Source organism: Dipodomys spectabilis, unplaced genomic scaffold (assembly GCF_019054845.1).
Source record: "Dipodomys spectabilis isolate Male_0828 unplaced genomic scaffold, ASM1905484v1 ptg000019l, whole genome shotgun sequence".
Classification (NCBI taxonomy): domain Eukaryota; kingdom Metazoa; phylum Chordata; class Mammalia; order Rodentia; family Heteromyidae; genus Dipodomys; species Dipodomys spectabilis.
Window position 1 is genome coordinate 19,630,857 of NW_024870696.1, and position 142,657 is coordinate 19,773,513.

The 142,657-nt window shown below is 38.8% G+C and overlaps 1 pseudogene; it reads right to left on the bottom strand.

The window, feature by feature from the left end:
- Positions 1 to 46,757: 46,757 nt before the first annotated feature.
- On the bottom strand, positions 46,758 to 118,346 carry LOC122103699 (annotated as a pseudogene).
- Positions 118,347 to 142,657: the final 24,311 nt, after the last annotated feature.

Genomic DNA, 142,657 nt, shown 5'->3' on the forward strand with positions numbered 1-142,657 from the left:
CCTTGTGGAATCAGAGTAAAATGTAATATATTGTGGGTAGGACTTGCCTGTGACTGCTTTGAACGAATGAGACTCATGATCACAAAGAAGGACCATGGCGTAGTGGTTGAAATGGAGAGAGGCTCCCTCTGGGTTCAGATCTTACAGTTAGCTATTATTTTGACAATATACCTATGGGGCCTGCATTTTACTTTCATGTTCTGCTTGAAAATGGAAGTAAAATGACTACTTCTCTCCCCCAGTGTTCTTAGGAAGATACTCCCCCTAAAACACTTGTGGAGTTTTTAGTAAGTAGAGAGGTTGAAGTTGTCACTGCTGTCCAACCTGCTCTGCGAAGTCTGTTTGTTATGTTAGAAACCATCCTAGCCACCCAGTCCGGTGCCAACTGTAAGGAATTATGGGCACAGCATTTCCAGTACTAAACAAGGAGAGTCTTGAAAGAGCAAGCTCATGACTTACAATTGGCCCCTCTTGGAATGGGGTCAAGGAGAAAGGGGTAGATGAATGAAGAGAAGAGGAGGAGAATGAAGTCAAAATTCAATGTTTATGCTACAATATTAAGAAGATTGAGAGGAGAGGTGGGGAGGGATGGGTAAGAATATTGAAAGGAGTGACATCAACCAAGATGCATTGTATTCATAAACTGTTTTGTTAAATGGCAGCTCCTTTGTACGTAAGATAATTAAAAAAATTGAAGTGAAATTATAAAAAAAAAGAATTGGTCATCCTAATCCAGTTCTGATTAAAGTATTATTATTCTATTATTTGTATTGGAGATAGGAATGAATATAATTATTTTGATAGAAGGAGTGGTCTCAAGGTAAGCTACAACCTTTGTAACTATAGAATATCCTTTGTCAATAGAAGACTCCTGAAAAAAAAGACAGTAACTGGTATTATATCTATTCTTGTCAGATTTTATTTTATTTTTTACAATTGGCTTTTTGTTTTCTTGTTAATAGAATGGTTGCTAAGACACTCTGGATGGTTACAGAAACAGGATGCTGATGGGATTCTGAATTATTCTCTGTTACTTGGCCATCTTGCGAGGAAAACTAGTTTCTCATTATCTTTCTCCTCTGGGAGGTCATAGGATTAAAGGAAGACAAAAAGCTCTAGCTGCTATGGAGCAGAAGATGGGATCCAGAAGATGAAAGGTGGCAAAGACAAAGCAGAAACTCTTATCTAACATCCATCTCCTAGGGGAAGTAGGGGATGCCTAGTGTATTTTGTTTATTTTAGCTTTGTTTCATGTTGTTGTTGCTATTATTATTTGGTGCTGGTCGTAAGGCTTGAACTCAGGACCTGGGGGCTGTCCCTGAGTTTTGTGCTCAAGGCTAGCACTCTACTACTTAAGCCACAGCTCCACTTACGGTTTTTTGACAATTAATTGGAGGTAAGAGTCTCACAGATCTTCCTCTCAGCTGACTAATCCTCAGATCTGAGCCTCCTGAGTAGCTAGAATCACAGGTGTGAGCCACCTCACCTCTCATATTATTATATTTTATAAATTATTAAAGCATTTTATGTGTGTACAGGTCCTGGAACTAACTTGAACTCAGGGCCTGGGAACTTCCCCTGAGTTTTTTTTTCTTTTTTGTCGGTGGTGGGGCTTGAACTCTGGGCCTAGGTGCTGTCCCTCAGCTCTTCAGCTCAAGGCAAGTGCTCTACCACTGAGCCACAGCCCCACTTCTGGTTTTCTAGTGGTTTATTGGAAATACAAGTCTCCCGGACTTTTCTGCCCGGGCTGGCTTTGAACCATGATCCTCAGCTCTCCTGAGTAGCTAGGATTACAGGCAGGAGCCACTGATGCCTGGCATGTTTTGCTTTGCTTTGTTTTTCTTTCTTAAGTCTGATGCTCTACCATTTGAATCACAGTTCCACTTCTGGCTTTTGGTGGCTTAATTGGATTTGAGAGTCTCATGGACTTTCATGCCCACAGTGGCTTCAAATTGCTAGCCTAAGATCTCAGCCTCCTCAGTAGCTAGGATTATAGGTGTGAGCCATCAGCGCTGAGCTTTCAAGAATTCTTAGAACTGTGGCATCCTCTGAAGGCTATTTTATGAAAAGATTTAGACTTATAATATAAAGCTTGAAAAACAAATTGTTTAAATAGGGATACAGGTGGACCCATTGCAACAATGAGATGTACACATCATTATGTTGAAAACGAACTTTACAAGTTTAGTGCGGGGCGGGGGGAGCGGGGGAGCGGGGAGGATTGGGTGGGGGGGCAGGGGGAGGATGGGAAGGGATGGGAAGAGGAAACAAAGGAGGAGGCTACAATGCTTGATAAGAAATGTACTCATTATCTTGCCCATGTAATTGTAACCCCTCTGTACAGTATTTTCACAAAAAAAGAACCATTGAAACAGATAATCATTAAATAAAGGTAGTTATGTCCCCCCCCAAAAAAAATAATATAAAGCTTGTTCATTTCTGTGTTCATCAGAGAAAGATCCTTCCTGTTTTCTGTCTCTCTGCAGCCACAAGCAGCTGGAAAGCTGGAAAGGGCTCTGAATTCCTCCACATTCACCCTTGCAAATACCTAAGGTACAAGCCACAAAAGCTATCTCTTATAGACATATGAGCAAAATTCAAAAAAAACTGGAAAGAGACTGGAAAGAATACAGATGGCCAAATGCCAGTTTGCAAACTCAACTTGACTTTGCATACAATGTGTTGAAATTGAAAACAACTCTACAGAGTTATCTTCCCTGATGGGTTTATAAATTTTTCATTTTCAAAATATTTATCAAGTAATAAAGGAATATTACAATTAGATACTGATTATATAGCAGACGTTGTACATATATATGATATATATGTAATGATGTATATATATCAGTATATATGATATATATTTGTGTATATGATATATATATATATATATATATATATATATATTGCTCACAATGGTGCAGAAGTTATAAGCTCTTCCAGTCAGACAAGGAACCTCGAGCTCATAAAGTAATTTCCCAGGCTTTACTGGTAAAAGTTAGAAGAATCTAGCTTTGAATTCAAATTTGTATCTAATGTCCACAATCTTCCTATTTGTTACATATTCTTGAGACTTAAAAACATATGTTCAAGATACAATAAGATATACAGTATGCATAAGACAGTGACCTCTATAAGGTTAAAATATCCTCTTCATGGGGCTGGGAAGGTGGCTCAGTGGTAGAGCACTTGCCTTGCATGCCTGAGGCCCTGGGTTCGATTCCTCAGCACCATATAAGCAAAAAGAAAAAAGCCAGAAGTGGCGCTGTGGCTCAAGTGGTAGAGCGCTAGCCTTGAGCTGAAGGGCTGAGGGACAGCGCCCAGGCCCAGAGTTCAGGCCCCACGACCGGACCCCCCCCCAAAAAAAAAAAATATCCTCTTCACCTATAGGAAAAGGCCTTGGCATAAAGAACCCAGAGTGAAGCCTAAGTAAACAAACTGCCTTCTCCCTTCAATCTTTCTCTTTGTTCTGCCTGAGTCCATCCACCTTCTACTCTCTTCTCTCTCTTCTTTTTCTTTTCTTTCTCTTTTCTTGTCTTCTTTTCATATCCCCTCCAATTCCTCTCCTCCTCCTCCCCTCCCTTTTCTCTTATTTTCCCTCCTTCCCCATCCTTCCTCTCCCCTTTCTCTTCCCCTCTCCTCCTTTCTCCTTTACCTCCCCTCCTGGCCCCTCCCCTTCCCTCCTTCCCCTCCCCTCCCCTTCTTTACCTCTCCTCTCCTCTCCTCTCCTCTGCTCTCCTTTCCTTCCTTTCCCTCTTTCTTCTTTTCTTACAGTCTCCCTTAGTGGTCCACCAGAAAGGCCTTGGTAACTTCTTTATCCTGTGCTCAAGTTGAGACTGTAAGAAACATGATCTCCCTATCCTAACATCTTCCCATGCCTTTCAAACACTTTCCTTTGAATCCATCTCACCCCATGAATTCAAAAGTTATAGATCAAATTTCACATGTCTGAAAATTTCCTATTTATCAAAGTGGAAAAAATGCTTCCTCCGCTGTAATCTCGTGGGTGTTTTTATTTGTACAGTGTCATCACTGCACTTGAATTGTTTGCCAGTGTCCATTCTTCAGGGGAAGCGGGAGCTAACAGGCCAGCTGAAGAAAAGCCAGGGCTTCATCCTTTACTGCTACTTCCTTGTTTCTTTCAGAGAAAGAGCCGAAATGTTAGCAATAGAAGTAAATATGACGAATCAAAAATGTTGGCTATGTTTCTTGAGAGCATACAAATAGTACTATGAGCATAAATAGGTAAGTAAGTTATGATGTATTCAATCTATGAAATGTTACACTAACATGTATTAGAAAAGGATATATAAAGCTGGGCGTCAGTAACTCATGCCTATAATCCTAGCAATGTAAGAAGCCATGATCTGAGGATTGCAGTTCAAAGCTAACCTGGGCAGGAAACTTTGTGAGACTCTCATCTCCAATTAACCACACACAAGAAAAACCCAGAATTGAAGCTGCAGCTCAAGTGGAGAGTACGATCCTTGAGCACCAAAGCTCAGGGATACTCCTAGGCCCTGAGTTCAAGTACTAGGACTGGCACCAAAACAAAAAGAAAAGAAAAAGCATGTGTGTGTGTGTGTGTGTGAGAGAGAGAGAGAGAGAGAGAGAGAGAGACAGACAGAGAGAGAGACAGAGACAGAGACAGAGAGAAAGAGTATTAGTGAAGCTTGAACCAGGGTTATGTGTTCTTGTTTGGCTTTTTCATGCAAGGCTAGTACTCTACCACTTGAGCCCTCCACTTCTGGCTTTTTTTGCTGATTAATTAGAGATAAGAGGCTCTCTTGATTTATCTGTCTGGGTTGGTTTCAAACTATGATCCAGGGTAGATAGGATTACTAGAATGAGCCACTGGTGCCCAGCTTAAATTTTATAAAAATTTAAAAAAGAAATGTGTGTGTATGTGTGTGTGTGTGTATGTGTATATGTGTGTGTATAAGTTCACCAAAGAAAATGAGATGTTTAGGAAGAAATATAACAAAGTATTACTATGGATTATTTCTGGGAAGAGGGTAAAGGGATTAGGAGGGGTTCAGGGATAAATAAAATATCAATAATATTTTGGGCTTGCAGGTTGGTAGCAATATTTTTTAGAAGGTGTTTCCAAACTTAATATGTGCTTTTCCCAAGTTGTCCCAAAGATATTTTCATACATTCTTTTATGTCTGCACAGTAAATGCAAACAGATGGCATTAATTTTTCTTTTTATGTATGAAAGGACTGTGGAAATTAATTTAGCAAATTGCAATTCTACAAATCTAGTTTTCTTTATAGATGAATGAGTATGTGTGCCTCCTCAGAAACTCAACTTTGGAATTATGAATGTCAGAGCTGTAGCTATCCTGATCCCAACAATTTCATGTTCTCATCCATGTACTCAAACTTTTTCACCCCTAGCATATTTCACGCCTAAAGGTAAATAATGAATATAAGGTAATAATGAATATAACAGCACTGTTCTGTATAGACTAGGTTCTAGCAAAGCAAGCTAGAAGTAGTACGATTTTCATAGTAAATCCTATGGATTAAAAAGTACAGCGTAAAAGAGGAACCAAGAGTGATTATTTAAGATAGATTAGTAAAAAGAGACTTGTGTGTTATCTAGGCAGGCATGCAAGTGAATAATGGTGAGGAGGGAAGGCCGGCATGTGCCTAATATCATTTCAAACAGAAGAAATAGCAATAGAGGCCCCAGAACCACGACTGCGCTGATTACATTCAAGGGATTCCTCCTAGAAGTGTTGAGAGTCACGGGCAGGAGAGGACAACAGAAAGGGGCTGGCGTGCTCTCCTAAGCTGAAGTACCGTTGGAAGAGTCCACGTGAAGGGCAGGCTCACCAAGGCAGTGCACAAGGCTGTCTGCTGTTCTTCGGGCACACTCTTCAGGTAAAGCTCGCGAGCTTTTCCAAGTTACATCAGACGGGCATGAAGAAAAGATCGCTGGGGTTACATGCAGCACAAATGGAATCTGAAACTGGAAAAGAGTGAGGGATGGGAGGTGGAAGGCGCCGAGCATTTGTTAAGGTCAGGACAGTGCTCTGGTGGAGCCGAGGAAGCGTCGTATTTGTTGTTGTTTAGTGAATGTTTGTTATGGGAACACTGCAGGTAGTTATTGAACAGAACGCTTAAGATCCAATTGGAGAGCAAGTAATGCTATTTGTAATAATAGCTTCTAGAATACAATTTAGGAAGCCCTCGTGGTAGGGTTGGAGAATAAGAATCCTGGTATAGTCCACTTTAGCTATTATTACAAAATACTTTAAGCTGAGTAACTTTCAAACAACAGAGAGAATAAGAATCCTGTTATAGTCCACTTTAGCTATTATTACAAAATACTTTAAGCTGAGTAACTTTCAAACAACAGAATGATCTCTCAGAGCCTCCTGAGAAAGAGTCCTCCTCGGTGTCTTCTAATGGTGGAATGGCTTACATATCTCCCTGGGTCCTCTGTTATGAAGGTACTCATCTATCCATGAGAGCTGTTCTCAGGAGGGATGGTGGCCTAATCACCTCACAAAGATCCTAGTCCTAGTGGGTGGCTACATGGCCCCATTCCTTGACCACATCCTCACAGTCCCATGTAAGGATTTCTTTCTTTCCATTTCAAGCATCTCTGATTTCCCTAAGCTGTAACAGTAGACTTCCCAAATGCTCGGGAATATATCCTTAGTATATGCCATAGTCAGAAGGTTAGTGAGCCTCACACACACTAACCTGTGTGTGTGTGTGTGTGTGTGTGTGTGTGTGTGTGTGATAAATTAGGGTTAAGAGTCTTATGGATTTCATTGCTGGGGCTGGCTCTGAACTATAATTCTCAGATCTCAGCTTCCTGAGTAGCTAGGATTATAAGTTTGAGCCATCAGTGCCTGACTCCATACCATTCTTACTTTACTTTTACGGTAGTCAAAACAGGTAGAGAGCTGCCACTTTTCATGCTACAGATAGGGAAACTGAGGTTGTGAGGTTGTTTAATAATTTTCCCTGTTCATATAACTTTTCAGAACTAGAACTAGAACATGAAATTGGCCATGTTAGAGTCTAAAATCTGTTCTATACTTCTATTCTGTATGGCAAATGTCTTCACAAAATTCAAATTACATTAAAAATGTAAAGAACCATGAACTAATTTTGCTTTCTGGTCCTGGTGTTTGAACTCAGGGCCTGGATGTTGTCCCTGAGATTGTTTTTGCTCAAGGCTAAAGCTCTACCACTTGATCCATAGATCTACTTCCAGCTTTTTGGTGGCTAATTAGAGATAAGAGTCTCCTGGACTTTCCTGCCCCCGCTGTCTTCAAATAGAGATCCTCAGATCTCAGTCTCCTAAATTGCTAGAATCACAGGTGTAAGCCACCAGTACCAGGCTAAATTAAAAAAAAAATATATATATATATATTTACTAGGCAATGGTTTGCCTTTCCTCTTCTGCTTAATCAAGCCAAAGACAAGTAAATAAGATGCTTGTTAGGAATTTACCAGGCAAGATGGTTGATAATAATTCTCTGCCATCTTGTGCTTGATAGTCTATAAAAATGAAAACGAACATTCTAATAGATTATTTTAGGAGGTACTTTCACCTTGCAATATAGGCATTACTCTCATTTCTCCTTATGTATTGGGATCATGTACACCATCATCAACAGCCACACAGGATATATGGCAAAAAGATTTGGATGATTCATTAAATGCAAATCTCTGGCAGCACATATGGGGAAGTGTTTATAAAGCAGTTTGGGAAACAAGACTGCAACAAATTCAGGTTAATATTCTTCCCAGAACCCTCTGGTCCTCGTCCAGATAAGGTTATAGACAGATGCTGCATTTTGGAAATACAGAAAACACAGAGCTGTTATTCTTCATTGTGGAGTCAGAGACCCAATCCTTCCTTAAAGCAGTGAGGCTAATTCCTTTTCATCAAGTCCAAGTCTTTGGGTGGGTAATTCTAGAACATAGCACATTATCAACAAAGCAGTAATACATATTTTATTTTAAGCCTTGCAACCCACATTCTGAACTAGGAATAAATTGTACCCATACTCAAGCCATTAAGAAAACTTCCAGAACAGGGTTACTGACTGAGTGGAATTAGATGGAGTTGAAATTCTTGTTTTAATAAGGTGGGATCTGGAATCTTCCCTGGTTCTTAAGCCATAGCGTTTGCCAAAGAGCCCACTTTACTTCATGTTTTGCCTCCAAATTTCACCTTGTGTTGAATGGATCCTGGTTATTATTTAAGTTCTACAAGATCCCCTGGCTTTGTCAGGGTGTCTTTGTCGCCCTCTTTATAGACATACTAGTGGAATGATGGCCGGATTTTAAAGAGGGGGAAAAGGAGAAAAGTGATGTCTCTTCATGAAGAGGCGAAGAGAATTTGAGGACGCAGAGGAATAGCTAACTAGACCTAAAGTTAGCAGACACTTCTGTGCGGTTTGAATCTCATGAGTACCTCTCGGCTTTCCCTCTGCCCCCGACTGGCCTGAGTGAACTGGGCCAAAGTCTGAAGAATGTGAGATGCGGCCTCTGTCCTTCAGCACACAGCAGGGACGCTGCTGACCGGCCACATCAGCCTGCCTCACACGGTCAAGTGTCTGGTCACAAGTTCTTGGAAGGAAGAGGAGTTTCTTTTGTCTGCCCGGGGTGACTGCCAGGGAGAGGGAGAGAGGGCATTCCTGAGCAAACTGTTTGCTTCATTGTCCTTCCAGGATTGTAGGCTGCAGGGTGCAGGGGAGGGAGGGGGAGCAGTCTCAGAATTTTGGGAAGAAAGTATTACGGCTTTCAAGCAAGCTAGGTGTGTCTGGAGACCTACACATCTGCATTGATTACAAGATTGTGTGCTGTCAACTTCCTGCAAGGGAGTCTGCTCTGTGTCTACATGATCGTGAGCGATGATGAGAATGTATATTGGAAGGGGAAAGAGGCCCCCATCCTATGAACCCTGGGAAAGGGGACATGAACATCCCCTAGTTTTTGAGTTGTGAGCTCGGGCCAAGCTTTGTGCCAACTGCTTCGTATCAATTATTTAACTGGAGTCTCTTAATAACTCCAGGAGACAGGAATCACAAGCCTCATCTGACAGCTGCATCTGCCGTGTGTTGCAGTTAGCAAGCTTAAAAAACAACAACAAATAAACCAACACTACAGGCGGACTAAAATCTGGCAGATGAGACAGCTCCTCTGTTAACCCAAAGTCTATTCACTGGAGTCCCGAACAGACAACTCAGGATTTCCAGGAGCGCAATCTCTGTGGACAGCCAGCTGGCCCAGGCGGCAGCCAGCATTCTTTGGTCTGAACACCGTGATGAGAAGCTGGAGTCCAGCCCTCTGCACAGCTGGTTTATGAGCAAGCCTCTATTTTCTCCCTTCTGTCTACAGGTTTATGATACTCAGGGCTTTTTATTCAATCTGGCTGGACTGTAAATGAGAATAATCCTTAGCACTTCTACCAGGAAGTCTTAGGAAACATCTTGAATCTGAACTGCCTGTGTTTAGAATCTTGGCTTGATCCTGTGCCATTTTTATGTCTTAGGCAAGTTACGCAACCTTTCTTTGCCTCAGTTTCTCCATCCGTAAAATGGGAAGGCCACAAGAGGTTTGTGAGTGAGGCTTGATCGAGACAATGAATTGAACTTGGTTTTGACAGCGCCTGGCACACAGCAAGCTCAATATAAACACGGGCTCTCTTATTATAATAATGAATATCAGTGTCGTAAATCTTTAAATGCAGTAAGCCAAACTTCATTTTCTTTCCCATTGTACATGATTTCCCATATTATCCTACTAGTATAACATAATGAAGATCAATATCAAATCTATTAACGAAGTAAATCATACTTTATACTCTTTCCCATTCTACATGATTCCAAGAAAGCATTTTATAGTAGTCCTGGTTTATCCACAAGAGACACATTCCAAGACCTTGGTGCATATTTGCAACTACAAAGAGTGCAAAGCCTATATATCCACCATGCGTTTTCATATACATACATGCTTATGTTAATTTTTATATTAGGCACATTGTTTAACCATAATATAATAAAATAGGATAATTATAAAATATACTGTAATAAAGGTAATGTGAATATGGTCTCTTTCTGTCTCTCTCTCATTCTCCCTCTTTCTCTCATTCATACTTGATTGTGCCATACACCCTCCCCCCCCGCCCAGTATTTTCTTTCCTTATTAAGTCAAGAGCTTTTACTGTTCCTTTAAAGAAAACACTTTACTTCTTCTATTTGGCAAAGCCAAATGGCAGCATCACCACCCTTGCTTTCGGGGACCATTATTAGGTAAAAAGTAAGGGTCACTCAATGCAGGACAGGGAAGGCGTGGCAGTTGGCCCGAGAGCTGGGGCAGCTGCTGTGGTACTGTCTTGTGTTGCTATAACATCTGGTGCTGGATAATGTATAAAGAATAGAAGGTTTTTTGGCTCACAGTTTCAATGACTGAGTAATCCAAACAGCACATTATCAGCATCCAACCAGGTATCTCTGACTACATCACACTATGGCAGAGAGATGGAAGGGGATGGGAATGTTTGCAAAGACAACAAAGCCCCAATTCAACATTCTACTGCCATTGTATTGGATCCAGTCCTATGACATCCTACTGATTCTTTCAAGGTGGATGTTAATCCCTTCTGATGGAGGTAGTACAGTGATCCAAATGGCTCTCAAGAGCTCCAAACACCCACCTCAACACTTACTTTGGGGAGCAAAACTCAACATGGGTTTTCAGGGGCACACAGTTCAAACTACTGCAACTACTGAGTGATAATGGTCCGGTAGTACTCCGCATTGCTGTGCAGGAGAAGGCATGATTCACACTCTAAGTATGATGGAACCAGATGAAGCAAGCGTCCTCACACTACAGGAGACTGATGAAATGTACAACTCTGACTTGTTTACTCTGGAAACTTTTCATTTGCTATCTTCAGGTCTGAGTAATCGTAGGCAATAGAACTTCCAGAGAGTCAAAGTTCAGAACATGCATGTGGATGTTCTCGCTTCCAACTGAACTGGGGAGAAAACCACTCACTGCAGGGAAGAATTGTATACGTGGATATCACTGCTGTCAATGGTCTTCTCTGAAACAAGATGTGAATTTGCCTTCTGGGGAAAAATTGTGATTCACTATATTCCAGTGTTCAATTTACATGAATTTGCTAACCTTACTTTGACTGTGTGTCTTTCTTATCTGATGTCTCTCTCTTCTTAGCTTCCCACATCACTTTTTCAAGTATCATTCTCATTTTTCAAGTATCTATTTCATATGTTTTTCTGTTTGTTTTATACCCAATGTCCATGCTGCTCACCTTTGACTTTGCCTTTCTCGGGAATTATGCTATTTGATATCTTCCTTGACTCTACCGTATTTCCATTAATACATTTTTATATACTTGCATACTACCCAATATGTTTACTCGTACATTTATAAGCTAAATCTAGCTTCTACATAGAAGGGAAAACATGCATCCTTTGTCTTTCTGTTGTCTGACTTCTCACTTCCAGGTTTTTCCATTTCATTACAAATGTTATAATATCATTCTTTCTAATGGATGAGTAAAAGTTCATTGTGTAGATACACATTTTCTTCATCTATTCATCCATTGAGGGGCGCTGGTGAGTAGTGCTGCAATACACATGAGTGTATTGGTGGCTTTACCATATCCTGGTTCACAATCTTTTGGGGAAATGCCCAGGAGCGGAATTGCGGGGTCATAGGGTGGACACCAGGAAGTGGGGACTTGAAAAGGGCCAAGGGGACAGGAGTAGACAAATGAAGAGGAGAAGAGGGGGCCAATGCAGTCAAGAATCCAATGTATGTCCTACAAAATTAAGAAGAATGAGAAAAAGGGTGGCTAGGGGAAGGATGAGTGAGAATGTTGAAAGGAGTGACATTGATTGAGATATAGTGTATTCCTAAACTGCTTTGTTAAATGGAAACTCCTTTGTACAACTATTTAAAGGTAATAAAAATAATTTAAAGAACAACACCGCATTGGAAAAAAAAGGAACCACTACGGTCCATCCCAAGTTCCTAGTTGGATGTAAGAAGAAAGAAGCCATGTTGAAATGTGAACTCAGGAAACAATGTGTCTTCTGTGAATGGAACTTCTTGTGGCTGTGGATAGCCAAGACTTAGCCAACCTCCTATGCCCCAGTCAGTTCCTCAAGCTGTGCATGAAAGGACAAAGCCATTGTCTCTTGTCCTAGAAATGTAGCAGACTTATAGAAGAATTAGATTAAAATTAAATTAAACCAAGGAGGGCAGGAGAGAGCTCTAGGGGGAAGTATACAAATGGTTGGTTTTGATTTCAGTAATAACAACAACAAAACCCAAGTTTCATTTTCACAAAGCTCTCATCGTTGTGTATTCTCTCACTTCAACTTAGCTTCATATTTCAATCATCTTTCTCCTAATTCAACCTTTTTTTTTGTTGCTCATGGGGCTTGAACTCTGGGCCTGGGCGACATCCCTCAGTTCTTCAGTCAAGGCTAGCACTCTACCACTTGGGCCACAGCACCACTTCCAGCTTTTTCTGTTTATGTGGTGCTGAGGAATTGAACCCAGGGCCTCACGCGTGCAAGGCAAGCGCTCTACCACTGAGCCACCTTCTCAGCCCCTAATTCAAACTTCTATTTTCATATCTGGCCTAACAGCCCAACTACTTTTCTCTTCCATCCTTTATTTATTTGACTGCTTTCTGGAAGATTTGAGCCCTATTTTATTTTTCCATCAATAACTTTCCCCCCTAAAAACCTTAACATGAATCTCTAAAATTTAAGATCTACCAATGATCACTATATACATGCTTCTACCTCACCATTCTCTGAAAGAAAATGCTCTCACCTTCCCTTTTATTGGATATGTAACAGTTTGAAACTATATGAGAGGAAAATCAGTTTTTTAAGATAATTCAACCAATGGCATAGCTCCTCTACCATCCAAAATATAGCATCGAAAATACTCTGAGGCCAAATAAATCCCAATCTTTAATAAAGAGTTTCCTTATTCATTTCAAAGAGACAGAGAAGCACAGCAAATTCTCCAGAAAGAAATGTGACTGACAGAAACACAGTTCTCTGGAGGATGAATGCTCACCCAATGGCTTCCACATATTCCAGTCAACCCATGGAGTGTTTTTGGACAATTCCAGAGCCATCTGTGGGTCAGCACAGTTAGCAGAGCAGGCTGCCAGACGGCCAGATGTTACTGCTGGACATACATCAGCACAGCCTCATGCACACAGCCAGGGGTTACACAGGAGACACCAAAAGAGCAAATAAGCTTTGATTCTTTGGTTGTAGTCATTCAAATGACAATTGCTAGCAAACACTGTTTTATGAGGCATCGATTTTTCTCTTTGAAGGACCTGCATGAAGCAAGGGAGATTAGAAAGAAGCAGAGATGTCACATCATTGGTAAAACGAGGAGAGACCCGGGCAGGAAGACCGAGTTTCACCCTGCAAGGAACACGCTTTTTGTTCCTTCCTAGAATGAAACACATCCCATTCCTTGTTTGCGTGCAGCGACAGATGGAGCCAACACCACGTCCTTATCCATCGGGAGCACTTTCTTTGGCGTCAACCTGCACATTTTGGATTAAACACTGTTGTTTTTTTTTGTTTCCTAAATGGACAAAGAACTTAGGTCATTTTTGTAAGACCTCTGAAAATACCTTGGCAAGGAGTTAATTGCACTTTGAAAGCTCCCTTCCTTTGCCTGGGGAATCACCCAACAACGAATAAATACAACAGGAAGGAACACTGTAGTGTCAGATAAAGGTTTTCTTTACTCACGGTTAAGGTTTACGCCTTGGTTGAAGCCATACCAAATAGTATTTGAGAACATTTAGTGAAAAAAATGATGGTGTGTCTGACTCCAAACAGGAGGAGATTTAGCTCAAGTCCGGACAGTGCTGGGAGATGAGGTCCTGGGACAGGGCAAATAGCCCATAGGGTGACGGGAGCATCTCTGCCGCCTTCTAACTGCAAGCGCATAGATGCTCCTTTGTCATTAAGTGTCACTAAGATGGGACCTGCTTCTCGGTACCGTCCCAGACCCTCCATGGTGGCCATCAGTCACTTCCTGCAGTCCAGCACACTCCACAATTGCACCCAACTCCACCCCCCCGCTCACCACCACAAATCCCCACCCCCACAGCGACCTCACACCGTCACTGCAACCCACCTCAGCCTCAGCACCAAGCTCACCAGGCCGGCTGATCCCGCCCTCCACCCTCATCTCCACCCTCCCTTCCACACGCCTCCCCGCCTACCACCTGCACTGCCATCCCCCGTGCCCCCTCCCTGCCACTTTTATGCCTTCTGCCCTCTGTCGTCTTCATGGAGAGATAAGTCGAGCGATTCTAATGGCCAGGCCCATTGTCAAGTTTCAGAATCATCTCATCTCATCACAAGTCACTGTACCGACAAATGGGCTGCGCACACAAGCTCTTAGACGTGCAGTTCTCCTCACTTCCGTTTTCTTCCAGTCATCCCTTCCGAGACTCTAGCTCTTAGGAGACACTGCCGATGCACTGCAGGGAGGTGAGGGAGATTAAAAGAATAATGTAACACTATCCCATGGATCTTGTCCGTTCTTCCACCCCTTTTGGAATGCCTACAGCGAGTCAGATGATGAGCGTGTGAGCATTCATTGGGAGCGTCACTAGCAATACGGTGACTCAAATCCTAGGACATTAAGCCACCAAATCACCAAGACTTATGTGTATTTATTTAGATCTCGACTCCTTTAACTAAACTTTATGGATCTGTAGTAAAAAAAGTTAATGTTCTGGAAAATTCTATCCAGCCTCCAATAAACAATGAGAGTGGCATAAAAAGAGTCACACCAATGAATAACAAGGAATTCTTGGTCAGGCTTCATCCACGCGTGCAGCACAGACCTCTTCAGGGAGCCAAGCCGGATGAGCATGCAGTGTCTCACTGCATGTAGAGAGCACTAGCAATCTCTAGGACAAGTTAAGGGATTAATCAGGAAAGTTACAGCAGGATTTGTCCAGCTGCTCCCTGGGTTTACCAATGATCTCTCTGTCTATCTGTCTTATTCATTTTTATCAAACCTCTGCTCACAATTCCCTTGGAGAGGGAAACATGTGAGGCCCCGGGAGCCCGTGTTACTCTGTGAGGATTTTCTATCATTTGTGGACAGACCCTGCTTTTACAAATCCCCTGAAACATGAATCACGGCCCAGCCACAGCAAAGCGGCATTCCTGACAGTGCTGTGTCAGCCATGGCTCAAGGCTGACCTCGCAGCATCCGCAGAACCTGATGGGGTTCGAGGGGCAGGATGGAGGGAGCCTGTTGGGTCTCTCACTTGAGAATAGCAGCAGTGATTCTGAAGATGTCTGTCCAGTTGTAACAACTGTGATCAGAGAGGCTTACATTTTTATTGAAGCAGCACTGAATCGCTATGGAAAGCAGGAGCAGAAGGCAGAAGAGAAGGTTTATAGGCTGTAGCCCAAAGAGTTTAATCATGGAAGATGTATCACTTGATGGTCACTTGGCTTCAGGGATTAAGGAGGAGGTTATTTGTTCCAATTCCAACTCTTTTCCTAATATACTTCTCCAACTAGGGTTCACGTAGCTATCATCTACTCAAACTGTTGAGATTAATTTCTTAGCCTATGAGATCAAAAAAGAAGTCACACGATGTAATTCTTAGTGAATGGTGTGCCAGAAACATCAGGATCTAATGAATGGAGTGTGGAGCCTGATTTTTTGCCAAGCCCATTCCTGATTCAATCACAATGCTTGATTAAATGGGTTCAGCAGCGAGTCTCTGGGATGCACAAATAAGTAACTAAACTGCTCTGACCTAAAATGCTTTATCGCTACAAAGAAGAGTTGTCCTGTGTTGTTATGAAGGTATAATCTCTTGATAGAGCAGTCCTCCTTGGGAAAAAGGGAAGAAGTGTCTTGAGTTAGATCATTTTCTCCATGCCACAGTATGCAGAAGCTATGATCAGCCATTTGCTCTCACATACTTTGCACTATTCAACAAGTATTCGTTGAACTTCTACAAAGGACTTGGCACTGTGTTGATGAATGAGATACAATTGTGGTCAAATAGACCGTTAGGACCTTGTGCAACCTGTAATCTAATGTGGTGGCTACATGTTAATGAAGTAACCACTCAAATACATGCATAATTACACCTTTGATAAGTATAGGAAGAAGAAAAGCATGATGATGACTAGGATTTGTGTATACTGCCGCAATTTGCATATGTTCAAGGCCAGCGTGACATAGTAGAGCTGATTGAAATAGAAGAGATTTAGGCGGGAGAAAAGGAAGGAAATAAAAGTGATAGCTCATGATGGTACGGAGAGGGTTTGCGGTAGCTAATCCTCAGTGATGCTGTGCTTCCTTTGATGGCTATGCATCACAGGAAGCACTGAACCTGTTTCCATGTACAGTGACTTACGATATACAGTCTCGTCACACCTCTTAAAAGAGAGGCGGCCAATGGATCATCGGCCCCCCCACCATAAAGAAAAAATAACATTGCATAACTATGCAGCATTGTCCCTCTCACTCTGACTTCCTGCTAGGTGAGTCTAATGACTGGAGAATTTAGGATCAATGACACTCTAAGTGTTCAGACTCTTGCTTTCAATCTGTTCTGCTGTGTGTGTGTGTGTGTGTGTGTGTGTGTGTGTCTATGTGTGTGCAGTTGATTGGTGAGCATAACATAATAAAATAGTACTGCCTGCCCTAGAATCATCTTCATTCAAAACCTCTTCTCTGGGGGCTGGGAAGGTGGCTCAGTGGTAGAGCGCTTGTCTTGCATGCCTGAGGCCCTGGGTTCGATTCCTCAGCACCACATAAGAAAAAAGCCGGAAGTGGTGCTATGGCTCAAGTGGTAGAGCGCTAGCCTTGAGCTGAAGAGCTGAGGGACAGCGCCCAGGCCCAGAGTTCAGGCCCCACGACCGGACCAAAATAAAAGAAAACCTCTTCTCTGTCTGGCATTTTCGTATGGTTCCATACTCTGAACATGAATAAACAGATAACGGTGTACACAACTATGGTATGGAATCATGGAGCAGAAGCTGACATTCCAAGCCCACTAAACTACTAAAATGTTTTCCCCCCTGTCAGCTAGAGCAGGGAGACATCTGTGGGCACGGCCATTGATCACAGCTCGTGCATATCACCGAAGGCTGATTCTCCTCAGTTTTGTCTGGTTCATTAGCACACACGTGTTGTTTGTGTAGGCCACACACTTCTCTACTTTCTCCTCACATTTGTTCTCACCCCTGTGATTTGTCCATCAACACACACAGGGGAAAATACAAAAATGTAACACTAAATTCTTTTTCTGCCCTCACTTTCGAGCATCGGGGTAAGGTTGTATCAAGTACAAACTCTGTCTACTAGCTCAACACGCAAGCATTGCTTCTAACTCAGGTCTCCTTCATCTGTCTTCAGTTAGCATCTGATTCACCTTCTTTCAACTCCCAAGTCCATCAACTCATTCTGGAGTCTATTTTCTATTTCTAGCGGACACTGTTAAACCTTTTCCAAAGGCTCTCTCGGTACTATGTCTTATCTTCGCTATAGTCTTCTACCACCTTCCCATCCATTCCCGCATTCTTTCCCCAATGCCAGGACTCTCAATACAGAGCAATGCAACTTTCTGTGTACTTTACAGATGTTTTAAAAAAAAGTGTTTCTAGCTGGGTATTGGTGGCTCACGCATGTAATCCTAGCTACTCAAGAGGCTGAGATCTGAGGATGGCGGTTCAAAGTCAGCCCAGGCAGGAAAGTCTGTGAAACTCTTAGCTCCAATTAAACACCAAAAAAAGCCAGAAGTGGAGCAGTGGCACAAGTGGTAGGGTGTTAGCTTTGTACACAAAAGCTCAGCACCCAGGCTCTGAGTTCAAGCCCCAGGACTGGCACGCACACACACACACACACACACACACACACACACACACACACACACACACACACCCCAAGTGTTTCTATTCTCTCACCTTTCTGTCATTAAAACTTGCATTGCATATGGAAGAAAAATTATTAAAACCTTAAAATAATTGGTAAAAGTATAAAAATTACTCACATCATAATATGTAGGGACAAAAGATTAACATATTGATGAACATTCATTACATTTCCCTTTCTCTCTCTCTCTCTATGTGTATATATATACATATATCTATATCTTTCAATGATAACAATTCTTCTCATTGTGTAGAGCATACAGAGCATAATAGTTGGGAATTTATCTGCTTGACTGTCCATATGCCAACAAATCAAACTCTACAACTCTACAGTCACTTGATGAATTGAGGCATAGATTTCAATTCTGTGTGTGTGTAATTATCGAGGGACACTTTGGCTGTCTAGATACCTAGATGCACCTCTGTGGAATACTCGGGAGTGTGAATCACTTTGAGCTCCCTTTTCCTCAGTAACCCCTCAATATTCTACACCAGAACACTGGCAGACTAATGACCCCACAAATGGAACTTGGCAGCATTGAAATAAAGTGATAAATTTACATCATTTAAGCCATTAACTTCCATGCTATTTGTGAATTACAATATACACAGAAAATGAATATATAGCCTATCTCTGCCTTCCCACCAATACTCTATCATCTTCCTTTTTGAGGACTTTTTCCAAAAGAAAAAGTTTGATCATCAATCTCAACTTCTCCATCACAAATAATCTCTTAATATTCTTTTTTGGGGGAGAGGGGTCCGGTCATGGGGCCTGAACTCTGGACCTGGGTGCTGCCCCTCAGCTCTTCAGCTCAAGGCTAGCGCTCTACCACTTGAGCCACAGCGCCACTTCTGGCTTTTTTTGTTTGCTTATGTGGTGCTAAGGAATTGAACCCAGGGCCTCAGGCATGCAAGGCAAGCGCTCTACCACTTGAGCCACCTTCCCAGCCTCTCTTAACATTCTTTAAGTTATTAACATAAGAGTAGCCTTAGGGTTGAAGACCTGGCTCAGGTGGTAGAGCATCTGCCAATGAACAAATGCAGCAGATCAAGAGTTTGGATCCTGGTCTTGGGCCCAACACAAGGGTGGGGGGAGGTAGTCTTAACTCTGGGAACTATTCTGTCTTGGAGGTGAAGAAGAAAGCAAGGCTCACTTTCCTAGCCGTTGAAGTGAGCGGGTCAGCCCAGCATTCCACTCAGTTACAGTCACTTCAGTCTCAGGTGGACACTCATGGGTCTAAACTCTGATGGCAAGTGACATTAGAGTTCTCTTTGGGTAGAAATCAGAAACTTTTCTGTGCAGTAGTACATAGACACAGATACTACCTTTTAATGAGAGGGCAGACAAAGTCAGAGTCAAAGATGAAAACATTCTAAACAAGAAGAGAAATTACCAACACTGGGGACAGCCCTGACGAATACAAACAACAATTATTTGGCTCTATAGTCTCCTCCTCAATTTCAGAAGTAGAAGCAAAGCTGTCCCCCACCCTGTGACTGGCCAAGCCCTTCACAGATGAGGCCCACAATGAACCCTTGTATCACCAGAGCTCAGGGTTCTCTGATTGCAAACAACTGATACAGATGCTGGCTGACTTAAGAAAACAGAGCTCTTATCGCAAGTCCGTGAAGTAGTTTTTGAAATCCATAGGGACCTAAAGATGGAGGCTTGAAAATGTCAGCCCTCAGGGTGTCTCCGGGGATGTAAAGGGAAGGAGCAGACAGAATCATGATGGCAGTACAGGAGCGGCTAGAAGGTTTTAATCCTGGGGTCAGCTGGGTGAGCAGTTCTTAGACAACGGGATGGGGGGTTGATGGATAGTCCCCTAAGTGATTTTTCCAAAGCAGAGAAATGATTTAATACCCACAAAAGTAGCGCGTAGTTAGCTTGCATTCCACTGAGATCGTGTACCATGCTCTTAAGTATTTTACAGACACCGGTTCATTGAACGCTTATGATAGCTCTGTAAGGCTGATCCTGCCACCACCACCACCAACTTGTCCAGGAGATCCTGAAATAGCAAAACTTAGTACACCTCGACCAGGCATAGCAGTGGAGAGGGACATGACCAGGGTTACAGCGTAGGCAGCGTGGCTCCAGAGACTGATACTTCACCAGATATCATGAGGTCCTTCTGTGAGTTTACCAAGGGAAATCTGGGGCATCATCATCATCATCATCATCATCGTCGTTATCGTCATTATCATTGTCGTCATCTTCCTCCTCCTCTTCCTCATCTCTATTGTTATCATCGTGGACGTCATCATCATCATCATCATCATCATCATCATCATCACCACAGCAATATGATGGAAGAGCGATGGTATGAGGAGAAAGAGGAGTCAAGCTGCCGTTAGGATTGACTGGACATTAATCTACTCTTCCTTCTTAAGTAAGAATAACCTGGAAAGATACGATAACTGTAATACAAAGAAATCATAGTAAGTGAAGTAAGCCAGGCCCAAAGAAACATAGATCCCACGGTTTCCCTTATTTGCAATAACTAGTATATCTCTAGGACAAGCAGAAAAGGTCAAAAGCTATGTACATATGACCATATAAGATGATGCTAAGCAAAATGAACCTCAGGATAGGGACACACGAGGTTTTTATCTTTGTCACTGTTGTTTTTAATGTACTTATAATGCACTGTGTGATTTTTTTGTTTCTTTTGTATGTTCTTTCCCCATGGTACAACCCCTGTTTTCAATGTATTTGATTCCAGTGCCCTGCATCTTGTATATACATTTTTCTAATTTGGGAAAGGGAAATAACAAAATGCTGAAATAAGGATACAGGTTGACCATTGTAACAACGAGATGTACAAGACACTATGTTGAAAACAAACTTTACAGCTTGGCGGGGCGGGGGGGAGCTGGGAGGGAGAAGTTGGGGAGGTGGGGAGGGAAGGGATGGTGGGGGAAAAACAAAGGAGGGGGTAACAATGCTCGATAGGAAATGTTCTCATTGCCTTGCTCATGTAACTGTAACTCCTTTGTACAGTATCTTCACAATAAAAATATTAAAAAAGAAATATAATGAGAAATAAGCACAATAAAATCTATCTTAAAAAATCCAAAAGCTTGAGGAACTTAGTACCATATACCCTGACCATTCAGATCATGGTCTAAGGTTTGACACATGATAGCACATTGGTATTTGAGAAAGAAAGAGAGAAATTAACAGAGAAAGAAAGAAAGAAAGAAAGGAAGGAAGGGAGAAAGAGAAAGAGAGAGAAAGAAAGAGAAATAAATAAAGATAACAAATGGAAATAAAATACAAATAAAATTTAAATTACATTTAAGTGATTTAAAAAAATAGTTTCACATATAATACCCTAGAAATATCTGTGAGGGAGCTGCTCCTAACCCGTGTGTTAGGAGACAAGATAAATCACGGGAAGTTTCCCAGAATCGGAGGCACTAGCCTTAAGATTAATTTGTAATAGCTTCCAGTAGGCATCTGGTAGATAAAAAAATTACAGCAACTTTCAATTTTAATTTATTTGATTTAATTTTTATTTTTCTAGTAAAAGAGTTGTAATTAAAGACAATGTTTTAATAATCTTTCAAAGTGAGTTAGACTCGAGTTGAAAAGAAATGTGGGTGATGATGTTTGGCATAGGGTCATGGAGTTTAAAGCAAGCCCCTCATCTGAGAATCGTGATGGAGGAGAACGACGAGGAGAAGTAGGTATATTTTAAGATTTGAATTTTTTACTTCGGCAGTGAAATAGGTTAGGATAGAACTTTCTGACTTTTTACTGAGTTGAAAAATCTGTGCTCTACAAAAATTTCCCTTGTCCCTTTATTTTCACTTTGGGGGTACAGGGCTAATCTTTACGGAACATACATGTTAGAGACATCTAACATCTTAGGTCATCTTAAGGGAGGGGCACCCCTACATTATCAGATGTGAAATAGTTCCCGCAGGGAGGTTCTTGGTGGATGTTCAGACAGGAGGAGTTCAAGGGTGAGATCCTCATGGTGGGGCTTCCAGGGAAGATAATGACTGAAGGACAGGAAGTCAAGAGTTGAAATAAACCAATGCTTCCTGGAGAGGCCAGTGTCTTCAAAGCCAGGCACGAAAAACCCATTTCTGATGATTATTTTTATACACTATCCAATAGATCAGCCAATAGAGAAATTCTCCAGCACGATCTCTAAAATTGAGGATTCCATTTAAAGTTTGCATGTGATGCTGGCTAAACTAAAGAGCTAATATCCTAGATGGATATTTTTGGAAACCTTGTGAGACAAAAGTCAAGCAAAATATATTTTCTACCCATCATGATCCAAAGACCTGAAACCACTGTGGAATACTCCAAGAGCACGTGCTTCACATAGTGATTTACAAAATTATGCATATATTCAACATAATAAAAAGTTAGCAAGGCAAGGCAGCCATACTATAAAGACTGAAACATTCTGGAAAAATAAATCCAAGAAGGTAGAAGCAGAGAGAGAGAAAGAAAGAGAGAAAGAGAGACAGACAGACAGATAGACAGAAGACAGAGACCCAGAGAGAGAGACAGACAGACAGAGTATACAGATGATCAAAACCTAAATCATCACCTATGGAATTGATGAAAATGGGCTGTTTCCTACAAAATTTCTAAAGCAGGGAAGCATTTTTTTTACATGAGTGAGACAAATAAACTAATTTTTAGCAGTTTTTGTTTCCATAGTTTTAATGGGTATATGAAATTCTACTCAGAAGTCTTGAGGACAAGGACTAGCTTTACTCACTGCTATATTTTAATTTCCCACTCTGGGACCCAGAAATAACAGATGCTTCTTAGATGGACAGATAAATAAAATGAAGCAAAAACCTGAAGGTTTTGTTTTTTTAAATCATTTTGTGTTCAAAAATTCTTTCAAACAGACAGAGTAGGGAGAAGGAAGACAAGAGAGCAAGCAAGATTCAGAGAAATTTCTTAGATAAAATGGTAAGTCACTTAAAGATTGTAATAAAGAAAAATGCATTTGAAGCCAGCTTGGGCAGGAAAAGTCCATGAGATCTCATCTCTAATTAACCACTAAACCACCAGAAGTAGAGCTGTTCTCACATGGTAGAGCACTAACCTTGAGCAAAAAAGGTCAGGAACAGTACCCAGGCCCTAAATTTAAACCCTAAGACCAACACACACACACACACACACACACACACAATACAATATGATCTCCTTTCACTGTGACAGCTTCCTTCCACAAAAAATAAAGTCTACCTTCCATATCGCCAGTCTCTAACTTACTCTGTCTTCTAATTGCAAGATTATTGCTAATCAAGGTGATCCCACAGTTCATCCTTCCACTGTCCGTGGAGAGATACTAGACCCCCTGACACTTCCCTGCAGATTTTCCTACCATCTGGCCTAAGGTAGTTACTGTCCAATTCTCTCAAGAACAAGTGTGACAGCTCCATTTGCAATCAATCTCTCTATTGTCATAGCCCGAACGCGGCTATAGACAGGCTTGGCAATATTTGACCTGTGGGCACAGTGTGCCTAAGTAGTTAGGGAGTTTCAAAGAAAGCTGCACGGACAGGATCCATACACGGACTGGGGGCAGAATAAGAGTGAGCAAGGCCAAGGACCATAGAGTCTGGTCTCTGCATGGCAACAACACAGAACCATCCGGGAGAGGACACTGGGTGTGTCCCATACTGTGTGGCTGGAACATTGATTCCATATGGAGAGGAGCAACGGATGAGCAGGAAAGATCAGCTGTGGTCAGACAGGGAAGTCTCCCTGTCTAGCCCCACATGTCCGGCTCAGGGAGCGCCAGGTGGCCGAGACTCCAGCCAGGAAGGAACCCTGTCAAGTAGTAACCAATTTGTTATTTTACAATGAGGAGAGGAAACCTTGAGGACAACGAAAAGTGGATTAGTGGATATAAGTGATGGATTTCATGGGGGAACCCAGAGATCGCCACGAGGGAGATGCCACTGAATCCCTGGACACTGCCACTCACGTCCTGTGATCGTGGGTGATTTCTTTAACCTCTCAGGCTCTGTAAACCTCCACTGAAATGGTGGTGGCTGCCTCCTCGTTGTTGCCAGGATGGATTCAATACCAACTGGGTTTTGCAAACTGCCTGCCTGGTACGAGGCCTGGCACCACGGAGACACACTCAATAAACGACAGCGGTGATTGTGTGTCTGCCTTGCTGCTGAGTTGGGCGGCAGCGCAGCGTCCGATGCGCTATCAGTGTTGGCAGGGAAAGCTGCCACAGAGCGGTGGTGGACGCAGGGCGCTGATTCTGTTCTGCTTTCTGCCAGGATTGTTTGTTCAGTACTAACATCCACTGCAGATTCTCCTCAGGGAGCCTGAGAAACCACCAGCCGCATGGTAACCACAAGGCAGGCAGAAATCCGAGCAGGCAAGAGGGAGGCAGAGGCAGCCTCGCTGGAGAAAACCGTTTGTTCCCCTTAAAGAAGTAGGGTGTTTGAAAAGAAAACACACAACACTGGAGACACAGACTCCAACACATACATTTCAGCTACCACTCCCTCCAGATGGACTGAAGGATCAAGCCAACTACATGATCTAGTCCTTTGCCAGGAACAAAACTCATGACAGAGAAGGCTGTGTTCCTGCACAAAATAATTTTTGTGGTATATTAAAGTCGGTTTGTGTCCAATCGCCATTTTTCCAGAAAGCAAGCGACTTCATTCCTTTCGTTTGTGTTGTACTTAAAATGTATAATATCCATAATCAATTTTTGGTTCAAGGTATTGTTTACTATGTAGTAAAAAAACAGCAACTCTTGTCCTGCTGTTTTCCCCTAAACTTTAAAAAATGTTGAAGAAAATGAGTTAACTTAAATTGGTCTGAACTTGAATTGGGAATACTGTGTGAGCAAGGGAATTATCTACCCCTAAACTTCCGGGGGCCTGTAATAACAGGCTGGTGGAGGAGAACACAGCTGCCCATGAGGCCTTCTATGGCTTCCCAAACTCCTCTGTGAAGCAAGACGCAAGCCATTTGAAGGGTTCCGGTGACTCTTCAGCAGATGGCTGTCCTTTGCTTTTCTCTGTGACATTGGTGACATTTAGTCAAACTACACACCCTCCTATCTACATAATTCTTGATCTGAGGTTGGTTATAATGATCTTTGCTGCAAGAGTCAGAAGACTATACTAAGTAATTGCTTTATTTTTCTTAATTTACCTTTTCATAATTTTTTTTACTCTAACTTCCAAAGTAATTATTTTCCCTGGCACTATTAAACTATTAAGTAAAGTTTCTGTTAATATTTTTAAAGTTAGGGACCTAAGAATTTGGAAAATATTCCATACTGTTAAAATGAAAGTCCCCTCTCTCTCTCTCTCTCTCTCTCTCTCTCTCTCTCTCTCTCTCTCTCTCTCTCTCTTTCTCTCTCTCTCCTCTCTTATCTCCAGAGGTATTGTATATTTTTGTGTGTGCTGGTCCTAGGATTTGAACTCAGGGTCTAGGCACTGTGCCTGTGTGTTTTTGCTCAAGGTTAAGGCTCTTGAGTCGCAGTTTCACTTCTGGCTTTTTTGGTAGCTAATTGGAGCTAAGAATCTCATGGACTTGGGGCTGAGAAGGTGGCTCAGTGGTAGAGTGCTTGCCTCGCATGCATGAGGCCCTGGGTTCGATTCCTCTAGCACCACATAAGCAGAAAAGGCCAGAAGTGGTGCTATGGCTCAAGTGGTAGAGCGCTAGCCTTGAGCTGAAGAGCTGAGGGACATTGCCCAGGCCCAGAGTTCAAGCCCCACAACTGACCAAAAAAAAAAAAAAGGATCTCATGGACTTTTCTGGCCTGACTGGTTTTGAACTCTGATCCTCAGATCACAGCTTCCTAAGCATCTAGGATTATACTCCTAGACATGAAGCAGCAGTGCCTGGCTGAGATTATATTTTTACAGATGTCAGCATATACACCTTTTCCTTCATGCCTTCTTACACTCACATGCCATTAAGAGTTTTAAAGACCCTTAGTGCTTACGTTGTTCATATTCCTTTTCCTGAGCATTTCTTCTAACTCTGCTGTGGACAGTTACATCTAACCATACCTGAAAGAAATTCCACAACATTGAACACGAGTTCCCAATGCCGTGTTCTAGAATAAAGCAAAAACAGTATATATATATATGTATATATATATGTATATATACATATATAGTTATAATTATATGTAATAGTTATATATAACTATGCTAGGTAAAAATGGTTTGCTTATACTATATGTGAGTTAAATTTTCTTGGTAATAAGCTGGCTGCGTGCATGCCAGAACATCTGCTCGTGTTTCTTTCGGAGAATGGTTGTGTGTGGAGCATGAATGATTCTGGCTGGCTGGCTCCTCCACAACCGTCTACTTCTCTTTATGCATAATTCTCTTCCAGTTTGGCCTCATTGTGAAAGTGGCTCCCATCTGAGAGTCAATATAGCATAATGATTAAGCACACAGACCAAGTCTGGCCTGGATTCAAATTCCTGGTCTGCACCTCAGTTGCTTTGAGTCTCTGAGTGTCTTAGTGGATATTCTGTGGCCACAACACACTATATCACAGCCTGGGAAAGTTATAAACCATAGAAGTTGATTTGGCATGCAGTTACGGAGGCTGGAAGCTCAAGGACTTGTCCCTAGCAAAGTCATGCTTTCCTATGAGTTTGCGTATCCTGAGTTTGGGTATAGTATCAGAAGTTGATGTTCACTCACATGTGCAGGGGATTTTGAGGATGGAACACTACGTTCAGGTTTTTAGTATGAAATTCTAAAAAGTTCACAGAATGAGACTATCCCTTGACTAATTTCTGGCTCTATTTCTTTCTCAAGTAAGTATCTGTATGGTTGCTGGCTCCTGATGATTTCATTCCTGGTGAAAGTGGCATAAAAGGAATGACTCTGGTGTGTCTCTTTCCTGCTGTCATTCTGCAATACCCTGCTGCTTTCAGTGTCATCCATGTCCCCCCCCCCCCTCCCCCTACTGTTTTGTATCTGCCTCGCACTCCCTCTGGGAAGGTTTTGCTCACAGCTGGTGCCTTGAGCCATACTTCCAATCCATTTTTTTTTTCTGGTTAACTGGAAATGGAGTACCATAGGTTTTCTTCAAACAACAATCCTCCAGACCCCAGCCTCCTGGGTAGCTAGGATTATAGGCTCACTTCCCATTTTGAATGCCATCTTAGCCGTTTCTAGCTTTCTCTTTCTAAGCAACCATAGTATCAAGTCATTATTTTACACCAAGTTTTATATATGTTTAGGTCATATGTGTTCTTAAAGAATACTTTATGTGTTTAATTTCTTTACTTAAATTTAGCTTTAAAGACTGAAGCTTTAGTGTTTACTTTTAAGACATTAACACCATCTTCAATGCTCAAACTCAGTGATGACAATTGCCAAAGATATTTTACTATTCCTTGTTTCCTCCTTTAATTAGTAACGTAAAATAATATATTTCAGAAAGCTTTACCTTATATACTTAGTGATATTTTTATTCTTCCAGAGTATGGATAGATCATAATTTTTCTCAAAGGATCAACATTTCATTCTTTCCACTTTCTATTTTGTTAATAAGGCTTCAATAACCACCCTTATATAAATAATCATTTTATAAGTATGGGAGACTCATTATAAGACAGATCTAAGAACTAATGTTCTAAATCTAAACAGTATATAGATTTTCAAGATTGATGTGAGAAATAACCTTTCTAAGATAATCTTGCTTACATAAATATTGAATTATTCTAAATGGCAAAACACACACACACATATACAGTTGCACTCAACATATTTTGCACGGAACTTCAGTAATTTTCCTCAGTAAATATCTCATTTTTTTTTTTAGGAAGGTGGTTGTGGTAATATCAGATTCTTAGATTGCAAAGTTAATTTTCTAAGTCTTGATATTATTTTCAGTTCTTTCCCCAACTATCTTCTAATTTTATTTACACACTTTCTATTCTCCTCGACTAGATTCATTATTGTATAGCATTAATTTAAATTGCATTTCTACCATTTCTAGTTTTATGTATTCTATGTTCTTACAAACCTCAGGAGTTTAATGCTTCATCAATCTGATTGAAAATCTTTTCACCACTAATTTATTTAACTCTATAGCTATTCCCTTGAGTGCTATATCTTTGTTTGCTATTTGAAAAGATACTTTGAAATTTGCACTGATCTAGTGCAACTTAAATGCAGAATTTTACATAGAGTTTTTAGTAAAAAATGTTAAATACGTTAGTTTTGGTATTTCTGATTTTATTGCATTGAGGGAAGAGAATATATTAAAAGTATTCCAGGTAAGTTCTGCTATTTTACAATATTTAGTTGTCTTTGAAAGAGTAATGTATTGTAACATTTACACATATTTTATATTCAATGCCAAAGAATAGATACAAAGAAGTCCAGTATTTCATTTATTTAGTTCCTGGTTATTTAAGTCCTAAATAATTTTTGCCTTCCTCATTTTATATTAAAATCTACACTCCATCTGACAGTACTGTTGTGAATCTTAGCATTTACTTAGGGACTGTTAATAGGTTTTTTAATCTTTCTCTTTTGATAATTTAATGAACATTTATTTTCAAAAAATGATGATCTCTAGCAAAATATCTTACTCTTTCATTTTATGTGAACCACTGGGGCCATTTAAATAACTCTCTCTTAAGTAACTACTAAGGGCTTTGGAACTTGAATTGCCAAGAGGGTGGAAAGTAGACATCCACCACAATTACACGTGTCTATAGACCAGGAACGAACACCTTACCCCCACAAGGAAAAGGGGTCAAGTTTGTAAGCCAGGGAGGACCCAAGAAAAAGCCTACACAGTTAGTGATTATATCAAAGTTAAAAAGATATTGAACTCTATATCTATAAATGGAACAAAGAGAAAAGTCCTCAGGTGCAGCCCCATGGAAGTAGGAACTAATCCGCTCCATCTGTAGATTGTTCTATCCAAGTGTATTTGTGGGGAGCCCCACCTTGTATGTGCCACCCTGACAGTGAAACAATAACCCAGAGAGCTGAGTGAAAGCCAGCTAGCATCACCCCAGCCAAACCTGCAACTGTGTCCTGTGAGCTAGGCAAAAAGGCTGTGCAAGCCAGCAAAGTCCACCCCACTAAACAGCCATGTCCCTACGTCTATTTCTCAGCAGATATATGTGTTCATACAACTAACTGTCTGTGAGTCCCTCAATCAGATAGGCTGATCAGATGCTAATCTTGTTTTGGTGGTGTGCAAGTCAGCAGGTAAGGATGGGCTTGAAAACCAGCTCGCCATCTAACTAGGACTCTTAACTCACTGTCCAGGCCAGTGTACACACAAGTGACAGAAGCCTTCCGAAGCCTTCCATCCACCATTGCAAAGGAGCCTAACTCAGCCTAAAGGAGTAGGCAGAAAAGGGTAAGGCTCACTGTGGACAAGCTACCTGTACAGGACAAGGCATCAGGTTGCAAGAGTGGACACACTTGGCAAAGGGCTCCCTGACCTGCTAGCTGTGCCCAATGAGCCCACCACCACAGGCTGCTACTGCATGCACCTGGGACCACTCCACCCTCACTAGAACCCCTAAAGAGGAACCTAGCTGCCTCACCCCCAGAGCATTCATCTCCTGGGAATTTCTGTTACTCCCCAGGGCCCCATCCCAGCAACTACTCCTGGTCCACAACCTTAAGGAACCACAAGACACTGCCTCCAGGCTCTGCATCCTCAGAGCGGAATCCTGAGCAATCCCAGACCTAGAGGATAGGCCAGCAAATGCAGCAGGAGAATCCTAAACAGAATGTTGTGGAGTGGGGCCTGGAGATCACATCTACTGTACTGATTGAGCGCAGCTGGCAAACCCTTGCCTCTTCAATAAAGAAGAGCTGACCTTCATCTTTTCCCTTTCTCTTTTACACATTTTTCAAATTAATAATATTAGAGATGAGAAAGGGGATGGCATAACAAATACCAATGAAATTAGAAGGAACATTAGGATATATCTATATTCTAGCAAACTGGGAAATGTAGGAAGAATGGATACATTTCTAGATGCATATGACTGACCTACAAAAGCTAATTGTAGAGGATATAATCCACCCAAACAAATCTGTAATGAACAGTGATTTTTTAAAGCTGTAGTAAAGAATCTCCCAGCAAAAGAAATATAAGAACATATGGATTTATTGCTGAATTCAACTAATCTTTAAATAGAACTAACAAAATGTTCTCACGCTATTCCATGAAAAGAAAGAAATTCTGGAACATTTATTCCATCAAGCCAATATTACCCTGATACTGAAGACAGACAAAAGCACAGCAAATTAGAAAATTGGAGATAAATTTCCTTGATAAATAGACAAAAAAATTAAAAATAAAGTTCTTGCAAGCCAAATTCAATCTCCATTAACATGATTTTATGTAGTGATCAAATCAAGTTTATTCTAGGGATGCAAGGATATGATAAATCAATAAATCAATAAACACAATACAGTACATAAAGGGAATGAAGGACAAAAACCACAGGATCATCTCAGTAAATACAGAAAAAAGGCCTTTGACAAACTTTATCATTCCTCAAGATGAAAAGCCCTGAACAAATTAGAAATAAAAAGAACATATCTCAGCATATGAGTAGCTATACATGATAAATCTATAGGCAGCATTGTATTTAGTGGGGAAAACCTGAAAAAACTTCCTCTAAAGTCAGGAATGAGGAAGGGTGTCCTCTTGTGCCACTCTTATTAAAAATTGTGCTAGACTTCTTAGCCAAAGCAATAAGGCAAGAGAAAGAAACAAAATAGATACAAATAGTAAAGGAAAAAGCCAAAGCATCCCTATTTGCAGATGATACGATCCTATATGTAAAAGATCCTATACTTAAAACATCCTAAATACTCCATTAATAAACTTCTCTTAGATCTGATAAATACTTTGGCAAAGTAGCAGGAACAAACATCAACATGCAATATTGTGTAGATTTTCTAGATGCCAATAATAAAAAAAATAAGGAAAACAATATCATCCTAATACCTTCCCCAAACACCCTTAATATTGAAAAATAAACCTAACAGAGGAAGTGAAAGATCTCTACAATAAAGACTATAAAAACCTGAAGAATTTCTCAGAATTTCATGGGTTGGAAGACTTAATATCATGGAAATGACTATATTGCTGATAGTAATCTACAGATTCTATGCAATACCCACCAAAATTCCAACATGACTTATTTTTTGCAGAAATAGAAGAATAAGTCCTAAAATTCATTTGGAAGCACAAAATAATTTTAAATAGTCAAAGTAATCCTGAACAGAAAAGAGCAATGTTGGGGGATCATAGTATCTGATTTCAAATTATACTACCAAAAACAAAACTGGAAAAAAAATGGTACTGTAACAAAAAAACAGACTTGTAGCCCAATGGAATAGAATATAATACCCATAAACCACCCCATACAGCTATTGCCACCCAGTTTTTAACAAAAGGCACCAAAAATTACACTAGAAAAAAGACAGGCTCTTTAAATGCTGTTTGGAAAACTGGATAATCATATGTAAAAGATTGAAACTAGACCTGTGTCTCTCACCCCTGTATAAAAATCAATTCAAAGTAGATCAGAAATCTTAATGTAAGACCTGAAACTTTGAAATTGCTTCAGGAAACTGTAGTATAACCCTTGAAGATATAGGTACAAGTGACACCTTTCTGAATAGGTCTCCAGTGTTGAGGAAGAAATGAAACTTCACTAATGGAAAATTAAAAAGCTTCTGCACAGCAGAAGAAGCAATTACTAAATTCTTTACCAGCTACACATCAGATAAAATATTAAAGGATAGAATATATAAAGAGCTTCAAAAATCAAACCAAAGAAAAACAATCCAATTAATAATTAGGCTAATGAGCTAAGTAGTTCTCAACAGAAGTAAACATGTCAAATAAATACTGAAAAATGTCAACATGCATAAAGTACAAATCAAAACTATATGAAGGTTCCACCTCATCTTAGAATGAGATTATTAAGGAACCAATAAATAAACAGACAAAATATAGCAAGGATGGGGGTCACTCCTATTGGTCAGAATGTGAATTAGTATCAAGTTTCTCCAAGAAATTAGAAATAGAACAGAATTAATAGATGATTCGGATACACTTCTGCTGGTCATATAGTTGAAGAATATAAATCAATATACAATGGAGATAACTGCAAACCCATGCTTATATTTATGAGTATTATACTAAAAAAGAAAAATATATTTTCTCCGCAGGAAAATGAATTGATGTTAAGGAAAAATGCTTAACTGAAAAAGACAAATATTACATGCTCTTTCTCATATGCAGAATCTAAACCTTACACAATGGAAAACAGGAGTGTGAATCAGGGACCATTTGGAGTTTGGAACCAGCGAAAGGGGTGGGAAAGAAGAGTGTATATAGCAGATGAATATGATTGAAATACTTTATATGCATGTGTTAAAGAGAATAATAAAAGTAAAATTGTTTTATTAATTAATTTATTTATTTTAGTCCTGGGGCTTGAACTCAGGGCCTGGGCACTGTTCCTAAGCTTCTTTTGCTCAAGGCTAGCACTCTACCACTTGAGCCACAGCTCCACTTCTGCCTTGGTACTGTGGAATCGAACCCAGGGCTTCATGCATGCTAGGCAAGCACTCTACCACTAAGCCACATTCCCAACCCTACAATTGTTTTTAACGGAGGGGAAAAGGATAAGAAAAACTAATAAGGTGAATTTGATCAAAGTACATTATATGCATGCATGCAAATATCATAATAAAGCTCCTTTGAACAATGAATACATTCTAAATAAAACAAAAATAAATGCAGCAAATAAAAAATTAAATATCACAGGTCAGAATAAATAAAACAAAGCTGTAGTAATACATATATCATTTTGCTATCTCTCCATTTTTTGAAGTATAATTCAGATAAAATAAAATTTGCAACTTTGAATGAAAAGCTTGGCGAGCTTTGGTAATAGTATATACTGCCAATGTCTAGGTACAAAATAGAGCTGTCACCCTAAAATGTTTCCATATTCTGTTTACATTCCCCGCCCCCCCCACCCAGCTACCCATGATTACTGTTCTGTAATTGTAATTATAGTTCAACTTTTCCTACAATTACATATAGATAGACAAATGCAGGATATAGCTACAATGTTTTGTTTGTATTTTGGCATAATGATTTTTGCAACCTTATTGTGGCATATCCTATATATAATAAAATTCATCTCTTTCAAAATTCGAATGATTTTCAATACACATACTGAATTGTACAATTATAACCCCAAATCTATTCTAGAATCTTCTTATACTCCAATAGGATCCTTCATTTCCATATACTGAGTTCCCTGTCCCAGGAAGCCATTAATCTACTTTTTATCTCTATTGATTTACATTTCATCTAAATCAAATCATATCATACATTTTACCCTGCATCTGGTTTCTTTCACTTTGCTGAATGCTTTTGAAATTGAAGCATGCTATTAACTATATTGCTATTTTTTTTGCTTCTTTTTGATGATTCATTTGGTCAAAGTGAGTAGTAGTATTTAACCTGGTCATCTATTCATCTCGACACACATTTGAGTTATGTCCAGGTTTGAGTTATTTTAGTAATATCCCTATAAATATTTTCATATAAGACTATGTACGCATATGCTTTCATTTCTTTTGGATGAATGTCCTGCGGTAGGATTTCTGGGTCACACAATATACTGATTTTCTGGTTTTTGAAAGTGGCAATGCAACTTTTCATTCTTTGGTAGATGTATTAGAATTTCATTTGTTTTGTATCATTACCAACACTTTCTATTGTCAGTCCTGTAAATTTCAACTACTTCAGTGGGTGTATATGATGGGTTGTGAATAGCTATAGATCTACAATAATATAATTTCACACAAAATCCTAGCTTTTTAAAGACTGTGATGTGTAGATTAAAGGGTTATGCAGAAAAGCAAAAGAACCAGAAAAAGTCAAAACAGTGTTGAAAAAAGACAAAATTAGAGGGCTTATACTATCTGATTAACATTTACTAAATAAGCATTATCTGGCTATGTAGTAGATGCTGGCAGGGATTTGGCCAAAAGGGAATGTTACTACACTATTGGTGGGAATGAAAACAGCTTCAACCAATCTGGAAAGCAGTATGGAGGTTCCTCAAAAGACTAAACATAGAGTTCCTCTATGATCTAGCAATCCCACTCGTTGGTATTTACTCAAATGATCACAAACAAGGCCACACTAAAGCTACCAGCACAATTATGTTCATTGCAGCATTATTTACCATAGCTAAGATGAGGAACCAACCCACATGCCCCTCAATAGATGAATGGATCAAGAAAATGTGGTATGTATACATAATGGAATTCTATGCTTCCATCAGAAAGAATGATATCACCCCTTTCATAAGGAAATGGAAAATTGGAAAGAATCATAGTAACTGATGTAAGCCAGACCCAAAGAAACATAGGCTCCATGGTTTCCCTCATTTGTGATAATTAGTCTATTAGTCTACGTCTAGGGTAGTCCTAGCAGAGGACCACAATAGCTCAATAGGTATATACACATGACCATACAAAATGATGCTAATCGAAATGAACTCCATGATATGGAAGCAAGAGGTTTTTTGTTGTTGACGTTGTTTTTATTGTACTGTATCAAATTCATTCTTTGTTTTCCTCCCTCCCTCCCTCCCTCTCTCCTTCCCTCCCTCCCTCCCTGCCTCCCTCCTTCCTACTTTCCTTCCCTCCCTCCCTCCCTCCTTCCCTCCCTCCCTCCCTCCCTCCTTCCTTCCTTCCTTCTTTCCTTCCTTCCTTCCTTCCTTCCTTGTCTTCCTTCCTTCCTTCCTTCCTTCCTTCCTACCTTCCTTCCCTCCCTCCCTCCCTCCCTCCCTCCCTCCTTCCTACCTTCCTTCCTTCTTTCCTTCCTTCCTGCCTTCCTTCCTTCTTTCCTTCCTTCCTTCCTTGTCTTCCTTCCTTCCTTCTTTCCTTCCTTCCTTCCTTCCTGCCTTCCTTCCTGCCTTCCTTCCTTGTCTTCCTTCCTTCCTTCCTTCCTTCCTTCCTTCCTTCCTTCCTTCCTTCCTTCCTTCCTTCCTTCTTTCCTCCCCCCTCTTTCTTTCTCATTCCCTGTAGTCGCTGTTTTTGATTCTGATACTTGTGTCTTATATTACATTTATCTCATTTGGGAAAGGAAACGCTGAAACAAGGACAAAGGATAAACCCATGCAGCAGCGATACACACAAAACGCTAGGTTGGAAATGAACTCTGCAACTTGGGGAGGGGGTTGGGGGAGAGGAATAGTGGGGGAAAAATGAGGGAGGGGGGTAACAATGTTTGATAAAAATGTACTCATTATCTTACTTATGTAGCTGTAACTTGCCTGTATATGACCTTGACAAGGAAATAAAATCAAATAAAAAATATGTAAAAAGAAATAATTTTTGCTACAAATAACTATTTACTAGGGACTGGGATAAGCATTGGAGTGATAAGAAATAACAGTTTTTTAAACACTGTATCCAGTTGGAATTTAAGAGTTTGCATGGGAGTGAAAAAAAGAAATGAGAAAAATGTATGCATTAGGTAAGTCCTTTGAATCACGCACACATTGCTTGGGACCAGCTTAGCATCCTTCAGCTCAGAGATACCACCTGGCCGTGGACATAGGGTCTTATAGACCCATAAAGACTCGGGCTTTGACCCTGTTTGGAACAGGACATCATTGAAGGACTGTGATTAAAGGTTTCAGAGAATCAGGCAGACGGCAGTGTGTATGGAGAAGATTGGAAGCACAGGAGGGATGGGCTCATCAAAGATTGATCTGGTAGTGTTAGGAGAGCTATCAGATTACAAAGTGAAAGTTAACATAAAGAAAGCAACAAAAGAACAGATCAACAGCAACTGAGAAAGAAGAGATAAACTGTGATCGCAATATAAAAAGCAATTCACAGAGGCTGAGAGGATAGATGGAGAGCAGCAGGCCATGGATAGTGTCAAACGCTTCACTGAGGGCGAGCAGTTTTGGGTTGAGCAGTCCACTGAATTTCCACAGCCCAGCAACAGTACACTACAACTTGTATATGGAAGAAATAAAACAGGGTACGTCAGGAAAATGAGGGACCATGAAGGCTGATTTCAGGATGAGACAATAGTGGAAACTGAGAGATGATTTCAGAATGAACTAGACCATAGCAGCTGTTGACTGAGAAAGAACAATCCACTGGGCTGAGAATAACTGAGATTAAGAGACAAGGCAGAAGGTTGGGAACATGTCCTAGGCATAGAGACTTGATCGCCAATCTTTCAAGAATCTCCAAGCCAGTTTCCAGAAATTCCCTTGAAAGTACTTCTTTTTTTTTTTTTAATTACATTTTTGTACTGTTTATTTTGTCCCCATAAAGTATTGTGATCAGAAGAGCGTGAAGTCCACTCAAACTTCCCCCGAGTCGAGTCCTATAAAAAGCCATCTCAGCTGAGTTGTTCCCATTTGGCCAGCTTTCTTTTTGCTTGGACATGTGAGGAAAACAAAAATCATTTTAGGACAAAAGCCTTGTAAGAAAGCACGTGCTGGTCTCTGTCTGCCTGGGCCTCTCTCTGAGCTTGGTTTGCATGGCCTGCTGCTTGTACGCGACCGCCATGAGCCGTTGGAGGTGCTGTTTTGCTTATACATCTGGACCTTGCAGGGCAGAGCATCGGGGCTTCTAAGTAGGAGGTAGGCAGGATCAACTGAGAAAGACTTGGGAATTCCACCCCCCACATACACATCCTTCTTTAATTTTTTCCTTAAAAGGCTCACACCCAGTTTCATTTTCACACACAAAGAGGGCCTTTGTATTTCACTAAGACCAAGTCACAAAAGTAAATGTTTTCCTTTAAAAAGAAAGTGGGTGTGGGATGATGGTTGCTTGGGTAGAATGTGAAGAAAGACTCCTTCCCTCCCTCCCCCCACCACACACCCCCACCCAGCATGGGGAACTACAAAGGAAAATAAAATTAGGTTGGGCTTCTAATTTGGCAACCGTGTTGTTGTTTTAATTATTGGTTTGTTATTTTGTGTTTTTCTAATCTGTAAGGAATTTGGGGGGAAAATTCAAATTTAACTGTACTGGGTTAAAAGAATTATTGAGTTTGAAATAACACTGCCGAATAATAAAGAGAGACCAAAGTGAGCATTCCACTGCAAGTCTTTAATGTCTTAATGTCGCTATATGTGGAGTGCATTTTCCCCAGAACTGCATGTGTGTCGCCTAACCACACACAAGTCAGTGAGAACAAGTAGACTGGCTGACGTAAAGAAAACATAGACTTTGGTTTTCCTACGGACAGCACTCTTCTCTGAAGGATTAGGGATTCCTGCCTTTGCAGACTGTGCACTAGACAGATATTGGTGCTTGTTAAGTCGAGGTGTGCTTCAAATACTCTTCGAGGCTCCAGATGCACCCCATTCCAATCCTCCCCAAGACGTCATGTGCCTCCCCCCCATGGAAGCCTGCGGTTGGAAGGAGATCTTAAGACTGAGGTGTATATGTTGGAGAAGTCTTTAAGTGTTCCATATTGCTACCTGGAAAATGAATGCCAAGAAAAATATGGATGGCATGGCAGTGAGAGAAACTGGAAAATCTATAGTAAGACAAAATGCTGAAACTTTATGCAATTTCCCATGGCAGCCAATATGCTTTATTTTCTTAAGGATACAAGCTTCAAGTGCCTGTTAATACTCACAGGAGCAACTACCAGTTCTGAATGTTTTCAAGCCTGGTGGACATCCCCGTTTGAAACATAGAACTATCCATTTGATAAATATCTCTTGAATTATTCTTTGCTCTATCTTTTACCTGAGGCCAATGTTTTATAGCATGGTCTTGCGCGTGTGTGCACGCAAACACACACTCACACACACCTACTTATAACTCTAAAATAGGTTTGCATATCCTGTACAAAGCATTCTGATCTTCCCTAGTCTGATGAAAATGCTTTGGTGTTCATCATGTCTCACTACATGATTTAATGGTGGATTTTAAGGAATAGAATGGTCAGACTCTACGGTGCTCGAGTCTGCATTGGGAAACAGCCTCGAAACAAACTATGAAGAACTCTGAAACAGACCTCTGACAGAATTAAGAAACCTAGTATGGGAGGGTGGTTCGAAAAGCCCTCTTTCAGAAGGGAAATAAGCTGAGACTCAAAGGATGAAATTCAGGCAGACACAGAAAGCAGCTCTGGCATTCCACAGAAGTGACCACATTCCAGGAGGCTGGAAGGAGACTTGTGAAGAGCTGGCAGGAGGCCAGCGTATTACCCCCCCCCCCCCCCCCCCCACACACACACAACTGTCCCCAGGGTGGGAGGGGAGAGGGTGTTGGGAGATGAAGTGGAAGGAGGGGCAAAGGTGTGGCATGCAGGAATTGTAGACAATCATAAAGACAGGATTTAGTTTGTAGTGCAGTGGGTAGCCCTGAAAAGATTTTTGAATTAGGCCAAGTCAGGTTTTGCAGCTAAGTTACTGCAAATGACTGTGCTTTGACCTCTGTTGCTGAAGATGCTAAGTTGTCCTTTTCAGAAAGATATTTGCCAAGCTGTAGATGTGATTGGCTCGACAAGGCGTTTGGGGGCAGCAGGTACGAGATGAGCTTGTGCAGCCAAAGACAGAAAGAATAAATGAGAAGAATTCCATTTGAGAATGGAATGGCAGGAGTGGCAAAAAAGATCATTGTCCCCACTCAAGGTCAGGTATATATTTGAAGAACTCCCAAGCTCAAGCAGAGGTTGCAAAAAAAAAAAAATGTTTATTCAGAGTCTTTCCAATGGAGTACAGAATTTGCTCAGTACAAATTTCTATTTTCCTGACCTGTGTATGGCTGGACAGCTGTGCCTGAACATAGAGGTGAAAGATTACATTTGCCAGTTCTCTTGGTATTCTCATTTTATTGCTTTTGTGGGAATGCAGTTCAAGCTGGCCTGCTATTTTATTTAATATGTCTTCTTGTAAATTCCAGCTCTTGACCATGTAATTAATCCCTATATGAAAAAAAAATTGGCATTTGTTGCTGCAGTACCTGCACTGCATCCGAATAGAAGAATTATATGCATTATAGCCCTTTCTGTTGGTCCACAGTTGTTACTCAGAATGCCACACAATTAACTAACACCAGGACTCTGCTCCTATCTTTTGCAAAGTTATGCCAATCAAGGCTTGCATTTATTCATGGTGCTAGTCTATGCTCAGGTTTAAAATAAAGCATATCTTTTGCATTACTTCAGAAAAGGCTACTGCGCATTTTAATTATTATTGCAGGGTATGGTCATTAGATTCAAACTGGCAGACAGATCTTGTAATTGTAACTGATGAAAGTGAGTATCTGACCACAGAATTTCTAGGTTCTTTAATTCCCTGCCATACTTTAGTCACCTGTTGATGCCTCAAAACTTCTTTTCCTATTTTACACCAAAATAGACTGGCCGATAATTTCAAGTACCAAGCTGGGAGTGCACTTGCATTTTAATGAAAATCCAAGCCTTCTGATAATGAAAAGAAATCACCTTCTTTTTGTTGAGAGGCAACTTTGACATCTTCCTAGAAGGCCTGCCGATCCCTGCATAGCATCTTGTACCGAGTTACTTTCCTATGTATGGCCAGCCTGGCTCGTTATGTCTGGAATTAACCTAATGCCTACATTATTGGCCCTTATTTTACAGCAAAATAATTCCCTTCTAAATTTAAAATTTGGGTCAGGCGCTAGTGGTTCACACCTGTAATTCTAGCTACTCAGGGGGCTAAGATCTGAGGATCGTGGTTCAAAGCCAGCTCAGGCAGGTAAATCCTTACGACATTTTTAAAAGATTTTTTAAAATGTTATTATAACATTTTTTTAAAAAATGTTATTATATGATGTGCAGAGGGGCTACCATTCCGTAAGTCAGGGAATGAGCACATTTCTTTTAGGACTACGTCACGCCTTCTTTCCTTCCCTCTCTCCCAGCTTTCTCCTCCTGTCCCTGCCCACAAGTTGTGTAGCTCATTTTCAACATAGTGATTACCACTGCTGCATTTGTTCACCCTTTGTCCCTCCACTTCTGTGTCTCCTTTACCCTCCCCCCCCCAACCCCCGCAAAGACAGATAAATGAACAAGACAGAACAACTCTCTTGTTTCCATTTCCTGGGATTCATTTTGATGAATATTATTTTATATGATCAGAGACACAGATGTACTGCCCCTTTGTGTTTCTCCCCTAAGAGTATCCTTCTTTAGTCTCACTGTGTGTGAATGCCTGGAGTTCTGTTTAGTTTATCATGTTCCCATGTGTTTTTCACCTAGCTTCTCCATGTGAGAGAAAACAGGTGCTCTTTGTCTCTCTGAGCTTGGCTTTTCTCACGTAACATGATTTGTTCTAGGTCCATCCATTTCCCTGCAAATGACATAGTATTTTTCTTTCTAACGGCTGTGTAAAAACCTGTTGAATATAAGTACTGTGTTTCTTGATTCACTTATCTATTGTAGGGCATGTGGGCTGTTTCCATAACTTAGCTATTGTGAATAGTGCAGCAATGAACATGGATATGTAAGTGTCTTTATGCTATCTTGGGCTTGTGGTGTTCTAGGTAGATGCCCAGGAGTGGTATGGCTGGATCATAGGGAAGACCTATGTTTAGTTTTGTGAGAACATTCATGAGACTCTTATCTCCAATAAACTACCTAAGAAACCAGAAGTAGAATTGTGGTTCAAGTAGTAGAGCACTAGCTTTGAGTACAAAAGCTCAGAAACAGTGACCAGGCCCTGTGTTCAAGTCCCAGTACTGCCCCCCCACACAAAAAAAGCTAAAGCTTAGATATGGAAATTATGAAAGATCAACAACTTTGCAACAATATCTGAAAAATCAAGTGTTTTTTTTAAAAAAAGACAAAACAATGGCTAATTATTTTTAGTAATTATTACTTGCATTGACCGAATCTGCCTGCTCTTGCCAATACAAATAAATACTAATAAATCCCAGCCAAGTCTGGAATAAAATTATAAAAGCAAGTCACAAATTTGGTTAGATTTTCATTAAGACAAATCAAGTACTCTCATTGTTTTCCCTAAATGCAAATGGATTTTAATGATTTTTTTTAAAAAAGAGACTGCTCTGTAAATCTTAAAGTTATTCCTGAAATTAAGTGAATCTATGGCATGAAAAGTAAATGGGTGAATGTAAGTCATTATAGTCAGTGAAAAAAAAATTAAGAATCATCCATCTGAGCACAAAATATTCCAAAGAAAAATGTTGACAAAGATTTCTGAAGGGTATCCTCATTCGAATATGCCTATTAGTCAGTTATCTCTCTTTTTTCCTAAATCTCAAAGAATTCTCGATCCTATCCCTGCAATCTCAGTTCTAGGAGCTGCAGGAAGGGGGAGAGTCTGTTTCCCAGGATGACAGACTCCACAGCTCCCTTTCCAATATCTGTCTTGAAAATTACCTAACTAGTAGTTTATTTACTTTTAGGTAGATATGAGAAACAATCTCCCTTATTAAAAAAACTGTTGGTTGTTGTTTGCTACTGGGGTAGGATAGATAGATAGGCAAAGGAACAAAGCAGGCACACTGTACCGTGGCTAGAGGCAGTGACAGCTGACTCAGCTGCAGAGGTACGCCCATCAGGAGGCAAATGGCTGCTCAAAACAACCCCCAGATGGCTCAGTGGTAGAGTGCTTGCCTTGCATGCATGAGGCCCTGGGTTCGATTCTTCAGCACCATTAAGCAAAAAAGAAAAAAGCCGGAAGTGGCGCTGTGGCTCAAGTGGTAGAGCTCTAGCCTTGAGCTGAAGAGCTGAGGGACAGCGCCCAGACCCAGAGTTCAGGCCCCACGACCGGACCACCCCCCCCCAAAAAAAACAACAACCCCCAACCAGCTTGGGCCAACCGATTTGGACCCAGATGACCATTCACCGTCCTTTACTTCATTGAAATGACATCTCCATACAGAGCCTTGCAGAATTGGCTGCTGCAACCACAGGTCCAAGAAGCTCCTTCTAAGGAAAAAATAACATAAAAGAAATGCATCTTATTAAAAAAATTCTGACCCCCTTCCTGAAATTCCTGATCTTTCCCTCACTTTACTTCGTGAACTATGGAGTTTCTCTAACTGATGGGAAGGCCTGAGCAAGGAGAGGAGAGAATGCCAGATGAGCGGCGTGCTAGAGCAGTGCACAAAAGAATTGGTCAAGGGTGTCCCATAGAAGTCTGCCTATAAAACTCTATCCAAACCACCATGCTGGATGCATGGTTCAAGGGGTAGATTGCCCGCCTGGAAAGCGTAAGGTCCTGAATTCAAACTCCATGACACACAAAAAAGGAAAAGAAATGTGGATCTATAAAAGCAATTAAATGATAAAAACATGTGTGGTAAAGTGCTTTCTGAATAGCAAGCAATTCACAGTGGAAGTTTTGGAACACCGTTGAAAATGATGCTCACGGAAATGCCTCTGCCCATTTATCGAAGTGTTTGTGCTAGGTTGTCCCTGACCAGTTTTCATCAAGTGAGACGAAGCGGTCTGTCCTTTGATGTCACAGCTGCAGCCAAGCATGTCTTTCAGATGGGACGTAGCAGTCAGCTTCTCCCTGGTTCTTCAACCAACTTGCACCTTACATTTCTGGGGAAGGCTGTAGGAACTGTATGTGACTACTTCCAACATTTCCTCTATTTTCATCTACTTGCCTAAGACCAATCGCTACCAGTAAACCTATGCTTGACACGAAATTCCATCTGATTACCCTGGGTCTGAGCACCAATGAAATAACCCACAAATACATTATCTATCCACACTCTATTTTTTGCTGTGAAGGGAAAAAGAGATATATTAAAATTTTTCATTTTATTAAAAGTAGTGCAGGAACACATCTTTCCTGCTTTCTTGTCAGAGTTCTGCTCTGCTGAAGTCACAAAGCCAAAAACCATGGGGGAGAAGGCGAGGGAGTGGCGTCAGTAAAAAAATCTGATTTTAGTATCGATGTTTTCTTGATTCTAAATCTACCTCCAGAAATCCCTGCTGAAACTCTGAAACTCAATTTATTTTATTGATACTGTTTATAGCTCAACATACTTCATCCCCACTTCAAATCTGTTCTACTGTCTGCCAGGAGCTTTCCCCCCACTAACCTTCAAAACTTTTCCTCTATGCATGATTTATAGAAGCATCATAAATAATCTTCCAGGTCGAGAACGATTTGATTAACTTAGTTTGACACACATAACCAGAAAGTCTACAAGTAATAAAAGCAATGTTGTGAAGGAAAGGGACTTTGGCAATTAATTTTTTTTTAAAGAAAGATGGCTTATTCAAGTGGTATAAGTGCAGTTTGGTAAGGGAAACAAGGAATGCAGTCCTAGTGAACATTTTGTTACTTGGGAATTGTGAGGAAATACAGGAAAAGCATTAGAATTCTGGAATTTTGGAGGAATTCTGCAGTTGCACAGTTGAGAGATTAGGCTGGGGGAGGGGACAGAAAGGGCCCTAAGAAGTAAGAGTCCTCAGGGACTTGGGCCTTCCAACCTCACTGTGTTTTCATCTGGAATACATTATTCCAAGATCCTTCCCTACTAAATCCAGAATCCCCTTTCTGAGCTTTAAACTTTATCTGCTTTATACCAAGAAAACTACTGTAAAGTTTTCAATTAATTTGGAAGAATTGTAGTTTTATGTTACTTGGAGAAATGGTGTTTTATTGAAGACAGACAAGTAGAAGGTCTAGAAAAATGCCTTAAGATCCTCATGCACAGCAATAATGTTTGAACAATGAGGGCAAAGTGAATGGACTGCACGGAGGGCCAAGTCCAGGGAAGACATTTTCAGTTCTGCTAGTGTTATTTTATGGATTTTAGACAGTAAATCCGAATTTTAAAATGAACTCTCTAAAATACTATTTCCATGTCACTGCTGGTTACTTTAATTCAGTCTTTAAAAAGACCTTCTTAATCCAAATCCTCTCTTCCAACCCCACACCCTGCTCTGCGGTCCTCCGACATTCTGCTCTCCCGGCTCTCCCAGAGAAAGCAGTGAGCACTTCATTGTCTCCTCATTGTCCATTGGAATTCCTTCTAGTCCTTGACACACTGATGAGAATCACAACAAATATTAGCCCCCGGTCTTACCTGTTCAGCAGTCTCCTGACGATCTCAGATGAAGAGTGACTTCTTCACAAGGGCCTTGTCTATGTGGTTCTGGCCTCATCTTCTGCCTTCACTGATCCTCTTACTCTAGAGCTCCACTCATCTGGCTTTGTCTCCTTCTTCCTTGCTCAGACCCTCATCAGTCAGAGAAACACATTCCACCTCCACCTCTTCTAGTCAAGTGAACTCTTGTTCATTCGTCAGATCTTGATTCGAAGGCCACTTCAGTTAGGGAAGCACTCCTCAACTCTTCAAACTAGGTTTTCTAATAGTTCATGACTTCCTGTCTTTTTCTTTTATACTCATCCCAGCCTGTCCCTCCGTTTACACTGAATCAATGACTGTCATTGACACGTGCACTTAAAAACCATTCTCTTTTTATTTGATAGTATTGAAAATGACTTAACTATGGGCTACTATTGGGGTACCATTCAGACATTTCATGAAGGATTATTTTGGGCCACTTTCACTGGTTTCAAAGTACATTGCTTATTTAAGTGATTTAAAACTATGCTTGCTGGGGCTGCAAAGATGGCTCAGTGGTAGAGTGCTTGCCTTGCATGCATGAGGCCCTGGGTTCGATTCCTCAGCACCACATAAGCAGAAAAAACCACAAGTGGCGCTGTGGCTCAAGTGATAGAGCGCTAGCCTTGAGCTGAAGAGCTGAGGGACAGCAGCACCCAGGCCTAGAGTTCAGGCCCTACAATGGACAAAAATAAAACCAAAAAACAAAGCCAAACTATACTTGCTGAACAATGTGGCTCATGCCTGATTGTGTTACTCAATAGGCAGAGACTGGGAGAAGCCAACCTTGGAAGAAGTTTTTGTGCCTCCCATCTCAACCAAGAGAAAAGTGGGTGAAGTGCTGCCTATCTATCATCCTAGCTATATAGGAAGCATAAATAGGAGGATTGCAGTCTAGGCTAGCCTAGGCATAACCACAAAACCCTTACTTGAAAAATAATGAGAGCAAAAAGGATTGGTGGTATGTCTCACATGCTTAACAAGCACAAGGCTGTGAGTTTACATCCCAGTGCTGTATCTCTGTGTGTGTGTGTGTGTGTGTGTGTGTGTGTGTCTGTCTGTCTGTCTGTCTGTCTATCTGTCTGTCCTTCATGACATTTTTTGCTTCATATCATAAACATAAACTGGACTGAAAGTTTACTTAGATCACATAATCCAGTGATTAATTCCTTTCCCATTTAAGGTAAACTAAATGCGACCTTGTCATGAGAACCTTGTGGGCCTTTTAGATAGGTGTCTTTCTCCTATAAAGTTATAATTGATATTCCTTGTGAGGAGGTGGTGTTCCATAGAATGATTCAAGAGCACATTTTTCTTCGATCTGAGTATCTACCTACAAACCTTGGAACTTCTCGATCACTTATGTGTAACCAAACAGTAGTCGAAGAGAGCCTGGGAAAGGCGTATCTGCCTCTTAAAAGATACACTTTCTTCCTTCAGTTCCATTTGTGAGAACCTGAATAAGAAGGAAGGCTAAGAGTAAAGTTTATTTCTGTACCAGGTTGAAAAAGAAATGCAGTTGGGCAACTGCAAGAAGTTTCTGCCAATCTAAACCGGAGATGCTTAACTTTTTGCCTAACTTTTCTTTAATGTCTGTTAAGATCGTGCCATCAATCATATTTCCATTACTTTTAAAACCTGTGCTTGCGGCGACCTTCAGGTAGCTCTGGGGGAAATTATACTTGGAACTGGTACACCAACCTTTCAGTAAACCTCCATCAAGCTTTGTAGTTTTAGCATCCAAGTCAGCAAGGTGTGTAGCTCCTTCATAATGAAACTAAGGTGGAGATTGCCTCCAATCATAGAGCTATGGTGGGTTCCACCAGGACAATTCCCCATCCTGTCCCAATAACTCCTGTCAAAGCTGCTGCCTGGACAACACCAGAAGGGAATCAGGGGGATTTCCAGGGTCCAAGGCTGCCAGGAGCAAGGGGGAAAGTGAGTACACAAAGTAACATCTCCAGTTCGAGAAAACAGAATGAAATAGAGTTGTTGTTATTCCATGGTTATATATGACACACACACACACACATACACACACACAGAAAAGTCTCTATCTTTTGGTGGGGAGGGGTGCAGAAATTAGAACACTGTTTTATAAACATTTCCAGAGTATAAACTGATTTTTCTACGAGGATTCTTAGAAACTTTTAAAATCCTACCCAAGATAAGTCTACTATGATTATTATAATATATTTCACTTCTCACTTTCCAGCCGAGACAATGCATTGTAAGTTAGATCTAAAAAGGAAAAAAAATGGAATTCGCTTCATAGAGAAAACCAACGAACATAAAAATGTCTGATTCAAAATTAAAATATAAGAAGCATATTCTACAGTGTATTAATTCTCCAATTGAAGATTGATCTTTATCAGGAAAAATGATTCTACTATCTTAGCAATTTGTTGAATAAAAGCACAGCTACTCTTATTAAGGAACAATGCACATAAGAAAAATGTTAATAATGCTTTTGGAAAATGAGGAAAAGTAATTTCCATGTGGGAAACCAAACACACTAAATACTTCCCATCCACTTGGACTTAGAAGCATGTGTTCACATAAGAAAAGTGACATGAACATCATAGAACTAAGCTCCTCAGCTCTTCTCAATTGGACCTCAGGAGAACCAACTAGAGAGCTTCAAATTCCACCGATGGACTGGTCCCACGGCATTTCCTCCTCTGCCTTTTTTTGCCTCCTTCCTTTATTACTTCCCTATGCTTAAAGTACTCTTTCTTAGAGGCTACATCTTGACTATTTTTCTCCTTTTGATTCTTAAGCTTTTGTGTTCTGTCCTGTAGAGTTTGTTTCCACCATTGCTTTCTTTCACTGGATGCTCTTGCGTTTGTCTAAATCCATTTTCTCAGAACTTCTTTTCCTCGGATGCTTAGGCTGCTCTTCCTCTGGTTTTCCTTTGCTTTCTGGGTGCCTTTTCCTGTGTTTATGACTGGACTGAGGGGCACTACTATTGTGTCCTAAGGAAAGGTGCTTGGGGACTCTGGATTCTACATTGTATAGATCACAATTGTATTCTTGAGGACTAAGATTTAGGGGTACTGGTTTTTCTGCGAAACAGTCCCTGGTAAATTGAAAGTGGTTCAGAAAATTTAGCCTCAGCCTGCTGTCCTGAGCTGGTAACCAGTGAGGTATGGTTTTCCACTTTCTGTGAAGGATTGAATGATCGTGTATAGGACTGCATAGTTCCACACGGGAATCTGTGATCAAACATTCTGTGCCTGTTCCTGGACTCGACCTCTTCTCTGTTCCCACAAGTTTGTAAATAGTCCTCTTTTCCCTTCCTGAAACAAGTCTTTGGCTGTAAGCCTCTGGCTTTCTCTACTTTAATATAATCTCTACTTTAACATAATTTCTTTTTCTACTTTAATATAATTCAAAGAAGTCTGACGACTTCTTTGAGTAAGTCTGGTGACTTCTTTGAATGCTTCCTTGGTTGACAAGAATGGTGGTGGAGACGTCTAGTCATAATCCATTCATTAAGGGCTTCAGTTTCTCTATGTGAACTTTCTGTGAATAGTGAGCCTGTGCAGTAGCCAGGGAGCTAAAGCACCATGATGCAGAGATATTGAAACATCCCTTTCTGTCCAATGATCTATTTACCTCATAATGGAAAATCATTTACTATTTGAACTGCAGCATGATGCCACAGGCCCCTTTTACACAAAGCTCGGTCTTTGTTCATGCAGAGTGATATGAGGCAGAGGCAAATGTCTATCTGCCTATAGACACCCCTGGACCAGCACCATGGTGTGGGGAAAGGCTATGGTGAAGGTGGCTAATAGGCAAGAATACCACTACCCACACTGCTGCCTCAGAGCCCAGAGAGAAATCCATCTTAAAGTCCTCTTCAAGTTATATCTGTTGCAAAAGATTTTGAACCTGAATGTTCTTTGAAGTGGACCCTGAGATGGGGCCCATTTTGAGTTGTGCCTTCACTTGATCAACCTAACCCACTCTTGATTGTTAAGTTAAAGACTGACCCATAAAACATCCAGGTTGTAATCTAGCTCAAACTAGGAACACCAATTGCTTACGGTAAACCCCGCCTTTTGCCCACCAAAAGTAGACCTCGCCTTGCCCACTAAATTTGTGTGCTATTTTAAACCAAGGTGATAGGCTGGTTTAAACAGCCATTACAGACAAACTGTAACCTCATTGGCCACCTGCGTGTGGCCTAACATGACTCTGCAATCCTTTGTGTGTGTTGTGAACACATTGGTCACCTGCGTGTGGTCAGGCTTGATTGCATGAATTTTGCCTTTAAAAACCCTAGCTTGTGGGCCGTCCAGGGTCGCAGTATCAGCTCCTGAGCCTGTGCTGTGGCCCTGGCCGGTCTGTGCAGGAACCTTCTCAATAAACTTGCTTCTTTGTTAACAACTTTGTGGCGGTGGGCTCTGTCACTCCAGAAGACTAGGTGGGCTTGTCTGCCTGAGTAGGGGTCTTCCCACTACATTTAACTGCTTTTCTTTTTCTTTTTGCCATTTAACAAAGCTGTTTATGAATATAATATATCTTGATCAGTGTCACTTCTTTCAGCAGCTTCAATAATTTGACTTAAAAGAAATAAAAACAAGCCAGGTGGCGATAGCTCAGATCCATAATCCTAGCTACTTTGGAGGCTGGATTAGGAAGATCACAGTTCCAGGCCAGCCTGAGCAGTAAAGCTTGCAAGACCCCCTTCTCCACCAGCTGTACGTGATGGCTTGTGCTTGTCAAACTGGTTGTGTGCGAGTCTGAGGTCAGGAAGACGATGGTGCTGGGGCAGCATAGGCAGAAAAACCTGTGAGATCCTCCTCAGTGGAGGAAACTGGGTGTGTTAGTGAGTTCCTGTCATCCTTGCTATGACAGGAAGCTGAAAGTAGGCAAAGCACCCAGTCCCAGTTGCATGCCCAGAAAGGCCTGGAGGTGTGGCTCAGCTACAGAGCACCTCCCAAGTAAGCAAAGTCCTGAGTTTAAATTCTAGCGCAAACCCTCCCAAATAAGAAAGAAACTATTTTAAACATTGCAATCCTTTTTCCTATAAGTGAATAAGAACAAAAACAAATACAACTAAAAAAAAACATTTGCAAAAGAATTATGAATTAGAAATTAGAAAAATTTAAATTTTAATGTATATAATCAAACTCTCCTTCATATTTATTCTATGGCTATAGTCTCCATGTAAATAACTTTTCCAAGGATCGTCCTAATCAAGAAGCAAGGAAATAAATACCTTACTTCCTTTTGACTCAATCATACCCAGTCCCCATGGTTTTATAGCGACTGTCTTCTCTCTGCTATCCTACCTGCCACAGAGCACATAGGATATCACTCACAGTATTATCAAAGTTTAATCTTTTCCCATAGAGACTATTATAATCACCACATGCCACTTCTTCTTCAAGCTTACTTCCTGTTCTAAATGCTTTGGACACATCTTCATATCACATCAGACTTTCCCAATTCCATCAGACGTAACCTAAGGGTTACAATAATATCTAAAAAATCATCTGACTTGTGTAGATTTTAAATGAATATAATAATTAATCTTGATTATTGTCAATCTAATTGGATTGAGAGATGCCTAAGAGAGAGAGAGAGAGAGAGAGAGAGAGAAAGAGTGTGTGTGTGTGTGAGAGAGAGAGAGAGAGAGAGAGTTAGTTTCTAGAGGTACTTAAATCACTCGGGCTTTGATCTACCCAGTTTCATCATTGATGAATTCACGATTTGAATAGAATTTGTGGGCCTCTGGAGGGCAAGTCTCAGTGAGAGGAAGCATGCCAATGAGGGCGGGCCTCTGGAGGGCGGGCCTCTGGAGGGCGCATTTTAACTCAGACGCCTTCTTGTTGCTTCTCTCAGCTTCCTGGCTTCTGAGAGGTAAGCAGCCTTGTTCTTCCAAGCCCTCCTGCCATGCTGTGCGACCACACCCCAGACTCGGCCATGATGGACTCAGCCATCATGGGAAAACCACTGGATAAAATATGCCTTTCCCCCTTTAAACCTCCGATGCTTAACACAAGGACCCCAATCCTGACTAACACAACGGAACTTTGGCAAAGTTCTCCTCACTTTCTCTTGTAGTTGTTTCTTATGCTCCCTTCCCCACTCAGCTATTCAGTAGGTCAATAATATGAATTATGCTATCTATCTTCATCATTGATCACCAGTGCTGGCCACACTGACAGGAGTCTCTACACAAAGGTGCCAAATGAATAATCATGGTGTGCAGTCAGAACACACAGAGAAATACGAAAACTTCCATAATACTTCACACATAAACCTCATTAAACTCTAGTCACTTTTAAGTTTCTGATTATTTTCTTTGGAAAATTCAAAACAAAAATCAACATTTGCCATAACTGCATTGAACATCACAAGCCTCAAGCAACGTACATGTTAGAATTGTTATAAAAATCTCAAGTTCACCCACACTGCACATAATTCATATTAAGGAATCCTATTTAATAGTACAACTAGTAATCACAAAAAATTATATGTGTTGTGTGGGTGTAATACAGTCATTAAGAAAGCTTCACCTCCTACATTTCTGGACTCTTTTTTTCAATGATACTATTTCCACATGTTACTGTTTTATGTATCATTGTATATTGTCAAACAATTTCTCTAAGGAGATACAATTTTAAACTTCGGGATAGACTCTTTTAGACAGAGACAATTAAATGCATGCAATAGTATTCACAGTTCTAGGTAGGAATCTCAGGAATATTCTGGGCTGAAGAGCCCAAAGTCTGTTCAATGTAAAAGAACCTCATGACTATTGTTAAAATTCCAGGCAACCTAAAAATTACTTGAGCCAGAAATGACACAATTGTATATAGACCTCCAAACCAGTGGTTCTTCCCTAGAGTACTTTTAATCATTTTAGGAGAAAATGGTTTTAATTTAAAAAGTATAAAACTTGGAATCAAATGGAGTTTTTTGGGGGGAAAATATGGACAAAGTTACCTCATGAAGTGAACTCCTCACCTGCAAGTGAACAGCGTGAGCCAAGCTTCCAGAAAGCTTTTAAGTCCCTAAATTGAAAAACCTGGAATCATTGATACCAGAAATACAACAGTGCCTTAAGTAAATATAAGTTTTATATAATTATTATTTCTGGATTCAAGTCAGAAAAGTCTCTATTTTTAAGCAGTTATGAAGCTCAAGAACTAAAATGCTGAAAATACTGATAGCCTGACTACTCAGGATTTCTCAGTTTGAACATGTTATAATAAAATGTTCACTTAGGATCCCAACAAAAATACTAAAATAATTCTCTTTTGAAACTTGAACGTATAATTCTTAAGTCTATGTGGAAAAATACACAATATTATCGAAGGAAGCCCTAAAAGAATTACATCAATGCCTAGGCTGACACCTTCAGATATGAAGGTGTAGTATACATGCAAAGGATTAAAGCAGTATTGAACTGAATATAATTAACTCAGTAGGCCAATGAAACAATAGAAATTCTAAAAACCAGCTCCAATACTCACGAGGAACAAGACTATGAGAAATCAGGATTTTTATATCAACAACCTGTAGAAGTCCATTTTAGTAGCTGGGATTGTCACTTGGAGAAAGAAAAAGTTGTGCTGATATCTTACTACATTCTGGGGAAAAAGTCCAAAAGTGAATACATACATTTTAGAAAAAAATATTCATACAAATGTCATGTGAAAACATTGGTGAAATGTGATTCTTTTTAACCAGGGAAAGCCTTTCTAAAATTCCAAAAGCTATTTGACAAAAGGCTGACAAATGAAAGTACATACAAATAAAGAGAAGTGGTAAACTTTATCAAAGTACCTATGGAAAAAAAATCACAATTAACTTCTTTGTCCAATTGATATACACTAATAAAGAGATATTTTTAAAACTTACATTGAGGAAAGAGGACACACAAAAAAGATTATTTTCCCTAATATACAAGGAGCTATAAATCAAGAAAAAGAACAACTATTAAACTGTCAGCACTATGAAGAACAGGGTTCATAGAATGAATGACCATCAAATGTATGAAAGATGCTCAATTCCAGTCATATTAAGAGAAGTACTGTGCAAACCACCACAATTTGTCCTTTTTCCATGTGCAATCTGAAAGTTTATTTAGCCAGTAGGAAATAAGATTGTAATACTTTTATGCAGGAAAATTTGTGTCTAGGAAAATTAGAGATGTCTTCGACGCACAAACTTCATTTCTGAGGATGTGTTCCACCTAACAGCAAAATAGTACAAAAATCATGCTAGCACAAGAATCCTCCCTGTGATATTATTAATTAGAGTTTTAACTCAATAGCCAGTAATAATTAGCTGAGCAACTCTGTAATAGTACCTAGTTTTTCAGCATAGTTTTAATCCCTATGCACTGTTATAGAGAGGTTGCCTACTGCTCTTCAGCTATTTATCGCACAGAAGCAGGAAGTGTGGAAGTCAGAGGGAGAATGTGTGCTTCCAAAATGAAAATAGTGTAAGGATAAATAAGGAACTTGAAAAATTTACTGTATTGTTATGATGATGGTGATGTACAGAGGTGTTGCAGTTACCCAAGTAAAGCAATGTGCACGTTTCCTTTTGGACAATGCCAACCCCTTTTCTCACTCTCTCCCAATTTTTCCCTCTAGTCTCCACTCACAAGTTGCATAGTTCATTCCATTGCTACATTTGTTCACCCTTTTTCCCTCCATTAACATTTTTTTAAACCTAGGAGGTGGGGTTACAGAGAAAGGTTAAGAAAAGGAAGGGTGGTGATAGAATAGGATATACGGTAGAAAGAAACTCATCAAGAGAATGGACTAAGTTCCAGGAACTGGAAGTAAAACACTGTATTCAGATAATCCCCAACTTGAAACTACAGTTTAACTTCGATGTGCTCAACTTCATAATAGTGTGAAATCAATATGCATTCTGTAGAAATCTTGAATTTTGATCTTTGCCTTGGCGCACCGTATGTGTATGGCATGTTATTTTCACAATGCTAAGCAGCAAGAACGAACTCCAGGTCTCAGATGGTGACATGATTACAAAGGCAGACAGACAATACTTCACGGCATTCTAAGCAATGCTCTTCTGTAGCTTAAGTGTATTAGCTGCTGTTTTTGACTTAATGGTATTTTCAACTTACAAAGGGCTTATCAGGACACAACCTCATCTAAGTTGAAGGACAATGACAATGTATTTCTTTATAATTTTAACTTTTGAATCACAAAACTACATTGCTACTCAAAACAGATATAAATCACAAAAAGTGTCCTAGAATTGATTGAAATGGTTTCCTGATTGCAATGAACTCTCATAGCACCTAAGTTTTGTTCTGTGTTTTTATACAAGACGAGGCTCTTGAGAGAAATAATAATTCCTGAGCAAGGATAAAGAAGGTGCCAGGTAAGCCTGAGCCCCACATTTTGTTCTAGAAACAAGCTTTCCAACATCAGACTGCAGATGAGATGGTATGAAAGGTTTCACAGAGCTGAAACCGAATTAAATGATCTACAAATGGGTGGCTCAGTTGGCAAGATATTACATGTGGAAATCCTCATTTAAAAAGTCGACTTTCCAGTAAAGACCTACAAGTGAAAACTACCATCTGAATATGGCAGAGAAGAGCATTCTAGACTCTGATAGATCCTAAGAAAACACTAAAGACACTAAAATAGGATTATTCCAGGACCACTGAAAAGCACAAGGCAGTCAGTGCCGAGAGTGTCCTGAGATAAACATTCCCACATTTTCTATTACATTGGCTCCTTACTTGTACTTTTAATTACATTGGCAATTCATTTAAAAATAAACAGTAAGCTTTTTATCCTGTAGTTCTTATCTCTAGTATCTATACATCTGATTTGGAGCTCCAGCTTTCATGATGCTCATCCTTAGAGTTTGCTTCCTTGTGACTGTGATTTTTTAATGGTGAGATCATGTACTCCGAACCATAATCCAAGAGAACTCCTTGGAACCTGGCTTTAAAATTTATTATCTCTCAAGAGGCTCCACATTTGCTTCTGGCAGGCACCTGGAAGCCTTGTCAATCTAGGATCACTTTAAATAATTCTAATAATGCTTGCCACTTGGAAGCTTTAGGGCTTTTTCCTCCCACAGTCACACAGACAGTGAGACTTTTGGCTTTCAACGGATGGAGCAGAGACTTGAGATTAAGTTCTCAGGAGAGATGTCCATTGTATTCTACGCTCTACAGAACAGACAAACAACATTCTACAGTATGGACTTCATGATATTTATAAAGTACAAAGAATTTATCAGGGCATAATTTGAAAAGCATCTATGATGTATTTTTTTTGTAATTTTAACTTTTGAATCACAAAAATATATTGCTACTTGAAACAACTCTGGCCTTTTCTTATAACTCAAGTTCTGGGCCTTACAACAAAATGTATAACTTAAGGGGAAAAATCTCCTTATTATTTCTTTACTTTCTAGCAACTGATAAAAAATAAAAGATGTTTTAAATATGTCATTAACTTTTTCATTTGTGTTATTCATAGAAGTCTCATGATTGTTCATCAATGTTGGCTGTTATTTGAATATCATCAGCATCACTAACACTCAGTAACCAGAATTCAATGAGTTCTGATTATGTACTAGGCATTTTGCTAGACACTGGGGAATAGAAAAATAAAGCTAGCTGAAATAAAGCAGGAACAGTGTTCTGACTTTGTGGTGTTCATACTAACAGCCTTCCAAAAATGTAATTAAATTGAATAGGATATGAGGTGCACACTTTTAATCTCCTATGCAGGAGGTAGTAGGATTATGGTCTGAGAATATCCCTAGGCAAAAGGACAGAGACTTTATCTGAAAAATAAAGTAAAAAAAAAAAAGGCTGAGGCCTGGCTCAAAGGGTAGAGTGTTTGCTTAGCAAGCATGAGGTCCTGAGTCCAAACTTCAGTGGCTCACTAATCTTAGCTAAGCAAGAGGCTAGGGATACCAGTTCAAGGCCAACCCTGGAAGGAAAGTTTATGAAACTCTATCTCCAATTAACCACCAAGAAGCCAGAAATGGAGCTGTGGCTTAAGTGGTAGAGTATCAGGCTTGAGAAAAACGCTAAGGGTCTGTGCCCAGGCCCTTGAGTTCAAGCCCTAAGTACTAGCACACAGAGAAGCAATTAAACCAAAGTGTGATCAGTGTGGTGAGCATCTTAAGACATTTGCAATCTGAATGATCCTAAGTGGCAAGACTGTATCATTGGCCCAAAGGCCCACATACTCAGTAAGGATCTACCTGCAAGCCTTCAAGAAGCTGCTTAGACTCAGATGCAGATGGAAAATCCAACAAGTATGAATGAGACTAAGAAATCCCGACTCATAACTTCGGATAAAGAACAGTAACTCAGCATCTAAGATAAGGTAAGAGCCTGTGAGGGAGAGAGTATAATTGAGTTCTTGTTTTTTAGCTACTGAGATAGTTCAGTCTGAAAAATGAAAAATAGAAGAAAGGGTTGTGCTATGAAAGTCAGAACCTACAAGTCAGAAAACACTGATTCCTGGATTCTGTATCACCTGTGACTACAAAGGAAGAAGCAAAACCACAGCATCATGATAGAAGCTAGGGTTGTCCTGGGAACTGCTCTGAGCAAATGCTGCAGCTACCCAATGTCCTATTCCTCAAAAATCCTCCCTCTGTCTCGCTCTGTCCCTGTCTCTTTCTGTCTGTCTGTCTGTCTGTCTGACTGTCTGTCTCTTTCTTTTTCTCTCTTTGCTGGGCCCCAGGATTTCCCACCATCAATACTTTAACATAGTTGATATGATTCTTCCAAATGACCTTCAAACCTCCATCCAGGATGTCTCCATATTTTAACCTCACTTGCCAAATTATTAATATATAGTACCAATGCTTTCACAAGCATTAAATATGTGTTTTAAGTATAGTAAACTTATTATGAAAAACAGCCTGTCTAAAGACGTTTAGCCTTTATTGGTCCTGATTTGAAATTAATTTTGCAGCTTTTTGGATATTTTCAGGTTTAGAAGCAAATAAAATGTGCAAAATATTTAAGAAACTGGAAAAATGATTTTGTAGGACTGAATGTAGGTATGACTGTAGATAATATATTTTGTGATCCTATAGGTAGTGGACTTGACTATTTATTTATTGTATATATACCAAACAATCCCTGAATTCCAAAAGCATTTTTAGTACAACGAATATTTTCTGGTAACATGTTAACAATGAGATCAAAAAGAAGCAAAGTAAGTCTGCAAATGTATGTTAGATCTCCTTTGCCTGGGCAAGTTTGCAGAACATTCTAGCTACAACGAGATGACTGTTTTGTAATCCTTTACACTGAAGGAGAAATAGTAAAGGACAACAAGGCCAAGGATAAAGACAACACAGACTAACTCTTGCTATCCACAATTTTTAAGAATTTTTTTAAAGAATGTTTTTTTTATTTAAAACTTCTCAACTTAAAACAGCCTTTGTAAGTAGCATGTCAAAGATTGCATTGAAATTTCACAGCAAAAATAATCAGACATGCACATTTGTGTGCATGTACATGTGCTTATGGGTGAGCACAGCTTTTCAAGTACCCACTGACTAGAACTGAGGGAGTAAGAGGGGAGAGCTATTTTGTTTGTCCAGTCTATAAGAGAAGGAAAAACCTCACTTCTTGGTGAATACTTTTGCATTGGCCCTAAAGCATGAACTTTAATAACAGGTACCAGCTTGGAGATCCTAAACTGAATAAAAACATTAATGCCAACTTTTAAAAAAAGTCAGACAAAGTTTCAAGCTCATGTTCAATCACACATGATCCAAATGCAAAGTATTTTGAGGTCATGGGGACTGAATGCCAACTGGGTTTGTACTTAGGTACAAGGAGATAGAGGGGGAAAAACATCTCAGGGCAAAAGAAAACAAGGACATGCTTATAGACTTCACAGATGTGGGCTTCTTTCTTTGCCAAGAACAGGCCTTTCAACGATAGATGAATCTGGAAAGGCCTGGTGTCGTGGCAGTCCTTTGGAATCAACTTGTCATCTCAGCCAAAGGGGAAATAAATCAAACAAATCTTGATCTTAGCATTCATCTGAGTTACATCCAGCATGACACTATTGTTCTTGTTTGCCAAGACATTGCTAAGAAATTACAGTGAGATTAAGAGCAAACATTCAATAATAATTTCCTTAACAAAATAAATAAAATATAGATGCTCTGTGATCTATGGTGTGAACTGAAATTGTGAATTCCACTGAAAGCCAAGACAAAAACCTCACCAGCTTCTATCACTGAACCCTTTTTCATTGTCACCTGGAAGGAAAAGATGAGTCTGTGTTTTGATTTTTCTCGTTCTGGTCATCTCTACTAATGCAGATCTATGTGATCCTTGTCAAGAAAATCTTTATTAGTTAAAAACTAAGCCATTTTGAAGGTTGTGTTTTATGCTTGAAAATAAAAATGGTTGGTTTGAAATTGACTGATTACTATCTAAGATTTCTGAGTTTAGAGTCATCAAAAAGAAACCAAACACTTCAGGTGTTGGGAGCTCATGCCTGTAATTCTAGCTACTCAGGAGGCTGGGGTCCAGAGAATCACACCTGGAGGCCCCTCCAGACAGAAAAGCCTATGAGCTCTACCTTCAAAATATCTAGCCAAAACTCAGGCTGGAAGCATGGCTCAAGTAGTAAAGTGTCAGGAGGAAAGCCAAGTGAGCTTAAAGTTCAGATACCAGTATCACAAAAAGAAAGGAAGGAAGGAAGGAAGGAAGGAAGGAAAGAAGGGAGAAAGGAAGAAAAGGAGGGAGGGAGGGAGGGAGAGACAAATAGAGTGAGAGGAAAGGCAAGGCAAGGAAAGGAAAGACAAGACATTGTGGTGGTGGCCTCTAATTCCAGCATTTGGGGGGCCGAGGCAGGAGAATCTCAAGTTGGGATCCAGCCCAGGCTGAATAGTCCAAATAGTGAGTATCAGGCCAGCCTGGAGGACATAGAAAGACTTTGTCAAGGAGAGGTCTTGTTTCTCAAAAAGCTTAGAAAAGGAGCCAAAGTCTATCATTTTCAACTCTAAGAAAATGAATGGAAATGTCCTTTTATGACCCAAAGTCACCAAATCTCTCTTATACAAGGGAAACGATACTTATTTCAGGATTATGCTTAATTACTTCCAATAACACCCCCAACCAACACACACATGCACACAAGAAAACAGAAAATCAAAAACTTTTTGTTGATCAACTCTTCAACCCTTCTCTACAATTATGCCAAGGGCAAAGTTGATTCTCCTCTCCTCATTTGTCCTCCTGTTCTTGGTCCCTAGAAGTTATGGATGTCCAGGCCTGCTCTATGGGAGCACGAAGCTTCTTCTGTGACTTGTGATGTGAACGGCTCTTAACACTGCAGAGGAGTAGCAGGCCAATTGTTTGTGTGTGGCGGGGGCGCTGAAATTCCATGAGTGAACAAGCATTCTTAAAAAGAATCACAGTGCTGCTGTGCACAGCAAATCCCCTGGCCAGCTCCTTGGTCTCAGCTGTTTCTAGACCAGATTTTACCAAGATGGCAAATATACTCCATTCAGCTAGAGAGCACTCCATCCTTCCTCCAGACAGCCCTGGCAGAGGTATCCAGATAGTGTCTGCCTTTCCCGTGGATGGGGCAGACAGCATCCTTATGCCTGACTTTAGCTACTCAGCCTCCAGCACCTCCCAGAGACCAAAAGGAGACATGGCTTTACTTCACACAGCAAGAAGGCTCAGAAAGAATATTCAAGCAGCTTAGGACATTACCTTCAGAAGCCAGGCAAGGGTCCTTCAGGTCTTTCTGAAGGCAGGGCCTACTCTGCTAATGCTTTCCTGTGCAGAAGTCCTGAAAAGTATCTCTGTATAGCCATATCTATATATAGATATAGATCTATATAGCTCTCTCTCTATATTCATATATATATATATATATATATATCATATATATATCAACTCAATGTGTGCTTTTCAAAAAAGCCAGAAATTCCTTGATTTTTAATTTTTAGAAAGTAGTTGTACAAAGGAATTGCCATTTAATAAAGGGGTTTATAAATACAATGTCTTGGATTTCTTGATTTTTATACTTTAGAAATTTCAGTAGGAATTAACATTGCTGCTTTCTAAAAGAAAAGTTAAGCCTCCCATGGAAGCTCATAGATAGATAGATAGATAGATAGATAGATAGATAGATAGATAGATAGATAGATAGATAGAATGTTATGTAAAAATTGAACATAGTGATTTCCACATTTACTGAATATGTATCTGAATGGCTTTTAGTTAGTGTCACCAAATCATTGGAAGGGGAAGAAGAGAGTAGTATTCTCCCTCCTACTACTCTCCTCTCTTTCTTCATTTGCCTTTGGCCGCAGATGCCGAGGATGTGGTGTTTTAGAGAATGACTGTGCTTTGATGCAAGTGCAATTCTTGAAGATCCGCCTCATCTTTACAACTCCCATGAGATTTGTGTCAATAGCCATTCATTCATCTATTACACAAGCATTTCTCTTTAATAAGAACAAGCCAGGCCCTGTTTGAGTTTTAAGGAGAAATTGAAAAGAAACAAAACAAGCAAAGAAAAAGAAATTAGCAGGGTGCCCATGTAGAGATCAGGGGCAAGGGCTATTATTTATTTAAGCATGGAGGTCATGCCAAAGGGAAGATATTTAGACAGATACCTAGAGGAAGGAGAGATCTTGTTTGTAACAATGAGATGTACAAGGCATTATGTTGAAAAACGAACTTTACAATTTAGGCGGGGACGGGAAGCAGGGGAGTATAGTTGTAGAGGTGGGAGGGAAGGGATGGTAGGGGAAAAACAAAGGAGGAGGCAACAATGCTTGATAAGAAATGTACTCATTACCTTGCCCATGTAACTGTAACCCCTCTGAAGAGTATTTTCACAATAAAAAACTTATTAAAAAATAAAAACAACAAAAGAACACCTACAGAAAAATATCAAGTATGTAGTAATAAACAGATACTATTCTATAATAAGAATAAATAGAAGCTAATTTTAGCAAGTACCAAGCACTCTCTTATGAGCATTGCATGTTTTATCTAATGGAGTAATTTACAAGCAGAATTCTAATCAAATTTTTGGTAAATTTATTCAAGTTAGTAACTCATCCAAGATAACAAAGTGCTACTGATAGGATTTAAACCCAGATTGGTCTACTTACAAACATTGCTCAGTTTCTGTTGGAACTCGGGGTCCTTGGCCTTCAGTGAGGAAGTATATATATTACCACCTCCCAGAAGGTCCTCTAGTGATTCTGCATTTACTGAATCCTTTTTTTTCTTTTCTTTCTTTCCTTCCTTCCTTCCTTCCTTCCTTTCTTTTTGGTGCTGGTGCTGGAGCTTGAACTCAAGGTTTCTCTGTGAAAATTAACTTTTTCACCCATGGCTGTTACTCTAGCACTTAAGCCATGTCTCTACTTCTGTCTATTTGCTGGTCAATTGGAGATAAGAGTCCCATGAGCTTTTCTGCCCAGGCTGTCTTTGAACATTGATCCTCAGATCTCAACCTTCTAAGTAGCCAGGATTTACAGGTGTGAGTCATCAGCACCAGGCTACATCTACATAAATAATAATAATAATAATTTGCTGTAGTTCTTGGACCTATTATTGTATATCCTCATTTAATCTTCAAAAGCCCACATATGATAAGCCAGGCCCAAAGAAACATAGGTCCTATGGTTTCCCTTATTTGCAATTACTAGTATATGTCTGAGACAAGCAGAAATGGTCAGATAAGTTGATGTTAGGTGAAATGAACCCCAAGATAAGGACTCAAATGTTTTTTCTTTCTTGCTATTGTTTCTAACATATTTATAAGATATTTCTTTGTTGCTTTGTACGTCTCTCCCCCACGGTATAACCCCTGTTTTCCCTGTATTTGATGTTGGTGTACTTGTGGAGGAGAAGGGAAAAAACAAATTGTTTGACTAGGGATACAGGTGGACCCATTGCAACAATGAGATGTACAAGACGTTATGTCGAAAAACGAACTTTACACCTTTGAGGGGTGGAGGGGAAGATGGGAAGGGGAAACCCCTCTGTATGGTATTTTCACAATTAAAAAAATTGAAAAAGAAAAAAAACCCTACATATGGAGATCCTGAAATTTAAGTTGTGATTCCCATTTTCAGTGCATAGGAGGGCCCCTGGAGGGGACTGTTAAGATAAAAATGATCCTAACCTAAACTAATTGTCTGTGACCAGCTGTTGCTGGTCTCGTAACCACATTTTGAGAACCACTGGGTTCAATGATTTGCCTAAATTTATTCAACTCACAGAGAGCTTGGGATTTGCACTCATGTACACCGAGGTGACATTCTGAACTATAACCTGTCGCTAATATATACTTTTAAGATTGAGTACAGTAGTTTTCACATATTCATGCTTAATATACTTCGTGCCTTTATTTTCTTTGTCATCTCTCTAATGACAGCACAGATTTAATAAGTATCTTGTGTACCCTAAACATGTCGCCCTGTGTTCTGCCTAACCATGTTGATTAGCATCTTGAATGTTGGTGTGTTGACAGTTAATTCACCTTCTGTTTATTTTAGACTACAAGGATCCCTACCTCCTCTTGGATATGTTTGGAATTGAAGTTTATTATGTGTGTGTGTGTGTGTGTGTGTGTGTGTGTGTGTGTGTGTGTGACAGTGACAAAGAGAGATGTCTGATAGGATCCTCAGTGACATCTCGTTGACAACGGATTTGAAACGTTGGCTGGTCCCAAGCCAGGCTGGTCATCTCAGTAGCATCGGTTCTACAGATGTTCTGGGTCACGGGTCTCTGATGCAGATACTTAGGTTCTTGTTGCTGTCTGACTTGATGTGGTGATTCTTTTCACACCAGAGTCAAACTCCTGAAAAATTAGCTTTGGATTGATGAAGATAATCCCCATTTGGACAGGGCTTTCACTTCTGACAGAGTAACAGCCTTGTTTCATCTGTGTCTTGAAAGTCTTTGGGTCAGGTGTCCATCCTGTTGCACAGAGCGGTGGTCACCAGGGAAGGGTCCAGAATGTACCTGGTCATGATGGAGTCCTGGCACGGCTTCAACCAGACATTCCCCGTGACTGACAGTTCAAGCACAGAAATCACTTTAACAAGTCTCCTTATATTATTTCTAATTATCTAAGGTATCTGACACAAAGACGTTTACAATATAGTCTGCAGTCAGTGGAGTTTTCTTTCTTTACATCTTTTTGTTCATTAATTCTTTGATGTCATTTCTCCCGTAGTTTTACATGTAACAGTATATTCTCAATGGAGCATTGCAATAGAGCTATAAAACATGAGGAATAACAGTGGAGAACTATTAATCCCTTATCCGAGAATGTGAGAGTAGCATCTTAATCCCATATCTCCGAGGGTGAGAATGGATATGAGGGGGAAGTTCTGGGTTAGGTAAAACAATGCTGACAAGCTCATAAATTCAGCTGTCTGCTTGGGTTTGCGATCTTGGCAGAACCCAATGTAATAATTGAAACCTTTTATTCTGTTCAAACATAACCTATATTTTCAAAAAACGTGGACAGAGATTTTGTGTTACCTTTGATAATTTATACATTCTTTCTATATTTCTCTGCCCTCCCCGCCCCCCCCCCCCCCCGCTGCGAATGGAATACAGTTCTTGTAGTCAGGCACACATAAAATTTAAATCTAGTTTATATTTTCTAAAAGATTTTAATCTTAAATTGTGCTACCATGACTAGCTTATTCTTTTTATTTTTCAACCCAGACTTTTTACAGGAAGGATTCCAGCTGTGCTTTTATTTGCTAGTTGATGCTCTGAAATTCATGAAGACCTTTCTTGAATTTCTGAATTTCACTCATCTATAAAACAAGGGTGCAGAATGGCTTGTCCCCTGAAATCAGTAACTAAACTATGATTCTTTATTGATTTTCCTGTCCAAATTCCTATTCCAATATAAGAATGCTCTGCTTTGGATATTATCTTTCTGTTTCATCCTATTTATGTTCTGGGGCTCCTTAAAGCTTACTCATTCTTTTCATTGTTGGGCTTGAATTTCTACAGGTTAGAGTCTCAAGGCTTCTACTCAGAAGCCTATGATAAGGATTATGTTCATTGTATAGATGTGAGAATGGAACTAGGGAAATGGAGAAGATAGGTAGTGGTTTGAGTAGGAAGGAAGGAGAATGATGAAGAGTGACATTGATCAAGTACTTTATGCTCATAAACTGACATACTGAATTGAAAATCCTTTATATAACGGTTTAAAAATAATGTAAAAGGTAAGACACAGGACAAAAACAGTGATGTCAGAAACTTAAAAAGACTTGCATTTTTAATGCATTCCATATTTATACACTGATTGCTTTAGAGGGATAGGGTAATATCCACCTGTCATTCAATATTTCACAGTGGAGTGGTGTCATAGGAGACAATAGTTCATGGAGCTAATGACATAGCATGTATGTGGGTTTTATGAATATTGGTATTCCTTCCCACAAGCATAATTCCTAAATGAATTATAAGCACATATAATTCAAAGTTGAAAAAAAATGTTAGGAGAAAGTGGTACATTTCAGTTCTGAGATCAAATCTTTTCTCAGAGTTAAACTAAATTCTATCAAAAGGAGACTTTATCATGTGATCCACTACTCTATACTGGTGTCTACCTTTCTTCCTTGGGGCAGCAGAATGTAGTGATGAGCCTGTTACTAGCCAGAGGCACAAGTGTTTCAACCAGAAAAAAAAATAATGAATACCCTGGATAGAAGTCTCTCTTAGTTGACATAATATTAGATTGTATGTCCATGAAACCTCTAATCCATAGAGATAAGAATCCAATGCTAAAGACACCCTTTTCATTTGCTATTTGAAGCAAAAAGTGGAAACTTAACTTAATATTACCTGTAAAACTACAGGAGGAAACTCTCTTTTAAAAGGCATATTATGACCAGCAACAAATTCCATGGCTCCCTTTATAGGAGGCAGGGGGCAGGGTGAACATCTGGGCTCCCTCTGTATCATCAAAAGGCCCTGGCTTGGCTCCCTGAGGAATTTATTTATTCATTTTTCCAGTCAACCATGAGATTAAAACGAGAGAGGTGAAAAAGGAGTGAGAAAAATAACTGATAGGACTAAAGTTTCCTTTCGGTAAAAATGGCTACATTATGACCAAATAAAAATGGAAGTTAATCAGGAAGTGATCCTAGAATGCAGTTGAACAACAGTTAACAAGCTTTATTTGTTCTGTTATGCAATAAAGTGGCCTCTTGCCCTTTATTTCTTTGGGCACATACATGAATCCGAACAGAATACAGAGAGCCATTTTATTTGTAAAGAACCAGGATTCCCAACCCCTACACCTCCCACACCCTTGTCTGTTCTTAGCCACTTCTCACTGGGCTTGAGACTCGAATCAAAGAGGGACTTTTTAAACTCAAGAGAATGAATTATATTATGTTACCTTATTTATGACCCCACCGAACTTGGGTCAGTTCTACAATCTCCAAGTTGGCATGTAGAAGGATACATTATAGAGAGCAAATAGCAAACACTTCCTAAGACTCTCCAGTCTGAGTTTGCGCTATGTAATTTAGCTTCAATTAACATCAGGGGCTTACGGAATTGAAGAGGTAGGCTCTGTAATTTCCAGCACAGCTATAAAATAAGATCACATACAAAGAACCTCTTTGTCTAATAGTTTTGCCTCTTCCGAAGCATGCTAAGAAGTGGTTATTTTTCCTTGCTTTCTCCATAACAATATTACCAATATCTAGAACTAAAAGACCATTTGGATTTTGCCTGTTACTGGTTGGACAGCTAGGGGAAAAACAGTAACTTCAGTGAAGGTGACTCAGAATGATCCAGAAGCTCAGACATGAGGGAAACCCATCTACCTTTTCATTTTACTTTACTTATTCTACAGATCAATGTGCAATACGCTTCTGTCATTTGGAGTTCATAGCACTATACTTTCGCTCTCTTATTAGGGTGTCTTTAGAATCTGCAACTCAGATGTGAACTGGAAAATACATTAGAGATACTAGTTATCACTTACTATTTCTTCAGTGTTAGAAGACTTAGCGCTTTACAGGACTAATGCTGCTCTTCCACTTCAGCTAGGTCATTACTTCATATTGATGAGGAAATTGAAGCTGAGGAATTGAGGAAACTTCCTTTGAGCACCAAGCATGTGACAGAGCTGAGACCCAACTATGCTCCACTAAGGAAGCTGGACTTAGTTGTCTGTTTTGGCTTCCAAAAAGCATTAGCATGTGACATCAATGACCAAATAAAAGTAATTCAAGTTGGTGGTTAGGCCAATCTTGATGGAGGTGGGTGTAGAATTTCCGTTCGCTTTTAAACCATGTGAAATAATACTACCTTTATTTTCCTAACATAGTTCTGGCAGGAGATTAGATTAGATCCTCATTACCAGAGGTTAACCTTGTTTTAAAAAAAGACATAAATTCACTCTTGAAAATCACTAAAGCATAGCAGAGAAATTGAACCTTTACTTGCAGACCATTAGACTGTGCACATACAAGCTAGCTTTCAATATCTGACATTCTTCTCTTTCCAAACTATCCATATACCTCTTCTCTGCTCCAAACTCCCACCCTCCTCACCATCTTTTAGAAACAATATATGCTTTTAAGGCAAGGCCATTTTCTGCCCATAACTGTGGAAACTTAGTTCCCACTTACTCTGGCCCAATTCCAAGTTGGTGATATTTTCCTTTACTCCTTTTCATTGTTGTTGAATGCAAGAGGCTCTTATAGAACCAAATTTGGCGAGGCCACACCACTTCCAATGTGAAACAGCTGCAGAAATGTAAGGAAAGTTCTATTCCTAATGATTAATAGCAAAGTTCTGAAAGGACAGAGATTAACCAACAAATCCCTGGGATTTCTTTGGATCCCCCAAATTCAACAATATCAGGATTTCATATTTTCTTCTAACAGTCTTCTAGACATGTGGGTTATGAATAAAACATAACAGTAAATTATGTTCTATTTTAAATCTCTGTTAAATCTTTGCATGACTTACAATTTATAAATCTACAGCTGATGTGACTTTGATTTTTTTTTATGGAGTACAACTTTCAAGGTCTTTAATAGGCTGGGCACCCGTGGCTCATGCCTATAATCCTAACTACTTTGGAGGCTGAGATCTGAGGAACTCTGTAAAGCAAGTCCAGGCAGAAAAATCTGTGAGACCCTTATCTTTAATTAGACACAAAAAAAGGTACAAGTGGAGCTGTGGCTCAAGTAGTAGAGCACCAGCCTTGAGTGAAAAAGCTAAGGGACAATGCCCAGGCCCTGAGTTCAAGCCCCAGTACTGGCAAAAAATAAAATCCTAATCAAACAAATACTAACAACAACAGAAAACAACAATAAGGGTTTTATTTTTTATTTTTTTTAAATTTTTTATTGTAAAGATACTATACAGAGGGTTACAGTTACATGAGCAAGGTAATGAGTATACTTCCTATTGAGCATTGTTACCCCCTCCATTGTTTTCCTCCTAACATCCCATCCCTCCCTACCGTCCCCGAGGTTCTTTTTTTTTTTTAAATTGTGATTAAGTGATTACATAATTTCCTGAATTTCACAGTATTGTGGAATAATGATGCTCATTTAAAGTCACAAGTTCATTCTAACTTTCCTGGAGCAAATTGTCTATCACAGTCTATAACATATAACGGTGTACACATATACACCGTACATGTGATCAGCAGCATGGGGATATTTAGTAGTGGTTCGACCAGATGAGTGGGAATTCTTTGTTTCTTAAGTCCTGTTAATTTTGTCATATCACCTAACATTTTGGATTTAGCATCCACTTATCAGGGAGACCATGTACCATTTGTCTCTTTGCTCAACATGATTCCTTCTAGCTCCATCCATTTCCCTGCAAATGCCATTATTTTGTCATTTCTAATGGCTGCATAATATTCCAACAATAAGGGTTTTAATAGTCTATTATCCTTGAAATGAGTCACATGTTTTAGTCTTTCCTTCTTCTAGACAATCAAACAACTCTAGTGATACTTTTTTTTTTTTTTTATTTTGTCAGTCGTGAGGCCTGAACTCTGGGCCTGGGCGCTGTCCCTCAGCTCTTCAGCTCAAGGCTAGTGTGCTACCACTTGAGCCACAGCACCACTTCCGGTTTTGTGAATGGTTTATTAGAGATAAGAGTCTCATGGACTTTCTTGCCTGGGCTGGCTTTGAATTGTGATCTTCAGATCTCAGCCTCCTGAGTACCTAGGATTACAAGCGTGATACTAACTTTTGAAGAAAGAAAAGAGCTTAACTAGGAAGTGAACAAGTTTTCTCTTTCGTGATTAGCTGCTTCACCTCTGGCCCAAAAGCAGTTAACCAAATCTATCACGGACTGGGAACTGTAAAACTGTGAGCCCCAAATCAACCTTTTATCTTTGTAGGCTGATTATTGAAGGTATTTATTATGATGAAGAAAAGCTGACTACCACAGGTAGTATGAGTGCTTTAAAGGTAAAGCATCCAGGGATAGAACAAGGATCAAGAGACCAAGGTAATATTGTTATTTGTATTATTATTGATGCATTGCTTTGAACAAATCACTCATTTTTATGTAGCTTTCCTTTCATCTTCCAAATAAGTTTATGTTTCTAAAGATTCTTATAAGAAGTAAACACAATGCTTTCCAGCAGTGCAAATATAAAATACAACCTTTAGTACCTGGTGTCACTGAAATCATTTGGAATCCTAATGGCTTAGTCTAGCCGAGTATTGATCTCCTAGGTGGGGTTCGAGTGAAGCGTTGCGTACCTAGAGGCTGTCATCATGAGTCTCAAATCTCCCAGGGCTTTGCAAACACTGAAGGAAAATCCCTGGAAGTTTGTTGAGGGTTGCCATGCATGACCCCTGTGTCCCTCTGAAGTTGACACTCTGTGAGAATTATGTGACAGGAAGTAGCTCTTGCCAGCGTTCCTCAAAAGAAGCCTAAGGTATCTTGTCACATGAGCAATGTTTTCTGTTTGAAAGCTTATGCATGGAGTACTCCATGTCAGTAAAAACTCTTGTCAATATAAGTCTTGAATTGTTAGCAGCTCCCCATTTGACAGAGAAATCGGTTTAAAATTCAATCTTTTTAACAAGAATAATATCCATAATGATTATTCTTTAATATCTGACTTAAAATAATTGAGCTCATAGAGCCCCTGCTATGTACCAGACAACATCCCAGGTCCCTCAGACCCAGATGCAAAGAAGACCACAAAATCTCTTGGTTGCATGACAATTAGAATCCAGTAGAGACTCACTAGATTCCTCCAGATTTTTTTTTTTTTTTTTGTCAGTCATGGGGCTTGAACTCTGGGCCTGGGCACTGTCCCTCAGCTCTTCAGCTCAAGGCGAGCGCTCTACCACTTGAGCTACAGCGCCACTTCCGGTTTTCTGGTGGTTTATTGGAGATAGGAGTCTCACGGTCTCTCCTGCCTGGGCTGGCTTTGAACCGCGATCCTCAGATCTCAGCCTCCTGAGTAGCTAGGATTACAGGCATGAGCCACCAGCGCCCGGCCAGATTTTTTTTTTTAATAACAAATCAGAGAAAAAGGTAAGCTGAAGGCTACATGTCCTGTTTAACAAAGGACACAGTTTGGCCAGGGCAGAACTTCCTAGACCAACAAATGGAAAAAGCAAAACAGCTGAGGGCATTTGCTAAGGAGAAAATACAATTACAGACCATAGCTTCTAAAGCAAGGAAGAAGAAAAATAGTGGTTTTCTCCAAAAAGAATCTTTGAAATAAGGGCCTAAAGGCCAGTTGCATATCTAGAAGGCAATCCATAAGTGAGGAAATGAAGAGATGGGAAAGTAAGATGAGGAATCCAGAAAAACCTAGTGAAGTCGTGTACACGGGGTTACTATGACCCTTGATGATCCTGCTAGAGAAGAGGGCCTGGGCCATTATGCATTGAGCAGTTCACACGGTGATGTCACGTGACATTGCCCTCAGACTTCCTGCTTTTGCGTTGGTGTAATAGAGCAAGAGCCATGACTCCAGAAGAAGCTGTCAGAGAAGAAAAGTATTGGTAAGAATAAGGTTTCTTGTTTTTATTCGCTTTAGGCCGTTGTACAAAGGGGTTTCAATTCAACGTATTTGTTGATGAGTACAGTTCATCTTGATAAATGTTACCCCTTTATTCTTCTCTCCTCTCTCTCCCAACCCCAGTCATCCTGTCAGGTTACTTGGTGCCATTTTCACAATTGTACATTGAGCATTATGGCTGTACCCACCCACCCATCCTTTCTCCAGATGTCTGCTCTCTTGTGCTATGACATCAACTCCTCCCTTCAACACGTACTTTAGCTTCCTTGTATCCATTCTGTTAAACTATAAGTTAGTTGTTTGAAGGAGTTACACCATTACAATCTTCCTTTGCATATACCATACTTCAACAATATGTTATACATATATATATACATATAACATTGCTTATGCTTATATACGTTTATAATTTAAACCTAACTTCTATATATGAGAGACGAGGTTTCTTGAGAAAAATCACCATAGTTGGCTTACATGTGCCCTCTGTAAAGTCTTCAGATGGTAACAACGGAATTAGAAGCTTGTGTTTGTGTGACCACGTTATCTTTATTAGTTTCTAGGATGCCTCTTACCTTTGTATCCTCTCACACTGAGTGAAGAACTTGTCTTTTTCACCGATTCTTTCTCTGAGTGAACAGTCCTTACATTTGCCAATAGCAAGAAATAAAAGTTAAAAAAACTCTCAAGTTCAGAAAAGTAAAGTGTGCAAACTTTATTCACATATATTTTCTATGCTTTGAGAGTTCTAAGCTATGGCATTTTGTTAGCTATTACATATTTGTAGCTACTACTACACTCAGGGTGAGTAGTACACAAACCACCAGCATTTCTATACTCAGCAACTTCTGTATTATTTGGACTTCACGGAAGGTTAGTAACTTCCCTCTATTATAATCGTAGGCTCATTGCCTTCTTATAAGCTGCAAAGCATTTTTTTTTCTTTGGGGAGAATCAGTGCCTACCAGAAGAATTTCATATTTTGAAATTTTGATTATGATAATCCTTAAATATTAAAAAGAGAACTATCATATAAACTTGGTCTGTACATTTAAATTTTTTCCACTTGCCCTGATCTGTGGGTTTAGCAGTCAACCAATCAAATGCTTTATTACTAAAACAAATATGACTGCTTTAAATGATCAAATCATTCAGGGTTCTTTTCCCTATGAAATAACTTCATTCCTGCAAAATAATACACTTTAGTCACTGAAAAAATAGTGAGTTAGTCCTGAAGGTTCTTTCTGGTTTTTAATACATAGCTGTCTCACACAATGTGCTTATGTTTGAAGCTTTATTTATTGTAAGTGCTTAGTTACCCAAGCCACAAAATTGCAAAGACTTTATACTTTTATTTTTTTAGTTTCATTCTTCTCTTAGTGGTGCCAACAACAAAAGGACATGTAACTTTATCCTTTTTAGTTGCTAAAACTTTACCTTGAAGGGTAATGACAAGTTCTCTAACTGCTCCTATTTTTCAACATTTTATTCCCTTTTTTGGCAATCAAGTGGCTAGTATATGTTTTCCAAGTAATAATTTCAAATAAAGTTTCTTTACCTTGACAAAGGTTAAAGAAATACTCAAGCTAAAATGTTTTGGACTTTGCTTTAAAAGGGTTTGGTTTTACAGTTCAAGAAATGGGCCATTTCAAATATTCCAAGTTTTCTTTTCTATGGTTTTTGCATAAAATACAAATCCTCTCATCCTTTGAAGGATATTTAGGTCATTATTACTTGGTAGAAATAAAAAAAGAGCAAAGAATAATTTTACAGAGCATCGCCTCAATGTATGCACAGAGGAAATGATAGAGAAAAATAACAAATGAAATAATCATTATTAAAATGAAACAGAATGCACTGAATCAAAGAATTCCCCAAGAGTGCTTAACAATTAAACTTGAAAAACAAGCATCCATTTCTCTACTACTCTTTGATATGTAATGGATCTGTGTGTTCTCTCTCTGTTCTTCTATCTCACTTTTAGGAAAGAAAAAAAAAACCTCAATGTTTCCTCTAATAAAGGTGTATTCCATGGGTTTTTAGGGTCCATGATGAATAGGGAAATGTTGGTGTCCTAGTAGAAATTATTGCTGTACCCAGCATTGACAAAAATTTAGAAGATGTATGTGGAAATGACCAGTTTCTCATGCCCATAACATTCAGAAGATAAGTATACTCGATTTTCTGCATAGAAAAATTTAAACATACAAACAAGGAAACTCTTCTTTTTTTGCTACTTCCATTCTCTTTGGACACGTTACACTTGAGAAATGTGGCTTCACATTTTAAACATCACGCTGTATGGTTAAGCAGCATAGAGGAGAACAGCTCTGTAGATACTCTGGGTGACTTCTGCTCAAACATCTCTCTCACATGGTTCTCATAAGCCATTTATCTAATGCATCTTCAATTTTTGAAGTGAGATTTGAGGTTCTACATTACTCACATTCTATTAAGCCTCACGCTGCAGAGTGCCAGCCAAGGACTTTCCAACAGACATCCTATCATCTGATAGACGGCCCTGCTGTTTCATATTACCTACAACTGTATCCGATCAATTGGAAATATTGACTAGAACAGAGCCAGTAATAATTTTCACCAGTGATCTTTGTCCACGCTCCTCCGCTGTTATAAATCCACCTATCTGTACTATTTTTCAGCTCAGTTCTACATCAGTACCTCAAAAGTCAATCTGAGAGTTTAGTGCTTATACACTAGGCCCATACTGTTTCTCTTGATCTACAACCCAGAAAAGGAATCCAAAGCTGTACTTTTCCCTGATAAACTCACTGATTACTGCTTGGTTTTTGAGCTCATACAATACCAGTTTTTATTCTCCTATGAATTAAAAAAAATCTGGTCTAAAGGCACCTATATTTCTTTGTAAATCATTAGGGATAGGCTCAACTCTCTGTGTGTCTCTCTCTGTCTTCCTGTCTTTCTCTCTCTCTCTCTCTCTCTCTCTCTCTCTCTCTCTCTCTCTCTCTCTCTCTCTCTGTGTCTCTCTCTTTCTCTGACTCTGTCTTTCTCTCTGTCTGTATGCTATCATTTTTATATAAAATCAGAGACCAAGGTACACTTAACAAATCTAATAATTCAGGCCAAACTGTTCTGAAAACAATGTATTATAGTTATCAATTGGGAGAAAAGCTATCTACACTTGAATGTAACTAAAGTGAATTTGCTTTTAGGTGAAAAAAATTGAAAACAGTTCTTACTTAAAAGACTCCATTTCACATATTTCTTTCTATGAAGGTCTTTTCTTATCCTTTTGCCTACTTTGAGTCAAGAATCTGATAGAACCAGATATGTTAGTGTAACTTTAAGTCAATGTGCTCTTTCAAAGGGAGTATTTGTGACTTAATTCACACTGCTCTTATCTTCAAGTGTGGAATTTAAATCTAAGTCCTTTATTAAGAGAATTTCAAGTACCAGAGAGCAGGTGGAGGAATTCAGGTAAAGTGGGCGGGGCCAATGAAGTCCCAGTCACCCCTGAAACCACAATGCATGATGGCTGTCTCTTGGGAGAAACACTTGTGTGAGAAACACTTGGACCAGAAAAGGCTCAGCTACCCAAGAAAGATAATAAATCTGTTTGAAAGGTCAATCAAGATCTGACTCCTCTGTGTCTGCAATATGAGTTTGAAAGTGCATGCCTGTATTTGTCATAAATAAAAACAGGAATCTTGGATTATGTCAATACCTTAGCACTCACTACTAAAAAGATGTAAGCGAGGACCTCGGGGAAAAAGCGAAACCCTCCACAGGCTCTGCTCAGACCACATCAGAGGCCAGGCTTTCATCCTGTGTATGTCCTCCTCACAACAGCTACAACGCTGGAGGCATTGTGGAAGCTTACACAGACATTTCAGGCATAATGCTAACATGATCCATCTCTAAGAATAGGTCTAATCGTAATATTCTAATCAAATTCAACTTCAAATCTTTCAAGTAACCACGTGGCATATTTCCCAAAACTTTTATTGTTTGGTACCCACTACAAGATAATCCTTAAGTTCAAACATTTCAACCTAATATTATTTAATTTGCAACAATGGACTATGTGATACACACGTGTGTGTGTGTGTGTGTGTGTGTGTGTGTGTGTGTGTGTGTGTGTGTGTGCGCTTCAGTGCCATTCCTGGAGCTTGAGCTCAGGGCCTCGGTGCTGAGCTCCTAAGCATTTATGATCAAGGCTACTGCTCCATCTCTCTCTCTTTTTTTTTGCTACTTTAACTTTATTGTCAAGGTGATGTACAGAGAGGTTACAGTTACATATGTAAGGTAGTGAGTAAATTTCTTGTCGAACATTGTTACCACCCCCTCACTTTCCCTCCTCCCAATACCCCCTCCCAAGTGGGACAGTTCATTGCCAACATAGTGTCTTGTGAGTAGTACCACTGTTACATTGGTTCACCCTTTGTCCTTTGTCGCACCATTTTGTCCTTCCCCTTCCCTTCCTTAATTCAGATAAATGTATATACAATACACAGGGTACCAAAATCAAATACATTAACATGATAAACTATAGGGGGAAAAACCCTAGAAAAAAAGAAATAACTTCATATAGCACATTAAAAACAACAAAGAATAACCTCCTGTTTCCATATCTTGGAGTTGATTTCACCTATATCATCTTATAGGGTCATATGTACATAGCTATTGAATGCTCTACCTCTTTAACTGAAGCTCCACTTTTAGCTCTTCAGTGGTTAATTGGAGATAAAAGTCTCATAGACTTTCCTGCCTAGGCTGGCTTTGAAGTGTGAGTCTCAGACTCAGCCTCCTGAGAAGCTAGGATTACAATCATAAGCCACCTAGGCGCTCTCTCTCTCTCTTTCTCTCTCTCCCACTCCCTCCCTCCCCCTCTCTCTCATCTATATTTAAAAAACTTTTTCTGGTCCTAGGCTTGAACTCAGGGCCTAGGCACTGTCCCTGAGTTCTTTTTCACTTGGGCCTGTGCTCTACCACTTGATCCACAGCTCCACTTCTGGATTTTTAGTAGTTAATTGGAAATAAGAGTTTCACAGACTTTCCTGCCAGAGCTGGCTTCAAACCTCCATACTCAGATCTCAGGTTCCTGAGTTATTAAGATTATAGGTGAGAATCAACAGCACCTGGCAACATATTTTTTTTATTAACTAGTAACTCAGTACCATTTGAATGAGATATGACAAAAAGTATCAATTATCCAGGAGAATTACTCAATATCCTAAGCAATGAGATAAGTAAATCATGATAAAGAAAAGACAGGCTTGGAAAGGAGAGCAACAGTAACGTTGATCCTCAGAGCTCAGCCACTTGTTTAGCCAGGGTTATAGGCATGAACCACTGGTACCTGACAAGCAAATTGGTTTGCCATGACCCAGTTTATGTGTGTCGTGAGGTTCAAGGCCCTGCGAGGAAGAAGGAATTTCAGAGGCAGGGCAGGGTGAGTTTCAATGCGCTTCCCTGGCCCCTGAGAAAGGATTCGCTTAATTCTCTGAGCCTCAGTCCCCTCATCTCTGAATTCATTTTGTCTATTGTAAGGATTATGTTAAAGATCACTAAACAATGACTGCCACCTGGTAGCGACTTTTGCTAAATGTCAGCTATGGCCAGGGTGCCGCACTACAATGGGGTCAGAGAAACATAAACCAAGGTAGTGGAAATATGCTAGAGAAAGAGAGACAGAGACAGGGAGAGAGACAGAGAGAGACACACAGAGAGAGATAGAATTCATGAGAAGCAGATGACAAAAACCATGAAGACATCAACGCAGGAGAATGTAGATAGATGTGGACTAAACTAAGAAGGAAACTATTTTGATTCTAAGTCAAGTATGTGACTGATAAGTGATGGCCCTCCCAGAGGAGTGCAGGGTAGTCTCCGGGTTTAAATGTGATCCCAGGAACATACTGACCTAGATTCTGATGTGAGTGACTGTCTACATACAGTGTCTTGTAATTTTACAAGATAAGACTTAGGCTTCAGCAGAATCACTGCAAATAAACGGGCTCATTTTTAAATAAGGAATGTGCACGCATGCGCTGTTTGCCACTAAGTACAAGCTGACACAAAGAGAAGGAAAGTCCCTGGGTTCCCAATGTCCTCCTCGAAGTCTCCGAGTGACCTGACTGCTGTGTGAGGTTGTCCAGGGCACCCCAAGCTGCTGAAGAGTGGCTTTGATATTTGGTACAAGAATCACCACAAAGGAAGCAATGATAAGCTCTGCTTAACGGGGAGGAGCATCCAGGGTAAAAGTTCACAAATCGGCTATGTCAATTACTCCTTCGTGTGTCCTTGCTTTTGCTCCTGTTTGGGTTTTTTTTTTCTCCTAAAGATTCTTCTCCTCCAACGTTTACACATGTTCCCAGGTCCATTTTTCAACATCACCTTTGAACACATATTGAAGATAAAAGATTCAAAAGCAGAGCCAGGAGCAGGTAGATCACGCCTGCAATCCTAGTTACTCAGGAGGCTGATATCTGAGGTTCAAAGCCAGATGGCAGGAAAGTCTGTGAGATTCTTCTCTCCAGTTAACCATTTTTTTTTTTTCAGTAAAATGCTGAAAATTGTAGAACATCAGTTTTGAGGAGGGAGAAAAAAAAAAACCCTAACAGACAATGCCCAGGCCCTAAAGTTCAAGCTCCAGTACTAGCACAAAAGGTTTTTTTCCTCTTATGTGGAAGTTCAATCTGACTTAAAATATGCATATAAACACATACAAGGTAATATTCATATATGCACAAATATATATGCATATATATGCAGAGAGGCTTCCAATAGTGTAACTTCTTTGAACAACTAACTTAACTACCAGGAAGCTGGACCATAAGTTGGGGGAGGGGAAAGATCAGTGGGAAGGAGGTAGACGGCTGGAGAGAGGAATAGTTGGGGAATGCAGTCACAATATGTAAGTATGTGGAAATGGAAGCAGGTAAATTGAGGAGATGGGGGGGGGTTGGGAGAAATGGAGAGTGATGGAAGGGGTGTTCAGGATGCACTGTGTTCATAAACTGACATGTTGAATTAAACTCCTTTGAACAACTACTTAAAGATAACAGAAGACAACAGATATAGACAGACAGACAGACAGGCCAAAAAATAAAACAAAAAAACCCCACCTTCTACAGGGAGCTTCTGGTGTGGGAGGAGACGCTGTCCCAGGAGGTCAGCAGCTCTGTCTGCCTGGTCCCGCTGTGTCCCCTCTGCTTGACACAGACCCTGCACATCTGAGGTGATCATTGTCTGATGAACTAGAGAATCAATGTAAAGTGATATGTTATACACTTTCTGCAAGAGTAGGGAAGGCAAGCTGGCTTCAGAGAAGACAGGGTGCCATCAATTGGTGCACATGGACTAGAAATGTTTTCATCTAAAAAGGATACGAGTTGCTCGGGCTGATTAGACAACACAAAAAACATGAAATTATACAGCATGCCATTGTATAAATCATCCATTTTACATGCTTTGACTTTGAGGCTGTTGTGGGAATTTGATGACGACTTTGACCATAAAGCTCCAGGAAAAAAGTACATAGTTACGTGTTACTGGAACTTTTCTTACATAGTTTTGGCACATTATCTTTGTATTCTAAATTAAACTTCTACATTAATGTAGGATTTGCCAAACACTGGTTTCGAATCTCCAACTCAAGACACCAATGAGCAGAGCCACAAGGCAGAGAAATCCAGGGGTGAACAGGGAATCAGCTTCATTTCTGCAAAGAAGGCTGAGAGTTCTCTTTGGCCAAAGGAATCACATGAGAAACTAGCATGGTTCTATGGAAAGGGACGAAGTTAATACACAATGGCAAAGCAGAAAACAGACTTCCAAGACTTGGGGGCTGAGGTGCTTGTTTGGAAGAGGGAAGTTGGCATTGATTGTTCCTGGTGGAGAACTTTCCAAGAAACTTGCAGCCTTCTTTGCAAAAATGAAGCTGGCTCCCCATTTGTCCCTGTGTTTCTTAGAGTCTTTAATTGACTGACAAATGCTATGCTTTATTTTGAACTGAGGTCATTTCCCTAGTTATTGAAAAATGTGCTATTCAATCGGTACTACCCCAAACAAATAGATTCTAACAGGTTGCTTCTCCGAAAGTCTGATACAAATATTCATCAAATGTTTTCTTAATGATTGTTATTCAGGCTGGGATGAGATGGAATCTTAGTGGAGTTTTGATTTTATGAATAAGAATATTGAAAATTTCATCATTTATTTAATAACTATTTGTTTTGTCAATAAAGGATTTTTGTAGAGATTCATTTTATCACTCAAATCATTTAGGGATATAAGAGATGTAATAATAACTCAATGCCTTCTAGTCATTTGTATTACCGCTTTTAAAATCCCTATAGTTCAAAGGCATCACTTTACCACTTACAGCCTAGGTGAGTATTTTTACTATCTTGCCCTTGAATCGTCTACACAGAAAGGAAAACAGTAACTGACACTTTTTAAGCCCCAACACCTATGCCAAACAGAATAATAGAGACTTGTGTGAGAGTAACCCTTTAAGGGATCATTATTTCACAATTTTCAGATGAAAACTATTAATATCAATTGCCAAAGTAAGTGTTAAAATTGGAATTCAGAGGGTGTTCTGACTCCAAAGCATATACTGTCTTTATACTAGCACACTGTTTCCTGACGCAGAGACGGAGGGAGGTGGAAAAATCTCAAAGACAGGCAATTGGGCTTGGGTTTGGTAGCATAAGGAGAATGGGCAGAAAAATCGGGTAGGGCGTGATATCACAAGGGCAGAAGGGACCAAATATGACAATATGTTGAAGGCAGAATGAGAGAAAGGTTGGAATCCAAGTTCAAAAGCCCGAGAAAAACCAAACCAGCTAGTATCTAAGAAGCTAATATCTAGCAGTTAGTTGTCAAAGTGTGAAATTATGAAATTATGGGGCAGATCTGTGCTGTAGGGACCCTACAAGAGAGATCTGTGTACACAGAGTAAATACGCTGATGAACTGCTAAGAACTGGTCATAACAGGCATTTTCTAGAAGTAATAGGTTTTCACCAACTATTTTTTTTTCACCAACTATTTTCTAAGAGTGGCAAGGGTTGAGTTAACTATACAACTTTTGCTTTGCAGTGTAGGAAATGCAAGTTTAGAGGCAGAGCTGAACTGCCAAAAAGCAGCCAAGGTAGCTGTTTTACTTTTTCAGTTCCATGCATCCTGTATTCCTTCTATAATATGTCTTTTTTCTAAATAGATTTTTTTTTTAATATAATGACTTGAGGTATCATCAATTTACTAGCTTTCCAAGTACACTCCTATTTAAGCACCACCATAAGCATAGTATTAGATGAAAGATAGTATTAGATGAAAGATAGATGAATTGATCAACGATAGGAGATAGATGATAGGTGACAGAAGATAGAAAGATAATCTGGGCGCCAGTGGCTCACGCCTGTAATCCTAGCTACTCAGGAGGCTGAGATCTGAGGATTGAAGTTCAAAGCCAGCCCGAGCAGGAGAGTCCATGAGACTCTTATCTCCAATAAACCACTCAAAAACTTGAAGTGGCGCTGTGGCTCAAGTGGGAGAGGGCACCTTGAGCTGAAGAGTGCAGAGACAGCGCCCAGGCCCAGAGTTCAAGCTCCATGACTGACCAAAAAAAGAAAGAAAAAGATAGATAGATAGATAGATAGATAGATAGATAGATAGATAGATAGATAGATAGATAGATAGATAGATAGAACAGAGGGGCTGCTTTGCAGAGCTCAGTCAGCACAACTATGCATGTAGACTTAGATGCAAATCAGGGCCCTTCACTTTGTGACATTTGGATTAGTGGCATTTTTCCAGGCAACTACTCTCCAGGATGCTTCTTTCTGACTTTTATGTTTCCTTCCCTCTCTGGGTGGGATTTGCTTTCTTTTCCTCTCACCTATCATTCCCACAGATCTTTACTAATAAGAAGACAGTAGGTTGTGCTTACATAGCTAGCGAAATTCCAAATGCAAATCAAGGAGTCTCGTGGGGCACTTGCAGGGAGTAAACTGAAATTAGCAGGTGGATCCCACACCATCACTGGATTTCACAGTCCTGGGATCCAACCTTCTCATTCAATACCAATTTATAATTTTTCTTTTAGAAAAAGCCCTATAGTATGGCCAATTCCATGATAATCAGTTTGCCTGACTTTTGATCTAAAGTTAAAAAATATTCTATTCCTATCATACATATAAAGTAACAAATATCTTGTATTTTAGTCTTAAATGGCATGAGTGAATGTAGCTACTTTATACCTAAGCAATTTGCAAGATTCTTACAATCAATTACGTTTTGAGAAACTTAGTCTTTCACATAGCTTTAAGAATCCTGTGACACTTTTTGTCACATTTACCTAGCTCCTATATGCCTGGAAGATTTTTAACTTTACATGTACTGGCTCATTTCATCTTCATGACTTTCAATTTCCACGTCTTTTCAGATGAGAAAATTGGAGCTGAAAGGACAATCTATAAACCCTACTGCTAATAATATGCTTAAACTTCAGCCTCACTTTCTGAACCAATGCTGTTTTGTTTTGTTTTGATTTGCACAAAAAGTCTGAAGCAGGCATTTTGAGCAGTAAGAATATCATTTATCAACTAAAGCCCAATGAACTCTGTAGCACAATTAAGCCCAAGACTGTTAGGGTGATGTGACAGGCCAACAAACATGATCCATTCTGAGATGATTCACTAAGATCCTTCCCTGAAATATAAAGTGAACTAAGAAAGACAGGACAGAAAATAAAAGCCCCTATTTTGAAAGGGTGAGGGATCCCAGAAGACTATAATAGCAGGTTTGCAATCAAGGGCCACCATAAAGAACCAGCAGGAGGGGAGGTAATCTTAGTCATGCTGAGAATGCCCTGTGTCAAACCACCCAGAGAGCTGTCTTTTAAACTCTGCTTCATTTCAGAACGGACACGAAGTTTGGGGTGTTTTTTTTTTCCCTAGCCAGAAAACTGAAGATCAACTTAAAACCCTGGATTGAGTAGTACCCATTTGAAAAGCTGAACTGAGCATTTGCTCGCAGGATAAGTCTATTTTTCCATCATAAAATAAAATAAAATAAAAATTAGCCATACCATTTAGCAGCAAAAAGCCTTTGAACCAACCTCCCACATAAAACCACAACATTCTTCAATTGTGCTTTCTGGTAGGTCAATCTGGCACCGAGAGGGGGGGGGGGGAGGAGGAGAGAGAGTAAGAGAAAGATTGAGAGAGAGGCTGCTTAAATACAGTGCTTCATTTTCCTTATTCATTTAAAAGAAAGGTCCACTTTGGCCATGTATGGTCTTTCGATCATGTCTCTGGGAATAACTTGGTTTCTGGAGGTGCAGAACAAAGTATCTGGGGAGCACGGTTCCTGAAATTATATGTTTCCAAGCAGGAAAGCCAACTCTTGAGGTTTGGAAGAGCTAAATGAAAATGGTGTTGGCCGGGGTTTCCACGCACGGCATGTTGTTCCAATCTGAAAATGGGTACTCTGTTTTTACACGAACGGAGGCCTGGGTGAATACAAATCAATGAAAAAAAAAAAAACAAACCTGGCTTTCTGGGATGAAGAATCAAAAGGTGCTCAGGTATTTAACCTGATAACAAGAGCACTCATTCGTTCTAATTGTTCTCTGGTGGAGCATGGGTTCTATTCAATAGAAAGGGGGAAATATAGAGGTTTTCTGTGTCTCCTTCAAAGTCAAATTCCTCTTTTTCGTGGTCCCTACTGAGGATGGGGGGGGGATTCAGCAAGTTGTATTTCTCTTCTGTTGACAACTACAGAGGTAATGAAAGGCTCCATACGTTTTTGTTCTTCTTCTTGTTTTATTAAGTAGTTGTACAAAGAGGTTTTGGTTTCCCTAATCCCCTTATGAGTGCAATAGAGCTCGATCAGTGCCACCTCTTCCATCATCTCCATCTATTTTTATTTTATTTTTATCTTTCCATTTGATATAGGTCATTTCCACTTACTACAGAGAAAGTCATTAGGTAGCTTTAGAAGAAAATAACATCGACACCTTCTCTTGGATTACTTGCTAGGCTGGTACTTCACCACTTGAGCCATGCCTCCAGCCCACCTCTTTGCTGCTTAATTGGAGATGAGTCTCACAGATTTATCCACTCAGTTTGGCTTCGAACTACAGCCCTCTCGATTTCAGCCTCCTGAATAGCTAGAATTACAGGCGAGAGCCACCAATGTCTGGCCTGAAAGTAATTTTTTAAACACATTTTCTAGGACACATGTTTTCTAATAATGACTCAGAGCTGTTTGATACATTTAATTTCATCCGTTACATTGTACATCCATCTGCCTGTGTAAACACTACTCTCCTTACTTTGATCTGAAGGCAAAAACCCATTCCATAGTTCCCTAAATTCTCTGTCAAACCTGGCTCCTAGTAATCCACAATGTCAAGAAAGATCCTTTCTCCCCTCTTCCCCCCACATTTCCCAAGCATTTCTGACTGTTTTCACAAAGGAAACCATAGCACACTATGAATCTTGTCTGTCTCAACTTGCCTACAACCCTCAATTTGGGGGCAAGATATTTATTTTATGAGTGGGTGTGTAAAGAATATAAATCCACAATCTTTCTGATTAAACATACTTCTCATATCTATTACATACTTTCAAATCTCAATGTGATTTTGTTAGAGGGGAAAATCATAGCATTTCTCAAATATGTCAGTGCTATAAAAGTGAGACTCTAAGATAAGGTCTCATCTTAGATGAAAACAAAACTGAAAACCTTAAGCCTTTGAGATGGAAGAGAAATGCTTTTGCATGTCTCATTGCAAGCACACAAATAAAGTTAACAAATGAATCAGTAATGTCTCATCTACACAAAAAAACAAAGACGAGACAGAAAAAAACATGAGAACTTAATGATTCCTGTAAAAAGGTCCTACACAAAATTACTGTCACCCACCGTCAGGTGGTTTTTTTTTTTTCCATTTTCTTTTTTTCCCTTACAAACTACAGAACAGTTTTTTTCCCCAAAGAATTTTTGGCATCTGTGGATAATAAATTGTGTGAATTATTGTTGGATCAAAATTCCTTTGAAATGTCTGCAGGTGTTCGAGACCCTGTCAGAATGGGTGTATTTTAAGTACCCTGACGTCTCTGACACGCAGCCATTTCTCAGGCTTCTTTAAGGGAGAGCCCATGCATGTTGGGAGTGGTTTTATTTAAAATTGGACACAGATGGAGCAGTACCCAGTGAAGACAGGAGGAAGCCTAGCCTATTGGCAAAGAACTAGAATCTGACTCCTTCTGATTAAATTCCATATAAGGATTCTTTTTCCTGCCCTGTATTCCTCCCCTTCATTTCTCTTCATTCACAGCAATGTGCTACAAAAGGATATCTCATTGCTAGGTTGGAAGCTATAGCTTCTTAGGAAAAATAATTTAGTTGAACACAATGATATTAATTATAATACGATCTGCATTAGGCAAACCATCCCAATCCACATTTTATTTTCTTTGGGGATTTGCAGCCAAAAATGGGCGTAAGGATAACTTTTATAAGAAGTATAAGAAGGGGCGAATAAATGCTATCTCATATTATAAGGAAATTAAATACATAACAAATTGTGTGTCATATTTTCTAAACATACATATATTTATTTATTTAGTTAGTTAGTTAGTTGGTTGTAGGGCTTGAACTCTGGGCCTGGGCCCTGTTCCTGAGCGCTTCACCTCAAGAATAGCACTCTATCACTTGAGCCACAGCACCACTTCGGGTTTTCTTTTCTTTTTTTCTTTTTTTTCTTTTAAATTGTGAAAATACTGTACAGAGGGGTTACAATTATATGGGCAAGATAATGAGTACATTTCTTATCAAGCATTGTTGCCTCCTCCTTTGTTTCCCCTTCCCATCCCTTCTCATCCTCCCCCCCCCCCCCGTTTCCCCCACCCAATCCTCCTCCCTCCCCCCGACCAAAGTTGTAAAGTTCGTTTTTGACATAACGACTTGTACATCTCATTGTTGCAATGAGTCCACCTGTATCCCTATTTAAACGATTTGTTTTTTCCTTTCCCCTCCACAAATTATACCAATATCAAATACAATGAAAGCAAGGGTTATACCGTGGGGGAGGGACATACAAAACAACAAAGAAATAATCTTATAAATGTGTTAGAAACAATCGCATGAAAGAAAAAAAACATTTGAATACATATCTTACATTTCCCTAACATCAACTTATCTGACCTTTTCTGCTTGACTCAGACATAGTTATTGCAAATAAGGGAAAGCATGGGACCTATGTTTCTTTGGGCCTGTCTTGCTTCACTTAATATAATTTTTTCCAAGTCTTTCCATTTCCTAACAAATGGGTCAATGTCATTCTTTCTGATGGAGGCATAGAATTCCATTGTGTATATATACCACATTTTCTTGATCCATTTATCTACTGAGGGGCATCTGGGTTGGTTACATATCTTAGCTATGGTAAATAACGCTGCAATAAACATAGTCGTGCTGGTAGCTTTAGTGTGGTCTTGTTTGTGAACATTTGGGTAAATGCCCAAAAGTGGGATTGCTGGGTCATAGGGGAGCTCTATGTGGAGTCTTTTGAGGAACCTCCCTACTGCTTTCCAAAGTGGTTGAACAAGTTTACACTCCCACCAACAATGCAGTAAGGTTCCCTTCTGTCCACATCCCCTCCAGCATCTGTTGTTATTAGAGTTCTTGGTTATAGCCATTCTAACTGGGGTGAGGTGGTATCTCAATGTTGTTTTGATTTGCATATTTTTTTATGGCTAGGGAGGTTGAGCATTTCTTCATGTGTCTATTGGCCATCCTTCTTTCCTCTTCAGAGAAGTTTCTTTTTAAGTCTTTAGCCCACTTATTTATTGGGAAGTTGTTGCTTTGAAGATTTGTTGTTGGGGGATTTAATTTTTTGAGTTCCAGGTGTATTTTAGGTATGAGACCCTTGTCCGTTGTATGGCTAGTGAAGATCTTTTCCCAATCCGTGGGCTTTTCTATTGATCTTGCTAGCTATGTCCTTTGCCATGCAGAATCTCTGCAATTTCATGCAATTCCATTTGTCCAACCTTTCTTTGATTTATTGTGTTTCTGGATCTCTATTAAGAAAATTTCAGCCTGTGCCAAGGAGACCTAGGGTTTCTCCTATTCCATCCTGTAATGTTTTCAGAGTGTCTGCTTTGACTCTGAGGTCTTTGATCCATTTGGAGTTGATTCTGGTGCAGGGTGATATATAAGGATCTAGCTTTAGTTTTCTACAAGTAGTTAACCAATTTTGCCAGCACCATTTACTGAAGAGGCTGTCTTTCTTCCATTCTATTTTTTTAGCTCTCTTATCCAAGATTAGATGGCTATAGGTCTTTAGGTTCTATTCCATTGGTCCTGAGGTCTGTTCTTGTGCCAGTATCAAACTGTTTTTTATTACTATGGCTTTGTAGTAGAGTTTGAAATTTGGTATTGATATTCCTCCAGCAGTGTTCTTTCTGTTGAGGATTGTTTTTGCTATTTGGGGTCTTTTATTGTTCCATATGAATTTTTGGATTGCCTCTTCTATTTCCTTGAAGAATGAGGCTGGAATATTGATAGGTATTGCATTGAATTTGTAGATAGCCTTGGGAAGTATTGCCATTTTCATGATGTTGATCTTTCCAATCCAGGACCATGGGAGTTTTTGCTACTTTCTAAGTTCTGTTTTGATTTCCTTTTTCAAGTTTTTAAAGTTTTCATCATAGAGGTCTTTCACTTCTTTGGTTAAGTTAATTCCTAGGTATTTTATTTTTTGTGGGGCAATTACGAATGGAGTTGCTTTCCTAATTTCAGCCACACTTTTCTCATTGTTGGCATACAGAAAAGCCATTGATTTTGACGGTTAATTTTATATCCTGCTACTTCGCCAAAGTTTTGAATCAGCTTGAGTAATTTGGGAATGGAGTCTGTGGGATTCTTTTTTTGTTTTTTGGGGTCCAGTCATGGGGCCTGAACTCTGGGCTTGGGCGCTGTCCCTCAGCTCTTCAGCTCAAGGCTAGCGCTCTACCACTTGAACCACAGCACCACTTCTGGCTTTTCTCTTTTTGCTTATGTGGTGCTGAGGAATCGAACCCAGGGCCTTATTCATGCAAGGCAAGCACTCTACCACTGAGCCATCTTCCCAGCCCTGTCTGTGGGATTCCTTAAATACAAGATCATGTCATCTGCAAAGAGGGAGAGTTTTACTTCTTCTTTCCCTATTTGGATCCCCTTTATGTTTGCATCTTGTCTTATTGCTATAGCTAGGCATTCTAATACTAGATTGAAGAGAAGTGGAGAGCGTGGACATCCTTGTCTCGTTCCTGAGTTAAGAGGAAATGGCTTTAGTTTTTCACCATTAAGTATAATGCTGGCTTAGGTTTGTCATATACAGCCTTTATTGTATTGAGGAATGTTCCATGGATTCCTAATTTTTCCAGAACCTTCATCCACTTCTGGTTTTCTGGTGGTTAATTGCAGATAAGAGTCTCAAAGTCTTTCCTGCCTGGGCTGGTTTTGAACCTTCAAACTCAGATCTCAGCCTCCTAAGTAGGTAGGATTACAGGTGTGAGCTTCCAGCACCCAACTTATATTCTATCTTTCATTTTTTTAATCATGGGTTCCCAAAAGCTGTCTTTAATTAACTATATATATTTTAAGTATTTTTAAGTATTTCTAAAATTGTGCTGAAGAATTACCAATTCTTTACCATTGGGAGACTTACCTATGAACCTAATACACAGCCAGTTTTTTAAAATCATTCCATGTACAGTTTTGTTTGATACAGGGTCATGTTGATCATAGTGTTCAAGTTGTCTGTAAGTATAATAATTTGAGTCCACTTATTATGTAGAATTCTCTGAAATGAGTGAATTAAAATGTCCTACTTTAATGGACTGATGATTTAGTACTTGTGGTCACATTGATTTCTCTTTCAGTATTTGGACCTATGTGTATTAGATACAGTTCTTCATTAAAAAAAGAGAATCAATAGGGATATGTGTGCATTTATATCATTTATGTATGTGAAATACACATATATAATTCATATATGCACACATATAGAGAGAGATTAGGGAATTGGCCTACATGAGATATGATTTGGAGGGCTGATATATCATAGGAGTCATGCTGGCAGACTGAAAATGTAAGAATTTGTCTTTCAACCTCATTATTCTTAGCAAGTATATCTTAGACTTCATTTCTCACATGTGAATTTTAATGGGAATATAGAGCAAGGGATGGGCCTTGTGCTTAGAATTTCATCTCAAGCTTAGTCTTGCCTCTTACAATCAGCTTGGGCAGCAGAGACCCAGTTTCTGAAACTTAGCACCTTAGCACTTTCCCATCTCACAATAACCGCTGAGCAGAGGCCTTCTAAGCATGTCTGAACTGGCTACCCCAATTCACAGCTACTGGGGTTGCTAAAGACTTTGAGGCTAGCAAAGAACATTGTCACTGAAACACAGAAGTATAGAAAGAGAGTCCTGACAAACCTAAATTATCTGAGGTTTAGGGAAGATGATATTTTAATCTGTCTTTTTCCTTATTTATTCACCAGTCATGGTACTGGGATTTTGAATTCAAGGTTTGCTAGGCAAGTGTTCTACAGCTTGAGCCATTCCTTTAGCCTTTCTTGGCTCTTGTTTTGAGATAGGGTTTCATTCTTTGCATGAGCTGGCTTGGACCATGTTCCTCCTATTTACATTTCCTGCCATGGCCTGCATGATCAGTTCGTGCATCATACTGAACTGCTGCAGGTTGAGATAGAGGTCTCCAGAACTTTTTTCCCCTGGACTGGCTTGGAACCACAGTTATTCATATCTTTACTTCCCAAGTAGTTAGGATTACAGATGTGAGTCACTGGCCCTTTCTTCTTCTTGATCTAATTGTTTGACCACACTAAAGGATCTTATATAGAGACAGTATGTGAAGGCCAACAATAGAAGGGAAAATTGTGCCTTTGGATCAACACAGCTGCCAGTTTAGAACTCATGGTTCTCTCTCTCTCTCTCTCTCTCTCTCTCTCTCTCTCTCTCTCTCTCTCTCTGTGTGTGTGTGTGTGTGTAAAAGAAGGAATTCTTATAAAACAATGAAATTAGTCTAGGAATGACGGCATATGCCTGTAATCCCAGGCTCTGTGGCAGCAGAGATGGGAGGATTTTTTATTTGAGGCTGATCTTGAAGAAAGCATAAGACTTTATCTGAAAAACAAACTGAAAAATGCAAAGGACTGAGGTCATGCCTGAAGTGGTAGAGTGTCCACCCAAGATGGATGAGACCTTGACTTCAAACCAGTACTTCAAAAGAAAAAGCAAGCAGTGAACTTGGAAAACCTTGCCCATGATTGTTCATGAGAATGATCAATGGAGTTGATCAGTAAGTGCTGCTTTTAGCTAAAGCTTGAATTTTGCTGTTTACTAGTCTTCACTTTCTCTGCCTCTGTTGGCAGCCTAGCTTTGTAGACTTTTGTGTTGAGAACTTGACAATGTGCCATAATAAAGATACGCGCACACTAAAGTATTGCTATCTAGAGAGACAGAGGAAAGATTCCTAAAAGGGTTGATACTTGAATTGAAACTGAAAACATAGATTTCACAAGGTAAGTAATCCAAAATCATGCCAAGCCAAGGAAACCATGCTGAAGACATGATTGCATTAATACTTGATAGAGGATCTAGGCTACAGAAAAACATGGCTGGAGCACAAGATTTTTTAAGCTCAACTGTAGAAAGGAGAAAGGAAAAAGCAATCAGGGTACAGTGCCTGGGAATTCTGCACACTGCTCTTTCTCCTTTCCAGGATGGAGGGCAAGCATTAGATCACCTGAAAATAAACCTGATTGTACAGACTTTTATATTCCAATCTAAACTTCACAAATTCATGTTTGCTAAAATTCTTTTTTATGATTCAGATAGTTTCTCAAGTGCTACCAAGTGATTTCTAAAGCTGTGAATGCCTTATCTGATTTGCCTTTAGAAAGTTCATTCTAGATCAGGAAAATTGTAGGCAGAGATCAAAAGAATTATGGGCTAAGAATTTATTCTGCAAGTTATTTTTACAACTCTGAAGATAAAAGGGGAGTTTAATGAAGAGGAAGACATGAATAAATTCAAAACTGATTTCTGAGATAAAAATGAACAAATTTGGCAAGTGGTGAAAGAGAAGAATTGATATAAGTTTTACATTTCTGGCATCTGTACTAGTGTATATTATGAGTCTCGAATTAAAAAATAAGGACTAACTAGGGAAATATACATTCATTGAATATGATCTTTACATATAATAGCAACCTACAAACAGCATGCAGTAATCTCTAATTGGAGTCTCCTTTTCAAGGTCTAGGTTTCTAAGGATTTGTCCTACACATTTTCTACATTAGGATTTCTTAGCTTCAGTTAAGTAATCATTTCTTCTCTCCAAATTTTCTAGAAATAGATAAAATCTTCAACTTTACCTTTATACCCACTTTCTGGTAGTCATAGTTGACTGAGACAATTCATCTGAATCTTAAGGAAAGCAAACATTGTTACATATATTAACATAGACTACATAAAATGCCTAACTACACACTAATAAAAAGTAAACTTAAGCAGTCCTTACTAATAGTATGTAATAAAAACCTAATTCAAAATGCCAGTAGACTAGCCTGTCATCAGTCACAAAACACACATGATATTTTAGAATTTAAACACTTAAGAAACTATGCTTTATGTATACACAGACATTTTTCCCATTAATGAATAAAAATGCAAGATAAACATTAAGTGAAGCATAAAACATTTGGAATTGATTTGATTTTTTTTAAACCAGCCTTTATAAGAGGTTCTCACAATTCTGTGTAGAAATTCTGATCCATGGACTATTCAAATTACTCTGTAAGTTAAGTTTACAGTACAGGGTATGCTCAAGAGAATTGGCTGTCATAAAGAATAGAAACTCTCTTCCAGACCATTTATTGAAAAGACATATAAAAGTTTGGTAATATGTAGATGTTCTCTGGAGAAAAAAAAATATTTCTCTCATTCATCCTTACTAATTCCCTATAGATAATAAAGAGAATGCTTTATCTACACTTGGGGAAGCTGAAGTTAAAACAGCCAATGTTATTGGTTCATCTTTTATGCAATATTATGGCAAAATTTTTATTTTAATGTTTCTAGGTATTTCCTAATACAAATGAGGTATTTCATATGTGATGTATATCACTAGTTTATAGAAATTTTTCTGAATAAAAATTTAATAACAGGAAAACAGGTTAATATTCTGTGGAGTTGTTGGCATAGGAAAGAAGTGGTAACCTAGTTTAAGAGTCACCTTCTTCCAGAAAGTTAATGAATTTAGAACTTCATTGCCATTTACACTTAGTCTAATGTTCTGCCATACCTATTGCTTTAACAGCTATCTGAGATCAGATCACTAAGGAAAGAATAGTAGATGAAAATGTGTGAGGGAAAAAATGTATGTGACTTAAGAGTTTTCAATAAAAGGGTTTGTTTTTCTGATGTTCTGATTAGAACAGCTAAAATCTACCATCAGAATCCTCCCCTGCATATACCATATGTAGAGATCTATCTATCTATCTATCTATCTATCTATCTATCTATCTATCTATCTATCTATCTATCTATCTATCTGTCTGTCTGTCTGTCTGTCTGTCTGTCTGTCTGTCTGTCTACCTACCTATCTCCATCCCTTGGTTAAGTTTAATATAAAACAGGGTTGCAGAAAGGACTAAATTAAGGAGAAAATGACATATGAGGCCAATGAAGACCTTAGAGCTAAGAAATTATTATTTTTTAAGTATCATGGAATCAATTTCAATTGGATGGCTTTCAAAGGCTTGGAAATCTTTCACTTAGATTTTTGAAATGTATGTCCATCTCCAGATTCTATGTGCTGCATTTGACAGAAGAGATATTACTACGTTATATGTGCACTGCTCAGATAAAGCCTAGCTCTGGTGTGATGATATTCTAGGGGAACTTCAGGAAGTCTCCATGTGTCAGGACACTACATCTCCCTTGGCTCAATTCTCATTAGGAATTGAAGTATCCTATAGAGTAACATGCCCTTTACAAGGCTCTTCCCTCTATTCATGAATCTAAGAGAGCTAGGCTCTATAGATGTTTAATATTACCAGAAAAATTATTACCAATAAAACTAATTGTGATAACTTTATGAAATGATGTAGTCACCCTCCAATGTTGCAGTTACAACCAGATTATATACAGAAATAATATTCTTAGCATGAAATAATGTGTGTAATAGTTACAGATCTTAGAGTTCACCATCAGGCTCCCTAGTAAGTACTTGTACAAAGAGGTTTCAATTCAATATGTCGGTTTATGAACACAATGCATCTTGATCTAATGTGAATATTTTATTCAAATTACAATTTAATACTGGTCCAGAAAGCTGTTCCTCTCACTGAAATTCACCCAGGTTGTATCTTAAATCCATGTTTGCCCCAAAGTCCTCTAGTGTCAGCAAAGCTTCACCATAAAGGCATTGTACAGGGCAAGGTTTCTATTTGAATTGCCTTGTCTCTCCTCTTATTCTAATCAAAGGACTGTATGCTAAGGCAGTGTGCTGACCTTGGAACATAAGTCTAGACAGAGCACTAAAAATTCCCTTTAAAAGGTGCCATGAATAGTATCCAAACTATCATCCTTTGAATGGGTTAGACTGTTGTGCCAAAATCCTAGTATGTGTGGCGGTGCCCAAAGCAGGTGCGACTATGGAAAAATATATCCAAGACCACTTTTGTCTCATTTTGCTTTGAGCAAAGCCAGGTTTTAATTTAAAAAGTACATGTTAGATGCCTGTAAGATGTTTTTACTGACATAGAAATCCAAATAACTTCTGACCAAGGCTGCAAAAAGGTATCTTTCTCTCAGGATCCCAGTCATAGAGTGCAAGATTTGAAAGTGCTTTGGAAAAGCAGCCATGCCCTTAGAAAATTGAATTTCCTACAGGATGTTGAGATTTTTAAAGAACATTTTGGGCCCTTGCCAATTTTATTTTACCGCTAGTTTTTATTCAAATTACAGATAGTTTTTTGTCTCTTTTCTCTGCAAGAGACTGGCACTAGATTCCCCTCCTGAGTGGAGGAGAATTCCACAGGATGTCCTGCCAACAATAATGGAAAGCTGGATACAATTGAATGTATAAAATGGTACCTGAGATGCTCTGCCAACTGTGATGTTTCAAGCGCGTCCAGGACAGATGGCAGTAACTGTAGCTGCTCGTTTTACATCAAGAATGTGCATGTGTGCATGAATGTGCATGTGTGCAAGAAGTTTCATGTGTGCATGAATGTGCATGCCGGTGCTCACGTATGTATGCCAGGATTTGTATGCACAGTTTTTAATCTAGAGCTTTTGTTTTGTCTTGTGAATGTGCCTTTGGACATCTGTCTTTTAAAGTATCTTATTCCTGGTGTCATCAGTTTCTTTCTAATGAGATGGACCACAAAGACCCTTAATCACTCACAGACTGAAGGAAAAATTATGTGTTCCAAAGAAGTTTTAGCAGGAATTATTTCTAAAATATTTTAGAGGTTCTCCAATAACATGTGCCAAACATAATTTTCAATACTGACCAAGCCTTTGTCCCTCTTAGGAGTTCTACAGTCATTTGAAATAAACACTTTATCATTGACGGTTTTTGAAACCACAAAATGGTAACCTGTCTTTCCTGAATTCTTAAAAAAAAAAAAAACAAAAAAATTGTATAGATAAAGAAATAAGCACATACGTCTTCAACTTTAAAAATGCATAATACAGTTACCAAAAACTCAAGCACTGTAAGTACTAGTAGGAAAACTGATTAAGGAGATGAAGTGAATTTTTTTCTTTCTCAGGAAGTGCATGTGTACAGGGGAAGATATGGAAAACCTCTGCAAGCCTGGTTATTTTTCCTCCTTCAAAGGTGATTCTTTCATTCATTCTTCACTCAAGTCACAGGATAGTGTTGATGAAAAGTGTTTTCTTGTGTGTATACCAGTACTGGAGTTTAAATCCAAGGTTTGCTTGCTGTTCTTTACATTTATGCTCAAGGATGATGCTCTATCACTTGTGCCAAAGTTCCACTTCCCACTTGGTGGTGGTTAATTGGATGTAAAAGTCTCTTGGACTTTGCTCCCTGGGCTGAGTTTGATTCATGACCATCAGATGTCAGCCTCATGATTAGCCAGGATTAGACATTCGAGCCAATGGCTCAGCTAATGAATAACTTTAAAACATAAAATATTTTAAAATACAAAAGTTATAAAGCACTGAAGAGATATACGTCCTACAGTTTAATAAGATAAAATAATTTAATGGACATCCTATAAAAATTTATAAAGAAACATGACATGAATTAATTGCACTCCGGGAGGATGGTTTTCTGAAACGAGACTGGATGGAAACAAAGATCGTGATACTGGAAGACCCGTTGTAGTGTGGCTGATTTAAAGCACCAAGGGTTTAAACAGTCACAGTATGTATTATTTTCAGTAAGTACACTCCTGGAATGTGTCAGTTTGGATTATACATCCTAGATACATGGATTTAATTAAAGGAGCCTGTTAGGTAATTATAAAACTGATTTCCAAAGTGTGTTAGGTGGTTCAGATTGCTAGCAGTGTTCTGAATTGCTTTATTTAAAGCCTGGTCTGGAAGAGTTATCCTCTGAGAATTTACCACTTTCCAAGAACTGAAAAAAATGTCTTGGCAGAACATTTAGAGGCCAAAAGGATCTGGAGCATCTTTATCTTAAATATTATCAACTCTGAGTAACTTTGGGGAGTCTCTTAGGAAGGCTTTAAAAGATCTGGCCCAGATTTTATCAGATGAGACACCGTGTGATGACCTGAAACCTAGCCAAGAATCTGGGACACGGTTCAAAATACTGATCAGTGCAAAGACCACTCCGAGTATTCAAAATAATACGGCAGCTCAGAAGAGGGGAAAAGTGGTTCTGGAAGTACATCTGTCCTCAGGAACTGGAAAAATAAACCACTGGCTCTAGAAAGAGAATTTCATAACCTCTATTTGCTTTTGCCTCTAGAAATAGCTACAAAAACTTCCTTATACATTTAGGATATACCTGACATATCAAAACAATAGCATATTGCTATTTAATATGCATACACAGACAGACCTATGGGTAAATACATGCAACTAAGTGTGTCTAAAAAGATGTCCCAAATTCTAAAAAAGTTTCACATTCTACAATTGTCTGCTTTGTCTGGGTGGGACATAGGATCATCAGATCTGCGACCTGGAAATCTGATAACAAGCCAAGTGAGTTGCTCCATACAACTCTGGCTGGTTTTGGACTCATCCACTGACGCAATAAATATCTCCCAAGCACTTGTACGATTTAGGACTTGTAGGAAGCAGACCTTCCATGGACCTTACATTATGATTGAAGAAAGAAAATAAACAGGCCAGAGTAAGTCAATGTAAAAGCCAGGCGGTGTCACATAGTTTTGGTGTGTGAAAAAGGCAACCTATACAACCTTTGAAGAACATTCACCTAGACTTTAATGATGAGGAAATAATTAATCACGTGAAAATCAAACCATATTCTTCAAAATTGATGCTAATATGAAAAATCAAAATCAGCTAGGGAAAGGATCTGGATTAAATAAACTAGGAGGCTGATCTGGATGAATACACTAGATTAAATAAACTAGGGGATTGACCTGGATGAAAAGTGACTAAGATATGCAACAATTCTATATAATAATAATAATAATATATGATACTATTTATATTATTATTGTTTTATTCAATATAGAATATTTATTATTATTATATATTCTTTGATAGGATGCTGGCTTGGGAAAGATAGCAATAAGTAACATTGGAACAACAGAAATTTAAATACAGAAGAAGATTAATTTTTTAAACCAGATAAATCTACTTTTCCTGGTTGGGCCATTCTCTTATGATTATTTAAAAGAATTGACTTGTTCTGGAATGGGACTGTGGCTTAGTGGTAGAGTACTTGCCTAGCATGCAGGAAGCCCTGGTTTGATTCCTCAGTATACCACATAAACAGAAAAAGCCAGAAGTGGCACTGTGGCTTAAGTGGTAGAGTGTCAGCCTTGAGCCAAAGAAGCTCAGAGACAGTGTCCAGGCCCTGAGTTCAAGCCCCAGCACTGGCAAAAAAAAAATCAGTCTAGAAAGTACTTTCTGAAGTAGGTAAAACCAGGTGAGTGATATAAAGTATTTATTAACTATTTCCTGCTTTTTCTTTTGTGTAATGTGTATGTGTGTGTGTGTGTGTGTGTGTGTGTGTGTGTGTGTGTGCGCACGCGTGCGCATGCGTGTGTGCATGTCCATGAATGGCAGTACTGGTGTACTGGTACTGGGGCTTAGCTTTTATGCCACTTGAACCCCACCCCCACATCTAGCTTTCTGGTGGTTAATTGGGGTAAGACTCTCACAGACCTTCTGCCTGGGCTGGCTTCAAACAAGGATCCTCAGATCTCAGCCTCCTGAATAACTAGGAGTTACAGACATGAGCTGCTGGTGCCTGGATGCGCATTTTGTTTTTTTAATGAAAATATGTAAAATAATACACAAAATCTATGTGTGTATGTTGTTTGTTTAGCAATGTGAGAGGCGGGCAGAGGGTACTTGTTTTATGTTAACGATGAGACTCTGTGATGTGTTATTAATATTTCAACAGAGACATACAGCAGAACAGAGTAACTTTTACATTTCAGGAACAAAACAGATATCTATAAGCTTGAAACAGAGTTACCAAAAAGAAAGGAGGGAAGAGATGAACTCATAAGGAACAGACATTGAGTGTCACAAAGCATGCCAACTTGGTTGGAATGTTAAGAGTAAGAAGGAAACACACTGGTGATTTCTCAACTGAAATGCAATAGGATCTCTGTGTATCCTATTCCTAGAATATGTTCATACTTTCATTTTAGCATTACCTGTGCCTGCTCTATAAAAATATAATTGAATTTTGCTCTCTGATGTGCAAATTAATTTCCCAGGCACACTGGAAAACATTTCATTGTGTCTCTCCGTTCACCTGGCTGAGGGACATCTTGGTTGTCTCCAAGTTTAACCAGTAAAAATAAAGCTATAAATATCCATGGCAGGTATTTAGTATGGATTTAGTTTTCAGCTAATACCAAGGAGTGTAATGACAGGATCATATATTAAGTATACGTTTAATTTAGTAAGGAGAAGCCAGATTATGTTTCAAAGTGGATGTACCATTTTGCATCCCTATCACCAATGAACTATTCTTAGTTTCCACCTTCAAATACATTGTTAAAGCCTTTGCAATCTTTGGTTAATGTACTCAGCTGATGATGCTGTCACGGTGTGTACAGAGGGCGCATTTCATTAGCTGGATATTCATAGAAGTAATTTCCATTACCAGAGTGAAATGCAGGAAATTCACTTGACTTTAATGCTACTTTCAATATGTACTATTTTTATTTACTTCTTGCATCTGTCCCTGGCAAGAAGATATAAAGTCAGCAAGTGATCACATCCATCCCAGAGATGCATGTGATTGTTACACCATCAGCAGCAACCTGGCAATGACATATTATATATGACACCCTGTATTATTGAGGAATTTATTCCAGCATTTTGTTTACATTTATTTATTTATTTATATTTTTGTTTATTTGTTGGTCATGGGGCTTGAACACAGGTCCTGGATGCTATCCTTGAGCTCTTTTGCTCAAGGCTAGAGCTCTACTACTTTAAGCCAAGAGCCACTGACAATTCATTGATCTTTAGATAATTGTCTAAAGGGCGTTCAATTCAAATTCCCCTTTTCTTAAAAACTGTAAGTTTTTCCAGCCCCCTAGAAGGAGCACATTTTCTTTCTTTTTCCTTTTGCAGGTTTGGGTCCCTCCCTTCCCCAGAGGACTCTCTTTTACTTTCATGGTGTCATACTTTTAGGGTCTCTTGAATATCTACCATTTATGTCATTTTTTGTTGGTGGTGGTCATGGTGCTTGAACACAGGGTCTGGACACTGTCCCCGAAATGTTTTTGGCTCAAGGCTAGTGCTACCACTTTCAGCCATCATTCAGCCATCGGGTTTGGTGGCTAACTAAAGATAAGAGTCTCATCAACTTTTCTACCTGGGCTGGCTTTGAACCATGTTCCTCAGATCTCAAAATTCTGGAGGGGCTAGGACTACTAAGCCACCAATGTTTGGCTTGTGCTACTTTTATTTTGAAAACTTTTAAGCTTTGCTTCCTTTATGCAAATGCTAAGATTCTCATCAATTTAGAGATAACAGTGCACAGAAAACCGTTTTTCCAAGGCAGTTACACAAGATGCTATCAGCAAGAAGATCATCAACAATTTGTTGCTTGCTTATCTAAATTAAGGAAAAGATCATCTGAACAAAATTAGGAATTTGGGCTAAGAAATCTATTAATCAAAGCCGTGATTAATGTGCACACATGAGACGCTGCTGAAATATTGAGATTTATCACTTGAAAAAGACGAGAGGAACTGCCTTAATATCCTCTGGGAATATGAAAATAATAAATAAATAAGGAGCCAGCAAATATCTGTGAATGAGAAGATACAGCTGTTTCATGGAAACAAAACATTGCTTTAACATTGCTACAACAATACTTAGATGCACTAAATACACAGTGACATCATTCTATAAAACTAATGAAAAAGAACTTATCATCATGCAGCTTTTGTAACAGCCAGGTTCTACTTCAATGTCTAACTGAACTATCAAACCCGAACATTAGGGCTGGAGTTAGCCTATTTAATGGTCTCAGCTTAGATAATGAAATGTGTCAAGCCATAGGATGGAACTCTGACTCTGTTTCACAGTTGAGCATCCTTTCTTCACAGTGTAGCTCATGTACTTCTTGTGTGCCCACAGAAGTTGGATTCAATCACTTTGTTTCTCTACAGCCACTTCATGCCTCTGTTGAGGCTTCTCATTAGATGGGAATTTCCCCTGTGCTGATTTTCAACTCAATAGGTGATTCACAGGGAAAACACGCATATATTTCCCAGTGCCAATAAGATCTGAATGTGCAGATCACCAAATGAGCTCATTCCTCTTTTACTAACAGCCAGTGTGCAACCTGCCACCTCTCATACCAGAGAGTTCACACGTGGAATAAGACAGCACTATTGGAGTCACTTATTCAAACTTCTCTATATATGAGTAGAGAATGTCAAGTAACTCCAGCTCTATGTCTTTGAGGGGAGACAAACTGTCCATAGTACACACTGCTCTCTCTTGAGACGTTTACCTGTAGGATTATGGCCAAGCATTTATTTCCAACAATAAAGAAATTCTCTCCCAAGTATTCTCCAAACTCTATACATATAAAGTTAAAGGGGTCAAACGTGTACATGGGGGTCTAAAAGTAGTGCTACTCTTCTGTTCTTCCCTTTAAGCATTTGTATTTGTACTGGCACTTCATTTTGAAGTGTTATATTCATTTTCCAGTGCCTCCATTTGAATTATCAACTTATTTGTTGAGCATATCAACTACCATAATTCCATATACTAAGATCAAATAGAAAAGAAAAACTAAGTAATGATGGTGTAACTAGTTCAAGGAATACATTTGGTTCTTAAAAAAATGAGTCATTTGATAATTACATATCAAATGGCACGGGTTTTGTGTGACCTGCACAGACATTGTGACACCAAAACCCCATCCAGTAGAATATAGAGAAAACAATCCCATACCTTTCCTAAATCATTGCAAATGGAAGATACAAGATGATCTACTGGGCAATTTCTATGTGGGCCTCATTACCTCTTGAATGTGACCAGGATGAAGTCAGTGGGTTTCCTAGGATTTCAGTCTAGAATAACCAGAACGTTCAGATTATTGGTCTTATGGTTTGTCTATAAAATGTCCATAAAGGGTTATTTGTTGAAGGCTTGGTCACAGAGAGTGGTGTTATTGAGGGGTGCTTTGATTGTGACAGTGCTAACCTCATCAACACATGAATCTATCAATGTGATCGTCGCGGAAGAGGCTATTAGGATGGGCTTAGATGGAAGAAGTAGATTCCTGGGGATTATACTTGGAAAGATGTATCTTACCTCGTCTCTCTCTTTCTATCTCCCTCTTTCTCTCTCTCTTTCTTCTCCCTCCCCCCCCCAGTCTCTCTCCTCTCTCTTCCTTTTACTCCCTCTCCTCTCCTTCTTCTTTTCTGGCTCCACACCACACCTCTTTCTCTCCTACCACCTTCCTTCTGCCATGCATGGACAGTTTTGAATAATTAAACGTCAGAGAATTGTTGTCTGAGGAGGTAGAGCTTAAGGGAACAGGAGACTAATGGAAAGAGAAATGGTGGGCAAATACAGCCAGGATGCTCAGTGTAAAAATGCAAACATGGCACCAGGTAACTTGAAGGTCTGGATGGGTTTGGGAGAGATTGGGAAAAATTATATAAGGGGTGACACCCATCATGGCGCATTGTTCTCCTAAACCAACATGTTGGATTGAAATCTCTTTGTACCACTACTTGAAGATGATATAAAAATAAATGCTAGCATCTTGGCAATTCCAAGATTATTGATCAAAACTATTTCTATTAGCCAGGCACCAGTGGCTCAAGCCTGGCCTGCTTGGGAGGCTGAGATCTGAGGATCACTGTTTGAAACTGGTCCAGGCAAGAAAGTCTGGGAGACTCTTACCTCCAATTAACCACCAAGAAGCTGGAAGTGAAGCTGTGGCTCAAGTGGTAGAGTGCTAGCTTTAAGCTAAAACACTTAAGAGACAATGCCCAGGCCTTGAGGTCAAGCCCCAGGACCAGCACACAGGCACAAAAAATTATTCTGTATTGAAGACTGGCATAGGGTATCCTGGGAGCTCTGCACCGTATACCATTTTTAACTTTCTTTTAAAAGTTTGTCAATGTGATGTACAGAGGGGTTACAATTACATAAGTAAGGTAGTGACTATATTTATTGTTGAATTTGTTACCCCTCCCTCATTTTCTCCCTCTTTCCCTCCCTCTTACCCCCACCCCCAGTGTACAGACCATTTCCAACATATTGTCTTGTTGAGTATCGCTGTTGCATAGGTTTCCCCCTTGTCCTTTGTCTCACCATTTTGTTGTACCTCTTCCCTTCCCTAATTCAGATAAATATATATATTTATATATATACATAATACTCAGGGTACCAAAGTCAAATACAGTGACAACAGGGGATAAACCATAGGGGAAAAATATAAATGAAACAAGAAATCACAGTGTATCAAAAACAACAACAACAAAGAAAATTTTCTTATATCCATGTCTGGGGGTTCATTTCACTTAGCATCATCTCATATGGGCATATGTACATAGTTATTGAGCTATTCTGCTCACCTGCTATTGTATTCACAATTTCAGCCTTATGGATACTTTCTGGATTTTTAAGTTTTTATTGATTATTAAGATTAGAGGTGTGTTTTGGGGTTTTTTTGTGTGTGTTTATTAAACAAAATTTACCTATGTTTACAGCTTTCACAATTTCATTTGGAAAGAGCGTTTCTATACTCCTAGAAAAACTTTGTTCTTTACTAAGAAAATAAGATTTAAAATTTCAAAACTGCTTATTATACATACTAACCTTTGGTGCTTAGTCATAATAGCTAGGAAAAGTCAACTAGCTATTATCTAAGCCTTCAAGCCCCAGTGGTGTACATAATATAAGTTTACTTCTTACTTACATGCTAAGCTCCTGGTAAGGAGACAACATTTTCCATCATGTGGCTCAACTATTTCTTAAGGACTGAGAATCCCCTGGCAGATTTTATACAAAAAAAAGAGAAAGTTGAAATAAAGAAGGAACATTGGAAATAGTAAAGTAGAGTTTACGATGGACCAGAAATGGCAGAGACACGCATTTATTTTGCCCATATTGTATTAGCCAGTATTCAGTTGCCTGGCAACATCAAGCTGCAAAGAACCCTGGGATATGTCATCTCAGTGGGGCCCGGAGAAGAGCTAGGATGAGCCCATGGTGGTCTCTTCTACATATTCATCACACAGATTATAAATTGACCCAGGATCCTAAAATGATACTTAAAGGGAAACATGAAGAGTTGAGAGGAAGTCTTTCTCCCTTCAAAATTATTATTGCCCTTCTTCACGTAAGGAAGAAAGAATTAAGTTGAAATTTTCCTGTGTGAGCTGTAATATATTCTGAATCATTGCTATTAATGAACACATTGCTTCATTATAATGTGAATTGTAAATTGTTTTATATTATACTGTGCATGCAGTTTGGGAATGTGGTATTAATTTTATATTAATGAAAAGAAATGCTCAGACAAGATGATGTTTTAGAGGAGTCAGCTCTGAACAAAATGATGAATTTGAAAGCAAATTTCATTGTATAGCATTTTTTTCAATTGAAGAAATGCAGTTGGCTGACTTATTTCGTTTTTTAAACTGATGCTAAGCAAAAGGCTTCAATAACACCAAGATAACTACATATTATAGACTTAATCTGGGTTTGTTTTATGCTCTAAGGAGACTTATGAAAACCAAATGTGATGTAAAAAATAGAATAATCATTAAAAGTCTGCACCATATATGTCATAGAAGTTTATTACAAAGAAAACCAACCTAGAATTCCATAGATTAGAGCTCTAAAAACATTCTTCTTAATTTACAATTTGAAATAACCAAATCCAATTTAGAGGAAATATTCAAAATAATTGATTTAAGATGTTTAACCAAAAAATACTTTAGATGTCTCAAGGGAACAAAATGTTCTTAAACTCTAATCCACAAAACTCTAAACTATGGCACGAACTATCTCAGTCGTGTGTTTCTACTATTTTAAATGAATATCCAGAATTAAGACATTACCTGTCATGTTGCTTTGATAGACGCTCTTTATAAAACAGCCATTCTGTTGTTCATTCAGGAGACAGATGATCGGCTTGTCCTTTAGTTTGCTTTGAATGAACCTCCAGGGAAAAGAGAGTAATGCTGCTGTAGCCACATCTTAAAACTCATTTTCTAGTCATTAATACTTCATTCTTCTCATCCTTTTCTTCATCTAAGAACAGGCCAAGAGTATTCTGGAACATGTAAGAGCTAGGAGAGTATGGGTGTTGTCTGAAGTTGGTTCTTTGAAACAGTTCTCATCACCGGTAGAATCATGATTTATTGGTCCAGAGTGTCTGAGATACACAATAGAGCCACCAAGGAAGCAGAAGGAAGCGCAAGCAGAACAGTGTAGTTGTTGAAAAGCCATCAAAATACCAAGGACAGGGGGGAGGATTTAGCATGTTTAGTATTCTTGATTACTTCACTTCCATTAGTTTCCCTGTTTCAACTTCTCACAAAGGCACAGGCTGGAGGTAACCCTCAGCAGTGCCCTGCTTTTGTTCTTTCTTCTGGGTCTTGTTTCCTTCAGCTCTCCCTCAGCACCCTAGATGACATGTGTGAATTCAGTCCATTAGTGTTCAGTGACATGTCCACGCTCACCAGTGACTTGATGTGTTTGCTGTGCCTTCTACGTACCCCTAGTATTCAAAAGACCGGCAAGACCTGGGGAGCTTTGATTTCTCTCTTGGCAACCAGTAGAAGAGTTTTTAGGTACAAGGATAAGAAGATCATTCCATAATGTTCAAAACAAGAGCATAGCTGTATCTTTTTCGTTATTTTCTCCTTCAATAAAACATCATGGGATAACAGGCTTATATAAAGAAAATCATTTCCCATTGGATATTTCTGCAATCTCTCTTACAAGAAGACCAATTATTGTGTTAGTTTAGACTGCTATCTTAAACTCTATTTGGACCAACTTAAATATGCATATACTCTATATGCTTTAATCTGAGAACGCCATGCATTTGTGGTAAGAGAAGAGATAGGAAGGCAAAGTGATGTTTTGAGCTGTATACTTTGGGATGTTAAGAGTCAAGGTCCCAAGAGAAACCAAGAGCATTTTACCCCTTCTGGTCTTCGGGAGGAGGAAAGGTAAAGGTATTTAATTTGTAATTAAAAGATTGGAATGAACAATGAAACAATAATGTGCCATGCCTTAAAAATATACTCACGTGTAAAGTTATACTCTTAATTGTCTCCCTTATTTGTAACAGTTCTGAAGTGCTACATGTTAAATAAATACTATCATTGTGATCAGAAAACAATAGTGTTTTCCTTGAGTTTGTTTATTAGACAACATGTATATCAAACTATACATAATATGTCCAAGTGACAAGCACTGACAATGGTAACTATGAAGACTCGGCCAGGAAGCGAGGAGGCTCCCTGAAGGCTGTTGGGTACCAGTCTTTACCAAGAGCCACTCAGGTCCTGGGGTCTGCACACCAAAATTCCTCGACTGCTTATACTCATTGTGTATTTTTCATTTTTCTCCTGGCTGTGTTTATGTCCATCCTATCTAAATTGTGATAATGAACACAAGAGGAAAAGATGTTTGTTTATATTTTAAAAGAAAGAGAAGGAGAAGCGAGGGGGGAGGGAGAATGAGTATATCAAAAGCCTGGAAATTCACCTTGTTGATGCAGCTATATGTGAAGACCACTGGGAGGTCTTCGTGTGAAAATCAGCTGAGCCTGACTCTTCTTCCCAAGTCATGCTGAGTGTTCAAGATTTACAATTTTCTGGGCAGGAAGGGTAGATTTCCCTAAGACCTAGTATAAAATGAATTCAACAGCCTGACTTTGGATTTCCTTTCATTATCTTCAGTTGTTCTCACAGAGAAATGTGAAGGTAGCTTTAAACTTCCAATGAGGTAACTCTACCTCTAAAAGGAAAAGAAAAATCCCACAGCAGTATTTTATGGGGGAGCCAGCAAATTTCTTTCTTTGCCTTGAGTGATAGTTTTTACCTGTAATCAGTGCTGAACAAAAAAAAAAGGAGAGGAAAGACACTCAGATGGTTGTTGTATTGATTCATCTCTCAGCCAGAGTTGATCCTACAAGTCCCTAGGGATACTATCCCAAACTGACTGCTCAACCATTAACAACTAGTACCTAAGCCAATCCCAGGATGTCCCTGAGTTAAGTTTCTATTCATGTATAACATTTGTCACATACTTAACAAATGAAACAATGCTTATTTATTCTTTTCACAGTTCTGTCAGAAATCCAAGAGGGATTACTGGAGGTCCTTACTTGAGGACCTAATCTCACAAGATCAAAATTATGCCACATCTCAAGGCTTTGGGAGAAAGCTCTGTCCAGGTTCATTCAGGTTCATTCAGGTTGCTAAACCTGATCCTTCAATCCAAATAATTCAGGACACACTGTTTTAAAGATGCTAAACTACTTGGGTAGTGCAATTTCACTTTTCCCATATGAGACCAGGTTCTTTTCTTGAAATAAGGTTCTTTCAAAGAATTCAGCATTGACTTTGTAAACTTTCAGCACTCGTCCATGCTTTCAGAACTGATGCTGTTACCAAAAAATACTAAGGTTCATCTACAAACCATAGTCCTAATAGCTATCACCAATGAAACAAGAAATAGCATCTTTTATATGTTAAGGAATTCTCCTAAAACATATTATTTTTAATAGGGGAGCCTCTTGGGGGAGTTCTGGTAACTGCCTAGAAATGTGAACACGATAATCCACAAGCAGAGAGAAGTACACACTCTGTCTAAACAAGTTAAGGATCTATTCTGAGGGTCTAATATTCCTCAAACAGAATACATTGAATAAGTCCTTATGACTATTCTCTTTTAACTTCAATCACAAATTAAGAAGACCCACAGGCTTGAGTGGGATTGTATACCCAGAATATTGTTTAAGTTTAACCACGCTGAGAATTATTACTGGTTTAGTCAACAAATATTGATTAAGGGCTTACCATGTACCAAGAATTCCTCTCATCTACAGGTAAAATAGTAAACCAAACACATGCAAATCCCTGACCTCATAGAAATTATACCTCTCTGGGGAGCCTTCAGGTGAACTGATTTTAGAAACACACGTTTGCGTATGCCTTCCCACACTCCCCTTCCACATTCTCCTTTGCACTACATTAAAACATTCAATTTCATACACAAAAACTGTGAAGTATACTAGGATCAAGTACTGAGATTTTCTGTAAAAATTCATTCCAGATATCAAATCAATAGGAAAGGACTGTTGTTTACAATGTGAGAAAAGCTGAAAGATGAAGCAAAGACCAAGGTACCATTTTGGAGGGAAGAGGGCTGAGGTTCTGTGGCATGAAGGTGGCATCTCCAAGTTAACAATTTAGGGAACTGACATTTGTGTGACTCTTTGTTCTAGAACATAGATAAGATCTTGTATATCGGGTTCATGGCCCATTATGTCTTTTTAATCATCGTTTCTTCACCTTTAGGGATGCATGTCGGTGATGAAAGAATTAGTGTTCATTAAGTCTCGTCTTTTGACATCTGTATTTAGAGAAAAAATTTAACTCATATATCTGAATTATATTTACCATAAGCGAAAGCTTGGTTACACAGTTAAGCCACTAAGAAATCAAGGTAATACCTTGTCTGAACAAGGACAAAAGTATCTTCAAATAAGAGGGAAGCTGCATACATTTCCTTATCTTCAGCTTAGCAACTGCTTAGATATACCCTCACTGTTACGTATAGCAAATAAAAAGTTTCCAGATGGGAAATCACTAAAGAATGCCCCTATTTTCACTTTCAACATGGCTATAATTACAATGACAAAAAGTGTCTCATTAGTTTCAGGGTAATAATTTTCAATTCAGGGTGAGTCCGTTAATGTACCTTTATGGCCTACACTTAATAGGGTATTTTTTTTTATTAAGGAAGACTTAATTATGGAAATGGTTTTCTGAGTTGAAACGTATGCATAGAATGTTGACATCAACTCATTTATTTGCTATTTATTTGCGCAGACTGTTTATGTGCGCTCTCCAGAATGTTCTGTCTCAAGTATTCACTGAACATATTCATTCCATCTGGAATTATGTATGACAAAGATTATTTATAAGTTTACACTGTAATGGATTGAACTATGGCTTCGGGAAACATGAGCAGAGAGCGCCCAGCTCTTCATTTTGCAGGAGATAACGGGTAGTTCCAACATGTCTGCCTTTCTCCTCTGCACTACCCATGCTATAAAAGGAGAGGAAGAGCAATCAAGAGAGACTTGAAGAGCATGAGCTCTGAAGTAGGGTAAGAAGAATTTTCTCCAAAGCTTCAAGAAGTTCCCTCACTTTTATTTACATTTGTCTCAGTCCTCATGTCCCCTTGATTGTCACACACATGTAATGCTATGGCCCAACCCTAGCTACTCAGTATGCTATCTAAGGATTGAGCTTTGAAGCTAGCCTGGACAAACCAATCCAAGAGACTCTTATTTCCAACAAAAGGCCAGAACTAAAGGCATGGTTCAGATGGCAGAGTACTAGCAGTGACTGAAAAACCTGAGCAAATGCTTACGGCCATGAGTTCAAGCACCAGTATGAGCATGTGTGCATACATACATGCACACACACACATACACACACCTATGAAGATACAATTTAAGCCAGCCCTGCTGATTTAATCCATGTCTTCTTGTTTAAGCAATACATTCTATTTATTCCATATGGTTAACAAGCTTTAATATACAGGCCTGAGTTCCTACAACTTCTCACTCTATTACATACTGCCTTATCCTAAGGCTTGTTATCCCACGTTATCCTAAGGCTTATTCATCATCATTCAATCTCTCGCCACCAGTTGAATTTGAATATACTCAACATTGTATTCATTTAAGTATTTAATTCTTTTCTACAAGGAACAAATGGCTTGAACTTACACATACAACCCTTTGGAATTGCTTTGTGAGAGTTTCTGTGTGATATACTCTTTTAGCACTTGCATGTAGTGGTGATGGTATTTCTATACCTTGCCAATTTTCGCACTTGGAAAATGGAACTGTGCTTCATTCATTTACTCATTCATTCATTTTTCCATTTGGCATGTGTTACTGAGTTTCTCTTTGTCTTAGTCTGGTCAGCTGCTATAACAAAATGCCATAAGCTAGGTGGCTTACAAATGAAAGAAATTTATGTCTCATTGGTTTGGAAGCGAGAAATCCAGGCCCAGGCTGGCAGATTCTCTTAACTGATGAGTACATGGATAAGATCTTCTCGCTGTGTCTTCACATAGCAGAAGGGACAAGGAAGCCTCTTTACACTTATTTAAGTAATTGTATAAAGGGGCATCAATTCCACATGCCAATTAAAAAATATAATACATCTTGATCAGTGTCACCCTTCCAGTTTCCTTCCATCTCTTCCAAGTCCCACCCATGCCCTGAAGTTACCAAGTTCAATTAGCAATATGTACATTGAATATTATAATGTTTATGTGTGCTAATCCCCTCCATAAGAGCTCTGTCCTCATGACCTAATCAATTTTCAAAAGCTCCATTCCTCAATACCCTGAGAGAGAGTCGTAGGCTTCAACATAGGAGTTCAATGGTGGAAAGTGAGAAAGACAGTGTTCCTACCAAAACCCTCTTGGTGCCTGTATGCCATATAAGATATAATAGTGAAAAAACTAGACTTCATGAGACAATTCTATGGACATTACAATAAGCAATCAGAGAAAGAAACATTTGTGTAATTACAAAGTACATAAGTGGTGTGAAGTGAAAATGAAGGGTAGTATTAGGAGAGAACATCAGAGAAGCTGATTGAGAGAAGGGTAGGCAGAGATGGTTGCTTGTTGAAGTGACATTCAATCTGAAATCTCAGGGAAGGAAATAAGCTATTCAAGAATAAGCATGAGCTTTCTATTGATCTTGCTAGCTATGTCCTTTGCCATGCAGAAGCTCTGTAACTTCATGCAATCCCATTTGTCCAACCTTTCTTTGATTTGTTGTGTTTCCAGGTCTCTATTAAGAAAATTTCGGCCTGCGCCAAGGAGACCTAGGGTTTCTCCTATTCCATCTTGTAATGTTTTCAGAGTGTCAGCTTTAACTCTTTGATCCATTTGGAGTTGATTCTGGTGCAGGGTGATATATAAGGATCTAGCTTTAGTTTTCTACAAGTAGTTAACCAATTTTGCCAGCACCATTTACTGAAGAGGCTGTCTTTCTTCCATTCTATTGTTTTAGCTCCCTTATCCAAGATTAGATGGCTATAGGTCTGTAGGTTCTATTCCATTGGTCCTGAGGTCTGTTCTTGTGCCAGTACCAAGCTGTTTTGATTACTATGAATTTATAGTAGAGTTTGAAATTTGGTATTGATATTCCTCCAGCAGTGTTCTTTCTGTTGAGGAGTGTTTTTGCTATTTGGGGGCTTTTTTGTTCTATGTGAATTTTTGGATTGCCTCTTCTATTTCCTTGAAGAATGAGGTTGGAATTTTGATGGGTATCGCATTGAATTTGTAGATAGCCTTGGGAAGTATTGCCATTTTCACAATGTTGATCTTTCCAATCCAGGAGCATGGGAGTTTTTGCCACTTTCTAAGTTCTGTTTTGATTTCCTTTTTCAAGTTTTTAAAGTTTTCATCATAGAGGTCCTTCACTTCTTTACTTCTTTGGTTAAGTTAATTCCTAGGTATTTTATTTTTTGTGGGGCAATTATGAATGGAGATGCTTTGCTAATTTCAGCCACACTTTTCTCATTGTTGGCATACAGAAAAGCCATTGATTTTTGAGCGTTAATTTTATACCCTGCTACTTTGCCAAAGTTTTGAATCAGCTTGAGTAATTTGGGAGTGGAGTCTATGGGATTTTTTAAATACAAGATCATGTCATCTGCAAAAAGGGAGTTTTACTTCTTCTTTCCCTATTTGGATCCCTAGCCATAAAACAGACAAGGGTCTCATATCTAAAATATACTTGGAACTCAAAAAATTAAATTCCCCAATAACAAATCTTCAAAGAAACAACTGCCCAATAAATAAGTGGGCTAAAGACTTAAACAGAAACTTCTCTGAAGAAGAAAGAAGGATGGCCAATAGACACATAAAGAAATGCTCAACCTCCCTAGCCATAAAAGAAATGCAAATCAAAACAACATTGAGATACCACTTCACTCCAGTTAGAATGGCTATAATGAAGAACTCTAATAACAACAGCTGCTGGAGGGGATGTGGACAGAAGGGAACCTTACTGAATTGTTGGTAGGAGTGTAAACTTGTTCAACCACTTTGGAAAGCAGTAGGGAGGTTCCTCAAAAGACTCCACATAGAGCTCCCCTATGACCCAGCAATCCCACTTTTGGGCATTTACCCAAATGTTCACAAACAAGACCACACTAAAGCTACCAGCACAACCATGTTTATTGCAGCATTATTTACCATAGCTAAGATATGTAACCAATCCAGATGTCCCTCAGTAGATGAATGGATCAAGAAAATGTGGTATATATACACAATGGAATTCTATGCCTCCATCGGAAAGAATGACATTGACCCATTTGTTAGGAAATGGAAAGACTTGGAAAAAATTATATTAAGTGAAGCAAGCCAGGCCCAAAGAAACATAGGTCCCACGGTTTCCCTTATTTGCAATATCTAGTATATGTCTGAGTCAAGCAGAAAAGGTCAGATAAGGTGATGTCAGGGAAATGAACCCTAAGATATGTATTCAAATTTTTTTTTCTTTCATGCGATTGTTTCTAACACATTTATAAGATTATTTCTTTGTTGCTTTGTATTTCTCTCCCCCACAGTATAACCCCTGCTTTCACTGTATTTGATATAATTTGTGGAGGGGAAGGGGAAAAACAAATCGTTTAAATAGGGATACAGGTGGACCCATTGCACCAACAATGAGATATACAAGTCGTTATGTCAAAAGTGAACTTTACCACTTTGGTGGGGGGGAGAGGGGTGGGGAGTCAGGGGAGGATGGGAAGGGATGGGAAGGGGAAACAAAGGAGGAGGCTACAATGCTTGATAAGAAATGTACTCATTATCTTGCCCATGTAATTGTAACCCCTCTGTACAGTATTTTCAGACACACACACAAAAAAGAATAAGCATGAACAAGAATGATCAAGGCAGTGGTAACACAAGTACAGGCGGTACTGCGAACTCAAACTAGAGAAGCACAAAAGGTCAGGTCTTCCTTAGGGAGACAAGTTGAGGATGGTGGCTTTGTACTGAGTGCCACTGTAAGTTTTGAATTTTTTTTTGGGGGGTCCGGTCGTGGGACCTGAACTCTGGGCCTGGGCACTGTCCTCAAGCTCTTCAGCTCAAGGCTAGCGCTCTACCACTTGAGCCACAGCGACACTTCCGGCTTTTTTCTTTTTGCTTATGTGGTGCTGAGGAATTGAACCCAAGGCCTCGTGCATGCAAGGCAAGCACTCTACCACTGAGCCACCTTCCCAGCCCCAAGTTTTGAATATTTTAAGTAAAGAAGCAGTGCGGCATCAGAGTGTGATGGCTCACTCCTCTAGTTCTAGCTACTCAAGAAATGGAGACCAGGAATATTGTGGTTTGAGATCAACTCAGGCAAAACTTTGGAGGACTTCTCAATCAGCAGTTGGGTTATTATGCCTATTATCCTAACTGTATGGAACAGGAGGACTGCAGCCCTAGGCCAGCCTGGCCGAACAAAAGTGTTCACAAGACTCTGTGTCATGACTGATGTTTGGCATGGTGGTGTATGCCAGCCATCTCAGCTGTGTTTGAGTTTGAAACTGGGCATTCAAAGGCCAGGTACCTCCTCCACATAATAACCAGCGTAAAAAAGATCAAAGGCATTGCTTCGTGGTAGAGCATCTACTGAGAAAGTAGGAGGCCCTGAGTTCAGACCCCAGTAGGATCAAAATAATAACAACAATAGTAAAGCAGCATGTCAAGAACAAATTTTTATATATTAACTGGTTTTCTTGGCTTTTATTGGAGGGACTTCTATGTCAAATATTTATTTTATTTGGGTTATAATGGCCTTGAAAATTCTGTGAAATTGTATTTTTTCTGGAGCCTTAGAACAAATTGGTTTTGATACAGATTTTCTGGCATATGTTTATAGAACTTGAAAAATATTATGTCTCAATATGTACCAAACCAAGTCAACCATTGCTAAGAGATTGAAAAAAATTGCCATATATCTATATCTGTGTGTATGCATGTGTGTGTGCACACACATGAGTGTGTGTGTATGTGTGTGTGCTGGTACTGAGCTTGAATCTAGGGCTTCCTGCTTTCCTTTAGCTGTTTTGCTCAAAGCTTGCACTCTACCACCTATGCCACACCTCTATTCGTAGCATTTTGCTGATTAATAGGGGGTCAATGCCTCTCAGATTTGTCTGCCAAAGCTGGATTCGAACCCCTATCTCCAGGTCTCAGCCTCTGAGTAATTAGGATTACAGGTGTGAGCTACAGGCACCTGCATTGTGCCTCCTTTATACGTGATCCTCTCCACAATGGTACAATGCTACTCTGCTGAAGCTACCATTTTTATCAGAAACCCAACACTATTCAATACTCAAATGCTCCATGTTTGATAATTCCATTACCAAATGTATTTTCCAAAAGATGTTAAGGTTATCCATATACATAGTGTACTTCACACATCAAGAAAACTTACCAGGCCACCATTACCGACATGATTCTTGAAAAGAGTAAGCCCTGGAGAAGATTCTTCCAAACTGGCCCACATTCTACTACCCTGATTTCAACAACAGTAAGACAGAAGTGATAAATGAGTTAGTGTGACCCAATATCAATAAATACTCTCTCCGCATGGGCTTTATCCAAACCAGTTCAAATTTTTTGAGAAGGAAAAAATAGATCAGTGGCAGAGATCCTGGAAAACTAGAACAGTTAGGCATCGTTCAAAGACCTATAATCACAATAACACATAAAAAGACCAAAGTTGGCAAGGTTAGGAGGCCAGACTACTAAGTATGAACCAAGTTAGATGGATTGGCATCTTGAATAAATTCTTGTTGAAATAAAGGTGTAGATGGTTTTTTTTTTCTGATGATTCTACATATGACATATTAGATACTTCAGCTGACTTACAAATTAACCCAGGCTTAGTCCATCTTGGATTATATATCAGTTCTACTGATATGAAAGAAATACGCCATTCAATTCCTTTCGCTTTCTCCATAGCTCTCAACTTTTTACTTTGCTCCCTGGATCAGCTGTCACCAGGTGAACTGACTGGCTGGATCTCTCCAAAGACACCCATGTCTCTGATTGCCAGTAGGTTTGGCCAGCAGGAAAGGAGTAGGGAGAAGCTGATGGTAGTTGAGCATCCATGTCTCCTAGCAGGCCTCTGTCTCACTGTAGACGCTGCGTTCTGAGACATTCTTTCTTCCCTGCACTGTTCCTCGCTTGATGGTTGCTGAATGTGTGTTGAGAGCCTTGCTTTTGCTATCTCTGGTTTTCTGTACTAACTCTTGTGTTTCACTATCAACCCACCACTCTGACCTTTGTAATTCGTTCCATTTATAAATAAGATCTTCTTAAGTTATTCTAATTTGAGTGTGATATTTGTTCCCTTTGAAACACTACCTGCTACTCATAATTCCTCAAAAAACTTTATGAAAGAGAGGAAGAAAGATGGAGAAAGGGAGGGAGGGAAAGAGGGAAAGGGGGAAGGAAGAAAGGAAGGAAGGAAGAAGGAAGGAAGGAAGGAAGGAAGGAAGGAAGGAAGGAAGGAAGGAAGGAAGGAAGGAAGGAAGGAAGGAAGGAAAGGAAGGAAGGACAGGAGAGAGGGAGAGAGGGAGAAAAGGGAAGGAAGGGAGGGAGGAAGGGAAGAAAAGAATGGAGGGAAGAAGGGATGGAAGGAAGGGAGAGAAGGAAGGAAGGAAAGAAGGAAAGTGGACTTTAAAAAACTGTGAGGCCTTGCCTAAGTGTTAGAACTTGAATTACCATTATTTTTGCCTATTACCACAATACAAACCTGATTTAATGTTATACAAATTACTATAGTTGCCACTATAATACAGGAAAAAATTATTTGATCTTTCCAGAAAATCTAGAGATAACATTTGTTAACATAAAATCCCTATTCAAAAACAAGACCCTTGATCAACTAGAGAAAAAAAGAGCCATTCTTTAACCAATTAATTTTTGTATTCCAAAAATCACAGTGCCAGACATTGACCCAATTTGTTTATTTCTTACAACTCTATGACACAGGGACTGTTGTTGCTTTTACACTCTAGAAAAAAAAAAATAACTGAATCACAGAAGGTTTAAGTTGTTTGTTAAAAAAATTTACCTAATATTTCCTAGTAAAATGACTTGAATCTACTGGGTAATTTAGAATTTACTCTCAGAACTAGTGTATAAAGTTTCAAGAAATACCAGTTCCCTTATTTTCTTTAAATAAATTAAAACTGCTCCCTGGGTACACAGATCATAGAAAAATCCCCATCAGTCATTACTGAGACACCGAATCAATTGTTTGCAGTTCCACAGTGGTGTTGGGGGGAATCCAGGCAGGATGTAGCCTCGGTGAGCGCTCTCTTGCTTTATTGTCTCCCAAGGACCACGGGCTTGGATGCTGAGAAATTTTATTTCAGTCAGGTTTTCAGGGAATCTCTAGGCAAATGCAACAATCCCAGAGGCACCATGTGAGAGATTTTGGAGTAGCCCCTTTCTCGACCCCTGGGCTATTATTCCACGTGGTCACCACACGTGGAGTGATCACCAAGTCCTGCCTGGTCACTGGGGGTTGGGGGCTTTGCTGTGTTGCCACCAAACCCAAGTAGGAAGTTAGCTCCAGGATACAGCGCACAGAGCCTAGCGCCCAGCCTTAGCATGGTCCACCAATCAGGCCCACCAGCAAGACCACAGCGGGCAATGGCTCCGAGACCCTTCCCCCAAGTCCAGTACTCAGAGAAACTGTCGCACACCTTACTCCTCTGAGCTGCACTCAATTCCTGAAGGATTTTTTTCCTCTCCTTTAGATGATTCAATTCTCCATGAACTGCTCCATGAGCCTACTTTTAATAAAAACTCTCAGTGGGTATTGCATTTCTTTGACATTCTTTTGCTTCTGGTTCTGCCACATGAAACTCATTATTAATTTGCTTCAGTAGAAGAAAAATGACTTGGCCACTTCTGTGGAATCTAAATGGGAAAATTACCTTTAGCAAGAAAACAAAAGACAGATTAGTATCTCAGTAAATTATCCTACTCCATATACATATTTACTGAAAATGTAGTCTGCATAGATAGATCATAAGCTATTATCTGTACCAAAAATTCGTGATATTTAGCGTTTTTTCTCCCCTCTCCCTCACCCCATATCTTCTTTTTCTTGTATCCATAATTTTCTTCCATCCATTACAGATGTATGTATATATACAGATGTATATATATCTGGAATTTTTTGGGTGTGTGCTAGTCCTGAGGCTTGAACTCATGGCATGGCTGCTGTCCCTGGGCTTTTTGTGCTCAAGGCTAATGCTTTACCACTAAGGCCACAGTTCCACTTCTGGCTTTTCCTGGCAGGTAATTGGGGATAAGAGTCTCACAGGTTTTTCTGCCCTGGTTGGCTTCTAACCGTGATCCTCAGATCTCAGCCTCCTGAGTAGTTAGGATTGCAGGTGTGAGCCACCCACTTTTGTAATTTTTGAGATGACAATTAATTGTTGATTGTGTGGGTTTTTTTAAGGAAATAAATTAATTTCAATTTTTTTCCTCATTTAAGAATTCCAAGGCTTTCAGTTTGAAGTCACTCTAATATGTTCTGTGATGTACATGGTATATGATTTCAGTAAATCCTGATTGCATATGCCAGGCTCTATTTTAACATTTAAAAACCTTTAAAGAAAAGAGAACATTCCAGGAGGAGGGGGAAAGAGTACAAAATGACCACCCACTCCCTGAGAAAATGTAAAATGCGAGTCATATCCGTGGAGTCTCCATTCAAATAAAACCAAAACCACTGAAAGTTACTCTGCTTCACCTCAATCACCCTTTGAGATGAAAGCATTTTTTTTAATAATTCAAAAAATAGAGGAACTGCAGAAACAATGGACTGTGATGTGGTAGATCTAGTATACTTTATATCACTTCCAATGATATCAGTGACAAGCCACAGTTTGACTAGTGAGATTAAAATTTATCTCACAGCTATTCAACTCAAGCACATTTTGGGTTTTGTAACCAGTTTTCCAAAGTCAGTTATTCTTCCTTACACTGAAGGTTATACACTTTGATGTGTGTGTGTGTGTGTGTGTGTGTATTGCAGAAAAGGAAAACAGACCACCCCAGAATGTCTCTAATATAGTTTGTGGGCACAAATAGTTTTTCCAGAAGTTGGTGTGTAAAAAATTATAATAGTAAGTGCTAGAATTTTCCATTTGTTAATGCTTTTCCTAAAAGAAGAGAGAAAAAAAAACCACGAAGTTCTTGAGCATTGTGTATGCCTTCCTAAGAAAAATGTTGAATCTGCTAGCTTGTAAGCACAGCTGAGGAGCAAGGCGCTGATTATAATTCTCACGTATGTTTGAGGCTGAAGGATGCTTCACAGCCCTGCATCACTGACCCTGGGCTGAGTTAGTCAAACTCACCAGTTGCTTCTGCTCTGGGTTCTCACTCACATCCTTCACTGCAATTTTAATACTATCATGGACTTAGGGTCTTAAAGACTATAGTGACTCAGATTTGAAGCAATTATCTTTGGAGAGCATGGCAATGATAGTACCGTGGGAAGGCTGGATCTAACCGAAGCCATCTTGGCCATGTGGTGGATCAGGAATTGGGTTTAACTGATGCGATCTTGTCTTCATGGTGGAGAAAGGGGAAGTCCCGCCTCCAGGTGATGGATGTGCCTGAATTCCTAGTGGCAGGGGCAAGGACTTGGACAATAGGTTACTGGACCTGCCAATCTTGGGTCAGGGATTCTCAAGCTCCTTGGGACCTTCCCCCTGACCTGACCTTGTTTTGGGCCAGACCGGCTCTGATGCACTTGCATGGTGTCTCCTGTCTCGCCTCTGGGCAGTATGGCGTCCCTTGATCTGGTTTGTGGCATTGTTTTTTTCTGCTCTTGGAGTTCTCTAACGGTGTTAAGTCTATTAGAGGGGCTGCAGGTCTTTGAGACAGGATCCACCTGCAGACTCCTGCTTTCTAATAAAAACTCCCAATTCTACCTCTCCAAATGTGTAAGATTTCTGCATTTCATCCCATGAAAACTTTTACCAAACAAGAACTGTAAACGGTTTTATCTATGTGCGTGGAAATGTTTAGCGATACATATTAATTTCTGACACTGAGATTCATCAAAAAAGTAAGTTAGTATGAAGGATGGAAACAAATATGAATAAGTGCACAGAGACATCACAATAAAATGTAGTAAAACATTAAGATTAAAATCTCGAATGTAGATTTATATGTGTCTTTATTGTAAAAAAAATCCCTGAATATTTCTGCATGGTTATAATTTTTCATAATAATCTCTAAATCTTTTCTTTTAGTCTTGTTTGTTTGTTTGTCTGTATGTCTTTGGGAGTGTAAAGAGAGGCACAGTAATGGACAGACAAGGGGTGAACAAATGCAACAATGGTACTCATTGGACACTATGTTGAAAATAAACTATACAACTTGTGTGTAGGATGGGAGAGAAAGAGAGCAAGGGAAGGTGTGACTTTGTCCAGGGGGAAGTGTGTTCTTTGCCTGACTTGTGTAGCTGTAAGTAACCCCTCCATTTTTAGCATTTTCAAATAAAAACAATAAAAAAAACTCAAAATATTCTTTGTTGCTGTTGTTTTTAATATACTATGTGATTTTCTTGTTTCTTTTGTATGGTCTTCCTCCATGGTATAACTCCTGTTGTCACTGTATTTGATTCCGGTGCCCTGCATCTTCTATATACATTTTTCTAATTTGGGGAAGGGAAGGGAAATAACAAAATACTGAAACAAGAATGCAGGTTGACCCATTGTAACAATGAGATGTACAAGACACTATGTTGAAAACAAACTTTACAACTTTGGCAGGGGAGGGAGGAGTTGGGGAAGTGGGGAGGGAAGGGATGGTAGGGGAAAAACAAAGGAGGAGGTAACAATGCTTGATGGGAAATGTACTCATTACCTTATTCATGTAACTGTAACCCTTCTGTATCTTTACAATTAAAAAAAAAAGTCATGTGTACTTTATGATACAAGTGTGGGGAAGGGTGACGTTCAAAAAGAAATGTACTCTTTATCTGACTTATGTAACTGTATCCCCTCTGTACATCACCTTTACAATAACAATAAATAAAAAAGAGATAAAGAAACATAATGGCTTCCAATAAGAAGCCAGAAGATAATTGTAATTGTAAATTTTACATTGCTAGAACAAATGTCTCAAATAATCAAAATTTCAACAAGAATGACTCATTTGGGCTCATGGATTGGGAGGTTTCACCTGTGATCAGTTGGCCCTCGTGCCGGGAGCCTGCGATGAGGAGGAGCGTATGGCAGGAGCGTATGGCAGAGTAACACAACTCACTGCATGGCCTGGAAGCAGAAAAGAGTGAGAAATCCCACAATCTGCCTTAAGGGCATTCTCCTCAACTAACCTAAAGACATCTCATTTTAAGGTTTCCACAACCTACCAAGGCACCACCCAGGAGAAGAAAAAACAAAACAAAAACCTTAACACGTGTGCCTTTAGGAAACATTCAAGGTCCAAACTGTGGCAACAATCTATGAGTAAAATATCGAGAGACTTACAACGTGCGCTGATAACTTACAGTTCACAGTACCATGTGCTTCACGAAAACAAAGGTTGAAAGTGGGAAGTAGGTAGAAATGGCATCAAGGAGAAAGAGTATGAGAAAGGTAAGAAGCATTCCCAGTTTTAATGTCATAAGAAAGATCAAGAAGGCAGCTGTACAGTAGAAGATGTAGATAGCAAACATTGCCAAGAGAGAAAGAGCAAAGGGCTTAGAATGGTATGTCCCTCCAGGAAACAGTCAGATCAGATTTTCTGTTGTGCTTGATTTATGACTTTATTAAAGGAATTCTCTAAATGAGTAGAAGAATTTGGCAATTATTGGTAATAAGTGCATATAAAATAAGCAAACATGTAAAAAGAATTTCTCATGGCCTCCAAGAAAAACAAAAAAAACTTCATAAGAACTAGACTATCATTTTAATCCAGGCTCAATTGTTGACAATGTTAATGTACACAACGGAATGTAGAGACTCAATATTTATTTAGCAGAAATTTTTCTTTATATCAAAAGTGATAAAAGATGGAAATTGCAGGCACTAGTGCTGAACGGTAGTACACTCACTTAATAATTAGTATTCACCGATGGAAATCAAAATTCCTACAGATGAGAAATCAAAAGCAGAAATAATCAGGCTTTCTTATATAGAAATTCAGAGATAATTGAAAGTCATCATCCCCAAGAGAAAAAAAAAATTTGAGAGAGGGGGAGTATGTAGAGGGTCCTGTTGCTTATTATGGTGAACTTCGTTTTATGTAACTTTTAAAATTGTGTACATGCATTTGTTTTGATAAAATATAAAATTACTCATTTATCTAGTACAACAGTAGCTATAAGTAAGCATTTGCTTTTCCACACCCAGCTAGTGAGATACCAGACACTCCCAAGTATGTTAAAAATGAAGAGAAGCAGAAACTTTACAAAATAGGAAAACCAGAGTGGATTTGCAGCATTCAGACCATGTAACCCACACATAAGTCTGTGGGGATGTTGCCCATCATGACAATCTCTCCACAGTCCCCCAAGGCCCGTGCTATGTCCTAAGGTACACCTATTTATCTAGTGAAATCTCCAGGAGTCAAAAAAATATCTTAAACCAGTTCCAGCATTCCTCAAAAGTCTGAAGTATCCTCTGAGACTCAAGGTAAACTCTGTGAGGTCCTATAAAAATAAAATAAATGAAATGAAGAGTAAATAACTGACACACTTCCAACATTCAATGGCACAGGGTACACATTTTCCACTTCCAAAAAAAAAAACCAACAACAACAAAGAGGACTTGGTACATACAAAAGAGGGATCAGACAAAAATAAGCTCAAGTCCTGTGGCTCCAGCTAAAGTACCTGGGGCACACAAGTGACATACTGGGAGCTTCGGTGGCCTTGGACAGCTTTGCCATCTCAGCCCACGTGGTGTCTCTTGGGCTGGCTCCACTCATTGCCTGTGCCGTTCCTTTGCAGATATCCCATAATTCTGGCATCTCCAACTTCGTTGGGTCTCCCACGCAGGTGTAGGCTTCACCTGCATGGCCCCACACATCATCCTCACGAGCTGCCTGGAGGAACCTTCCTTCTGTCACCCAGTGCTGACTCGGGCTTCTCTTTGACATTTGGTAGAGGTTCTTGGGACCCAGTAACTCTTGAATTTTGGCCTGCCTTCCAAACCAACATTGAAATCATGCTGGTGACAAGGTCTGCTGGCAGCTTGAACAGTATCTGGATCCCCTTGTGTCTTGGCTACAGTAGCATCTGAGTGCCTAGACAGCTGGATATTAAGAAACACTTCTCCAGGTAGCCCTAGGCCTACAGGACACTCTCTTTTTCAAGCAGTCTTTCATTCAAATCTTTGAGCCTATAGGAGCCAATCAAATTCCTAAGATTCCTTCAAGGCATCTTTATTACTGCCCTAGGGCAAGGTACTTAGCTTCTTTTTAATAGTACCAATCCCTTAAGAAACCTTGCCTTTCATCATCCCAGTTTTACATGGAATTATCTGACCTAGCTGAAAGCTCTTCAAATCTTCACATTCTGATTTTTTTTTTTTTTTTTGCCTTCAAGTTCTCACTATAAATCTAGTAGTTGGAAGCTGTAAGCAATATCCATGCAATAGCCTGAATTGTGGACTGCCTCAAAATTTCCTTCGTCATATTAATTAGTTCATCACCTCCAGATTCCCACAAAGTTTCAGGGCATCAACAAAACATTGATAAGGTTTTGTTTTGTTTTGTTGTGTTTTGTTCTGTCAAAATTGTCAGAACATGAATCGACCCCATAGCTAGTTCACAATAGAGTCTGTATTCCTTCCTGAAATCTTATGAGAAAGGTCTGCTCTATCTGTATTTCTGTAAGCATATTGGTGTTTTGAGCCTCCAACAGAATCAATTGCTCTTTATTTTTTCTTTTTTGTAGCAGACATACAGAGGGGTTGCAGTTACATGAATCAGGTAATGAGTACAATTCATTCTTTCTTTCTTTCTTTCTTCTTTATTTCTTTCTTTTTTATTAATTGTGAAATTACCATAGAGGGGTTACAATTATATGGGCAAGGTAATAAGTACATTTCTTATCAAGCATTGTTGCCTCTTCCTTTGTTTCCCCTTACCATCCTTTCCCATCTCCTTCCCCCTCACCCCCCACACCAAAGTTGTAAAGTTTGTTTTTTGACATAATGTCTTGTACATCTCATTGTTGCAATGGGTCCACCTTCCCCTCCACAAATTATACCAACATCAAATACAGTGAAAACAGGGGTCATAGAATACCTAGCTACAGCAATAAGCCAAGATGCAAACATAAAAGGGATCCAAATAGGGAAAGATGAAGTAAAACTCTCCCTCTTCGCAGCTGACATGATCTTGTATTTAAAGAATCCCATGGACTATAATCCCATATTACTCAAGCTGATTCAAAACTTTGGCAAAGTAGCAGGGTATAAAATTAACCGTCAAAAATCAATGGCTTTTCTGTATGCCAACAATGAGAAAAGTGTGGCTGAAATCAGGAAAGCAACTCCATAATAGCCCCACAAAAAAAAATACCTAGGAATTAACTTAATCAAAGAAAAGGACCTCTATGATGAAAACTTTATAAACCTGTAAAAGGAAATCAAAACAGAACTTAGAAAGTGGAAAATCCTCCCATGCTCCTGGATTGGAAGGATCATAAAAATGGCAACCCTTCCCAAGGCTATCTACAAGTTCAATGAGTACAATTCTTTCTGAACCAGGTCTCCCTTTCCCTCAATCTCTCCCAGTTTTTTCCCTCCCATTCCTACCCATAAGATATACAGTTCATTTCCCACATAGTGTCTAGTGAATGCTACTGCTGTATTTGTTCACCCTTTGTTCTACCCATTCTGTACCCCCCTTTACCCTCCTAAATACAAACAAGACAAAAAGAAAAGAAAGCAAAAACAGCAACAAAATTAGCTAAAAAATATTTCATTTCCTTTTCCTTATTTTAGATGACCATATACACATAGATATTGAACCTTTGTCAACCAATCCTATACATGTCCTTCTTTGCTCTGAGTGTGTAGAGTCCTGTACAATTTATCATGCTCATTAACTTCTGTTTGTAATATTTTAGATCTTCTCTAGCCCATGTCTCTTTCCCCACCCCCCAATGTCACGTTTAAAATCTCAGACTATATTTTTCAGTTCAAAAATTTGTTTGGTTGTTTTACATTGTTTTTTATCTCTATCTTTAGTCTCTGTTAGAATATTTAAACTCTGTCCTTTTCTTATTTCAAGTTTGTTGAGTTTCCTTAAAACAACAGTTTTAAATTCTGAGAGCTCTCCAAAACTGATTACTATATGATGGTTTCTTATTGGGCACTATAAATCATCGTTTCCTAAAAGCTCTTGATACTTGCTGATTTCTAATGTTACATGGGCGTTAAGACTTAGGTCTTTATTTTAGTCTTGCTAATCGTTGTTTGTGCTGTCTTTTCAGCAGTGGTTTCTACCATGGGCAACTTAGTATTGGGTTCTAAGTGTAAGATGGCTTAATTCTCTCCTTTTCCTCCTCTTTCATCTACTCTCAACACTGGGAATTGGGGGAAGAGTAATACTTACCTTTTGCCTTTTAAATTATGTCTTTTTGGTGTTAGACTGAAATGATGTACCTGATTCCTTAGCTCTTTGGTATTATTTTGATATGTGACTAGATCTTCAATCTTATGTATCAATGAATTGCTGATCACCAGAAGATTTTTCTCAGTTGCCATTTTTCTGTACCTTCTATGGTAGATTTGATATACAAACATTCAATTTCATTTTATTTTGCCAGAAAGTTTTTTCTTTTTTTTTTGTATGCTGAATCCTGAAAATCCGTATCTATTAGGTCACAAATGATTGGACATTTTATGGAGAATTATAATCGTACATTATCCCAAAGAGAAACGTACTATTAAATTCAAAATATTAAGGCCTTGGAGGCTGTCTTCTCTTGGTATTCTTAGGCAATGTCAGTAGAAATTAAAAGTTTTGATGATTGTTCTGTTTTCTCTGAGGTCTGGGTAGAAATATCATGGTTCAACTGAAGACACTGAAACATTTGCAAACCTACCACTAAATTAATTCCAATGTAACATGGCTGCTGTCACAGGTAACTCTGACAGTATTTCTTATGATAAACTATTCATCCATACTATCAATTTGGGAAAAAAAACATTTTAGAATTATCACATGCTGACAAACAATGGCATAAAGTATAAAATCCAATTAAAGATTTGATTCTAAAATTGAATCATTATTGTTTGTGTGAGTTATGGAAGGAAAATGACTTCCAAATAAACTATGCAAATATTTTTAAAGAAGAGAAAGAATATTAATGTTGCTAAGTAAATTTGTATTTAAATATATAAAATGGAAGTTATAAGATACAATTAACACTGTTGAAATTCTAGACTTATTTATTTTCATTGGTATTCTCACTTAGAACTGTTATAGAACATGATAGAAACCAAAATTCTAATATGTGTTTTTTAAACAATATACTTCTCTCTCTCTGCAGTATGTGAGCTAGGAAGGAATCTGAAAACTGAGAATTCTGGGAAACTGTGGATTTTATACCTCAACTAACTCTATGTCTTAATTATTTTAAACTTTTTAATAAGATGGGTGCTTATGAAAATCATGTAACATTTTTCATATTGAATGTAACAGGAAAGAAATTATGAGTAAAAGCATTTGAATCACAATATTTATTTTCTTTTATTTTTATTTTTGTTTTATTATTTACTTTCTTTTTTAAATTTATCTTTTAATTATCTGTAACTATTTGTACAAAAGGGCTTTATTTCAACATCAAATTTTTCCTTATAGTCTAATCTGTGTTTAAAAGCTTCATCTGTCATTTAAGATTCAGTAGTTGTATAATATTCCATGAGTGTTCATATGTGTTCAGAGCAGATGGAGAAAATAAAATTCTTAATTATTTTTATTATTTGTTTTTCATCTGAGACTAGAAGGAATGTAATATTCCATATAAGCCAATGAGCAATGGTTAAAATATTTAATGAGAAATGGGAAATCTGTTAGTCTGAATATCAGGGAGTCCTAAATTCTAATGTTGGCCTTATCTTTGTGTTAGGGTCTTATTATTCAAATCTGGGAAGGAGGTTTTGATTGAAAAAAAGCCTTTATGAAATCATCGAGCAGCAAGTAGTAAGCAGGGTGTGAGGATGTGCTGTTATTTCCCTCATGCCCTACACTGCAATTCCTTTATTATAATACCAGATTGGGATCTAATGAGAGTAGAATATATCTGATATTCATGCCTTTTGATACCAACAGTGCATTAAAAGACACTGTGGTTTACCCCATCTGGGGAAAGTTAACAGCTCACACAGAAGTTTCATATTACACATCTTAGGCTGATCACTCTTAGGGGAGTTAGTGGATGCTTGGGTTTTCATAAAAATCGGAGCTGCCTAGTGTGAAATGTAAAAAGACTATTCAAAGATCACTGCCATCTTTGACCCATTAAATAAACCTTTCTAATAAAAGAAGACAGTGGTAACCACTCAGATTTCATTGTTCTGTCCAGTTTACCTAGGAAAAATACAGCAGAGTTGATTCTCTCTTTCAGGTATTGACCCAACAAAGGAGTAAGAAGTGTTAATGACGTGTGTACTCAACTCGAACAACAGTTTCCATTTCCGAAACAGAATAAACTGTTCTGCCAATGATAAAACACCAAATCTTTATGGTGTTTGTTTTCTACCATTGAAAAACTGGCATTTGAACTGTGGTCGGAGTTTCAACACCAGAAAAATTAATCCTTTAACACTTTCTTTTAGTGTCTGATAAAATTATGGTTTTTGTTTCTATTCATATAAATATTAGAGAAAAGTACACAAATCTATGATTGTGCATGTTGCGTTGGTTCATGCTTTTCAGTTTGAATGTTATAAATGTCACCTGCCACATTTCACGTCCACTACTGTAACCAAGAAGTGATAGTTGTTACCACACCCTACCTTCACTCACCACTCTGACTGTTCACTATAAAAGAATTTTACTTTTGAATATCCATAATTGTATTTCCAGTCACCAGTGGCTCATGCTTGTAATCAGGAAGTTGAGATATGAGGATCACTGTTCAAGACCAGACTAGAGAGAAAAGTCTGTGAGGCTTTTAGCTCCAATTAACCAGCAAAAGCCAAAGTGGACCTGGCTCAAACAGTAGAGCACCAGCCTTGAGAAAAGAAAGCTAAGAGATAGTGCCTAGGCCCTGAGTTCAATCCCCAGTATTGGCACAAATAAATATGGCATAAATATATCTCTTAGATCTAATATGGACAGAATATATAACATTACACATATTTCATATATGTATCATATATACATATATTATATACTATGTAATCTATATAGTATATTATGTATGTATATATTATTATCTATGATGTAAAATATATGCATATATGTATCTATATAATATGGGTATGCATATATTTGTGTATTTATGTATATACATAAAATTTTATTTACTAAATTCCTTTGGGATCTACAAAAGTACTCATGGTTGGTAGTGAGAGGTGGCAGGCACACAGATCTTAATAGTGGTTTGGCTTCAAGTCTAGTCAGGTTCATCATCACTTAGCCGTGTGAAAAAGGAAGACTATTGTTAGTTTGTAGTGATTTTAACTATTCAATGCATTTTCAATTCCCAAAGCTACTGCTTTAACCATTTGCCATTATCTTCAAGCTCATCTTTCTTAGCTCACCATTTGGCTCCCAACATATGACAATGCCCTTACTTAGCTTAAAGAAAATAGGGGCACTAGGAATGTCAGGCTCTTCTTAATGAGGTTTCAATTGTGCCTTCTATTTTTTCCTTTCATCTCATAGCTGAATATTAGTGTACATGGAACAGACTGGCAGTGCCTGGTTCATAGCCTTTTGCAATATTAGGTTTTACTAAAATGTTTGCAGAATAGAAGATTTGAATTGTTTGCCTTTGAAAAGCCCCCAAAACTTCTGTAAGTAATCTAAGCAAAATCATACTTTTCCATGGTAATTAATCTTGTATTTCTTTCTGGAAGCCTGAAGAGTAGACAGATTCCAGTACTAGAGTTTAATTGAATTTATCTGGTTTAAAGGATTTAATAAATTTTAAATTATCATAATAGATATAAATTTCTCAGCTTTCAAAAATCATGGTAGTTATGAATGCAACTATTTTTCAGCAGTGCATGTCCTCAGAAATAGATATATAATTCCATTAGATCCACAGTCTTTGTAATTGCCAATTCTGAATCAGCAGACAGAAGAGAATCCCTGGGTTGGCAAAGTAGATGATAGAAAAGGTGCAATAATCTTTGTTGTCATTGCTTTTAATGTATTGTGGGAAGTTATTTCTTTTTTTCTTTTACAACAAGTTATGTTGTACTTATAAGCTGCTTTGTTAAGTAACAACTCCTTTGTATAACTATTTGAAGATAATTTAAAAAACTAAAAATAATAAAAAATTAAAGCAAGAATCATTTAGCTGAGATTTCTAGTTGAAGTTTATTAGTTATGAAGCTACAGAAACATAATTAAAGGGTGATAAGAATTAATAGATCTGCATACCCACTGATATGTGATACATGACAGAATCATGGCCTTCCATTCTCAGCAATGCACCATTTAACAAAATCCAGCTTGAACCAGTGTCATTGAGTTAGCTGATTTCACAGTCCTGAGATAATTACCTGCTTGTGTTAGCGTAATTATGTCAGCTGACGGTGTTTTTAAGTCCCTAACCATGGAGAAAAATGCAAAGTGTGGGGAGATACATGTGGGCAAAGGCCTCTTGTCCAAACTTCAGTATCAACATCACCAAACAAAAGTCAGTTCTTTGACTATCAGACATTCAATAATTACAATTATCTTTCCTTTAAGATTTACATCTAACTACCAGATCAAGCAGACTCTGTATAAAGAGAAGAGTAAATCTGAGGAGGTCAACATATTCAAGGAAACATAAACATTTGCTTGAAGGCCTGAAAGTCCATAGCAGATTCAAGAATTAGAAAGTAGGAAGTCTGCATGTGATACAGTGAACAGCCAGAACTGGGAAAGGAAAGTCAATCTATAACTCTCAGAAGGTAAGTTGGCCATGAGTTAGACTGTGGCTGCTACAGGGGGCAAGCTAGAGGCAACAGGAAAGGAGTTGTGATTCACTAGTACTCCTATGGTGCCTTGTTTATTTTGGTTTTGTATACTGTCCAAATTTACAAAGCACTTATCTTTCATATGACTCTTTAGTTCCCAGATCATCACCCTTTCTAAGTTCCACCTAAAGCAAAAAAAACATAGTTATGTATGTTCTTGTAACATATGATCATATGTTGCCAGTATTTATTGTAATTAGCTGTTAAATGGCTAATTCCCTTCCCTTGTATTGAATAAATATGTGCTGAATTCTGGGTAAATGGAACAAGGTTAAAGACTTTAAGAACAATTTGGTGATCAAAGTGGAAGATTAAAATTAAAGGCCTAGAATTATGTGGCAAGTGACGTTCCTAAAAAATCTGATCCCTACTCTTTAACCTACATGTTAATACATAAAAAATTATTATAATGCAACATTCACATTATTTCTAAGTTTTCTAATGTCTAAATGTAATATTTTCTTTTTTATAATCTATAAATCTATTATTCCTTAAAAAGCCAAAAATAACAAAAATGGAAAAAATCAAATATGGCTTTAAATGATGTAATGGTAGGATCATTTGACATGGATATTTCAAAGGTGAGTCATGTTAATGAGCAGGCCCTTTCCTTTTTCGATAGGAGAAAGGGAATTCCCCCAAAGTGTATTAGGCTGTTGCTGTCATGCCTGTAATTCTAGCTACTCAGGAGGCTTTGATCTGAGGATTGTGGTTCTAAGCTAGCCTGGGCAGGAAAGTCTATGAGACTCTTGTCTCCAGGTAACCACCAAAGCACTGGACACAAAAGTATGGCTCAAGTGACAGAGTACTAGCCTTGAGTAAAAAAGTTAAGGGACAAGACCAGATCCTGAGTTCAAGCCCTAAGACTGGCACAAGGAAAAGAGAGAAAAAGAAAAAAAATGTAAGAAAGGAAGAGAAAGAGAGGAAGGGAAGGAGGATGGAAAGAGAAGTAAGGAAGGAAGGAAAGAAGGAAGGAAGGAAGGAAAAGAACTTGGAGTGGCTGAAGACTTGATTGCTCAATAAAAATTTAAAAGCAAGCAAGCAAGTGAGAAAGAAAGGAAGGAAGGAAGGAAGGAAGGAAGAAAGAAAAGCCAGGCACCGATGGCTTAAGCCTGTAATCCTAGGAGGCTGAGATCTGAGGATCATGGTTTGAAACCAGCCCGGGGAGAAAAGTCCATGAGACTCTTCTCTCTAATAAATTACTCAGAAAAAGCCAGAAGTGGTGCTATGGTTCAAGTGGTAGAATGCTAGCTAGCCTTGAGCACAAAGAGGCTCAGGCCCTCAGTTCAAGCAAAACAAACAAACAAAAACACCCCAAACCAGAATTCCATACTAAAGTATCCTATTTTAATGTTTCTGTATTAAACGTCCCAAGACTACTTGCAGGTTCATTTGTTATTATATACACTTACGGGACTCAACAAAGCTATCATACTCCGTGTTATGAATTCTTACAGTGAAAACAGACACATTAAAACAAGTGAAGGGAAAAGACACAGGTCAGAGTTCAGAACAAACCAGAAATAAATCCCTGGTAATCCTGTGCCTGAGGAGTCACATAGCAAAAACTTAATTTTCCCAGCAGCAATCTGGAACTAGACATAAGATGCTGCCAGTCTCACCTGGGCTTTGGTCTCCAGGAGTTTTATCGGTGTTCAGCCAGTTATCAATTCAGACTCCATCCTTTTGTATGCCAAACTGATAAAACCTGGCTCAAATCTTCAACAACACTACAAATCACATTGCAGTCCTCTTTCTTTTAGTAATAGGAAGCACATTTTCCCCACTGGATAACTTCCCTTTTCTCTCTCAGTCCAGTGGCTCATGTAGAGTTGTCCAAAGGTGGGCCTGATGGCTGGCTTGTGACCAAGAGGGCATGGGCTGGCTTTGAGATGGACAAGTGATCCACATGGAGATCATAAAAACTCCCCTTTGGAGATTCCTATTAGGAAAAAGGACTTCATTCCAGGTAAGTACAATCTAGGGATTTTACCCAAGCTTGGCCTGACATTGCCAGTCATTAAATAATGATAACTTGCCCGAGAATAAAACTAAGTCAGAGGGAGAGAAAAAAAAACCAATCTAATTCTGGATAATGGTTAAAAGTTTCCAGATTCAATCATGACTGAAGCTATTAGCCTTCAACATCAGCGTATTGTTTCATAACTAAATAAGTCAATTTCATTTCTTGCAACCATGGAAGTCCTAGAAATGCTGAGCTCCAGACCACTGGAAGATATCCTATGTAGAGAAGATATCCTGCAGCATATGAACTTGATAGTCCTGAGACCTATGCTTAAACTAAGCAGGTGCTGTATAGATGTGAACTGGTTTTCAATGGCATTGGGAAGTATTTATTTATGATAGGTAAAAAAGCAGAATTTGGGTAAAATGGCAGATTCTCTGTACTTATGGTTAATAAACTTTAGTTGAAAGGATGGTTTTTCAAAAACAACAGAGAGTATAGAGCATTTCCATATATCCCCTCTCTCACACATACAATTTCTGTGACTACTAAGACATTAGTATTAGACTATTTATTACAATGAATGAATAGATAATATTAAGTGAAGTCAATCAGATTTTTCAGTTTTAACTGAACGTCCATTTTCTATACTAGGATCCCATCTCAGTGCACCAAATTACATTATATAGCATCTCCTTAGTTACCCCTTAGCTATCCTTGGATGGTGATAGTCTTCCCTTGTTGGTTTGTTTTTTTATCTGTTGTTTTTCTTTCTTGGTCCCAGTGCTAGGATTTGAACTCAGGGCCAGAGTATGCTCACTTAGCTTTTTCCACTCAAGGCCAATGTTCATTCTACCAATTGGGCCACACTCCACTTCTGACATTAAAAAAAAACATTTTAAATAAAGGTTTTATTTTTTTTATAAGAATGAGTGAAATAAGGAGTTTTGCTATCATAATTTGGAAAGCTAATTTGTATGAAATAGTTCATTTCTCCTAACTTCAGAAGAATAAAATGAGAATGAAATCAGGGAAAGCAACAAAACGATTCAATTACTTAAGAAACTGCAGTTTGTTTCATTTGAAAAGTCTAGAAATATAAATTCTCAACCATTATACTAGATTTTACTAAACATGGCCAACGCATTTCACTTTTGGAACTTCGTTTCAAGTGAAGACTACACAATTGCATAGTCCTTAGCAGTGTTTCAGGTTAAAGAATCTATGGGATTTTTTTCTTCCTGTAACTTAGAGCAAAAATAGGATCATTTTGCAAGCAGCATGATTACAAATACTTCTTTTAAAATGCCACAAGCTACTTCTGATCTTCCTCAAAGTGAGCGAGTAGCGCATATCATCTAACACAAGTTCCCTTTAGCTTTTGGTAGAATTCAAGCTATTCTAATACCCTCTATTATTCACTCCCAACTCTAACATTTCCAGTTTCCTATAGTATAAAAGCATTATTAGAAACAATGCAGTAGCTGATTTATAGAACAAGTTTTCACAGCATTATAGAAGGGGCCCCATTTTTGTACAATCTTAAATGCACCTACCCCTCCGCACACACACTGTAATCTCCTATTCACTTTCTATTCTGCAACCAAAGTAGATACACCACATGGAACTTCTGTAGTAATGTGTGGAAGTATATCCTTTGCTATACACTCATCTTCTCTAATCCTCAGGGGATTCCGTATTTTCTTGCAAAAACAAGTAAACTCAATCTCTATGTCCTTTTGTTCCCCTTTTAACCTGGTCCTACCATGACTCAGTCGGAACAGCCTGGAGTTCAAAGACACATTTGGGCATAGTTTCTTGGGTGCAGGGACCTAACTCTTTTTCATTCATTACATTCTTAGAATCAAGAAGGAGAAGGTAATGTCAGTTAAAGCAATAGCATTTTCTTACTTTCACAGAGTTGCTACATACAAAAGTAGGAGGAGGCTGCAATGCTTGATAAGAAATGTATTCATTATCTTGCCCATGTAATTGTAACCCCTCTGTACAGTATGTTCACAAAAAATTAAAATTAAAATTAAAAAAGTAATATGGGTAAACTTTAAGAGTATAAAAATTGTATTGTATTGCCAAGCTATGCTATCCAATAGATAAGGTAACTTCATCCTAAACGAAGCAGCATCTATATATAGCTAGGGCTCAGAATTAGCACTTGCTGTCATCCACTTCTGACTTTAGCTGGTTAATTATATGGGTATTATGCTACTTTTCTTTTTTACCTTTTTATTCATTGATATCTGTGTTCTCATACAAGTATTTGTATCAACGTAAGTCTCCAAACTATTAGATATGGTAAGATTATGTTTAGCTTTTTAAAGAAATAACCAACTTATCTTTCAAAACAGCGGTATAATTTATCATTCCAAACTTAGTAAACAAAAAACCCTATTGCTCTACATCATTGGCAATATTTGGTATTTAGTTTTTATTTCATTCATCTAATAAATGTGTAGTCTTATGTACATAAGATCAAAAGAATGGCCTCAATTTTATTTGCATTAATTTGCATTTCACTTGGGAATTTTAATTTGTATTAAATACTATGAAATTGCCTTTATGGATTTTTTTTATTGTGTCTTTTGATTATTGATGATTCAACTTTTTTCTTATTTATTTATTTTATAACATTACTTAGTATCCATTGAAACTTCTTTACCCTGCATGTTCTTTAGAATTATGTCACCTAATTTCCAAGTATTCTAACATTTTCTACAAACTTTTGTTATGGATTTCTATTTAATTTCACTTGGTTCCATAAACCAACTTTATATGATTCCCTTGTTTTGCATTTGTTATGATTTCTGGTCCAGAATGCCATTTGTTTTTCTGACTATTCCAAGTTGAGTGTTCCAAGTTTGAGGAAAAAGTGAATTATTCTGCTATTGAGTTATATATTCTGTAAGAGTCAATTAGATACCATTGATTAATGGTGCTATTCAGTTCAGTTACAGTCTTAATGGGTTTTCTGGTAACTGGAAAAAGAAGACATGTTAAAATTTCCAATGGAAGAAGTGAATTTGTCTGTTTGCCTTCATGATTCTATCCATTTTTGCAATATTTATTTTCAGGTCTGGAACCCCATTAATATGATAGCAAAGTGTGGGAAGAGGAAGTATTCTATCATCTAACTAAATCTCATTCTTGCAGTGGGCTAAAGACTTTGGGCTGTGATCTTCCAGAGCGTTATCAGCCTTTCCAGCCTTTCCTTTTCAAGCAAGCCAACAAGAAGAGCTATTCACCATTTGTCTTTTCCTGGTGGGTAAACTACATTCTCTTGGACAATAGCCTGTTCTACACAGAACCCTGGGCATATTTCAGAATAGCTACATTTTCCCTCATCTTGTCATAAATATGAAAGATTCTTTTTCTTGAATCTTTACCTTGAAATCCTGGAGGAGTAGCTAGAGGATAAACATTGTGGAATATGGGTTTCCCTTAATACCAGATCCCTATTAATGTTTTGTTCTCAAACTAATCCAGAGCCTACATCAAGTTCAAGATTACCACTTGAATTTTCCTAGCAGTTTATGGCTCTAGAGACTTCTGTTCCAGGTAAGCTTTTCTTGAGTATGATTTTTCAGTATTTACATGTCTCTCTAGATTTCATAGCATCAGTTTTTCCTTTGGTCTTCGATGAACCTAAGTAGTCTGGTTTTCTGTTTAGTGATTATTTTCCTTCTTGGGAGGATGGATTAGCCTCCCAAGATTTTTATAGATCAGAGCTGAAATAACCTATTTCAATGTACTTTTACAGGCAAGCTAGCCACTCAGAGATACATTCACTGGTGACTCAGGATAGAAAGATCACTTTCTATTTTCTGCCAATAGAGTGGAGTTATACAAAGGATGAGGGAAACACTGACACAGAGAGCCCCACTGTTAGGAGGAGTTGGTGAGATTATTGTTTTTCTATGAAAAGTTGAAGGTGAATGTATGGGATAATTTTGGAGGGGGTGGGAGTTTCACGCAGCCATGTGACAGAGGGTATAAAAAAGACAGATTAAGACAATCAATGGATAACAATGCAAACAAAACTTTGACTTACCATCTGCTCTAACAATAGTAATGTATTTAAAGGATCTCTAAAAACAAGCTATAACAATGAAGAGGAAAAGAATGCTTCTAGTGATGAGTTTATTAAACTCTTATTGAGCGGTTAATAATGCAGTAAGTGGAAAGGATAAGTAGGCTTAGAAAAATCCAATTAGTGCCATTATCTAGGAAGACCCTGGAACCACACAGTCTAAACATACTTGAAAAATTAGTACTTGGGCAAAGATACATGAAATCTTTAAGGTTCATAGAGTAAATGAGTAAAGATGTTTGTAGATTGTATAACATGTTTGCCTAGGTTGATTTATTGCTTCATAAAGCATTTGACACAAAGACAACAGAAGAACAGATTCTTGGATGTTTAGATCAGTTTTAAACACACCATCAAATAAATTGGCAAAAATACAGAGACATCTGTATTGATGATGAAAAAAAACAATGGTGAAAAAAAAACCCACCCAGAAATAGTAAAAACGCTGTTGCCAAAACATGTCCAAAGACACACTCTGGCTTACAGAGAAGGAGTGCTTCTTAGAAAATGTAACATCACTGAAAATAGCTCTAAACAGAAGAGACACTGGCATTCTATTCAGGTTTAGTTGGGTGTCACAGAATTATCAGATTGAAATATAATCACACGGCAGTAAATTTGGACTCTACAGCAGTCTTCACAAAGGCTTCGTTAGAATACAGCACAAGGGATCCCCTTTAAGCAAAAATAGTGAGTTTGCAAAGTGCTACTTTTCAGTAGGGGAATAGATGGTCGGTGATTGGGATCTTGGGTCTGGGAAGAAGACCCAGACCTTTTTACTATATCACAGCTACCTACGTCAATGATATGGAACAGGAGACAAAGCAATAAGAACAAGAATAAAGCAAAAAGAGGAGGTCTCCTCCTCCTCCCCCCTCCTCCTCCCTCCTCCTCCTCTTCCTCCTCCTCCTCCTCCCTTCTTCTTCTTCTTCCATACAGTGGCACATTACTCATCCTGGTTTATGTTGCAAGAAACAGAATCAAGAACCTTTTCAATCCATTCACTCATTCATATATTTGTTCACTTCAGTTCAATACACTGAGCACCTACTCTATGTAATGTACTAGCTGAGTGGTTGGGTCCTAGTGTAGAGCACTCCAGTCATGGAAGCAAGAGCCTCGGCAGCCCATGAACCTCACCTGATGGCCATGTCTTAGTATTACTAGTAATAATTGCGTCCAGAATCGGCTTCAGTTTGATGACAGATATATTCTATCTATACTGGGCCCACCCAATATGGTCTCCCGCAGGGGTCTCAGGCTGCCTATGAGGAACCAACGAGTTCCACCACCTTACTCTCCAATAGGTGGCGCTGTAGGAAGCCGAGCCATGCTCTCACGTCCTCTAGCCTCTCTAAGTCAACCAATTCTGTTGGTTGGTTACATCATTTGGAGTTTACGGTCTTTAGCCACAAGTCATCTCAGCTTCTCAAACTATTTTCAGGTCCATATTACAAGACTTGCTCTCAAATGTAAACATCTGTGCACAACAAATCCCTTGGTGCGGCAATACTCCTGAACAAAGCAATCAACAGAAGTAAGCATCTCTTACAGGACCTACCGCATTATCTTTAGATATTGAGGTATCACAAGACCCTTAAGCAAATCCTAATCAGATTCTTTATTGCTCCCCTATAACACCTACATGTCAGTGAAATGTGTTAACCATGACTCAGTTATTACCCCTTACAAGAGGGTATGTTTTTGAAAGTGATTCTAGCTTCGGCTAACAGGGCCCAGTTTCCGCTGGATTCATGGTTACTATCTGCTTGATTATCACAGCCGGGGTGCCAGGCTTCAGTTGCTTTCTGGCATTTGTTGACTAATAAATGATTGTTAAGAAAATCCAGTGTCTTACCCATTGCAACAATCTTAGCATAGACGTCATAAGGGCTAAATGTAGAGACTTGGGTTCTATTCCTGATACTTTGGAGGCAAGTTTCTTCCAAGTTTCTAAGTTATTCTGAACCTCAATTTACTCATCAGAAAATGAGAGAGCTGGACTGAAGCAAACAGGTAAACATTTCTTCATGTCTCTTTTGTGCCACCTTTTTTTTCAAAGTAATATGGTTACCCATGATGAAAGACTTAAGCATCAAGTTCAAGATGTGGGGGAAGAAAATTAGAAGGGAAAGATCAATGGGCATGCGTCTCCGGGGAAAATACTAAAGACGCTTCAATACCTGACCAAGTGCCTTGGGTCCATTGGTTCCCCCACAGATGGCTGTATTAGCTAATAACAATGAAACACCAGCCAACCATCCTAGGAAGTAAGCATGTACTCTCCTCCTAGTCAGTGTAAAAGTCTTGCCTGTGACGACTTTACCCCTGTCATTATCTATAAAGAACAATTGTGTCCATCCTCCTGTGGGCACAGTAAACATAACCACATGACAGCTATACTTTCAGCATATTACAAATGAGTACACATTTCTTTGAATACATCGATTTCCCCCCAATCAGCATTTAAAAATACAAATTACATCTTTATACTTTGAACTATGGGGATTGAGGTCTGCAAAGGGATTGTATGCTGGCTTTTTAAATGTACTTGTTTTACATTAATAGGAAAGTACTAAGCCCAGAATGACCATGACTTAATTTTGTTCCTTTTTTCTGTTAGTAAAACATATGTCCAATATGTGAAATATTTTACCCTAGGCTATAAGAGGGAAGGGTGTGACTAACATTTCCTTTTCAGTCTGAAAATATACAGGAATGCAGAAGACATCTGTCTGGAATTAACAGAGCTGATTCTGTAGATTCATGTGACTCCCCAGTTCTAGTTTCTGTGCTTCTGAGACAAGCTTTTTTCTTTAATAAAAATATGACTTGTCTACATTATGGGTAACATAATTAAAGCAGGATAATACAAACTTGTTTAAATATAAACTCCAGACCCTCAAGTTGCTTCATGTGTTTGTATTCACTTATAAAATATGATCTCCTGGGATATCTTTCATTGGGCTAAACACCAAAACAAGCAAATGGATTTTGAAAAATAAAAAGACAGTGTTCAGGGATTTTGATGTTGATAGATTAAACTTTCCTATGTAGTAAAATGATTTCATCTTGGAATCCTCTTTTGCTTTTTAATTTATGGACTCTATGTGATCCAAACTTACATTTCATAAATGTGTAAATATATTTAGGACAGATCACACTTGCTTCATTACTCATGCAATTAGACATTCAATTCTGAACTGTAGGTCTTTCTTACATGATTCCATTGGGAAATCCCTCATGCTGTTTGTATTTTTTACTCTCCAGGGCTTGCTTATTTCATTGGTTTTTGTTTGGTTGGTTGATTTTTTTCTCATTTACTAAAGACATTAAGCCGTGTGCTGGTGGCTCATTTTTATAATCCTAGCTCCACAAGAGGTTGAGGTCTAGAGTATCATTGTTTGAAGGCAGCCAGGTACAAAAGTCAGTTATGCTCCATCTCCAAATTAATAAGGAAAAAAACATGCCTGGGAGGTGGCTTCAAGCAGTAGACATATGAACAAATGAACTGGGCAAGAACAAGGGCCTGAAAGAAATAAAGTAAAGAAGTTTAAATTTATTACAAGAGAAAGTCACTACAAAGAGTAGTATAATTTAGGGAAGATGCACAGGATGCATGATATCTGAAGCCATGAGAAAGAGGATACAAGACACAGAATGTGTGATATCAAAAGCTAAAAAGAAGGTTGATTTTTTGGACTAATCCATTGATCCAAAATGATTACAAAACCCATTATATAAATATATATACCTATATATATAAATATATATATATATATAAACTAATGGTCAAAATTGATGTACAAGCAAATCTATCCTTTAAGACACTTAACAAATAGGTAGCAGAAGATTTAGCCTAAATAAAAACAGCACTGACAGGATACACTTTTTGGGTTCATTTTTCCAGTGACACCCAGGTAAGTTTGGAGATGAGGTTATAGGGCTGACTGTGAAGATCACATTTGTAATAAAAAGATATTATCTATAACTGACCAAAGTGTTCAGAATTAGAGCGTGAAATAGAATTAGTTGACAGGAGTAGGTAGTTTTCAAATATGAGAGGGGATTGTCAGTATCTTGCTGTATAGTCTGAGAAATCTGGACTCTATATTAGAAACTATTGGAGATACTATATTGTTTCTGAGCTAGAATGAAGAAGGCACATTGCTAAAGCTGGTGTTATATAAAGGCCTATATATTATATATAAATATATATCCATACACACATAAAAGTGCACTTATCATGGCATGGGCATTGCTGAGAAGGTTAGGTGGTATGTCTAGTTTGGGGGTAAAATGAAAAACAGAGAATTAATAAATACGTGAGACAATAGTGAATGCATATAATCTTAGCTATTCAAGAGATGGAGATAAGGAGAATCTGAGTTCCAGGTCATCCTGGGCAAAAAAATGTACAAAGATCTGATGATTGAGGTTTGAAGCCAGATCAAGCAGGAAAGTTTGCAAGGCTCTTATCTCCATGAAAGTACCAAGAAAAGAAAGAAAGAAAAAGAAAGAAAGGAAGGAAGGAAGGCAGGCAGGCAGGCAGGCAGGCAGGCAGGCAGGAAGGAAGGAAGGAAGGAAGCAAGGAAGGAAGGAAGGAAGGAAGGAAGGAGGCAAGCAGGCAAGCTGGAAGTGTGCTGCTTTGACTGAAGTGATGGTGCTAGCCTTGAGCACAAAATGTCATGCACAGCACTCAGAGTTCAAGCCTCAGGACTGGCACAATAATGAAGAAGGGAGGAGGAGGAGGAGGAGGGGGAGGGGGAGGGGGAGGAGGAGGAGGAGGGAGAGGGGAAGGGGGAGAAGGAGGAAGAGGGGGAAGAGGAGGAGGGGGAGGGGGAGGGGGAGGAGGAGGGGGAAGAGGAGGAGGGGGAGGGGGAGGAGGAGGGGGAGGAGGAGGAGGGGGGAAGAGGTAGGGGAAGAGGAAGAGGAAAAAGAAAAGGAGGAAAGAGAAGAAGAAGACATTCAGAACATTTCAGGGCCAGTTTTTCAATGACAATCTAAACAAATTCACTAGAGCCTAATGCAGCAGCTAGGTTTGTGGTCTTTTTTCTTTAACACTACCAAGAGGATTAAAAGAACTTTTCAGTAGAACTTTAAAAGTATCAACTTAACGATGAAGTCATTAAGATGTTGATATAAGTAGAAGGAAATTTTGTGGAAAAAAATGTTAGCTTTGAAAAAGTGTTTCCTTCAGAATGAACATGTATTATCAAGGTAGCTTAAATTTCACAAATTAACAGAAAGCCAGTGTACATTTGAACAGGAAAATCTTATTTATAAAGGGTAGCCTCATCCAAAAATCTTAAATATATTATTGCAATTGGCTTTAAAAATGGACCCCATAAATCGCCTAATATAGATTAAGGAAGGGAAATTGGAAACTGCAGGACTCACATCAAAAAGTGTTTTCACTTTCAGAAGGGTGACAGAAACAAGATTAAAGAAAAAAAATAGAGTTCTGAAAAAAAATCCATAAGAATTCAGATTTTAAGAAAAGGATCGGAGCTGTTGGCTCACATCTATAATCCTAGCTACTCAATAGGCTGAGATTTGAGGATAGAGGTTTGAAACCAGCCTCGGTAGGAAGTTAACCACCAAAAAGGTTGAAAGTGGAGCTGTAGCTCATGTGTTCTAGCCTTGAGCAAAAATGCTCAGGAACAGCATCCAGGCCCTGAATTTAAGTCCCAGGACCTGCACACACACACACACACACACACACACACACACACACACACACACACAAAATGACAAAGAAAAGGAAAAAAAAAGAAAAACATAGAGAAACCATAGCTTATCAACATTTTACCCTTTGCTTTTGTAGGAACACACTATTGAATAATTTTGCACTTCCTAGTGAAATGTGGGAAAGCAAGAACCTGCTTAGTTATTGGTAATTTTTTTGGTAGAGGAAAGGGGTTTCTGAGCATAATGGAACTTCATTCATTATACTTAAACAGTTTGAGGAAAAATTCAATTAACAATTCTGCATTTTGTTCCAGTGAAATAAAAGACTGGTTTGGAAAAGGCACACAAAGATAAAATGAATTTAAGAGTTACTACAGTAAAGTTTAAAAAAAAATGATCCAAATGTTTTGGTTTCTTTAAGTCATTTAGATGACATAGAAGTCATTTAGATAACATGGAAATGCGCATTTTCATAATGAAGGTTCTAGTGATACACACGGAAAAAAATGAATATTTTTAAAAAGTTTACTTCCAAGCCAAGTGCTACTGCCCCATGCCTGAAATGCCAGCTACTCAGGGGGATCCCAGGCCCTGAGGATCACCGTTCACAGTTAGCAAGGCAGGAAAGTCCATGAGACTCTCATCTCCATTAACCACCAGAAAATCAGAAGCAGAGCTGTGGCTCAATGTGGTAGAGCACTAGCCTTGAGAGGAAAAGCTCAGGGACAGTGCCCAGGCCCTGAGTTCAAGCCACATGGCTGGCAAAATAAAAAGTTTATGTTAATTTCCACTGGATTATAAGACAAACTTTAAAAAAGAAATTTTATAAATTTATATAAATATAAAATTTATGTACCAAAGCTTCTGCCAATATCTTTTTAAGCTATAGGATATGATCCCAAGATTAAATGGAAGACTTGGGTCTCCATGAAAGTTTGTTATTCTTTTCATTATTATTATTATTATTAATTTATGCTTTTTATTTTTAAGGTAAAGGTGATCACAGTTACATAAGTCATGTAATGAGTACATTTCTTTTTGAACGGTGTCGCCTCTTCCCTCCCCCATTTTCTCCCAGTTTTTTTTTTACCTCTCCACCCCTCCCCCACAAGTTGCAGAATCTTCCACATAGTGTCTAGTGAGGATCCTCTCTATTTGTTCAAGCTTTGTCCCACCATCTCTGTGCTTCTCTTACTCTCTTACACACAAGACAAGATGTGCAGAAATCAAGAACAGTGAAAAAGACGGTAATTTTTTAAAAAGCAAAATAACAAAAAACCTTGTTTCCATTTCCTGGAGTTCATTTCGATAACCATCATTTTATATGATCATATCCACCTAGCTATTGAGCCTTTGTGATCAAATGAAAATTTGGTTTATTTAAGGTTGTTTGGGCTATTCATTATCCAATTAGTTTCTCTTTTTAGGAAATGATCCTCAGTTTGTACGGTTTTGGTGGGCCTCAGCTCTACATCTTCAAACGTAGAAGACAAAGAGATAAATCCTCTCCTAAACATTGCACTTCAGAATTTTGAATAAGAAGGCAATAATGAAACTAAAGAGACTGAAATAAGTCATTAGCAGTAATCGCAATAATATTTACTATAATAAAAGCCTTTTCTGGCTTAAAAAACATTGGCCATTCTTTATGCTTGGCTTTGCTAGCTTCTTGAGCCTTGATCTATAATCACCATCAAATTAGTGAGCCCTAAATGACTTCTAATAGATTCCCTTCCTGTTTGGGATATTCAGTTTCTTCCGCTTGCAACTAGTTTATTCTACAATTAAATCATATTGGAGGCAACAGAACTCAGGAATCAATGGGAGAATTTGGTCTAGATGGCAGGGGAAGGCAATTTGCCAGTTTCCACATTGTTTGCTTGTTGTTGAGTATCCTTTGAGGACAAGGCTTTGGTGAAACTCATTGGAGTTGCAAATGTATACAATGAAGGGAATGAAGAATTCCAAGGTTTCTAAGTGGGGTGGCTGCTTCACAGGGCTCAGCTATGTTTTGTGTTTTTTTATTTTTTAAAGGCCCTACCTATCTTGACCAAATCCCTAAATTCTCAATCAAAATAAAACCCAAGGAATGCCTGTAACTTTGCTGAAACGATCTCTTATCTGTTAAAGCTGCAAAGCTATCAAACGCAATTATCAAATTTGAGATTTGACCATGAAGATTGCTGACAGTGTCAATTAAATTCACCACCTAATCACATCTTGATAAAGGTATGTGGACCACAGAAATGGAATTCAGTCTGGAAGGGACATACATGGCCCTAGTCACTTGCTGTATTTGTTAGCAGAACCATAGTTTCCCAATGGTAGTCTTTGCTTAAAAAAAAAATCAGATGCCAGAAATTCCTTGCTGTAATGTACAGGAAAGATTTCAGACTTTGAGACTTAGGAGTGCTGGCATGTATTTATGATGAGTGTTCTGCCCATTCTGCACTATGTCCCAAGAAGATTCCAGAATGTACTCTCATTACTCAGTGCTTGTGTCATTGGCAAGGATAAGAAGAGCAAGAACACCTAAGGAATATTTAACAGCGAATATGGTCATAAATATGAATACTTTAAACATCCTTCATTTTCAAAGATGACTTTCTTAGCTGGACGCCAGTGGCTCATGCCTGCTATACTAGCTACTGAGGAGGTGAGATCTAAGGATTACAGTTCCAAGCCAGCCCAAGCAGACAAATATGTAAGATTTTTATCTACAATGAAAACAGCAAATATCCAGAAGTGTAGATGTGGTTCAAGTGGTAGAGAGCCAGCCTTGAGTGAAAAAGAGAAATAAAAGTGCAAGGTCCTGAGTTCAAGCCCCAATTCTGGGCCGCGTGCACACGCGTGTGCATGCACACACACACACACACACACACACACACACACGCGCGAGAAGACATTTTGCTGTTTAAATAGAAACTAAAATAAAATAATGCACTCAGGGCTTTGTAACATTTGTAGAAAAAAACATATGCCAAAAGTAATGCAAAGAACAGTAAGGAAGAAATAAAAGTAGACTGGGTCAGGAACTGGAAAACTTTTGTTGTTTTTAACCCATTGCAAGCTAATAAGCTAGTCAACAAACATGGTGGTGGGTAGAATCATGAGATCTCTGGATAAAAGGCAAAGGGTCTTTATTCATCAGAGGATTGAAACAAGAGCCTCATGTGGTTTACATCATCCCTTCTTTCCTCCAAGTCCCACAGGGACCAAGCAAAGGAGCCCAGACAGATGCTGTGCAGACAGTGGGTGGGTCTCACAGCTGCATCATAGAAACAGAGTGTGTGTGTGTGGGAAGGGGACTTCCTACCGTTTGGAATTCAGAAGTAGACTTAATAATTCTAAGGAAGGTTCTTTCATTCCTCAGTTGCTGATTGCTACAAACACATCTCCAAACTGGCCTGGGAAAAGGGTAGAGAGGGTCTTGCCTTCTTTCCATACTTCACAGAAACATGCAGGCACGGGGGACTTAGGGATCATAGTCTTTTGCTAGGGTTCGAATATTTACATGCCTCCAAATTTCATGTTGCAACTTAACCCTTCTTTGGTGGAACTGAAAGGTACAGCCCTTTGGGAGGTGGTAAGGTTGTGAGGCTTTACTTCATAGAAGAAAGGAACTCAGCCTGTCACAGGAGGGCGCCTTACTGCCCTTACTGCCACAGGAGGTCACTGCCATCTATACAAGGCAATAGCAGCCCTCAACTTTTGGGTCCCCTTCCTCAAGCCATCAGATATAATTGCCTGATGTTTACAAATTACCAGTTAGTGTTATTTTATTATAATAACATGTGATGACTATCATGTGCCTTTGAGGTTCTAATGTTCTCACACAAAACAAGACCCCAAATAAATGATATGAATGTAGGTAATACATTAAAGATGCATATTATCACATCGATGACAATCACCAAAAATGACCAGAGAGCTGTGGCTGCAGCCAGTATCTGCTCTAAAATAAGTAAACAAATAAATAAGATGCTCAAAGCATTTAAATCACCTGAGAATAAAAGTGATAATGATACAAAGGAATTAGCAAGCTTAAGAAAAAATAAATCATACATTTAAAACTTAAACTTGACCATGTTAATAGTTACAATAAAGTAAAAATGTACTAATTGCCTCAATTAAAAGCAGATGACTGTTTAAATAAACCCAAGAACTAGCTGCAGGCTATTTATAAGAGGATGAATATTATATATAAATACTCAACTTGAAAGTTACAGAAAACCACCTAATTATAGATCTAAGTCAAGGCTAAAGAATACTTCCATATAAATGCCTAAGTTATTGACTTCATCATCATCATTGTTATCACATCATTGCCAAATTACACATAAAACTGATCACCATGTTAAGCCATGTTAAAACAAGTAATTGGAACATATAATTAACAGTAACATTTTCAATAGTAACAAAAATCATTACGTGCCTTGGGTAAATTTAACAAAATAAGCTGAAGAGCTCTTTGCTAAATATTATATTTCTAAGGAAATTAATGAAGACCTAAATAAATAAGTATTCCATGTTCACGGCTTGTTGACTAAAGCTCAAGATAAAGCATTCTTCTAATAGTGATGTACAAACTCAACTTCATAAAATGCCAACACCAATCATTCGGCATTAGGGAAATGGAATCAGAAGCACAATGGTATACAACATTTAATTAAAATGGTAAAAGATGAAAGATTACAAATACCAAATAAATTATTTTGGGATATGTAGCAACAAAAACTTTGATGTTCTTAGAGGTAGGGAAAAATAGTATAACCAAGTATGTAAATTGTTCTAGTAGTTTCTCAAAAACCTAAGTCTGTTTTAGGCTGAGAAATTCTACTATTAGGTGGTTACCAGAGAGAAATACAAATGGGAGTATATCAAAGATGTTTGCAAGAATGCTAATAACAGTTTTATTTATAACTAACTAAAATGAACATAAGCAATAGTTGAAATATTACTTTATATCCCATAAATATGTACAATTACATTGTGTCATTTAAGATATATAATAATACAAAATAGCTAATGGAATAGCTGATACAAATAAATGGAAATAAACTGGCATGTGCTGACATGAATTTCAAGTATTATGCTCAGTGAAGGAAACTAGAAGCGAATACATTGTATGACTGAATTTATATAAAACTCTACAACCAGGCCAGCTAATCTCAATGTGATTGCATCTATGATAGTGGGGTGAGATGAGGGTTGAAAACCAACTTCCCTAAGATCTTTCTCTGGTGATAGAACATCAAGTATTTTCATTGAAGGGATTACAGAACTATGTGCAATTGTCAGAGCTCAGCTGTGCACAGAAGATGTGTGTATTTCAAAGCAGAATAGTCTTCCACTTATGAAGAAAAAAGAAAAGAATATATATGCCTCCAGAAATTAAGACCTGGGTTAAGCCATTCTGGAGCCTGAGCTCACTTATTTCTTAACACAATATTTTTGCACGATTTGATTTGTGAACATTTGCTTGTGTTACTTT